The sequence below is a fragment of the Oreochromis aureus genome, linkage group 4 (assembly GCF_013358895.1).
Source record: "Oreochromis aureus strain Israel breed Guangdong linkage group 4, ZZ_aureus, whole genome shotgun sequence".
NCBI lineage: Eukaryota > Metazoa > Chordata > Actinopteri > Cichliformes > Cichlidae > Oreochromis > Oreochromis aureus.
Window position 1 is genome coordinate 28,582,935 of NC_052945.1, and position 125,013 is coordinate 28,707,947.

Here is a 125,013-nt window from a genome sequence, read left to right on the forward strand (position 1 = left end):
TCCTGTTTAGAGAGTCCAATCCTTTGCTCACCCACCCTCACATTGCGCAAAGTCCACCGCTCCCGGGGTTTTGGGAATGACACGCTTTCATTATTGTGAAGAAAACAATCAATTGGTGAATTCATAAAGCTGAAAAAAGAGTGAGGTGTCGTCTATTTATTTCAAAACCGTCCCGATGAAAGCTGCCCTCTGTTTGGAGACACAGCTCAGAATGAAAATGAAGAACCACGGGACTCGTGCTGCTGGTTGTTCAGTCTGCAGAATATCAAAATGATATTTAGCTTCCAATTATTTGAAGAAGACACTTGATTTCAAGTTCCTTGTTTTATTTTTGATTTGGTGGTTTTCGTGCTTAAGAAGAAGAAAATAAAGCATAACTAAGCTGGTTTCTGTCATCTGTAGCTGACAGTCACTTCAGGAAATGCTTGTTAAAATACATTTCATGCAGAGAAGAACGTTTTTCCCTTTTCTGCTGTTTCAAATCAGTTGAGTGAATGATAGAGGGCTGGATGAAAGGTGTGAGATGTGTGAATTTTAACGGAAGATATTACAAGTTATGGGTTTTTCCTTGTGTTCTGGAAATGAGTAATGTATGGCAGACACTTAAATGCCTCTATGTACAAACAGTCTGGCTTGTTCAATGACAGAGAAGGACAAAAACTTTGTGTGTGTGTTGAAAACCCATATCAGAGACCAATTATTACTCAAAGCAGAAACATGCTTCTGTCTAAACACATGGGTGAAAGGGATTTTTTTAATGCTTTATAGATGACATGTTGGTCAAAAAAAGAAAAGCTGAGTTTTGATGTGTGAGCTAAAAGATAATTACAGCCGAGGCCTATCTGACCGAGTTATTTTCTGAAATCTGGGGTTTCTGGACTGTTAAACGGATCCAGCTGCACAGAGTCTCACAAATGACTGTTTTTTCCACTGACAAATTAACTTTGGAGTTTTGAGTTCCCTTTGGAGTCTCCCTTTTTTATGAACTGTGAGGAACTGAGAGAGGAGAGGGAGAGTGAAAGAGAAAATCAGACAAAACCAGAGGAGCAGCGCGCAGCCACACGTCCATACACACTTGAAATTTTTTAAAAATCCACTTGGCAGCTCTCTTACAGCAGCCCGTAGCTGCGCCCTGGGGACAAACTGATAAGGTGAAAAAAAAATCCCTCTCTCTTCCTCTTCTTCTGTTGCCGTGACAAACAGAAACAATCTGTCTTAGAGGTGCAATTTATCACAAGGGCAAAAAAACAAAACAAAAAAACAAACATATATATAAAAAATGAAGGGGTCAGGCGAGAGAGGGAGAGGAAAACTCGTTGAAACAAAGAGTCGTAGACCAACCCACTGCAAGTTCAGTCCTGCCCTCCTCTATTCCCACAGCACAGTCGCGTGTGGCTGTAGTGCGCTGTGATCGCAGAGCCTGCGTCCTCTCCTCCTGCCGGATCATTTCAAACTCTTACTGGATATTTAAACGTTTTTAAGGTGCGTTAAAGTTTTTATTCTCTAACTTTTTTTTTAGTTTGTTTCTTTTTATTCTGCGTGGGTAAAATGTATGACTCGCTTTAAAACTCATCAGTGTAGTTCATTTTGACTTCATATCGTGTGTTGGCCAGCTCTTATTTTACGTATGCCAATTAAGGCTAGACTTAGTTGTTAAATAAATAAATGACAAAGTAAATGAAATAAAATACAAAAAGCACAGAGTTAATTATGTTATCTATAGGACTTGTAGGTTTGGAGAGGTTAATGCATATTTACGCATGAATGGCAAATGGCTCTCTATGAGCTGGGAGCCACTTTGAAGTTTTTATGTGTAGTAGCAGTGAAAGAAAAACATTAATTTAACAAATTAAAAAGCAGAAAACTATAGCTTCTACTGCAACGAATTAAGGAAAATGATCAATTACAGCTTCCTCATTATTTCCATTCAAGCTTAAACCATTTTCCCCGATGAATTCATTACAGCTATTTTGAAGTTGTTACAGTAAATGGTCATTTGCCGCTGGAGACTTCCAATCCTCATTAGTCATTAATGTGATTCCAATCGAGTGTAGTCTTTTTATTATTATTGTTGCATTTTCGAATATTGGAGTTTAAGTGATCCCCTGTTTCCTTTCCTCCGCTGTTTCACGTCTCACGTTTACTTTTTCCTCTCGTTTTACGCAGGTTCGCTATCATCGCCTCCTAGTGCGCACCCCAAGCATTGAAAATTTTGATTTTTGGAGGAAACTTTGTCATACCACAGGAAATCCTAAGTGATAGCATCAAAGGAAGGCTTTCCACCCTGCATATTTAAGTTCCGAAAGAAGAAACAATGCTCAGGTGGAGGACTGTATGACACCTCATCTGTGGATCTAACCTAAAATCAGAAAAAGCAAAGGAAAAAAAAAATCTCGGGGAAACACAACAACCTGCTGCCTGTGTTGCTGTAGCCCCATCTTTTACCCCAAGGCCTACCTCTGCAACTATGTCTGTGATGTTTAGTGAGTACCAGAACAAGACCGTCATCACAGAGCACTACAGGTATGTGGGCAAGCTCGACAATGAGAAGTACCAGCAAGAGGGACTCAAACCCGAGGCCATTGCGTTCCTGCTGGTCTGTCTGCTCATTGTTGCAGAAAACGCTGTGGTGCTTCTGGCCATATGGAAGAACAAGAAGTTCCACGTTCCTATGTACTACTTACTGGGCAATCTGACTCTCTCTGACCTGCTCGCAGGCTTCACCTACATGGTGAACATCATTACGTCTGGTGTCCACACATTAAACATGACACCTGTGATGTATTTCCTGCGTGAGGGTGGTGTGTTCATCATGCTGGCCGCCTCCGTCATCAGCCTGCTGGCCATCGCCATCGAGCGCCATGTCACCATGGTGAGGATGAAGCCGTACCAGGGCAATAAACAGGGGCGCATGTTCGCTCTGATTGGAGCGAGCTGGGTGCTGTCTGTATTCCTGGGTGTCCTGCCAGTCCTCGGCTGGAACTGCTTGGGTAAACTGGGCCAGTGCTCCACAGTCCTGCCGCTCTACGCCAAGAGTTACATCCTCTTCTGCATCACAATCTTCAGCGCCATCCTCATGTCCATTGTGGTTCTGTACATCCGCATCTTCCGCATCGTCAAGGCCAACACTCAACGCCTCGCTTCAGTTCCGCACCGGAAAGGTCTTTACCGCAAGTCCCAGAAGTACATGGCCCTGCTGAAGACAGTCACCATAGTGCTGGGAGTCTTCATCGCATGCTGGCTGCCTCTCTTCATCCTCCTCCTGATGGACTTCTTCTGTCCAACCGGAAAGTGCAAGGTGCTCCATAAGGCAGACTACTTCCTGGGCATCGCTATGATCAACTCTCTTCTTAACCCCATCATCTACACCCTGACCAGCAAGGACATGAGGAGGGCCATCATCAGGCTGCTCTGCCGACCCTGCCTCATGACAGAAGACGGGCAGGTGAAGAAAATCGGGATGCCCTTCCTGGATTGTAGCACCACTAAGACGCAGACGGATGCAGCTTCACACAGGCTGGAGGGCCTGGACACGACAGTCTCCTCCGGTAACCTTACACCCTCGACGATTAAAGCCATTTATCCTAGGATATCTAGGACATGACACGGTGCCTCGCTCTTGAATTAGCACTGACAGCAAGCACTCGGACTAAGAACTTTGCCTTTAGTGTGTGATTCGATTAACCCCTCTGAACTAAGACGCATTATCGACTATGCAACAGGAGTTGAAGTTTTGTGTTGTGCACTCTGACATTGTTTCAGTTCTCATCAAAAGAATGTGCAACATGTTTGTGGCGATGTCCAAACAGGGAGAAAGACCTATATGGTTAAGCATTCAGTGTAAAAATATAAACTTTAATGTTCACAACTCATATAAAAGTGTGACTAACAGAAACATCAGTGCCTTAAATAGTAGCTTTAAGTTTCATGTAGGAAAAGAACAACAACAAAAAACAGCATTAGTTGTTTTTTTTTTCTGTGACTTAACAAGGCCAGTATTCTGATCAAGCACTTATCAGACAAATCAAAGAGTGTGTGCAGATGTTTCACATAAATGCATTTTGATAGACTGAACCCAAAGCCAAAGCACGAGATTAATCCTTATCTCTCCTCAGCCTGAGTAGCACATAATGATATGTTGTCATAAATGTGGAGCATCCACACCCAGCAACGCTGCTGCCAAACCCATGTAATTTCTGCCATATGAGTTTCTGGTCAGCGGCGCTGCTCGCCAGAGGTCCCCCCCTCCTTTTCCTCTGCAAACATCATACGCTCAGCGGCCTAGAGAGGACGTCATACAGAGGGGCTGAGCTGGGTGGTTCGCTGCTTTGGAGGTCCTTTTAACATATGTAGCGACACATGATGAATGCCTAAAAGCAATAAAAGCTGACAGCGGAGGCTTGTAGACGCCTTCTGGGTTTGACAGAGCAGTATGTGGCAGTGAGATGTTTTAGCTGTGGACTTTGGAGAAAGCTCGAGCTCGTTGTGTTTGATGAAATGGTGTAAACTTATTTTCTCAGCTTTAACTGATGCAGCAGCAACAGCAGCGACCGATCACAACCCATCAGAGTGTGTGCAACCTGGTGAATTAACTCTGTACTTATTTTAATACTGTACATTAATGAGAGTAAAATATATATTTACAGTTTTTTGTATACTTTGTAAATACTTCTAACCTACTTGTGTAGTATTTTTTTGTATAATTGTCATTTAAGTTATGATGGTTTTATAAGTGCACTGAATAAAAATATGTGAACGATTTTTACATCGAGGTCTCTTTGTGTCTTCTAAAGTTTCACAAGTCTCACAAGAGGTCGACATCCTTCCTGTTTCTTGCTACAAAACAATATCTATACATATACCTGGCACTTCCTGACTTATACAATAGGAAAACAAAGTATCCAACTCGAGATTAAAAAAAAGAGTCAGTAATAGACATATTTAAAAATGTTACCTCTCTATCACCTACTGTACATGGAGAAAAATGTGAAGTCACGCAATAAATGATGTGCTTGTAGCACTTTGTGTTTGATTTGACACATTTCTGGTACTCCGAGACGAAATACGACACCGTTACTTACTAAAGCTGGTCTTAAATTATCATGCCGCTACTTAATTGGTACTGAAAATACCTAAACTGACGACAAGTGGAGCATTTACCGAGTTACACAGAAGCATCGCTTAAATAATTCGGCAGAACTGAAAGCTCAAATACCTACTCAAACATCATCAAAGGAAAGCTCAAGAATACTAGACTGGAACGCGGGCTTAAGTGACAAAACCCCACCTCCATGGAAACCACTTGCCAAAACCACCGAATGATGTGTGCTGAGGCAGAGGTATCGATGAAGTTGCAGAAAGAAAAAAATAAAAAAAAACAGTACGCTTAATGCTCTGTTTACCGTAAGGAAACCACATTCTGGTAGCTGTGAATTTATGTCTCCCTAAGTCTGTATATGTCATCCTGCCCACTCTAAACCAAACACCATCCTGCAGAGAAAGGGGTGACTTAGTTCTTGTAGAACAAGGCCTGAGGGTATATAACACAACCCACAGTGTCATGCGTGGGCAACCAGGATACTTTATATTTGAACAACTATCTCCTGCTGCAAATGCACAACTTGCTAGTTCAGCAAAGCCACATATAAATGATGATGGGGGGATTTTAATGGCCTCGTAGTTCATGTTTTACTTTTGCAAAAGAAAAAAGAAAGGCCCAACAACAGCCACTGCAGACTGGACATAAAGGGAAAATTCAAATAAATAACTAAACTTGATATTTCTATTTGTATGTTTAAGGCGATCAATACAAAGTAAATGGAGCTAAAATTACAGGATGAGTGTGATTGCCAAATCAAACTAGATAATAAAATTACACTGAAAAGTGTAAAGCTATTAAATTAAATACTAAGACACCCAGTTTATAATAAATTAATTATACTACCTTGATATGGTGGCATTAATGAAGGGAAAAAATGAAAACCTTTATTTACTGATTTAACCCCTAAATCTTTTCTTAAATCTGTCAACAGCCTTTTCCTTGAATCTTTAAACTATATAACACTCAGTAAAGCAAAATGCCATCTCTAAAGACATTTAGAAAAGCTGTAGATGACACTCTACAGCGACATCTAGTGACCATCAATCCACTCAGTCTCATCCCATCCTCAGTACTGAAACACATTAGACAAAGGGGACTCCGACCAACATTTTAGGCACTAAACAAAAAGGCACAAATCCAAGGGTGTGACAATTTTAATTTTTAAAAACATGAGAACAGAACACGCACATCCACAGACAAACAAATAACACACTCAACTCCTCTGACTACTTCACATCCGTCCTTCGGCTACCACTCGGTGCTGACGAAGCCCCACAGCTGGTCGCTTACATCAATGCGAGAGCGCGAGGAGGTGTCGATGTTGATGGGGGTTGCCAGGTCTGCACCATAATGCACTGCAATGTAAGGAAAGGAGCTGACGGTCTGAAGCCACATCAACACCAAACTTCAAGTACATGAGATGATGGTGCACTGAAAATGAGAAAACATGACTGTACCTCCTTTTAAAATGTTCGCCGGGGTGTCATATTCCCACTTGATCTTGGTTATTAGGTAGTAGACCTGAGCCACGTATCTGTTAAAAAAGAGAGAAAAGAAATAAGAATAAACAGCTCCCAACTGAATTCACAAACAGTCAATGCGTCAGATCATCGCTGATTACATGCCTGCACAGTGCAGTGTTTAAAGCTCTTTACAGACATGTGATACACAACACTGTTGCCTTTTCTATTTTGACAGGAAGTACCATAAAAGGGTTAGAATATAAAAACAAAAATAAAAGGAAGTACCGGTACCATAAAAAAAAATCAGTTAATTGATTTTAAAAAAAAAAATCAAGATCTGGCCATAGTGGCAATTATTCAAACTCACAACATTTTTAAAAAAAGCATATAAAAAGTGAAATAGTTGAGGTGGGAATCATCTGATACAATAATATTGAGATTTTTAACATTATGCGATCTACTGATTATTGCAATACCTTACATTGTGATTTAGCACCTTTTTCAACTGCAAATGATGTCCTCAAAGTTTAACTTTGTCAGTATCTGTTACATTAATAAGATAAAGTTCTCTCACTTCAGTTATTTTTTGCTGAAAGATGAGATTATCAAACATACCAACACTGACACTCAAACCTGCCATTAGACGGCATCAGTCTGCAATCAGTCTGATACTGAATGGGGTCAAGTTGGCAATTACATGCAATCTATTTCTGATAATACACCAATTAATTGTAATATAACTTCAAAACTCACTGTTGCTGTCTACATAGACATAAATTCACATTTAACAAAAATTCATATTTAATTATTGCAGTGTGCAATCTGTATTTATAAATCAGATAGTTATCTGCAAACCTTCAACAATCTCTCTGAGTGACTGCAGTCGGTCCAAGTCAGAGTGCAACTGTTTGGAGAATGGTTGCCCCCTATCAGGTGAACTGCACAATCGCAACTCAGTCACCACAAGTGACTGAATGTGAAACAAAATCAACAGGAAGTGACCGACATAGACGTAAGAACACCGCTGTTGTGTGACTCAGCCATTAGATTGCTCTGAATTAGGAGTTAGCTTTGCCAAGCTGAGTGTAACCAATGTTGATTTAATGTAAGTTTGCTCAGCCAACATTATACCAGGTGGTGCATGAGATGAGCCCTCTTGTTCGTCATACTCCCAGACTATTTTAATTTATTATTTATTAAAATTTTCTTTATAAAGGCTTAATTCAATAGCTGAGATAAGCATATTCAAACTTTGATCATTCATATCCAGTATGCATAATAAGAAATGCCGTTTACTCCAGAGCTGTCAAAAGCCCGGGAATGTTAAAAGGCAACCGTTTGGAGAAGCATAGCAGACAACTGTCACTGTTACAAAAACAGTAAACTGGAAGTGCAGGTTTGCAGCAAATTCAGAAGAAAGATTTCCACAAACACCCACAGGCAACAAACTCACTTCCGCTTCCATTTAAGTTTATCCAAAACTTTGATTATTTTCATAACTGATGAATCTTGTTAATCCGGCCTGTCAAGACGTGTCTTCATTGCATTAAATATTTTACTGTAAAATATTTTTGTTTTGTTTTTTAAATCACCTTTAATGGTTGAACATTGTAATGCTAAATAAAAAAGTAAACAAATGATTTTTGCAGAAGTCTGTGCACACCTCTGGCAACTACAGGCATGCATGCTGCTTTTTTTCCTCTCTCTGTGATATTTATAGGGCAATGCTGATGCTAGAATGCAAAAACAAAACAAACCCCCCGATGTTCACACTTTGCTCCATGTGCAGCCTGTTAGGCATGCACAGCACAGTGAGATTGTGACATAAAGCTGGTGTGTCAGGCAAAATGAATTTTATGATCATGTTTTTGCTGTTTGGGGTAATCTCATCTCGCCAAAAACAATGATTTACTTAGCTACCTCAGCAACTAAGGTCAAAGAAACACATGCTCACAGTTGTAATCTCATGCTTACTTATGCATTAATGTGACCTTTTTGGAATGACTGCATAACTGAACCACCACTACTACAATCCATCTCTGCAAGTCAAACACACATTAAAAAGTGAACTTTCCCAACCATGAGAACCATTTAGGAGAATTCGATAACTTAAACATGACTTTTTAAGACCGCTTTAAGACCCATCTCACATCAATCCTGATGAAAAAGTTGAAAGAATTTAAAGAAAAATCCCAGAATTAAAAAATATCCAGATTGTCTTCACTGTTCACACGGAAAGTTGAGAGCATATGTATGTATGTATGTATATATATGTGCATATATATATATATATTCTTATTTGAGATGAAACCTTTTTTTAACTAATTGTACCACACTCACACTGCTGAAGGGATGACCTCGGTGGTGTCTTCTTCGACTTCACTCTGAAGAATCTCAAGCTCATTTTCAGCGTTTCTCAGACTCTCAAACTCTCTCTGAAGAAACCTGGAGGAGGGTTCAGGAAGATAACAAATAAAATGGACTTGGTTTATAGCCGTTTTTCTTCATGACAAACACACGCCTATAAAAAAGGATACTGTAATTCTGAGTCAGTGATCTGGCTCTTGGCTGTGCACTGCCTCAGCTGCTCCTCCAAGCTCTCCAGCTCCTTCTCCCTTTGCATCTTCTCCTGTTCCATGTCCAACAGCCTCTGACCTGCATTCTCTTCAATCTGAGCCAAATCTGAGGATGGAGGACAGCGACACACAGAGAGAAAACAATGACGTTTTTCTGACACAGACAGACGGTTTACATGAGTGCCACAAAATTTCACAGCCTTCACTTTGGATTCATGTGTCCATGAAAATGCACCCGACGGTGTGAAAGGAACAAACGGGCTGTTTGCTTACCTTTTAAAATCTGTGTGACAATCTTCGCTGTTTCTGTGTGTTGATCAAAAAGAGCCTGATGTTCATCTTTCAGTCCTTTCAGTTTGTCAGGCTGACTGCTGTTGATGAATCCCACCAAAGCCTCCCCAGTCTCCTCCAAATCTTGAAATTTATGACCTTGAGCCATAGTGGGCAGCTAGAAAGCACAGAAGATACTAGATTAAAGTGAAAACAATGTCGGTTAATGCTGTGAAAGAGTTTATGAAGACTCATTAAGCTTCAGGGGTAAACATGCAACCGTGAGAAACACCCAGATGAGTTAGTCTGACTGTGTAATAACACAAAGTTTGAGTATCTTGATAATTCCGTTTAACAAGGGGAAGAGATTATTTTCGCTCTTGGACATACGCTCCTGTTACAAACTGTACGTTAAACAGTTTAGAAAACATTACTTTCCATTTTAAGCGCTATAGGTGAAATTTTAAGGCCCATAAAGACTTGTTTACGTTTACGAATCAAAGCTTCCTTTGAACGGTAGCTGCGTATCAAGCTAGCATGCACTAAAAAGGCTAACAAACACAGAACGAGTGCCCAACAACATCCTCCAGGGTATGTCAATCAAGTAACAACAGGGCTATGGAAGGAAGAAGCATGTTTTGAGGTCAAATTAAAACAGTAAACATACCGACTAGCACTCCTCCAGGATTCAAATTCATCCGCTGAGCGCGCCGCTTCTTTTCTTCTTCGTTGGTAGTAGTCTGACTTTCAGACCGTCCTTAAGCTCATACCGCCCCCTAATGTACACCAGTCAAATGACAAAACATGCGAGGACTAGTTGATTTTACAGAAATCCCTGTTGTAATTTTACTTTAAATGATTTTAAACACGCTGGTTAATCATTTAACTTTGCAGATGTTGACCTTTTAAAGCAGCTTTGCATGAGGAATGGAATAAGGTACAAGTCTTGTGTATTGATACACTTTCAACCCTGTTCCCCCCCCCCTTGTTATTTTTCCAACTATAGTTGGGGAAAAAACCATTTCCAACCACTCGCTTTTGAAACTGGCCAAAACAAAAGATACAACCCACTCAATATAGCAAATTGATTTTGCAGTTATAAGCAGAGATGGGCAGTAACGCGTTACTTGTAACGCGTTACTGTAATCTGATTACTTTTTTCAAGTAACGAGTAATGTAAGGGATTACTATTGCAAAAACGGTAATTAGATTACCGTTACTTTCACGTAGGAACGCTGCGTTACTGCGTTACTAAAACCGTGATTTTTTGCGAGAACGTCTCATGACAGTGACGTAAGCGAGTGCGACGTTCGTGACAACAGCTGTCTGCAGATCATAATATATCGAGTGCGGGACAGAGTGTAGCATGCAGCGTTTAAAGCGTGGAAGTACTGACCTTATTTTGAGTTTGATTCCATAAAAAGTGACAAAAACATTAGTGTCCGTTGTGCGTGGAAGAAAACTACTTTTTACAGCGAAAAAACCCCTAAACTTCCAAGCAAGCACCGAGTGTACTACGACGTAATGTGAAATTCACAGAGAAACTCGCGGATTCTTCCACTGACCGCTGCAGCACACCTGCACCAGGGTAAACCTCCTCCGCCTACCCCAGTCCTGCTTTACAGGTGAAAATAGAGCAACAGGACCGCTAGTCTTTGATTTTATTTATTTTCTGCTGTGTTTTACTTGCATCTATTTGAAAGAGTGAGTGTAAACACAAAAAAATATTTTATTTTATATGCTGGAATGTGCAGAAAATAGGTTTAAATGTTAAACAAATTTCTTCCAGTCAGAGAATGTTGCATATAATTTAATTTTTGCTTGATGCATAAAGTTAAAAGATTAAAACTAATAAAACAAGTTTTAAAAGAGACTTTTCCATTTGATTACATTTTGTATGATGAATTATGCAGAAAAAGTAGAATTGGGCTGAAAGATCTATCGCTTTATCACCTATTCAGGTTGTAAATCGTGTTTTTAAAAAGTAACTAAGTAACTAAGTAACTAAGTAATTGATTACTTTTGAAAATAAGTAATCAGTAAAGTAACGGGATTACTTTTTGGGGGAAGTAATCAGTAATTAGTAACTGATTACTTTTTTCAAGTAACTTGACCAACACTGGTTATAAGACAGGCCAACCAACAAGCTGTTTTGAGCTACGATGCACTTCTACAAGCCCCCGTGGATGACATTTAAAACAAACCACAATGCTATTGGGGTTTCAGGAATTAGCAATTCATGCAGGTTCTCAGGGGTCCAGTACATCAATGAGCTGCTGCCAGATCTGAGTCATAAATGCCTGACATACAAAAACCACCCACACCTAACCATAAGCTGGCACAAATGACTCCAACCAATGCAAGAGTCACAAGATTACACAACAGAACTGGAGCTTCAGGTTTTCATAGCTACCATTTAATACACATTTTATTTACATTATACAGTCAAAAAGGTCAATGTGAAGAAGTGAAACATTGGGAAAGTTTGCCATTTCTCCATATTGTATTTCACACCATGATTATGAAGGATTGTATCTGAAACAGTGGCAGAGCTGTCATCACTCTTTGTTTTTCTGCTTCTCCTTCTTCTCCTGAGCTTTTCGTTTTTGTCTGCCGAGCTGTCTGAAGTACAATCTCTTGGGGTTCAGGCCGTAGGCCTTCAGTCTCTGCCTACTGAACTCCCGGCCGCCTATCTTCACCCCGGTTCTTCCTGAGAGGATACGGCCACCTGAATGCATGTGCTTCTTCTTAGACCATTTCGGTCTCTCAGTCCCATTTTTCACTTCTTCTGGTTTAGCTGCTGCCACCGCCTCCTCCGTAATCTGGGGTTCTCCTTTATGTTTCTTCTTCTTGGGAATCAGAATCTCCTCCTCATCCTCAATGGCATCCCCGGCCTCCTGAAGAGCCTGAACAAGAGTCTGTTCTGTAGAGTCCACAGGAGGGACTGCACTACCATCCCCTTCTTCTGTGTTTTGCTTCTCAGCGTTTTTCAGACGATCTCTTCGCTTCTTGCCCACCTTTGTCTTAGCCTCAGTCACATCTTCATTGTCTCTGTAGGGTAAATTAACATGGTCACATATTGATAAAATGATTGGAACATACTGATCTACTGTATTAATGAATATGTTACTCACTCCAGATACACAGAGCTAAGGATTTCTCTCTTCTTCCTGTCATTCTGAGCCTTGATTTTATAGTTCTTCAGATCGCTCAGCTCTTCCTTTTCAGACCTGTCAAAACGAAGAAGAAAAAAAAAGTTGAACAACAGACATCAGATAAAAGGGACAAAACACTTTATAGCAAACAGAACCAGTGTACCTGAACATGCACGTCTTCCTCAGAGAGCACCAGCGGTTCAGCTCCTTGTCATTAGCCTTTATAATCTGCGGAGAGGAAGCAGCCTCATTAGTTCAAATCAATTTTTGGATAATTTTGCATTTGCTGCCACTTCATCAAATCACTGTGTGGTCTGCTCAGAGAGAAGATTAAGCTGAGATCATTCCCTGGTCAGAGCTCTCCCCAGAGGGAAGCAATACCAGATCAATCTAGCCAAGGCTCATCACCGCAGAACAATTCACCTACAGCCTAAACACCATCTCCTGCACATGCTCTGCTGCCCTGACTCCTCTATATGCTGGTGCATGTGGGAACAGAACAGAGTGGGTGTCATGTGCCCGGACTCATGCATGGCCAGATCAAAGAGCATTTCCCATAATGAGAGCAAATGAGATCATCCACAACCTAATGTGCACTACATGGCAAGCTACTGCAACACATTCATGACATCATTAAGAGCCAATATGGAGGCTACAAGAAGACTGAAACAGCTAAAGTGAGCCGACTTCAGCTTAATGTGCTCATCATCATCATTAACCTGCCACTGTGCAAAAATGAAAAGCCTGCAAGTGCAACCTCTCTCACCTCATCTGTGGTCAGGCCAAAGTCATTGGGCACCACGTGCCTGTAGCGAAACCTGCACGGGAGGTCATCGATGATGTCCTCGTAGTCCAGCTTGTAGTACTCGTCCAAGTACTGCTCGAAGGTCTTCTCCTCTGAAACGACAGCGCTCCGTCAGACAACCTCCACTCTGTGTGTTAGAGAGCACGTGCGAGCTTTAACGGCACTTACGAGGATCAAACACAGGTTTGTTCTTGGTGATGACCTCCGCAAAGTGAGACTTCTTTTTTTTCTTGCCCATTTGAGGCAGATCCTCCTTCTTCATCATCTTCCTCTCCTTTTTCTTCTTCTTCTTGGAAACTGTTTGCTGACTGGGGTCATAGTCTGCATCCATCTGCAGAAACAGGTTTAAACAAAGATCTTTTAGTGAGAGAGACTGTTGATCAGGACAATCAGCATCAGACAACTGATCAGTAAGGAGCATAAGCTCACATTAAAGTCTTCATCCTCGCAGTAGGGCTCAGCAGCACTGTACTCCTCTCCATCATACTCCTCGCCGTAGTCCTCCTCGCGTTCCTCTCCGGTCCAAGTGTCCCAGTTCCAGTGCTCTGACACACACAGGAGGTTATGTTCAGACATTTATGCAAAAGATAAACAGAGCACAATAATCACAACAAATTTCTACTCATGACTCAGTGCAACCCACAAATGTGCATTTAGCGCATGTCAATCTGATTAACACTGGCTTCTCAGCTAGCTTACCCTCCAGCTCATCATCGTCCTCAAACTGAGGCTTCTCATCCTCCTCCTCTCCGTAGTATTCGTCTCCAAAGAATTTCTGCAAACACAAACTGCCGGTGAAGTTAAACAAGACTTTAAGTTCTTTCTGCGACCTCCTGGTTTAAATGCTGGAGCAGAGGCCAGAGGCACGCAAAGAAATCAGCCAAACACGACGCAGCTGTGTGAACCGCAGGAGGCCGGCCATCGTTAAGGTAAACGCCGACAGCTGTTGCTTTGCTGCTCCTGCTCTGGATTTGAAGCTTTATCCATGTTACAATCATAGCAGGTAGCTTGTTTACACCACTCCCCCCCCCTCGCTCTACGACTGAAAATAAATACATTTTCCATAAATGAGTCCAAATTTTGGGTTATAATCTTTCTGTTTAATCTTTCAAGTCTCAGACCAACCCTAAGAAGGTTTCAGAAATCCCCACCCCCCCAAAAAAGAGATTTTTTTAAATGTTATATGACAGCAAGTTGTTTCATTGTTATCTTATTACTTATCACTGAAATATAAAACCAGAAGTCCTCTAAATGTGGGTAGCAGTAAATTTTCATACTTTCCTTTGTGATCCATGATCATATGCCACTGATTGTTTGGCTCCTCCCAACAGAGTATATGTGGGTTTTATCTCCTCCCTCCAAAGTGTGTGTTTGTGTGTGTAGCAGGATTTATGGTCCCGCAAATGTGTCTTCCTTACATCAAGTCCTGGTAAGTTTTAGAGCAGATTCTAATAATTTCTTCTCAAGTCACCGCATGGCTTGGCACGTCCGTACCTCTCTGAAGGTTTAACCCTGCACACTCGCATTAGATCAGTATGTTGTACTGAGCAAATGCTCCCAGCTGTCCCTAGGTCCAGATTAAAACACAGGGGAATTTGCCCTCTCCAACACCAGACATTAAAAACTAACATAAAATCATTTTTAAAATTCTTTTGCTTTATAAAAAAGAAGCTAAATTCTGGCATGTTTATTTTTTCTTGTTATCTTACAAGTTTTTTGGGTTTTTTTGTTGATTAATGTGTTCTATCCTAATGCTTTATCATTGCAGTGTGCATTAAAATTATCGCAGTGTGCTTTAGCAACTAATACCATTCACTCGATGATTACATCGTGGTAAAACTTTATGCGTATAAAACGCAGCATCCTCACCAAATAAATACGAACAATTGTTGTTTTTCACTGGTGTAAAGCCTGAGGTTTGTTTGGATGATTAGCTTATGTACTTGTACAGGATAAAGGTTAAATCTAATCTTTTTTGTTAGCCAGTTTTCATGACAAAAGCTAAAAAGCCTGGGATTAAAGAGAACCACACCTTGGATTATCTGCATGTGCCACAGTAAACTCCACAGAGATTCTCAGTTTTCATACATGCAGCATGGCAGCAGATGGCTGCTCCTCCCTGAGCCTGGTTCTGCCAGATGTTTCTTCCTGTTAAAAGGGATTTTTTCTTCCCCACTGTCAACAAGTGCTTGCTCATATGAGATCATCTGATTGTCAGGGTTTTGTCTGTATTACTGTATTGCTAGCTTTACCTAACAACATAAAGGACCTTGAGACAGCTATTGTTGTGATATTTGGGGCTATATAAATAAAGCTTGAGTTATGCTTTTGTGGTGAACAGATGTGGAATCAGGAAAATTCCTGCACATTTTGTTCTGTGTATGCATGATTTTGTCAGACCGCGTGTGTGTGTGTGTGTGTGTGTGTGTGTGTGTGTGTGTGTGTGTGTGTGTGAGAGAGTGTGTGTGTGTGTGTGTGTGTGTGAGTACACTGACCTGCATGAGCTGGTCGTGCTGTTTTGGATCGAAGTCTCCGTCGAGGTCGGCTTGATCGAAAGCGAGCTGCTCGTTCCCCGTCAGCTCCTGGAGCTTCTTCAGCTTCTCCATAATCTCTTTCCTCTTCAGGTTCTTCAACTGCTTCAGCTGCTCCTGCTTCTGTTCTTTCTCCTGAAGTGATCAGGAAAGAGGCAAATATTAACAAACGAATAAAGGATCAACTTGGATTCCTGTGGGGTTTTTTTTTTCTTTCCTTCTCCTACATGATCCACACCTTTTGCTTCCTTTCTTTAATTTCCTCCCTTTTGCGTTTCCTGCGGTCGTCCTTGGTGCGCACAGAGGTGGCGATGTTTCGGGGGTAGGTCTTGACCTGTTGAGAATCGGGCTCTTCAAAGCGGAAGTTGTAGCTCCTCTCAAAGTTCTCCTGGCGCTCTAAGAAAGTCTCCCCCTCCTCCTCGGAATCCTCCACGTCATCCTGGACCACCTCATCGTAGGTTGGGATCCTGCATGTGGCCCAATAAGTCAGTGTTAAAGCCGGTGTTTCTTCACTTCACGAGTAAGACATAAACCAACTGGTCCTCCACATACCGTTCATCATCGTCATCATCATCATCTAGGTAGCCCTTGTTTAGCACGTAATCCCTCAGGAAACGCTCCTTTTCATCCAGCTGTGGGTCATTCCAGTAGTCTTTTAAATATTTCTGTCAACACAAACCATTTATAACCAGTCAGTTAAACACAAACATCTTTCTCAACCAAAATGTAAATTCCTGAACACTTCTCCAGCCTTTTTTACACACACTCACCATGTCCTTCACCTCCTCCGCACCTTCGAGTTCTGCCTGGCCTTTCAGCCACTCCACATAATCTGCCTCTTCTTTATCCTACGAGCATCCACAGATAAGTTTGACCTGACCTGAAAATCATCTGTAAATGAAGCCAAATTAAAGATGAGGAGCAGCAGGTATCAGCTTCTGACCTTCTCCTCCTGTGTTTTGATCCTCTTCGTCAGCAGCTGGGACGCTCTGTCTGCCTCACCACCTTCATCATCGTCATCGCTGTCCTGGATGAACTTCCAGAAGCTGCAGAGAGAGATTTGGACTTCAGTAAGCAGTCTTTGAGTGCGAGAGTGGGACAGCACGAGGTGTCTCTTAACTTACCTTTCCTTCAGCTCCTTCTGCTCCTGCATGTAGCTGGGCGAGGCGGCTCTCTTTGAAGGAAAACAGAGGTGATTAATGAAAGCATCTGCGGTTTGTTCATTCCTGAGGAAACACATGAGTGAATAACTTTGCCTACCTCTTTTCTCTTGACAGCCTCCTCATCATCGCTGTCATCGTCATCATCTTCATATTTGCTGCAAAACAAGAATGAGACATGTTACAGGGAACACATGAAAGAGGAAGACACCAAATGCTTCCTGACCCACTAAGCAGCGAATCAGGGACTGGTTTTCTTTGGCATCTTACAAGATCTGTGTAATTAATTATAAATACACTTGCCGGCCAATACATTAGGAACACCTGTTCAACAACTAATCACGCAATCACATGGCAGGAATTCAGTGCACTTAGTCATATAGACCATAGTCAAGACAACCTGCTGAAGCTCAAACGAAGCATCAGAATCAGGGAAGATTGTAATTCAAGTGACTCTGAACATGTGAAAGTTTCTTCAACATGACAAAGAATTCACTGCACTCAGATTCTTCCATTCATCAGATCTCAATCCAATGGAGCATGTTTGGGATGTGGTGTTTCACTTCATGGATGTGGGGCTAACCAATCTGAACTAAATGTTTAATGCTGTCATGTCAATTTGAACCAAAATCTCTGATGATTGTTTCCAGCACCTTGTTGAATTGATGCTACAAAGAATTAAGGCAGTCCAGAAGGCAAACAAGGAAAGCAGGTACTAGCATGGTGTAACTAATTAAGTGAGTGTATGATTGTATATGAGTGTATATTGCATCCCTGCCATGTCATTTTGTGACACTTCCCAACCAGAACACCTCAACCTTTGCAGCATTAGGTAAAATTGTTTTTCATATCAGACACCATATCCATCAATATCCATATTGATGTGTCAATATCAGACAGTAATTACCAGCACATTAGTCAGGCTCTAATTTGGTACTACCTGTATTGATATCCCTTATAGATGTAGTCTCATGCTATTTGATGCAGTTAAACAGATTTTCACTCACCCTTCCCTTTCCAGGATGACTTTTCTTTCATAGTCTTTAAGATACATGGGCTTTACTGCTTTCTCCTTCGAGGTGGAAGGTTTTGCATCACTGCTGGATGCACCTGAAAGCAACATGTAAGTCACTTCACCTCATGAAGATTATTACTAACCATCAAAACAACGCTAGTGTCAATACCCAACAATTACCTTCTGAGTAGAACTTAGCATCTCTCTCGTAGATCTTTGGGTCCTTCTTCTTCAGCAGCGACAGAGTCCTGTAAAAATCCCTCTCAACATCAGGGTCCAGCTCCTGAAGGTGAGAAATCACACAAACACAGTTATGCATACAAGCACCTCACTGATGAAGAGTGGAAGCAAAAGAAAAGTTAGAGATGCTAACTGACCACTTCACTGTCATCGGAGCTGGACTCTGAAGACCCCGAGTCACTCTCATCTGCTCGGTCTCCGTAGCGATCCTTCACTGCACAAACACAGCGTGAACGCAGAGATTATAATAGCAACTTTCACATTTCCCTGGAGAAAACAACTACTTTTAAAGCTAGCAATACTTCCCCACGTTGGGACGCTAACACGCTGCTTAGCTAGTGACACACTTACGTCTCTGCAGCTCTTCTTTCTGTCGATACTTCTCATATTTCTGCGCGAACTGAGAGTTAATCTTCAGCTCCGACTTGCCCGACATGTTTTCACAGAAAAAAAGTCCCCTGTAGTTTAAATATCACAAGTAAACACAGCCAAGAGAAGTAATCCAGGTCGCTCACAGAAGCATGGTAACGCTTGAACACGTGGTTTCCGGTGTACGATTCGTGCGTTACGTCGATTGGCCGGCAGGGGGCGCGCGACTACCAGTTTGATGAGTTGAAGCCCCAAATCCTCGCGCTTCCTATAACTGTAACGCCAAGTATCATGAGTTTTTGAGACTGCTACGTCATCAGTGTGACTTTTTTCCTGTCCTGAAAAATCTGAATAAATTGCACAATAAATTTAAATGACCATTTTCACTGCCAGAGCTTCTTTTTTGTTATTTTAAATAGTAACAAACGTTTCGTATATGAAGCAACAAATTACACTGATTTACAAATGTTTATCCCCTTAAAAGATCTTTGCACGAACTAGTTGAATTAATTTAATTTTATCCATATTTGTACATTATGTCAGCTCTTCTGTAAGTGCATATTTTGTGTACCTATTTGGACTGCGTGGCCTACATTTTTACATCATATTGATTATATTTTATGTTTGAATAGTTTCCCGTTTGAAAGTATTTACATTTATGCTGCTTTATTCACCAGATTATGTTTGTTCTTCTAAGTAACATTGCAGGCATGTCCATAAGTTACACTAGTGTTCAAATGCTTTGCTAAAACATTGAAAAGTAACAGAAAATTGCAAAGAGCCATGATTTGGAAAGGAACTTGAAACACAGTTACAGATAAAAAGTCTGTAAAAATAACATGCATGAAATCTACTGGGCTGAATAATCGTCCCAAACTCAGACAAATGTTCAAAAGGTTTGAGGGTAAAGCGACTGTTTATGACTCAACAACAGAAAATGCATAAATGACATACCATCAAAACATAAATAATACTTCTGTGGAGCAAAGTTAGTTTAAACAACAACCAGTGGGGGAAATTACTGAACAGGACGGAGGGGGGCAAGACTGTGTGAAGTATGAGGCTGTTCTGATATGTTGTTGTTTTTTCTTTTGGATTTGATATGTTCCTTTCCAAAATAAGTTACTGAATAAGAGAAAACCTTTTGATGAAGCCTAAAGATAAAAAAAAAAAAAAAAAAAAAGTAGAGTGTTTGTTGCTTTCTGTTTATCTTTATACAAAGCAGTCAGTGTAATTCATTAAACCTAATGTTTAACCTCAGGTTTACAATGGCCCTACCACACGGTTATATATTAAGTCCACTAACATTTACTGTATATTAATGATTTCTCACAGCCGACTCATGGGATAGAATTGCAAATCTTAGCCATTGTACAAATACACTCATAAGAGGCTGAACTGGCAGGTCAAGCTTCTAAATGTGAAGCTAACAGCAATATCTTACATTAAATATATTAGCTAGACAAAAAGGGTCATTTATACAGTTAATGAAGTTTTATATCTCCCCCAATTCTTAGTATAAAAATACTAACGGAAAATAGTCATTATAACTAAAGCTTAGACAAATGATTGGTTGTAAAGTGCAGACGTTATCTTGTATGATATACTTCAAATACAAATTTGAGCTAGCTGTGTTTTATGACTCTTTTCTTTTTCTTGCTTCTTTCTATTCCTATTCCACAATGTTTTAGAGGAAAATATTGTACTTCATTACATTCATCTGACAGCTTTAACTATCAGTTACTTTTACAAATGAAGGAATTTGAACACAAAACATACAGTATGAAAGAATAAATGAGGTTTTGTTATAACAAATTCTGTTATAAGTACGGCTCAAACAAATAGTAAATAAACAAATCAGGAAATAGACTGACTAAATAGACTTTCAGCTATTTGCATACTGTTTGAGGATATGTATTTTTACTATTTTCAGAAAAAGAGCTTCACCCAAACCAACAATTACAATAGCACTCATACAGTGATGCATGGACTGGACTGGTTCTTATACTCTATCTGAGCACTGAGTACTTTATACAACTTGCCTCATTGCTTTTTCATAAGTAATTCTAATTTAACTGAAAGTATACAGCAGTTATAAGAGATCCTGTTTTCATGTCTGATAAAATATCCACAAATCATTTTTAAAAAAGGAAATAAATTTAAGTTTCAGGCATCGACACCATTCCTAACACTGACACAAAATTAAAATAAAAAAACTTTAAAGTTGATGCACTTCTTATTATTGTTAGCAAGGCTGATAAATCTGCTGTCTGGTGAACAGTGTGTGCCTTTCAAATATGGGTTGTGTGTCTCCAAAAAACACGATCTGAGCAAAGGTCAGTGTTTGGTCCAGGAACTGTCTGCCCAGCTGACGGAGTTTGTTTACTCAGTATCAGGTGAGCAGTAATGTCATATCCCAACCCACTCAGGGACAACATCCCTTAAGCGTTTGGTGTTTTTATTGGAACCTGCAGTCAAATATGCCATATGTATAATATTTAACCCTAATTAATGGAGTTATGTAAAAGTAGCCATCCTGTTTATGCGACCACAGAGCCGAAATATCAAATTAAGTATTAAAAAACATGAAACATACTGAGTCACACGGCAGAAAGGCGCTTGAACTTATACATGTTCATCTGTGGAAGAAACTAAAAGAATCATAGTGGTTAAATTAATGATTAATGATCAGAAGGGATTTAGATAAAAACCTTTATGTAGAAAACAGAACAAACCGAATTGTTCCCCACAGCACGGAGTCTGGGACGATGTGTGCCCGATATCGTTCAGCTCAGGAAATTGGCTCACGGATGAATTAATGATGCAGTATGTTCATAATAACGCACACTACGGCACTTCCTCTGAGGAACATCTGACAGTCTGTTTGCTTTCACATCCCTGTGTGGCTCTGTGTTTACCCACGTGTCTTTAGCATCTTCTGGCTCCTGTTATCAGCTCAACACTTCGCTGCTACTCAGCCTTGAACCTTGCACATGTCTGCTGGTGGATTTGACCGCTCGTGGACAGAGCTGTGCCCGGTCACTGTTGTTGTGACTTATCCCCACAGCTGATTTAGAATACTTACAAAACTGAGAGATTTAGATTTAAATTTAACTGTCGGTCTAAATGAGGATGATCTGAAATTCAGGGAATTTTTATTCAGCCTTTCAATTCCCAAAGTAATTTTTTTTTTAATTTTTTGCTTTAAATGCAAACAAGAGTGAGCCAAACTGTATATAAGTTTACTCCAGAAGCATACCTCCCTACATCTGCTCACTTTTCTACAAATACAGATAAGCTCGCTAATTAATCAAATCACCTCAATTCACTATAGTACTCAGTTTAATGATGCGAAAGTTACACAGATTAAGTATTTCTTAATCATTTAACATCATAAAGTTTCTCTTACAAAATACTTTATAGCTCTTATATCTACCAATTTAATTTGACACAAATAAACAAAAGATTGTAACGTTGTTTTTTCCTACTTGTGGGCGTGTTGGAGAATTTCGGAGAATGGTGGGGTGTCGCTTTTGGCTTTGACGCGGACTTTCTAAGAAATGGGTCTTGTTTTCAACTGATCTATAACAGCACAGCCTCCGCTCAGCCCACCAACGTTTTCAGCTGGGTTCGCTTAAAAAAACAATAGGACCACGATGACAACACTGAGAATGTGAAGCACACAGTCGTGGTGAAAAAAGAAAAGACACTCTCTTTTAATTCTCAGATTTTAGCTATCGGAGCAAAATAAAAATGTCCCAGCTCTTAATATTTCTTAAGATTAGGAAAATACAGCCTCAGGTGAATATTAACACATGCCATCCTGCACTGTGTCAGTATTTACTTCATTCACCCAAAATGTGTCAACAGTTACAGACTCCATGATTCAGTAGCTTCTAGATCAACTTTTAACAGCAGTAACTTGTAGTAGTCATTTGTTGTGTCTCACATTGTTATGAAGAAATTTGCTTCTTTGCAACGTTGCTTCAGTTCATTCAGGTTTGCAGGGATTTATTTATACACAGCTCTCTTAATGTCCCTCCACAGCATTCCTGCTGCACTTTGACTCCGTCACCGGCTTTAGCTGGCCTGTCGACTCAATGACTGCAAAGTGCCCAAGAACTCATCACGCCTCCACCACTGTGCTTGAGAGTTGGTTGTGTTTGGGCTCGTATGTTGTGGTTGGTATCCACCAAATGTGGTGCTGTGCATTACTGCCTTTCTGCCGAAACCCTTCCAAACAAGCCATACTTGTTTGGTCTTTTTTTAAATTGTGCTGTCCTGAACTTTAACATTTAAGATGCTAACGGAGGCTAAGATGTAGCGCTTGGGTCTTTTCTCAGAATATTGCATTGTCTTGCGGTGAATTTCCTGGGATGATGAACTCCTGGGACTGTCTTGAATGTGTTCCAGTTGTATACTTCCGCATTTTGGCTTAGTTTTTGTTAAATAAACAATGTCGTTGTGTGATATGTCATGGGTTGATGTTCAAATGAGGTTGTACTTATCTAACTTAAAGACCTGTTAAGAACAGATTGTTTTTATTATGTCGTGAAACCTTGGAATTAAAAGTGGGTGTTCTTTGATTGTGACTGTATAATCTGCCCTTCTGTTTATTACTAACTTGTGCTACACTGAAGTGGGAATTACTTCAAACTATTTTGCAAGTGAGAATAAAACCTCAAACAGTTTAAGGAAGACGAGAAAATAAATTTAGGGCTCAAACTACATGTAGTGAATGTAGTTTTGAGCTAAAGAGCAACCTAAACAGTGGCAGTTCAACAACATCTGTAATTTTGTTAATAGAGAGAGAACTGATTTCATAATAAATAGAAGCATTTATTTCTGTACAGTAAATGTTTAAAGGATAAAACAATATTAACAACAAGGGTTCAGAGCAAATATGTACATTTTTATGAACATTGTATTTACAGCCTTAGTTCGCACCGTCACTCAATGTACGGCTTTATTTCCACCCATGACTATTTTTCAGCTTGAAATCCAGATAACAGACATTAACCCACATGATATTATAGTCTTTAGCATAACCACACTTGCAGGTACAGTGCTTAACATATTTATTAGATCACCTGTGATAAAACAACCCAGCCCCCACAAATATTCTAGAAATCTGTCAATCTAAACATTAATATTGTTATTTAACAGGCAAATAACAAATTGAATTTATGTTTTTATATGCAAAAAGGATTTTTCCATTACAAATACTGATAATTTAGAGCAGCTGTGGCATTAAAACCTTCCATTCAATCGTGCTCTTTTAAAGTTGTTAAGCACTGTAACACTGCCTAACACCATCTCCCATGTTGTAAATATGCATATACACAAATCCACTCAGTAGCACCAACATAAACATGTGAACAAAATCTGTAGAAAAAAAAAGACACTCAACAATACAAATATATGATCATAAACCACAAAGGAAATCTGTCTGGACACGCGGCGTTCTTTTGTCAGTGATGCTGGTATAAGGCAACCGGTCCTGAGGGAGCACTTAAATACACATGTGACTTGGTACGGAGCACTATACACTCCCCTTTTGGTCACACGTGTCTGAATCAATGCTTTTGAGCCTTTCAGGAATGTACTACACCCCATGAGGGATCTACATGGAAAAAAATTAAAGATGCCTTTCTAGCGCAGACGTTGGACAGCTGAAAAGGCACACTGAGGCACAAACTCGTAGTGTCCTGAGATTCTTTTCTAGGTTAACGGCAGCAGTACCATTAGGTCGTTTTGGACTATATTTCTGCACAACCACTAAGGCAGATTGTATGACGTATGATGACTTATCACTCTGACATACTGAGGTCACACTAGGGTCACAATGGCGCATGTAACTCCCAGTGTTGCCCCGGTAATACTACATGTGTCAGGATTTAGAGCAGGTCATCTAGAAATTGGAAGGCTGGTAGTTCCATTATTGGCTGCTCCGCCTGCATCCCAAATATCCTTGAGCAAGACCAAGTTGCTCTCTGATGCATGTATGAATGTTAGACAGCACTTCTGCATAGACATAGTGCTTGTATTGAATGGGTGAATGAGGCATGTTTAGCATTTACATTCACCTGCTGCATACGCAACTCTAAAGAAAAACTAATCTGTTGCTATCTGCAGTTTAGATTAGCTTAGCATAAGATAGCAAACTATTCCCTGGTTTTGCACAGAAGTAGCAATCACCTTGCTAATTTTACTAAATAACACCTGTAAGGGGCTGACACGTCACCTTTCCGTTTTGTTTTCATACAAACTTAAGAAAAAAGCTCTAGAGATGATTTTCCTGTTTGACAAAGCTAGGCTAGCTGCTTTCGCCTGATTCCAATTGTTATGCTAAACAAAGTTAGCAAGTCAGGAGGTGAAAGCTAAACATTTAGTTACAGAAAATAGCCGTGACTATTTCCTCAAACTGTTGTTTTAAATGATAAATAGTGCAAGATGTAATATTATAAAAAGCAGGCAAGTGGCTTGAAAGATGGCACAGTTACACTGCCAGCATAGCAGTTATATTAACAACTAAAAATGATCAACATCAAGGACTTCTCAATCTGATGATTTGGTATGTTTTGGTGAGTAATGAAGAAAGAATTTACGCCCTGATGAGAAAAAAAAATTAACTGGTATTTTCACAGTAGACCGTCTCTGTATCTTTGAGGATATAGTGGTTTAAGGTTGTCACATACAGGCGTTGATCACCATATCTTTGTGCCGCGTGAGGTAACAATGCTAAACGATGAAGAAGGTAGCTTATCATTAAGGCACCTCCTTCTGCTCTGCTCATCATTTTTCAGTTGTCTGCGAAGACCGGATTGTCTGCCTCATCATGCAAGCTCACAACTTGTCTCTGTGGGGAATGCAAAGAAAAAATAAAGTTAGAAATAAAGATGCAAAATGGATACTGCAACAAAAAAAGGTTTAACAGCATTTTTTACATTTAGATTAATATTTATATTGTAGAATTACCACATTTTAGACTTACTTTTGGGTATGAGTAACCATCAAGGCTCCTCCAAATGTGCACCTGGTCCTCAGTGGTTTTTTGATAAACGGGGTTGTCAAAGTGAATTGTGCTGGTGTTCTTCAGCCTGTAGTTCCTCCAGAGCAGAACGCCACCAACAGCCACCAGAGCGGCGACCACTATTTGATAGAAACAGATGTCGAGGTTAGTTACACATGATGTCAGTACTGGGTTTTCTGTGAATGAGCAAAAGCTTAAAGAGCTTACCAAGAGGTAGTATAACGTAAAGTGCTATTGGGGTGGTAGAGACAGTCTCGGTTAGCACTTCAGTAAATTCAGGTCGGATATCTAACGTAAACACAATATTTTAAGTTAGTGATACATAGAGCTGAACCTGTTATCTGAAATCTGCAAAACAACTCTCTTGGCACTTTGGCAACTCACTTGGAGAGGTGACTGGAGCTTGTGCGGTGGTCTGGGAGACTTTAGGATTCCCTGGCTGGAGCAAAGGCGTCCTTGGTTGGGGTGTGGTGGGCCTGAATGGAGGACTGGTAAGCCGTAGCACTGGCCTGGCGACAGTGCTGGGGGTTAAGACAGGCACTGTAGTAGTTGTGTGAAACTTAGGCTTCACTATGGTCCTGGGTGTAGTCCTGAGTATGGTCCTCGGTGTGGTCCTGGGTGTAGTCCTGAGTATGGTTCTCAGTGTGGTGCTGGGTGATACTGGTAGCAGATGAGGAGGACTTGTGGCCGGAACTTGAGGCAGCCCAGTAGCTTCAGGTGTCGGCACAGCTGGTAAAAAGAAACCGGAGGCAGGGAGTCAGGTAAAGGCTGCGTGATCGACTTAAACATTGTACTTATATTATTATATATTATGCATATAAAACATTGTAGCAACTATTTTATCATGATTCGTATTAATATTACTAGCATACCTGGTACACATGTCCTCATATCCCTGGCTAGCGTCATGTTATCTGGACAGACACAGGTATATTTGGGGGGATGTCTTCCTATTTGAGGAGCTGCCAGGCACAAGAATTCACAACCACCGCTGAACACCTGACACCAGTCTCTTCCTGCGATGGGAAAAAAAAGAACAGTGGAATCTTTGGAATGCACGCTTTGGATGATAGCTTCCACTCTCATGTCTGTATGCTAAACAAAAGTGAATGAGCTAGGCTAAGCACCCAATTAATAGATGCAAATCTCACTGTTTAGCTGACAATATTTCTAATATCAATATAGAAAAAGCAAGCCCCGGACTTAACTTCATCTTATCTTTAAAAAAATAAGTCTTTTCGTACTGTAACTCTCTTACCAGCAGGTTGTTTGAGGTTATGGAACAGGATAATGTCTTCTGGTGACGATAGGTGCTCCGCCAGCGGCACAATGTCCTCACCAGTCAGTCTGTTGGCACTGAGGATGGCACTGTTACTCACATCTGTCCAAAACACTTTTTCCTGCAAACACAGAAACAGTTAAGATTGAATATCTGAGATATGGCAGATTTGATAAACACTACAGTTTACATGTGCAGCGAGTTGTTTATGAGATGTACTGGTCTTGGGTCTCTGGGTTCATCAGCTGGTAAATTTGTACCTCAAATACAGCGAGCCCTAGTGGGTGAGCGAGTTTGTGTTCATCAATGATGAGCGTGCGTCGACCACCGCCCTGAACATCGATACTGGAGAGGGTGTGCAGCTTAGAGTCCACCCAGTAGAGCCGCTGGTTTAGCAGGTCTGGGGAGGAAGTGGGTTGGGGAAAGTTAGACTAGAGTGAACACTGGTGTTAATGTTTACATGAATAAATAATCAAAAACTTGAAACTGAAAAGACATGAGTGCTTGAGTTTACCGAGTGTGATGCCATTAGGCCACATGATGTTGTCAGTGACCAGTGCGGTGCGGTCTCCTCCATTAAGACCTGCCTTCTCAATCTTAGCTGGATTCCCCCAGTCGGTCCAGTAAACAAAACTGCAATGTGAAAAAAATAGTTCTGTTATGTACGCGTAACACAAACGATCTATGGCATCGCTGCTATTACCAGTGCTATTAGCTTACTTGCTTTGGGGGTCTACCACAATAGCGCGGGGTTTCGATAAGTCCTGGTGGAAGAGGGTTTTGCGTCGGCTACCGTCAGCAGTTACAACTGAGACCGTGCCACGAACGCTGTCGGTCCAGTAAAGGTTACCATGGACCCAGTCGAAGGCAATTCCCTCAGGAGCATCGATGTCATTACCGATCACGATGTGGTGTTGAGTGGAGTCTTCAGCCGAGTCCATTGGAGTTCTGGGTAGAAAGTAAAAACAAGTGTCAAATAAGAGTATCATGAACAAAAAGACTATTTTCGTTCTGGTTTTTAGTCTTGCTCACTTGTAGATTTTCTTCTGGGATATGTCTGACCAGTAGATCTCTTTGGTGGCCATGTTCATGTCGAGCGCCACGACGTTCTTTAGGCGAGGGATTACTCTCGTGTATTCACTTTTGTCCAGAGTCATCTTTCTGACCTCATGATGGTTAGTGAAGAAAAGGTAGGCTATTGTTCCTACAAGGACAGAATGAGGTATATTTTATTTAGCAGTTTCCTATTTAAGTAAAAGTGAAATTAAATTATACTAATTAGTGCTGTCAGCGTTAATCTCGTTAAAATGACATTAACGCCATAACCGCATTAACGCGGCAAATCTCCGTTAGCGAGTTAGCGTGGATCACCGTGTGCGTGGGGCTGGACAGCGCTAACAAGCTAACTGCGCTAACGAGCTAACAGAGATTTGCCGCGTTAATGCGGTTATGGCGTTAATGTCATTTTAACGAGATTAACGCTGACAGCACTAATACTAATATAATATGTATCCTAGCTTTGGAATATAAGTGGTGACGTTCTAGGAATATAATACGATTTTGCCACTTAAACAGCATTCATGCTAGAGAGAGCAAGAGAGCTAATAAGCTTGCTAGCTTTAACTGATAAACTGAATTTGATTACTTCTGGCTCAAAAAAAGAAAAAGAAAAGGTTGCTAATGAGCATAAATTAAAGGCTTCATGCTAATCCACAGACCAGTTAGTGATTCCATGGTATCTTTTTACATCTTTTATATACAGTCTGCACCTTCCACTTGTGAAACTGTGTGAAATATAAACTCTACTTATGTTTTTCTAATAGAAAACGTGCCAAAAATCTAATTTTATTTCTATTCTAACAAGATTTTATTTATATCTATGGACATTCAACAAAACAAATACCAAATGCATAATTATCTTTATATAAATAAATCAAATTTTATGCTTAAAAAGGACTTTAATGATCCTTAACCCCCACCCCACCCCCCGATGTGTAACGGGTTAGCCACCAAGTTTAAACATTTAATGATTACACAACAACACAAGAGAACAGCATGAGCAGACCACAGAGAGCTCGAATACTTACCAATGGCCTTGCAGTGTTTAGTTGCTGGGTCAACTTGGTAACCCTCCTCACACTCACATTTGTAGCTGCCCATCTGATTGATGCAGATTTGACTGCAGGTGTCTGGGTTGGCACACTCGTCGATATCTGAGTCGAATAAAAAGAGAAATGTCTTTAAAATTCAATGAACCAGGAGCCCGAGCGTGTCGAGTCACTGTGTACACAGGGAATTACGAGATCCTTCTTTATCTAAACGCGCAGCCAGTGAAAGGGGAGGGTTTGTGTCAAAAGTAAACAGATTATTGGTACTGTTTGTTAATCTGGTTGAAGTTCACATTTTTTACTGTAATAATGTGGCCTACCTTCACAGCGCCTTGTGTCAACTAGGCTGTATCCAGGGGGACATAAGCACTCATAACCGATCTTCAGGTCTTTGCAAATATGAGAGCACCCGCCGTTGTTGTACAGGCACTCATTGGAGTCTGAAGGAAGAAGATGAAGGATCTTTTTCATTGGAATTCATAAAAGCATAAAAAAGCAGAAATAATCAGACAGTTATTTATGAGGGGTACTCACCACATTCCCTAAGAGGCTCATCCGACCAATCCCTGCAGTCACGTTTCTTATCGCACACCTTCTCCATACTAATGCACTCTCCGCTGCGGCATTTAAACCGGGTTGGGCCCTCACAGTGGGTCGCTGTGTATGGACATAAAAGATGAGTTCAGCAAAAACAGATTAGAGATTCACACGGCTGTCCAAAAGGTGGGACTCATACCATTCACGCAGCCAATCTCATCGCTCATGTCCCTGCAGTCATATTGATGGTTGCACTGCAGGCTCCCATGGATGCAAGTACCATCGCCGCATTCAAACTCGTCAGGAGAACAGGTGACACGAGCTAGAGGGATGAAAAGGACAAGAGATCGTAAGAAATAGCAGCGTTAATGACTTCATAAAAAGGGACAAAGAGATAGTTTTAAAAAAAAGGAATTTCATAATTACAGCAGTTAGCTTCATCTGCTTGATCAAGGCAGTCAGCCTGTCCATCACACTTCCAGCTAACATGGATGCACTCTCCACTGCCACAACGCCACTCCATCGAGGAGCAGTGATGAATGCTCACGAGGTCAGGAGTCTTTGTCCCGCAGGTTTCGGGCCACTCATCCGAGCCGTCGGAGCAGTCGCGGTCCCCGTCGCAGGCCCACAGGCGAGGAAGGCAAACTGTGTTGTTGCACTGGAAGGAAGCGGAACTGCAGGTGACGGGCGGGCAGGATTCCTCGTCACTGCCGTCCTCGCAGTCCACGTCGTCATCACACACAAAGGAGGACGACACGCACTGGCCGCTCTTGCAGCGGAACTCGGACTCCGTGCACTGCTTGGCCGCTGACAGGCCGATCAGAACAAGGAAGTAACATTAGCGAACGTAGGAAGCAGAGTAATGCATGGGACTCTGAACTCAGACTTACCACAATTCACCTCATCAGCGCCGTTCTCACAGTCAGCTTTACCATCGCAGTGCCACGTGCTCGGGATGCACTGGTTAAGACGCCCTGCACAGCTGAACTCTGTTGGTTTGCATGTTTTGACCGCTGGAAGTGGCACAACAAAGAAAATCTTAACTGGGGTCTCGGACCGCGGGATTGTGGAAGCAGCAAAGAAAGTCCATTCACAGATCAGATCACGGAGTACTCACCACAGGTACCAGGAAGTTCATCTGTGCCATCTCCGCAGTCATCAGAGCCGTCGCACACCCACCTCAGTGTGATACATCTCCCATTCCCACACTGGAACTGGTTGGTTCCACATGTTATCAGTGCATCTGTGAAAGACGGACATAAAAAACCAGTTCAGCTAAATTGTTTTAGCGATTGTTTATGAAGTTGCGACACCTCACACACCATTTTTTACTGGGAGCTCTAAACTCTACACTTCACACCATAATTACTATGTTAGGTAATTAGCAGCAAACACCAAATACAGTTTAGGCTAGACCTCATGCTGAGGATAGGTGTGTAAAATGTAATATCATTCAAACACACAATAAATATAAAGAAAATCCAATAGCAGTTGAAGGTTATACAGGTGGACGAACCCGGTGACAGACTAACACAGAGCCACATCAACAGCATGGCTAAAAGGATTTCTGTTGTCAGAGTACAAATATCAGGTAATCCCAAGAGATTTGGTGTCAGCTCACTAGTGCATCAGTATTATTTAGGGAAAAGGGTTTTGAGGTTACAACGACTACTACTGATAAATGGCTAATCTATATACAGCATGTACATAAGTAGGACAGGGTGCCTTTATCAGGGATATGCTGATGTAGTCAGTTCATAATCTCAGTTGGAAGCTTCAGGCATTTATGGTTCCTGGCAGAAAAAGAACTGAAGGCACAAACTCTTCCTCCAAAACCTCATCTTTAATGGAAGGACTAAAGCTTCTGAGCTGGAAGAACCAATCAGAGTCCATATAAATGTTAACAGAAATTCACAAGAGCTGGTAGTTGAGTCCTTTCCTACTTCTAGCCTCTGAAACTTTGAAATAACCAGATTTATATAAGAAACCAAATGTCTGCGTCTTACTACGGATTCCAAAATGTACATTTTCATATGTGTGTCCCCCATAAGAGCAGCTCAATGAAAGGCTAATCATAAATTATGTATGCTTACATACACATCTCATGCATAGTAAATCATAATGGACTCTTAGGAGAGGTCAAACAGCTGGTGCTTACGCGGCCATCAAATAAGGTGAAGGCTTTCCTTGAGTTTATTCTTGTTGTAGTATTTTTATGACTCCATATTTGCAAACATTTACACCAGGGAGAGATTAGCTGTTCATTTTTATGACACAATATTTAAGGTGGTGCATTACTGCCATCGCCATAAAGATAATGACTTATTTCATACTGACAGGCTTCTGAGGATTTCCTTGCAGGTCATAAAACTGTTCTTCTCTCTGAATATTAAGGCTGCTCGGTGGATTTTTCTATTTCTGCATCAGCTCTCATTCCCTGAATCCAGTGTAATGTTGGTCAGACCCAAGCTCCCGCTGGTTATTTACATAATGGGCTTAAAGTTCAGACCTTGAAAGGCAAAGTGGACTGAATGACGGGGTTATTGATTGAGTGAAAATCAACAACATGTGCCCATATGCCTGTTTTTTTTTTTTTTCCACCAATCTCTGACATCTGATGTATGTCAGTCACCCTTAAAGTAAATAAGACGCCCCTTAGTGCTCAGACTTAAACTTATATTAACACACCTTTAAAAATGAATAAGATCTAACGTCTGCATCACAGAGACAAAAATGCAGGTCGTCTGTCCAAATTTGAAACTTTTAAGCACAAGGTTTCTTTGTAACTGGTGTGGAAATGCGGAAGGGCGACAACCAGTTCCAACATGTTCCTGTCGCACTACTTCCCCGAACTAGTATGTTGGGAACAGGTGTGACTGTGTGCACTTTCAAAGCTGTGAGAAATTCAGCCTGACGATGACTGTGGTTTGGGATGATCTGGAGAGAATCCAGTCATTTTCACAGTATCTGGCATTCCATCCTCCTGCAAAGAGGGAGGATATTGCATCATGTAGGGAGTTTATGTGCACCTGTAATTCATCCAAATCTGAATCAGAACAGCCCAGGGTGTTTGCACGTTTGAGGTTTTACGCAAAAGGTGCTCTTTCTGAATCATTATGAATGACAGCGGCTTTCAAAACCGGCTCTTCAGAAACCCCGCCTGACACTTTTTTTTTTTTAACACACACACACACACACACACACACACACACACACACACACACGCCGTTCACACTGTTCAAACCTGATTGGCCGCAGAAGCTGCTGCGAGCTGAGCGCCAGTAAATGAAGGCACAAAACCTGCAGCTTCATTCAAAAACACACCGGCAAGAAAAAGTCAAGGAGAAAAATTACATTTAAAACTAAAGGCTGCACAGACACTAATGACGGAAAATATGAACAAAATTGACTAATGAATTATTTAAAAATGGGATTTTTAAGTGATAAAACAGAAGCCCCTGCATCCACCACCCCACCCTCCTCAAGTTTTTACATTTAAAGAAAGCACAAGCGGTAAGATTTGATCCACATATCTTCATTGAACGGCATCAAGCTGGAGCACCACAGCGCACACGCACACACTCTGTAAAACAAGTCTGCATAAATTCATAAAGTTTGGATGCAAATCTCAGAACTTACTTGTCTGAAGGACGAGGTTGATGAGAAACAGCAGGGAGGCGCAACACAGCAATCTCATGCTTGGCAGCTGCTCTGGAAGATGCTCCACTGAAAGCCTACACTGATGAGTTCCCAGCCTGTCAGTAACACTGGGAATAGTGGGAATGCTGGGGCACTTGGAACAGTAGTTGCGGCCTGCTTGTCACAGAGATGCTCCTGCTGGAAGTTTTTGATGATGGAGCTCCGCAGACTATAGCTTATGACAACATCAGAGCCCCTTTCAATGTGGTCCAGGAGCCCGTGGGTGGGACTGAGAGTGGATCCGGGGGAGTGAGGGGGCGGGGCCCGGAGTGGTGTGATTTCTGAGGAGCACAACCTCAACAATTGTGAGGCGGAGCTCCGTGCAGATGGGTTTCTACTATGAGTTAACCCTTTCAGTGTTTACGCACACCGGTTTCTTTCCTTGAAGGCAAATTTGGCAATCATCATGGCAGCGGGGAGTGTTTAAAGCTCCTCTCTGTGAGGGCGAAATGTATTCATTTATTTATTACAGAATAGAGTCATTTCCTCCGGAGAACCAGCATATTCATTAATATCCTCTGTAATGATCATGTGTTTATGGTCTAACGTCTTTTGACTTATTTGAGATAGCCTCACTATGTCCTGATGTGCTAAATAGAGGACACCCTGGGCTTCCCATTGATTTGTCATGTATTTGTGTGGCCTCCAAAGAGGCAGGAAATCAAAAAGTTCAATGGGAAAATTATTTTTTCACCTGTTGTCAGGAGGATAATGTTAATTTTACTGCCAAATGAAAAAGGTAAACAACTCAGAGCAGCTGTATAACCTGTGGTTTAATACCAGGACAGGATGGAAATTACGTGTGTGACGTGTGGACCGTCTGAAAGTTGGATGCACATTTAATTCCAGCTGTCAAATCCTGAAAATCTATCTTATCCTTTTCTTTTCTCAAAATATTCAGCTTATTTCTAGAATATTTTCCTCAAAGTTGACTCCCCCCACAAATCAGTTTTTTATTATAAAAACGTAAGTTTTCCTCAAATCTGACAACCAAAATTTTAAATTTGAGCTTCACAGAATATCAGAGTTTTTATCAGAGTTTTCTATAATAGTGGTAATAATGGAACAGATCTATGATTGTCAATAAATCTAATGAAAAAAAAAGTATTTTCATCATTTTAACATTTATATTGTCAGTGTGAATTAACATGTTCAGAAGGATGACCTCTAAATCTCGCTGATTTCACTGTTATAAACTTTCCACTGAACACAATCAGCTGCTTTGACCTGCAACAGAGTATAAAACTCTCAGATCACCTTCTTTCTTCTTCTAAAAAAGTGACAAAAATCAGCAAATCGGTTTGTTTGCTGCTGCCGTGTCTGTTACCTTCCACATAGGTACAGTACATTTGTTTAAAAAGTCTAGTAAACTTGGTAATAGTGTGCAATAACATCATTTTAAGAGGTTTTCTTCATATCATCACTTCCTGAATAAAAAATGCACATTATTTAGGTTCAAAGTCTTGAGATCCATAAGCATAACAGGCCAGACACAGAGATAAAACCCAACTGAAGATAAACCTTATAAACAACCTTGAACAAAGCAAGAGTGGACCACTGGAAATAAAATTCAGCAGTGCTGTGCAACTGAATACAGCTCAATAATCCAGACATCTCTTTGGACATGCTCTATGAAGGAAGCACCGGAACACCAAAACAAAAGAATCTAATGCACTGTAGGGCAAATATATTGATACAAACATGTAAATGCGCAGAGTACTTTAAAACTGATAAATCTGTACAAAAAAAAGAAAAGTCAAAGAGACACACAAAGGACACCAGTATGTGTAGTCACAGCTAAAAGATCCACAAGAGGAATTCTGAAAATGAAAAACTAGACAGTCTGCCTCACAGTCACTACATGTGGAAGTGGACAATCAAGTTTGTTGGTGGACATGAAATATAGAGTATGCGTAGCATGAACAGTGTCCATTTAAAGCCTGTGGGAACCAACTGCTATTAATCTCAGTTTGTGAGTCACAAGATCAAGCAAATTTGTGCTTTCAGGACCTCTCTCACACACGGTCTGCGCTAATGGTGGAAAAAGAAAAATGATGACAATAACATAAAACCACTTCACTTAAAAAAATGTAAGTGTCATAGTTTATTACACACAAGCGTCCTGTACTAAACATTTTCTGCCCAGTCCTTCAGACTGAGCCTGTAGCCAACTGCATTGTTTTCAGGTCTTTGTTAACTTCCTTGGATGAGCGGCTACAAACAGCAGTTACCCCCATCCCAGCAAAAACACACATGGCCTTTCGCCAGCACAGATTTGCCTTCTTTTTCTTTCGTTATGCATAATCCCAACGTCCTGACCCTATGTCAACAATTTCTGGTTCTTCTTGTCTCCACAGCCCTTTTCCCAATCGTCACTTCTCCCTAAAAACTAACCAAGTTTTCATCTCCAACCCCCCTTTTTTACTTTTACTTTCCTTAAATCTGGTTCTTCCAGATGAAGCAAGTTTTCAGCTTCACCTTTGCTTTGACACCACAGTCAGACAATAGAGAAGTCACAGCTTTTAGCTGTATTAACTATTTTAGACAGTTTTGTGTGTTCAGCTACACCAGTGGAACTGCTGCCAGAGCGAGGACACATTACTGGATTTTTTTTTTGGGCTGTTAAGGCTGGGTGTGGCTCCATGGATCAGTAGTGCACAATAACCACTTTCTTGGCAGAAGATACATTTCTCCTGAAAATAAGATGAGTAACTAAAGAGCTAAAATATCCTGTCGTACAGGAAGTGAGTGATACAAATACATCTCAACAGACAATATTTACAGGGGAACTGCAAAGGAAATAACAACAACCACAAAAGACAGTACATAAGTGTCTGAAACCTTCAGGCTTGCTAGTGGCCTGCCGGGAGCAACTTTTTTAGATACACCTGACCAGCTGCTCGTTAATGCAAATATCTAATTAGCCAATCACAAGACAGCAGCTCAATGCATTTAGGCATGCAGACATGGTCAAGATAATTTCCATCAAACTGAGCGTCAGAAAGGGGAAGACAGAAAACTAGACATGTCTATACGATGGAACGGATAACAGCTCAACTACAACTGGAAGTGCCAACCTTTGAGAAAAAATGGAGACTAATTATAAAATATCTTGAAAGGACACTCAAGCCTTAACCTTGTTACATCTGTGCTTAGGTATGTCGGTATTGATATGTATGTATGTATGTGTATATATGTGTGTATATATGTTTTCCTTTTAAATTAAGTTTTTGAATTACCCTCACCATTATATACTGCAGATTTGGTCTCAGGTCATGTTGTTGATGTGAATTGCCTTGTTGTTTTTGGCAATAAAAGTTCAAAAAAAAAAAAAAAGAAAGGGGAAGACAGGTGATTTAGGTGGCTTTGAATGTGACACGGTTGTTGGTGCCAGATGGGCTGGTCTGACTATTTCAGAAACTACTGAGATTTTCTCACATGACCATCTATAGGGTTTATAGAGGATGGTCTGTAAAGAGAAAACATCCAGTAAGCTCGCTGGGAGAGCATGCCTTGTTAATGCCAAAAGTCAGAGGAAAATATCCAGACGGGTAACAGTAATTCAAATAACCACTCGTTACAAGCAAGATCTGCAGAAGAGCATCTTTGAACGAACAACACACTGAACCCTGAAGCAGATGAGTCACAGCAGCAGAAGACAGCACCCGGTGCCACTCGTGTCAGCTTGGAGCACTCAAAGCTGAGTACGATTTACCTTATGAGTGGAAAGTCACCACCATGTCAACTGGCGGTTTTCTCAGTCAAGTCAACTCCACACTTGTGGCATTTCAGAAAACCAGCATGGCGACAAACAAAATGCTGAACTCAAAGCTTCAAAACAGGACGGCACAAACCAAAGGGGGATATTACGAGGGCTACATCCTTCTGTCATTTGCAGTCTATGGCTGGGACATCGCCCCAACATGCAAACCAAATCAAAACATCTCAGCGAAAGCACAAATGCCCCTGGGCGCAGTAACAGGAAATAATATCATATGCTTAGTAATGGACTGGTTCTTATATAGTGCTTTTCTACTCTTCTGAGCACTCAAAGCGCTTTACACAACTTGTGCATTCACCCATTCACACCCATTCGCACAAGCACATTTTCTTAGTGCTTTCTAACTAACATTCACACACACATTCATACTCCGATGGATGCATCGGAGAGCAATTTGGGGTTAATATCTTGAACAAGGATATTTGGCATGCAGACTGGGGGAACCACCAACCTTCCGATCAGTAGATGACCTGCTCTACCGCCTGAGCTACAGATGAGATGAGTTAATAAATGAATGAACAGGTGTATTGGTGTATTTTTCACATAGTAAAACATACATGTGAATTAGGCTCGTTGCATAAATGTGCTCACATTTGTATACAGCAGTGAAAAGCCCTGGACACAGGTGCACTGTAAATGTTTATTATTTTATTTATGCAAAATTATTCAAAGCTGTATTAGTTACTGGAGGGATGAAGGTACAAATGTCCCAAATACATTTCTCAAATGTCTCATTTAAATTCTATATTTTGCAGATCCATGGGGAAGAGATCATATTCCTTATTATGGAAGCCAGCGTCTCCTTCCTCCTCTTCTCCATGGTCTGACAGTAGACGGAGTTCTGTACAAGTGTACTGCACATATTGTGTGTCTCATAGCAGGTACTGTATATGTTTTAGTGTATTTCTGTGGAGGGCTGTGTCTCCCTCTTGTGTCTGCACGTTCTCCTGGATTCAAAACCTAACGAATCCCTCTTATCTGTAGTTTCCCTCAATCTCCTGTTTTTTTCATCATATAACAGACATGAGGAGCTGCTTCATGGCCTCTCCTTGGTGAGGCTGATCCGCTCCCACTCTGCTAAGGAAAGACTTTTCTGTGGGGTCCTGGTAATAAACAGATTGTATGTTGTTAGATCTGTTTTTCAGGTTGTGGTATTTTATTCGTAACTTTCTTTCTTGTTGATCTTTTTAGAACTAACGGTATTCCGATGGTCTTCCTTCTTTAGTTTACAGGTTGTTGGCACTAATACTTTGAGCCTTTCTTTCATTGAAGACTCACTTCTTCAAGAACATCAGAGTTTGAACCCAGAGAGAAAAAGCTTCAACTGTTCATTGTGTCCTGGTGGAAATTTCTAAAGGCCAAGATGACAACTGTTCCAAACCAAGGCTCCCAGAGACTCAGGTCTGTGAAAATGAGACGGTGGAGCACACGTTCACGTTGTCGTGCAAGGAGTCAAAAGTATTTCTACAACTCCTTAAAACATCTTGAGGAGCAAAAGGAAGAACTGAAACTGAGCTGGAACCTGTGTCAGCCAATCAAAGTGGGAGGCTCTGCCTGACACCTGGCTGAGGGTCTGATGAAAGACGTTAAGGGTGCCTCTTGGCAGGTGGCAGCATCATAGCCACAAAAAGGAACCTCAAGCCTGCTGTGAGTTTATTCAGATGACATCAAGCCTGTTTATACTGCATGCAGATGATACTCCATCCTCTTAAACAGAGAACACTGCACCAGAAAGAGAGCTCACACAACTGGAGCTGCATCGGCAGGAAGACCAAGCAGACCAGAACCAGAGAGATCTTCTCTGCAGAATGTATTACAGAGCCTTAAAAAAACAAGAAGACGACGATGTTTTATTCACTACATACAATGTAGAGAAGGTCAATCCTGCATGAACAGTGACACCACCACCCCAAGCATCAATACCAACCAACCGATGACCACTGAATGAAAAGAACATCACAAACATCAGTGTTAAATTATTTTTAGAATTAAACAGCACTTGCTTACTTAATAAGGTACTTACTGCCATATTGTTTTAGTTGCTATAATAACTCTAAAATCGTCAGGAAAGCTTATTCTGTTTCTGCAAATCATGTTTCTAGCGACGCCTTGTTCTCTGGATACAACTGAAGGTCTTTGTTATGTGGTTCAGGGAAAATTTTCTTTGTGTAACAATTTCATTTTATAAAGAAAGAAAGTAACGAACTCTTAAGCTTGATGCTAATTGTAATTGTAGACTTTGTATGGTGAGAAATTTGTAAGTAAGTAAAATTTATTTATATAGCACATTTCACAGATAAAAATCACAAAGTGCTTCACAATAAAATCTGAAATACAAATAAAAAAAAAATATAAAACAGTGAAAAAATTCATTAAAAGCTCGTTTGTATAAAAATGTCTTCAGCTGCTTTTTAAAGGAGTCAATGGAGTCTAGACAGCATAAAGACAACGGCAGGGAGTTCCACAGCCTTGGTGCCAGTGCCTGAAAAGCCCGATCCCCACGTGTTTTAAACCTAGTACGTGGGACCAACAGTAACCTCTGACCTGACGACCTAAGTGCTCGGGATGAAGCATGAGGTTTCAACAGGTCAGAGATGTACTGGGGAGCTTCACCGTGCAGAGCTCTAAAAGTTACAACTAAAATTTTAAAATGAACTAAAATTTACTGGCAACCAATGAAAAAAAGCCAAAAGTGGAGCAATGTGTGACCTCTTGTTTGTGCCAGTTAAAAGTCTTGCCGCAGCATTCTGTACAGACTGAAGGCGATCCAAAGCTGAGTTGTTGAGACAAGTAAAAAGACCATTACAATAATCCAAACGAGAAGAGATAAAAGCATGAATCATCATCTCAAGTTCTGCCTGTGGCACCAGTCTGAGTTTAGAAATGTTTCTTAGATGATAAAAACAGTTCCGGACCAGTTGTTTACAGTGTTTCTCAAGAGACATTGAACTGTCAAATATAACACCTAAGTTTCTGAGACTCGACCGAAATGAAGGGTCTAAAAAACTGATAAGCTGCTTAATTTCTGAGAGCATTTAATCAGGTGCAATAATCAAGGTTTCTGTTTTATCTGCATTTAACTGGAGGAAATTGTCATTTAACCATTGGGGGAGATTTTAAACTGTGCCCACAGACAGTCTCTATAGGGTCCCTGAGTTCTGTGCTACACCGCAGGTTAATATTGTTTTGTAAGAATGACAAAAAGTCACAATAAACCTTTTATTCTATATGTTGCTGAATGATGTAAGGCACATTTTTAATGCAACACTGGCAAGATAAATATTCCGGGTAATCACGAGCACTGACAGGAAGTAGAAAACTAATAAAGGCTGATGTGCTGTATGATACCATCTTAAGTATTATATGTTATATGGTTTTGTTTGGTTTTTTGCCAACAGTAATTGATATAACACACAGGCTGCAGGAAGAGGAGCTGACACTGAATTAAACATTTTAATTCCTGAAAATATTTTCAGAAAATAACTCAACAATTTGACAATAACTTTGACTCAGAGAAAGCCAGGCTTGATAACAACACTTGGTTGTAGGCTAAGTGTGTATTTGAAACAGTGACGACAACAACAATGAATAATTATGAGATGCCTTTATTGTACTTTTTTTGGAATCCAGTGCCACAGACACGAGAAAATGGTCCAATCCCTCCCTCCCCAATACAAACAGCCTGACAGGAAGGGTCTGCAGGGGGGAGGGTGTACCGTGATCCCGCTTGTAGTCTTAAATTAAACACAGATAATAATGAAGACACATCCAGGTGCATTTCAACAGACACGCACGACATGCATTCAAAAAGGGATTTTAAAGAACGCAGCGAGTCCTGGTTCACACGTACGCTTTTGTCCCAAAAAGTAAAAGACGACAAAATTAATACCACTTAAAAAAAACAGTTTGCTGTCTTTATGGCCCACCGTCAGTCTATAATAATTCAGGCTCTGTCATTTTCCCCACTTACAGGAAAGAGAAAAAAAAAAAAAAGGCAAAGAGACACACTACTATTCATAATGGGAAAATGGTTTAAATATGGAAGTGGATGGTCCATAACTTTCATATTTTAGTTTTTTTATTATGTTTTTTTAATTAATGGTATGCTTTAATGAGAATACAGTTGTCTCACTAAAAATCAGCTCATCTAGGTAAAACTAGGCCTGTCCACTCAATCTGCAGTATCTAAGTAAAATATATAAAGTCCAGTCAAGGGCTCAGTGGGTCGTTGGTCCAATCAGGAGGCAGATCACTTCAGTCTTCCTCGCTGCCACTGGCTGAACGCTCCTGAAAGAAAGGGAAAGGAAACAAAGATTTACTTTTACTATTCAACAATGCCTCGCGCTGGAGGCTACACAAGCACAGAGTGCCCATCAAAAGTACCACAAAACACGAGTGGCGTGGAAATGATCCCAGCTCAGACCTAGAATAGAATGACTGGGTTGTTGTGAACTGTCTGAAAGGAATCCCCATTACCAACACAACAGACAAAAGATGTGGCAATCACCATGGTGATCAATGTATCTGACTTTGTATATAAAGTTAGTAAAATGAACAAGAAAACATTATTTCCCATCTAAAAATGTATGATTATGAGAAGCTGTTAGAGAACAGCTGCTCAATTGTAGCAAGAATTTGAATCATGGTTAATTTGGCTGCATTTTATAATCCAGATTATAGCTTTAAAAACAAATCTTGTGTAAGGCAATTTTTTAAAACTGAAATTCAAATGTAAAATATATTCATGAAAACAAAGCCCCTGTGTCAAATACTTTAGTGTCACACAAACGGATTTGTTTTAATGATTTAAAACAGGAAAACATCTGAGCGAGTGAATGCAGAACCGTTCTTCTGCTCATTCTTTCCAAAAGGTTCTAAAGGGAACTCAAAGCTCTGTCGCTGTGACTGGAAAATCTGTCATTTAAATACATTAACATGAATGCAGAAGCATCAAGCTTTGTTGCTCGTGTGTGTTCTTCAGTTCTCCTCTCACCTCTTCCTGTTCCTCCTCGCTGTCGTCGTCGCTTACCACAGGTTTAGCCCGGGCTCCGCGGCCCCGCCGCCGTTGTCCTTTCCCTCCTCTCTCCCCCTTCTCTTTCCGGCCCAGTTTAATCTTCACCTTCACTGAACGACCTGATGAGGGATCAAAGATTGCAAACAAAATAACGTTGAGTGAGCCTCACCGCCCGCTGATGCTATAAAAGCTACCGTGCCTCTACGATACTCACATTCAGACTCCGAGCCTTCATCTACCTCCTCCTCTTCCTCCTCGCTTTCTTCTCCCTCGCTTTCATCCTCCTTCTCGATCTTCTGTCTCACGCTGGTGAAGACGGACTGGAGCACAATGGAGTCCTCGTAGATCTTAAAAAATAAATGGTTAAAGATAGAAACAAAGTTAGCTTCTAAAGTAATGAGATGAATATATGAAACACTGGTGAGCGTGTGCTGCTTAGCATCACTCACCAAAGAGCCCTCCAGGTTGAAAGTCTGCGCGTTCTGACACAGCAGCATCACATCCTTCTCCAGGTCGTTCAGGCTGCGGTATTTGTGGCTGCGGATCCGCTCCTGATGCAGGGAGAGAGAAACAACAGGCAGCAGTCAGATATGCAGGATTTAATAAGTTGGAATCTAAAAAACAAAAACATATTCATATATAAAAATTGGTAACCATTGATGAGGTCGCTTTTGATCCTCACCTTGATCTTTCTGAAGTCCACCGGTTTGCGGATGAGCTCGTAATACTCAGGCAGCTCTTTGCGAGAGGGGAGCTGGATGAAGACTTCGCTCAGTTGTCGGCCATTGCTGCAAAGACGAGGACACAAGTTAGTGAAAAACGCAATCTAAATTTTCACGCCTTCTGCTAATCCTGCGCTCTTCAGAAGAGCGGTCTCCTCACCCGTCCTTGTATTTGATGACAGCATCAACAATCTTCTTCATCTTCTTAGTGAGAGATGGAGGGTTCGGAGAGAGCTTCTCAGCAGGTGGGCGACCCCGTTTCTTTGCTTTCTTTCCATCCTCGTCCTTGTCCCGCCCGCGGCCGCTGCTGGAGCTGGGTGTGGCCGGGCCGCCGTCGTGGTCACGGTCTCTCTTGCGCTTTCTGGTCGTCTTCTTGTGACGCACTTCCTCTTCAATGTCCTCTAGATTGCCTTCTTCTATGGCCTGTTCAAAGAGAAATACAGTTAAAAACTCATTTAATAGGAACACGGTAGGTCGTGAGGTCCATGAGTTACAGGAGCGACTCTTTTACGAAAGCCAGAACTGGCATTTTTAAAACCCGGCAACGAGAGAAATCAACAGTAAGCCATAGACCGTAGCCTCAGTGTGCTCCATTGTTGTGTACTGTTTGTGTCGCATACAAATGACATCACAGACTTTCAGAGGCAATGCTATAACAACCCCACGCACATTAGGTGGAACTCTATTGTAATGGAAAACAACCGAAACTGAGTAGAGTCGAGGCTGAACTAGTGGGAAAAGACCTAATATTGATTAAGCTGTCAGTAGTTGGGACTCATCCCACCTTGAGCCACTGCTTCTCTGTGAGCGAGTCGCTGTAGTCCACCTCCTTGCGCTGGCGAGACCCTCTGCCAAACATCTTCTCCTCCTCCTCCTCGCAGGTTAGCCTCTCAACCTCAGCGTCATCTTTCAAAATCCAGCCGGGCAGGTCGTCCTCCTCCATCAGACGGGGTTTCCTCTTAGGGTTACGGGCCTCCTCGCGGCGTCTGTCTAGATCCATACGCTGAAATGAAAAACAAAACAAAAAACAGTGTGATTAGAGTCAGATTTAAAATTTTTAAAAGTGTCTAATAACTGAAATGAAACCAAGACGAACCATGAACTGTTCAAACTCCTCTTCGCTCCTGGCGATCATCTGATTGACGGTCTCATCATCAGGCACTTCGTCTTCCTCCTGCAGATAAATGAGACGGGCTGAATGAGCGATGGCTGACTGCAGATTTGTGGCACCTCAGAGCCAAGTCTCTGGACTAATGACTCTCAAACACAAATGGAAAGCCAAGCATCAAATATGATTTACTAGCAATTCATTGAACATTACTATGCTTTACGTAGACACTGTAAATATCACTTGCAGTTACAGGATGCATTAGATGACTAATGCTGTGCAAATGGAACTGATACTAAAAGTAAAGGTAAACAAATCCTTAACTTTGCATGAAAGAGTTTAAAGCCAAAAAGAGGGGGAAAGGAGAAAAAATAAAAAGGGAAAAGCTTTAATGTTAGAGTGAAGGATAAAGTATCATATTAACCATCAAAGGTTTGTGCAGAAGCAGAAATACATAGGGGAGAAAGGGAGAAGTCTGGATTGATGAAAGCTCACAAATCCTGAGAAAAGAGGGGAAATAAGGAAAAGAGACAGAAAGAGGAGGGGGGGGGGGGAGAGAATGAAGAGGTGGGGCAGCGCACAGGCGGACGTGGGCGGGTGGGCGATGTGGGAACAGGTTCAGATCACACCCACCCACGCCCCCCTAGTGCGGCAGCCTCCTCGAGCCCCGACCTCGTCCTGCTCCTCGTGCTCCAGAATAGCCTGTAAGAAGGCCCGACGTTCATAGCCTGAAGACTTCTGGTCGAACATGCCGGCCTGGATGACCTTCTGGTCCACGTTCAGCTTGTACTTGGCTGCTGCCAGGATCTTTTCCTCCACGCTGTTGACGGTGCAGAGGCGCAGCACGCGCACCTCGTTTTGCTGACCGATACGGTGGGCTCTATCCTGGGCCTGCAAGTCCTGTAGGGAGCGCGCACAGACAGTTTAGGTGGAATCGCTGTGCAGAAAGCAAACAACAGGCCACTTCCTGAACTTCTTTGTGCACATAAAGTACCTGGTGCGGGTTCCAGTCACTGTCAAAAATGATGACAGTATCAGCAGATTGCAGGTTCAGGCCCAGACCTCCAGCCCTGGTGCTGAGCAAGAACACAAAGTACTCAGAGGCGGGGTCGTTGAACGTCTTCAGCAGCATGCCACGATCCTCTGCTTTGGTGGTACCTAAGAAAACATCACGTCAGCTTTGTTAGAGACTCCCGGTAATTCAATATGACTCCCTATTATAGTTAACAGCCAAAAGGTTCTCACCATCCAGACGCAGGTACTTGAAATTGCGGTACGCAAAATAGTCCTCCATGATGGTCATGAGTGAGGTCATTTGACAGAAGAGCAGCACTTTGTGGTTGGTGGCCCTCAGCTTGGGCAAGATACGATCCAGCAGCTCAAACTTTCCAGAGGCACGATACAGGTCAGGGCTGGACAGGGAAAAGGGGAATATGAGTGACACTGACCGAGCACCTAACGTTTATCCACAGACAGTTTTTAGCTTTACGTACCCTGTGATGATTCCACCAGAATAACCGAGATGCTCCGAGAAGGACTCCTGTAAAAGCAAACAAGTAAAAATGATTAATATCATATGTTTTTTTTGTATTTCAGCTTTCAAACATCTGTTCTATTGTCTTTTAAAAAGATTTACTGGTATCATGATTTTAATGGTGGTGTTTGTGTCTGGTACCTCAATGTGCTGGAACATGAAGGGGTGATTGCAAATCTTCCTCAGCTGCATGATAGTGTTCATCAGGGTCTTCGTGCCACCTTTACCCTGGAAAATCAAGAGGATAAATTAGGCGTCTATCATTTCAAACTTTCTTTAAATGACCACAAAAGAAATGAGTTTGAGACATCAGCTTACCTTCTTGTCTTTTTCTGAACCGTCTGTGAGCAAGACTCCCTTGGCCTGCATGTGTCTGTACAGAACCCTCTGCAGAGCTGACATGTCGCACTTTATGACATACTCCACCTGTAGAACAACAACAAGGGGAAATCTCAGCAGGGGAACTACATTTTTTGACTTTTTCTGAGCAGAAATATTTCAGTGCTGAATATGTTTCGGCAGAAGTTGTGCACACTGACCTTCTCTGGCAGCTGCGCCTCGACTTCTTTCTTGAGTCGCCGCAGCAAGAAAGGTCGGAGCACCTTGTGTAAACGTCGAATGATCAGGATGGTCTCTTCTTCATTTAGGTCAACCTTGAAACGTGAGAGAAGAGCGCTGATTAGAAAGTCTCCACAACTATTTCCAACAATACCGACCAGACTGTAAAGGCACCTTCTCTCCAGTCATGGCGAACGGGGCGTTGAACCACTGTTCGAAGGTGCTGCAGCTCTTGAAGATCGTGGGCAGCAGGAAATTGAGCAGGGCCCAGAGCTCGGGGAGCTTGTTCTGCAGCGGAGTTCCTGTGAGCAGCAAACGTCGTGGCGCCAAGTAGTGTGTGTTCAAGACTTGGGTCAGCTTACAGTGATGGTTCTTCATACGATGGCCTTCATCCACAATCATGTACTTCCAGCGGATCTTTGTGAAGAAGATATGGCATTTATTAAGAGTGTTTTTGACTACCGTTTAAAAAACAAGATTTAGATCTGGAAAAAGACGTGACAGGACTGTCTTACCTTTGCTAACACCTGCTTATCCTTAATAATGTACTCATATGTGGTCAGCAGCACGTTGAACTTTCCGCTACGTAAAATTGGAACGAATGAACGTCGAGCAGCTGGAGACCCCTGAAACATAAACAGATATTATTAAGTAAACAGAATAACTGAATTAAAAGTGTTTTTGCCATGTTGCCATCACTGACCTTGTAGGAAACCTTCACAACAGACGGTGCCCACTTATCAAACTCATACACCCAGTTTGATAAAGTTCTGTAAACAAAAGAACAGCTTTGAGGAACAGCAGCTTTTTCTACGTGTATTTGTCATTTTTAAGCCGATGCTTTTGAAAGGGAAGCGAGGAGACACGTTCACACTTACGAGAGAGGTACGATGATGAGGAAGGGCCCATTGATGCGCTTGTACTCCATGAGGTAAGTGATGAGGGCGATGGTCTGGATCGTTTTGCCTAGACCCATCTCATCAGCCAGGATGCCATTCAAGTTGTTGTTGTAAAGTGACACCAGCCACTCCAGACCTTTGATCTGAACAGCAAATGGTTGAGTAAGCTTCAGTTTACTCAGATTATCCAACATTTATTTATATAAATCCACCATTAAAATCTAATTTAACAATGCTAATGTTATGCTGCTCTTTTCTGTGTCGTGATGGGCTAACCTGGTATTGCTTGAGCTGCCCATTGACCAGCAGTGAGGACTGTTTATCCACTTTCTCAGTGACAGCATGAGCCACTGCATAGTAGGACTGCAAGCCGCGGTTGAAACTTGCATTGCCGTACTCGTCGTCTACATCCTGCTTGGCGTGTCTGATGGAAGCACAAAAGACATGATTCATGTAAATTTCATAATATAATAATTAAACCAACCAGTTATAAACAGAGGATAATTATAAAGTACAACAATTGTCTTACTCGATGATGTGCAGGACATCCACTTCTGATACATCTTCACTGTCGGGGTCGGGGATCTTCTTCTTCTCTTCTGTTGCAGCTGAAGACGTCTGAGGCTGGGCGTCGTCCTCCTCCTGACGATACAAAACAAAACGGGATGTCAGAAAGCTGCTCCACCACCACAAACACAATCTGAAGCTGCATTACGTACCTCCTCCTCCTCTTCCTCCTCTGAACCGCTGCCTTCACTGTCGGAGCGTGGCGCTACTTCGTATCTGAGAAGGAACACAAGGATAGAAAAAGAGATAAGTCAGTGCCTTGTCGTTTTGCTGGAGGATGTTAGATCTGAGAGAAACACAGCTTTTGCACAGATATTCCAGACACTGAATTTAAATCATTTCTACAGAAATCAAGACAGACTTGACGCTTACCCTGGGTTCATTTCAAGCCAGGCTTCCAGCTGCCCAGCCTTGGGTGCTTCCACACCGGTCAGGATCTTTCCACTGTCTACATGGATGACCTTGACTGGTAGGTCACTCATTTGACTAGTCTCATCTAAAGGCTGGGAGAGGAAATTAGGAAAACCAAAACAACAACAAAAAATACACATTAAAAATGGGCATGATCTCTATGGTAGAGTTCCCTTAAAGTAATTTTACTGTTTGACACTCACCTCTCCGTCAGGTCCCAGAGCAGGAGCAGCTCCCTCCGGAGCCTCGGGCTTCTGAAAGCATCAAATAACTTTAGTTTTTCACTTTTTTTTTTTCTTTATGTGGATGAAATTTTACATTACTCTTCTAAATTTAATTCATGTACCTTCTTTTTCTTCTTCTTCTTTTTCTTCTCTTTGAGTGCTTGTGCAGCCTTGTGCGCGCGCACCAACTCAGTGAGGTTGGCCACGTACTCGTCTGTCTGCTGTAGCAGGTACGCCAGACGCTTGTCTTTCTTCTGGTCGATAAGTTTACGATAACCTTCTTCATCTTCAGCCTGGGAGGAGATTCGCAGAAAGGTCAGACCATTTTGTGAGACAAATAAACGTCAAACATAATTCCTATCATTCATTTCAGAGACTGTGCTCCTTCCAGCAGATACAGACTCATTTTGACAGACTGAGAGTCTCACCATCAGCCTCCGCATTCTCTCCTTCTCAATGCGTTCATTCTCTTTCTTCTGCTCGCGCTCAGTGTTGGCATGATAGGTGGCGACAGCTTTGGTGGCCTTCTGGATCTTTGCTGTGATGGAGCGGTGATACTCCTTAAAGTCCTTGGCATGCTGCAGGATGCTGTTGAGGTATTCCTTTAAAACACAAATGCTTAAATTAGACTCTTTACATTAACTACACCTCATCATATTTGTTTTAACAAATATCACGATATAAAACATCCAATTAGATGCCTTAAGATCATTTAGAAATTGTCTGTACCTGGTGTTTCTGGCGCCGTTTGCGCTCTTGTTCAATCTTCTGCTGTTTCTCCAGCTTCTCAGTGATACGAGCCTCACGTAGAGACTGCCGTTTGCTGCGTTTGTAGGCCTTAGCATTAAGGGCAGTTTCCAAAGCAGTGTCACGACGCATGCAAACAACAACCTCCTGGCGCAGCTACAAGCACAGAAAAGGAAGACAATATAAGTTTTTCACCGGGAAAAGTAAAGAAGAGATGCCGATAACAAGAAAGCTGATTAAATATGCAGAGTTCGGCTGTCTGTATTATAAACACATTTGCAGGTAGCAGCAGATACAATTATCTACCTGTCTCTGGAAGTTAAGCAGCCTGAGGGCCTTGAGCTCGATGGTGGCTTTGGTGCGTAGATCACCAGCTAGAGAGCCAGGCAGGTTCTCAAGCTCCTGTATACGGTGAGAAATACGAGCCTGAAGCCTGAAAATTAAAAAAAAAAATAGAAATATTACAAAGATTAAAGTTGAAACCATTATCTTTCTCCCTCCATACAAAAGTAGAAAAACCCCAACAGTGATGGATTACTGTGTGTCATCAGTTCAGGCATTTGAACTCTTTACTAGAAAATTAATTACAAGCTAATTTCCTATTCAAACTGGAGAAAAATGTCTTGTTTCGCAGATTTTTTTAAATCTTACTATAATGCCGATACTTTTATACTGTCAATTACATTCCGACCAGTCCAGAATTTTTTAAGGCCAACACCAATATTTAGTGATATTTCGATATCTAGGCTGATATTCTTTTTCCTTCACACTCACCAAACATACATTTATTATATATAGTTGTTTATTTACTAGTTCATGCTCTGCTCGGAGCAGCTGGTTGTTGTGTTTGTGGCATTCTGAATGTGTTTCCAAAAAGGAAGTTGCAGAATGCCCTCTGGTGGACAAAGTATGCAACATCAACACTCGTGACATCAGCGAAGAGCGTTTCTCTCTCATCTCTTGTTTTTAACTTTTAACATTTTTAATTATCAGCCAACATAAATGCAGATACTGATAGATGGGTTAGTCAGTTTGGTGATGAATCGATCGGGCTCTACCGTCAATTATTCTTTTTTGCTTAACTATGTAACTTAATGTCTTGATGCATTCTCAATCATCCAGGAAAGTAAATCTCCAAAAGTTGAATCTGTTCATCTGGACGTAGCGTTTTGTGGGAGAAACGTTTCGTCACTCATCCAAGTGACTTCTTCAGTCTCAGCTGAAGCTGCACGTAACTTAATGGTCACGTGCAGCTTCTAAGGTTGTGGGATAAAATTCTCAATAAGATGCTCAAGACTGCAACTACAGAATCTTTTGTTTTAAATAGAATTAAGACACAAACCAATTTGAATAACAGCAGTTATGAATTTCAAAATTAAGTAGAAAACAAAGATATGGAAATAGAATTATAAATTATAAAGTGATGTTTTATTATTTATACTTAACTTTTTTGGTCATATTAGCCGGAGCAGGAAATGAGCTCCTGACAATTTTCATCATGTTCAAGGACAAAATATTTGCTGTGTTACTCAGTATTTTTTGCCATTCCACGTCGTTTCCCTTTCCTCACCTGTACTCTCTCTCCTGGAGGATCTCCACCGGATCGAGCCCACGAGGTTTTTGGATGGGGGTTATGCGATTCTGCTTCTGGTGTAGCATCATGGGAGGGGGCTGTGCAGGCTGTCCTGGCGACTGTGTCTGAGGGGGCATAACAGGGGAGGCTGCTGGAGGCACTGAGGGAGGAGCAGGAGAAGGTCGGCCTGTGGGTTGGGGTGGAATTAACTTCTGGGGAGGGTTGGAAGGGGCAGCAGCGTTCACCATTGGTCCTAAAAAGAGATACATTTAGAAAAGATTATTTTTAATTGTAGGTATAAACAAAACACACATGTGTGAAGTTGGTGCTTAACCTGTGTTTACCTTCAGGCCATGATTTGGGAGGTCCATTAGTAGGCTGGCCTTGCATACCTGGAGGAACTCCTGCAGGTCCAGGAGGAGCTATATTGGGACCTACCATACCTAGAACCAAAACCAATATTATTAATCATATTAATCCATTTTTTGACATAATTTGTAAATGCTGAACATTGTGCAATCTCTCCTGCCCTCTAGATAGAGGCATTATTATTATCTAGGGATTAAGAGCAGGGTTATTATAGTTCTGTATTTTTTTATTAGGTTTGATTTTTACTTCGTTTCAACTTTGTTTTTAATCCAGTTTAGTTTCAGTTAGTTTCCACAGTGAATTTGCTCATTTCAGTTTAGTTTTTATTGTTTTAAAAAATATTTAGTTTTCATTTACTTTCAGTGTTAATTTTAAAGTTTGATAATTATTTGTTTATTTATGGCATATGTCATGAGCAAGATTTGAGAAAATCAGTACAGATATTAAAATATAACCAGAACTTTTTGAAAGCAGTTCACAGGGTTGTAGACATCAAACCCTCATCAGGAAGTCTGTGATAATGACTTCTTACCAAATTAACAAATACCCAAACTGAGGATATTTCCTCTATAATTGTATTTTAGTTACTTTCCAAGTTCACAAAAATGTTGTGGTTTTTTTTTTTTTTTTTTTTTTACCCCAAAGGTCAGTAATTGGCGGCACCAGTGTACACGGCCTGCCATCTCCTGCTGTCAGCTTTGTACCTATCCTGTTTCTGACACGTGTAACAAGAAATGCCAACGCTCTCCTGGTGTATGATCGCTGACTGCTGCTTGATCTCCGTTTCTCTGCCAATCCTTTTCTGAAGTCTTAGCTGGAATTATGCCCAGATATGACAGGGTTTTAATCATAGGAGTCCTAAATATCCATGTCTACTGTCCTTCTGGCCCTCTGGTAAAAGATTTTCTAAAACTTATTGATTTAAGGACAGACATTTGTTTAAAACTCTTAAAGATGTCGAAGAAGCAAGCTCCTTTAAGCAATTACTTTGGTGTTCCTCCACCTCCAAAGAAATGTCAGGAGTCCGAACCGCAAAAGAAGCGCGTATTCTCGGAAAAGTGGTTGCAGGAGGTGAGCTGGCTTCAAAGAAATTATGAACGCACAGAGATGTGGTGCAGAATATGCCGTGAAAATCCCACTCTAGCGGACAAAAACAGTGCTTTTTACATGTACGCAAACGCGCGTTTGCGTACATACAACTTCTTATCTGGTGCGCGTCTTTTATTTTGACAGCGAATGCGCACCTGCGGACCACTTATGTGCACCCCTGTAAATAACATAATGTTCTCCCGGGTGTGTTGTTGGTTTTCCCTCGATTTCTGAGTCGATAAGCGCCTTTGTTACTGGGACCAGTAATTTTAAGAAAGGCCCACGTTAGAACCCATGAGAAATGCAAGAAATGCATTATTGCTCAGTCTGCAATATCTTTCCCAGAACAAACACCAATTGCAAAGAACATACTAAAAATAAACCTGAAAAATCTGTTTAGAACAGCGTACTACGTTGCAAAGAGTGAACTATCATTGGCAAAATTTAGCAGTCTTTGCAAACTTAAAAAAAAATGTCCTAGATCTTGGTTCCACTTATCTCTCATCAGTGACTTCAGTGCAAATGTCAAATTCAGGATCTGACACAGACTGATTCATGTTCTACACAGTTCTTACAAGGTCATAGAAATTTCTGTTCAATTAGAAACAAGTATTTGAGTTGATGATTGTAATTTTTATAAAATGTTGTAATTTGTGTTTCAACAATTTTTTGATTAATGTTTTGTTTCCGTTACAATATTAAACTTTAATGTATAATATTGTAACGGAAACAAAACAGGAACATCAATCAAAAAATTGCTCTCTTTTTTATTTGGGCTACTTAAATTTATTTTGGGCTACCACAAACTGAAGAGTGCCTGCCCGAAGGGCTACCAGGGATTTTGAAATTTTGCGAGCCTTGCATTTTAAGAGTTTATTCTATATTTTGACATACAATACTTCTAACTCCATATATTCCCTCAAGTTCGCTAAGGTCCATGGACCAGTTTCCCCTGGCTGTCCCTAAAACCCGGCTGAAAACCAGGGGCGACCGAGCCTTTTACGCTATCGCCCCCAACTTTTGTAATACTCTCCCGGCCCATGTTAGCATGGCTCCTTCATTACCTGTTTTTAAAACATCTTACAACTCATCTTTACTATTTGGCTCTTATCACAGAACAAGTGTGGCATGTTCTAACCTTGTATTTATTATTAGTACTTATTGTTGTTGCTGCTGATTTGTTGTGTGGTGATTTGTGTGTAATGTTTTGGTGCTTCGTCTTTAAAAAGTGCTTTATAAATAATTTGGATTGGATAGTTTAGTTTTAGTTAACTATAATAACCTTGATCATGATCAAACGTTCATATTTTCCTTTAACTTACAATAAACAAAAAATGAACATAAAAAAACCAAAAAAAACAACAACCTCTAACTCACCATGTTGTCTATTGTAATTTGCTGGAGCTGGTCCCGGCCCAGCACCCGGGCCACCTCCAGGCCCTGTAGAAGGTGGCATATTAGGCATTGGCTGTTGCTGCATCCCTGGCATGGGCCTCTTTCCCTGCACAGCCATCTGCAGGTGCTCTGGTAGAGGCTGACTGCGTGCCAGCATCTTGTAGGCCATAATCTGTGCCCTGAGTTGGTGTAGCTGGTTCTGGTTGAAGGGAGTGGGTCCACCTGCACCACCTGCTGCAACAGGGGGCCCCCCTGGCCCTTGGGGACCACCACGATTCGGTTGACCCATACCCTGATTTGAGTCTCCACTGCCCTCCATAGGGCCTGCTCCCGGGACAGGTGGGCCTCCAGGCATCATGGGACCAGAAGGAGGGCCGTTGGCTGGGACGGGACTAGGTGCGTGCTCCGAGCCTCCTAATGGAGAGGGGTAACCTGCAGACAGAACAGAGGCACAATGGGTATGGCAAAAATTTATTTCTGAAGTGTTAAAGAAGGTTTTATGCAATTTAAAAAAAAACAAGCAAACAAGAAAAACATGTTGAATAAGGATAATAAGAGAACCGGGTGTCTGTAACTCCATGTACTATAGATAAACTCTAACACTGCTGTGGTGTCTTCTATATTCCTCCCTCTGAACAACCTCTGTTGCTTGCTGACTGTGGTTTTGTAGATGCAGCTGCTTTTGTTGTTGTCTGAAAGGGGAAGCCCCTGAACCCCGCCCCTCCTGTCACCCTGCCCAGTGCTGTCTGCCACTGCTGCTACATGAACAGCAACACAAGAGGAGAAACCGGCTGGATGGGTTTCCACATGCACAGTGTACACCAGCACAACTGCATTACTGGTTTCTTTTGCAAAGAGCCTTTCAGGGCCAGAAGTAAGTTGTATGAGTTCAATTTTTCTTCACTCAGTGTGCATTAACTCAAGTTAGAAGAGGATTGAAGATGCAGACTTTACCGCAAACGTATCAACATGACACTATGCTGTTAGTTTAGGTTTCACCTTTCTAGTCCTGACACACGTTACCATGAAGCACTTTTCTGTGTGACACAACATACCTTGGGAATGTTGGTCCATTGGGCTCGGAGGGGGTCCCATCCCACTGTGTCCCCCTGGTCTCATGCCCAAGCCCTTCATCTGGCCATAGCGAGGGTCGTCGGGCATTCCCTTCTCATGCATGGCTTCCATTGGCTGCATAAATGAAACCGAATAATCATAAATGAAACAAACACTGAAGTTTGTGCAGTGTGACACTGGAACACACTGCACAAAACAATTAACAGGAAAGACACGTAAAGAATGTAAAGTACAGAAATGATTCCACAACCACTCGCTTTATCTAATGATAAACATTACTGTGTTTAAGCTATTCAAAATAATCACATGCATGTTTTAACAACAAAAAGATTGTGTTATTTGACAAAATGTCTTTTTTTTATTTTACTTTATGCATCTGGTGCATGTTGTCCTGAGGATATCCTGAGGGTCCCTGTGGAGGATGGGGGTGTCCAGATCCTGGAGGTCCTGGGCTAGGCCCCATCATGCTGTGGGCCGAGCCTGGTGAGGGACCTGGACTTGGCCCCATCATGCCTCCTGGAGATGGCCCTGGGCCTGGGGAGGGACCAGGGCGAGGTGTCCCTCCCATAGGGGGGTCAGGAGTGGACATCTCTCAGGGGGAACTGGGAATGTGTGGCTGCAGGAAGTACCCTTAAAACAACCATTACAACAAGAATTTAAAAAAGACATGTATACATGTTTCTCTAGTTATATAACGAAAGGTGTTTCACCCTAAAGAAGTAAATTCTAGACACTAGAAAAAAATACAACAAAATTGCTGTGTTTAAACAAAAATTAAGTAACAGAAAATTTAAATGGAAATCTTCGGTACTTTTTTCAAAAAAAGAAAAAAGGAAGAAGATGAAGAAACTCTATAACATTTTTAAAAGTTAAAAATTGCTCCTGTTATGGCCTGAAATCAAATGTCAAAATGTTTTACAAATGCTCATTTCATCTGACCAATAATCCAAACTCTGAAGATTTTAAACCAGCGCTGGTGAGACAAGAATAAATGAGCAATTCATTTCATTTTGCTTGCTGACTGACTTAAATGAATAACTGGTTATCTGAATTGTTACATCTTTACATCTGATCACAGTCTCACATGTTTCACGTTGCTCTGTGTTAAGACAATAGTATATTTATAAAGCCGTTCAATAATGGATGCTTCACTGCAGATGTAAAATGACTATTAAAATAAAAGTGATGCCGTCACTGTTTTTTTCCCCCAAATGTGCCATTTGGTGAAGTACACAAGTCGTAGTGTGCTTAGTACTGTTAAACATGAACTACAGACAGCTGACTAATGTTTTTGTGCCGTTACAGCATTTAAATGTCCACTCCTGATGTCCTGCTTAAGTGTACAGATGGGCAGCTGCTGACAGGAACTAGATAATTCATATACTTTATGCTGAATATCTGACTTTTAAAGGTCAAGTGTGTCACACAAGAGATTTAACTTTGTCTGGAATTTTTTTTAAAGACACAATTAGTTAACTTGAACATCACTTCGTGGAAGAAAACTGTTACGAGACACCTCTATCGAAGAGGCCCTATTATGACACAAATAAACCCTTTGGTTCAAACAAAAAAACAAAAAAAACAGAGTCTCTCTTAAATGAACGGGAGAACAGCATAATAATAAAAACTTTGCCAAAGTCCAGTTGTCCAATGTTTACATTTATAAGCTAATAACAGTTGGGCTAGCTATTGTTGGCTAACGTTAGCCAGGCCTAGCCTAGCAGAATTTAAAGTTTACGTTACATTATGTGTGTTAACGTTAACTCTCTCCTTCTCGTAATGCAACACAGTTCTAGTGATATTCACCGGGTTGCTGGTTCCGTCTGGAAATAACACTAAAATAATAGTATTTCTACAAGGAACACAACCCGGATTTAAGACTTGTCGGCTGGCTCGTTAGCGAGCTAGTTCAGTTAGCCTAGCCGGCCATGCTCTCCGAGGCCAATTAGGGCAATAAAAGACGTGTTGTTTTGCGAGATAGAAGCCGAGATGCGGCGACATGTGAAAAGTTAGAGCATCCCTTCATCTACCAAGCTGATTGATCCAACGCGCCTCCCGTACCCCTGGCTCAGCGCTCTGCTCTTAGCACATTTCCAAAAACAATTTTCATTCATTACACACTGTCGCGCCACAGCAGCGGCACGGTAATGTCGGTCTCCTTTTCTCTAACGAAGAGGGAAAAACCCCCCACGAAAGCTCAACAATCCTCTAACAGCAGCGTGAAACGTACACAAAACTTCATTACTGCCCAAAGAAAAACTAAAGCGGACTTACACAAGTGGTGGAAGTTGATGTTTGAAGTGTCGCCGGTTGCAAAGTCTCTCCGTTTTCCTCCTAGCCAGAAACAAAGAGCGACCTACCCAGTTGGTTTTTTTCCTTCACCCCCCCTCTCTCTCGGCAGATTGTATCGCGGAGACCGGCCTGTGCGGCTCTACAGCGCCGCCTCTGCGCAGGCTCCTCGCTCACTTCCCGCATGCTCAGTGCAGCCTCTGAGATACAAGCAGGCACGAAGGCCCTAGAAGCCGGCATGGGGGATGGGTGAACGAGGCAAACACTGTATTATGGACGAGTATATTGAAATATGATTTAACCCAGCACGTATCAACGTGAAAGTACGCAAATGCTCTTAGTACGCTTGAGAAACCACAATTAAATAAACTGTGGCACGAAAACGGTGTCGAGTGCACTTTTCTTTCATGTCATTATTGCTTTGTTTGTACCTAATAATAATATATCTTTGTAACCTTGTGGCCAATGTGTGTTGTTGATCAGCGTTTAAGACACATTATCTAATAATTGGTTTGCCGTTTACACTACGAAAGGAAATACTTAAAAAAGATACATGTAAAGACACACTGTAACCCTACTATAATATGAAACAAACAAAGGCATGTGAACATATAAAATGCTGCAAAGACAATAGCATTGGGTCAAACTGCATATTAAGATGAATAAAATAGTACTCTAAATAATTTGAATATACCATACATTATTTAGATAAAGCAGGATCTTCTGCTTTATGTAGGGACCATGTACTTTTCATTTACCTTAATGTTATTTGTTGTCATCATTCTAAAACGTGTATCATGTAAATCATACTTATGAGCTTAAAAATGTTTCAACTGCTCATCAATCTTTTTAGCATGATCAAGAAGAATATTTACCGTCACACGGTGGAACCTAGCTGACATGTGACTGATCAGCTTAAGGAAGGTGAGGTCATGACTGTGTCTTTAAACTGGATTGGACACAATCCCATGCTAAGGTGCTCGATATGGTAGCAAAAGGGAAACACCCAAAGTAAGAATCAGGTTGGACTTCTGAGGGATGAGCCTTCACTGGTTGGGCAAGAAGACTAGAGCTAACCACCTGGTAGGTTTTACAGGGATTTTGGGGTTACCGCTCTGTTTTAACTCCCCCACTTTTGTGTAGTTTCACTCTTTGCAGCTGTACAAACTATGCCTAAATATAACTTGTCTTTTTGTCAAACATCCATGCAGTCACTGTAAAGGAAGAGAAGACTGCATCAGAATCCATAAATATCCATTATTTCAACTATAACAAAATCAATACACAAGTGTTTTATTTTAAGCCTCATGCACTCATCGAGGTGCAGCTGAAGCTGAACCAAGAACTGGCCTACGTTCACATCAACACATGCTCCTTTGGATATAACGACAGAATCAAAACCAACATACGAGTCTGAAATGGTCTGGATGTGTTGGCTATGTTTTTTTTCTCCCAGTTCTTGGAGAAGGCAGCACAGGTATGCTCTGCTCTCCCGAGACCTTCCAGGACAGACTGAAATGGAAATTTGTGGATAGTAAAGGTGCCACCGGAGGGAACTGGAGGCCCCTTCCTAAAGACTGATGACTCATTGTCCTGGATTATCACATACAGGGGAAGCCAAATGAAAAAGAGCAGGGATTCTGAAAGCAACCATTACTACCTTAACTTTAGTACCATTTGTATTGTATTACATGCAAGGCACTGAGTCAACATTATCATGATGGCTGCTTAGAAAAGAGGAGGGGGACAAAAATTGTTGTTGTTTCAGATGGCTGCCCCAAGATGATCTGTGGTTTAACAGGAAGAAGCTTCCCACAGAAGCTTCTTCCTGTTAAAGGGGAGCTCTACCTCCGTACCATCACCAACCAGTTGCTCATCAAGGATGGTCATATCACTGTAGTTCTCGCTTATTGCGGGGTAATATATTACATTTTAAAGCTCCACGAGTTGACCATTGTTGTGAAATGAACTAAATAAGCATCACTGAAAACAATTATTCTTTCATGGCAAATCATCTTTTTTGTTCTTGCCCCTCTTCTCAATCAAGTTTGATGTTTTCATAAGGTCAGTATAAACAGGAAATGCAGTAGTTAAAGTAAGAGGTGCACTACAGTGAATGCTTATTTCTTTTTCATAAATTAATTTTCTCATTCCTAATTTATTTAGACTGCAAAAAACAAGCTAGCCAATAACATTTTCAGTAAACTTCATCATTTTCCAGTGAGAGTATCTCTATGTAACTTTATAAAACCCTTTCAAGAAAAATTCATCTATTCACTTGTGCGAAATCAATCACAGATGACTTGAAGTGTAGCAGACAGGGACATGACCTCAAGGATATTTGGCTAATCTCAAGTCAATTAGGATGACGAGAGCTGATGAAATTAAAGTATTTACCTCTAAAAATTAAAAATAAATACAAACTGCAATAAAATATAACATTCTCAGTAGCGATGCATAACCACTTCCCATGAAACTACTAAGGAGTCCATCTACCTCACTGCGTGTGAATGATGAGGACAATGTTCTTATGCTCAGTAATTTCCAAAAAGTGCAAAATGCTATGTTGATAATTCAGTGAAGGCCCTCCATCAGGGCAGAGATGATCTTTTTATGTTTACAATAGAACAAACTCGTCCATGCTGTTGCTTGTATCAACTCTTCCCAGTTGGGTCTTCCTCTGTAGGAAGGTGACGCTGTGCGTGGGTGTGTTTGCTCTCGCTTCCTCCCGTGTTTTTCCTTCTTCAAATATAAACATGGGGTATGTCTCTGCAGACGCTGAGACAGCCTGTGGGAGACAGAAGGTGAACTAGAACTAATAACAATAAGCAGTCAGTGAAGAGTAGAATAATTCCTTCAAATGAACTTGATCGCATTTTGTTTTGTTTTGTAAAAAAGGACAAAAGAAATTTAGACCAGGTCTAACACAAATCATATTTCATGTAATAAAAGCTACACGGCAACCTCAGGCTCCTGGAACAGAAGCCCAAATTATCCATGCACATACCTCATTAACACTTGTGCATAATGACTCAAACTCCATTTGTCCTTTTGCATAAAATCCGATGGTGCAGCTGGGGTCCATGCGAGAGAAAGGCATTTTCCTGGGATTCTTACAGTGAAACGACTGTAAGCAGTGGGGAGAGAAATGGGATCACACAAAAATCTCATTAGGCTCAGAGGAGAAACTCCAAAACGTCTCATATTGACGATTCAACAAACATGTGGATATTTGTACACCAGGTGGTGCTACTGCAGCTGTCAGGGTTTAACAGAACTCATTACTTCATAGACAAAATGGGCATCCAGTCCATATACTCAGAGTGCATGAAAACATGCTAGCAAGGATGTAAGTAGAGAGGTTATCTAAAAGGAGAAGTTAAACAGTTAAGAGCTAACACACTCAAAGAGATGGAAGAAGGTTAAAAAAAAGTGCATAAATGGTTAAAATGTCCAGTTTCTTGATGTAAACTTGTTGTTTTATCAGGAAGCGGGAGGTTTGCATGTCTAACCTGCTGATGACAACAGCAATTACAAATGTAAAATGTGATTAGTCAGAAAGGAGACGTCCTTCCTGGCCACTGTATTCAAATATGGTGCAGGAACATGGCAGCCTCCACTAACCACAAATGCACTTCTATTTATTTTTATTAGATTAATCACTATTTTATGAGAATTTATTGGACACACTAATCTATGTAGATTTATAGGCATAATGTAACTTTTTTTTTTTTTTTTTGTAAATTAAATAACCACCTTTAAGTCATAAACAATTTTGGGTAAAATTGAACTTCAAATGCCCATTAAATGAATGATTGAACAGATTCTGATTGTGTCAGAATCGAGGCCACTGACTGAAAGATATCCGACACTAACAGGTTAATAATAAACCTTTTGTCAACAAAGTATTACCCGGGTAAACTAAAAAGCAAATATGGTCCATTTAGTGAGTGTGATGCAAAAAAATAAATTCATTACATTTTTTGTATTTTTAAAAAGGGCAGTCTTATCCAGTGTAATGAAGCTGTGGAACATATTTTCTTCTTCCATTGTAAAACATGAATATGAATTTTGGAATGATTTTCAAAACTGGCTTCACTCAGAATAATACAGGTTTGCTCACTACCAGTACAAGTATGTGAGTGAAAACTGGGGTAACTGGACTCTGGTAATTAATCCGATTATGCAAGCAAAATATTTTTGCATAAATCGAACCATGCAAAGTTCAAGTGGACGGAAGAAAGTTCTCAAAATATTTTCTAGATTTCTTTGACGGACTCACATATCCTTCTGTTCTATTATCATTTATGTAGTTGTCCATTTCTTGTCTCAACACCAGGGTATGGTTCTTCTTCCCTTCAAGAGCCCTGAAGTGTTTGCATATTGTATTTGTTAATTAAAAGAAAAAGAATATTTAGCATCACTGCGTCGTTATAGCGAGGTCAGTCTGCAAACACTGTCTTGAACCCAAGCTTATCCCTGTTGTCCATCTTAGTGCTTTTATTTGTACTCAGTTTTAGTCTTTGCTCACTAAAAGCTCAGCATCTAAATACTATTTTTAGATGTGCCCTTGTCACAATGGGTCGCTACAGCAAGTAGCAACACATGTTGGATTTTTACCTGACAAAACCCTGAAGGCATTTTTTTCTCTGACTGGAATAAACTGCAATCTTTTGCTTGCCAGGTACATATATGAACAACTATACTATGGAAAAACTACTAAAAAGTCAGAATTGAATGGTTTTTATTCAAAGACCTATATAAACTTTAAAATATTTCATACAGTGTTCCAGTTCACAACTCAAATGAACCTATATGGAACACGCAGTGATACTGATGAAGGAGTAATTTGAGGGTTCATCTTACCCAAAGTTGCTGAGCCAGTTCTACTCGTTACTTTTAAAAACCAGTCTAGATTTTGAACGGTTTCACAGGCAAACAATACATAGCAAAGTAATCTGTGAATCACATGAACATTTCTTGATATTAATATTGATGCTAATTTTGAAACCAGGAATTTTGTGCATGATGGTGCGAGCTTTTTATTTATTTTTCAACAAAAATGTTTCGAATCCATTTGAGTTTGGCACAAGCAGAGGCTCGAGTCAGTGGAAAAGAGGTACTGTAGAGCTGTGGTGGCATGTCTCACCTTACAAAAGTGATCACAAGAGGAAACAAAACAGAAAGCCAGAAAGAAGAAGAGAAATGGTTGCTCATACCTCCAAGGGAAAGTTCTTTGTTACATCCACTGTGGGCTGACAGTAATGAGGGTCCAAGTAGAGCAGATGGTCATCTTTGGCACAGACGCGCCAGAGGAAGAAAGAAAATGTAAGGATGGATATGAAATGGCTCAACACAATAATCATAACACACAATTTACTTGGCTTACCCTGGAAGCCAACGAAGAACAAAGAGTGCTTTGGTTTGCCGCCAATGATCCCGATGCAGCACTCCAACATCAAGAGTTTCTGTTTGAAAGACAAAAGGAATGACGGAGTTTTTCATTCAGAGATCCAGTTTTGCTTTAACAAAAAACAAAACAAAAACCCCAGAAACTATTCACAAACAAAAGCCTTACAGTACTTAGACAAATCTCTAAGTACTGTAAGGCACCCAGATTACATTACGTAAAAATACTGGTTCAGTACTTTGACACTGGTGATGTAGGATGGATTGAGATCTTGTCCGCCAAGACGCACAGGAACCAGGATGAGGACAGATTTCCAGTGCTGAGGGGGAGGCCGTTCGCACAACTTCCTCACATCCTGCAGGTAGACTGAACAAAGGAGGAAAGAGACATCTAAAGACAAGTCCGTTCGACTCATTGAATCTTTCCAACACGAATTTAAGCCCTTAAAAAAAAAAACAACAAAAAAAAAACAACCGAAAAAAACAAAACAAAAAAAACAACCCACCATTTTTTTTTTTTTAAAGGATCAACTTTTTAAAGAGTTTATCCACAATCTCCTCTTCTTAAAAAATAAAATATGTTCTGTTGCAAACACTATAAAGATAACACTCACTGGTGCAATCTTGTGCTACATACGCAACTAGATTGGGAAGGTCCACTACTGCAGCTTCCACAGCTTTCCTGAAACAGAATGACCTTCACCGTTAGAGATGATAAACTTTTTAATACGACTGGTCTCTTACGTCATCAATTTAAGTCTTACCGGAGGATATGTGCCGCAATGGATGGACCATACCAGTCCCCAGCCTTCTTCCCTGAGCTTTTGCCCAGTTCTACAAGCCGATGTATGCCAAAGGGAGCTGTGGGGTTGTCTGCAAACCAGCGTAAAATCCTTCTGGGTGTACCCTCCGTGGGTCTGTCCAGGATGGACCCCCAGCTCAAATGTCGACTTCTCTTGCTTTCCCTTTCACTCGAACTAAATCCATCGTTCACAGAGTGAATCAGGTCCATGTCATCTTTGACCACACGTTGGTTCCCAGACCAGGTCCAACCTTTAAAGAAAAAAAAGACAGCCGTTATTGCAGAGTTTGTATATTTGTTTCACTGAGAAGTAAAACGCAGTTTTCCACTGTTCTCATCTGTGACAAAATGATTTTCATTTCAGATGAGTTTTTTTCTTATTAAGATATTTGTTTTGCCATACTGTAAAATTTTATCGAGCTATATACCATTCTACCTACTGTATGTTAATTATTTGTTGTGTTTAACTTGATGTGATATAAAATTCTGCAACAAAACTTCTAAAGATTGTGGTATTTTTCATTTGCCCTTTGTGTACACAGACAACTTTGTTTAATTTCCTATAGCTCACTATGGTAGAATAGAGTTAAACTGTAAAATAAGTATAAAAAATAGCATTTATTTTACAGGAATTGCATTCACTGTTATGCACCGTTCCCCATTTGCAGGTGCTCAAATGTAACTTGACAACTGAATCCAAGGCTGCTTCATGGCGCTTTACCAGTTTAGTAGATTAATGTCAGCAGGTGATTCCAATCGTGGCATGAAAGCTGCTAAAACTGTGAACCCCAAAATACTAAACAGTCAAAGGAGATTCCAGTGCAAGTTAAGCAAACAGTCCATCACTGAGCTGCAAAAATAAACCAATCAGAAAGACCGCACAAATAGTATGAATCAAATCAACATTTACATTCTGACGAAATACATAAGTACAACTTTCCTAGCATAAAAAAAAAAAAAAAAAAAAAAAAAAGCGCAAAAATGGTGGAGCATCACTTCAGGATAAAGCAAAACTTCTTTAGGCCACACAGCCAAGTAAAGAACATTCTGCAGGAGGCAGCCATGAATGAACTGATTCTTCATGTTTTGGAGAAATGAGACTAAAATTAGACCCATAATCCGAATCACACAACATCCTTTTGTAAACCACAGAGCAGTCAGCACGATGTTTTGGCACGCTTGGCTTCCACTGGTGCTGGATCACTAGTGTTTATGGGTGATCACGGAAGACAGATGCATCTGGATGAAATCTGAAGTGCATAGAGTTAAACTTTCTTCCCAGATTCAGCCAACTGCAGCAAAGCTGACTGGACAGTGTTTTTAAATAGCACAGATGGACAATGACCTAAAACACACTTAAAAATACTTCAGAAACATTTAAAGGCAAAGACATAAAATACTCGACAATGGCTGAATCGATCACCTGAGCAACTCAAAACAATCAAGCTGAATTTTACCTGCTAAAGACAGAAGTGAGGGCAGAAAGACCCCAGAATGAGGAAAAAGCAATAAAAGGCCTAAGGAGGAGGAACCCACTGTTTTGATTTCAGAGAAATATTGACTGCAAAGGATTCTAATAAAACAATAATTTTATTTAGAAGGAGGAAGGAGAAGGAGGAACCCACTGTTTAGTCTAACTTCCTTTAGATTTCAGAGAAATATTGACTGCAAAGGATTCTAATAAAACAATTTTATTTATCTGTATGTTAGTTTGTCCAGTTACATTTGAGCCCCTGGGGGAGGGGTGGGGGTGGGGGTAACTTTTGACTGAGGGTAACTTTCAATCAAAGCTGAAAGTAAAGCCAGTCTGTTTGAATGAAAATGAAAATAATCTCTGGATGTCTTTTCACTTGTTGATCAGACTATGTATGTGATACTGTAGCATGACTGTGTGTAATCACCTGGTGGCATCAGATGCAGTAGCAGGCCCTGTGCCAGCAGCATCTGGCTGGAGCGTAGAACACAACCCCAACCGCTGTCGGTGGTCAGAGAGGAGCCGGGGAGCGGACGGAAACCCCGTCTGTATGTAAACCACAGGAGCGATGCAAAGCAGCGACGAAAATGCTGTTGCTCTCCTGGAACAATTACAGAGGCACAATTACAATTTTCTCCATTGCTTTTACAGTCACATGACAGATCGTTTCAGGGTTTACATGGGACAAATGCTCTACTCCTACAAAATGCCTCACCTTCATCTTTGAGCTCATAGGATTTCCCCAGCATGAACACAGGAGAGCGCTTGCTAAATTTGGATTTTTGCTTCAAGGTCCAGCCTGAAAGGGAAAAACGGTAACTGTTTACTTTCACAAAACACAGGACAAGCAGGTCTGCTCACCACATCACTTATTTTCAGTCTGTGACAGAAAAGAACTGACCGTATTTGACGCTGTTCCATGCTGAGACCAACTTGTCTTTGAATCTGCCTGTGTCCTCTACCTCCTGATCATCCCTGCTCTCTTCTAGGCCCTGAGATGGAGCCGATTCAGTAGAGAAGAAGACCCAATCATCCATGAGGTCATCAGCAGCAGACTGACCCACAAACTGAGCATAGGAGGTGCTAGGATTCATAACATGTAGAGATGACCACGATGGAGCAAGAAGAATTGCTCATTATCACCACAGCAGCCTACACACAGAGAAAAAAATAATAATAGCCCAGTTAAATACATATGACGCAATCAGCCATGGATGATGCACCCAGATGGAATAATTATAGAATTTATTCTTGCAACACACAAACTCTACTAGCAGATCTCAGAAGCTAACGTTAGACACAGCAAAGCCATTAATTATCCGTGTCAGTAAGGAAAAAGAAAGCACGTGACGGCACCCTGTGACTCAAGGAATTTCAGATATGCCTATTTAACTGCAGCAGGAGACTTGCTGGTTTCTTATTTTAACTAACATTTGGCCACCAACTCTGAAATTTTAGAAAACGGATTTTGGCAAAGTGCTGCATTTACATGTTCATGTAATATGTGTAGCTAGGTGAGTAAACAAAGTGTAAAAGTCCCAAGACAACAGTGTAAAATTCTGCACAAAAAAGCAAAATGAAGTAAATTATCAGAAACAAATGTGCTTGTATTGCTCACAAATTGACCCAATGACTGATATAGTTTCATGTTCTGAATCATGGGTCAGTTTTCTTTTAGTCTGGGAGTAGGCTTAATCTATGTCTGTGAAACTGGCTACAGTGGCTTGCAAAAGTATTCGGCCCCCTTGAACTTTTCCACATTTTGTCACATTACAGCCACAAACATGAATCAATTTTATTGGAATTCCAGGTGAAAGACCAATACAAAGTGGTGTACACGTGAGAAGTGGAACGAAAATCATACATGATTCCAAACATTTTTTACAAATAAATAACTGAAAAGTGGGGTGTGCGTAATTATTCAGCCCCCTTTGGTCTGAGTGCAGTCAGTTGCCCATAGACACTGCCTGATGAGTGCTAATGACTAAATAGAGTGCACCTGTGTGTAATCTAATGTCAGTACAAATACAGCTGGCCTGTGATGGCCTCAGAGGTTGTCTAAGAGAATACTGGGAGCAACAACACCATGAAGCCCAAAGAACACACCAGACAGGTCAGAGATTGAGTTATTGAGAAATTTAAAGCAGGCTTAGGCTACAAAAAGATTTCCCAAGCCTTGAACATCCCACGGAGCACTGTTCAAGCCATCATCCAGAAATGGAAGGAGTATGGCACAACTGTAAACCTACCAAGACAAGGCCGTCCACCTAAACTCACAGGCCGAACAAGGAGAGCGCTGATCAGAAATGCAGCCAAGAGGCCCATGGTGACTCTGGACGAGCTGCAGAGATCTACAGCTCAGGTGGGGGAATCTGTCCATAGGACAACTATTAGTCGTGCACTGCACAAAGCTGGCCTTTATGGAAGAGTGGCAAGAAGAAAGCCATTGTTAACAGAAAATCATAAGTCCCGTTTGCAGTTTGCCACAAGCCATGTGGGGGACACAGCAAACATGTGGAAGAAGGTGCTCTGGTCAGATGAGACCAAAATGGAACTTTTTGGCCAAAATGCAAAACGCTATGTGTGGCGGAAAACACACTGCTCATCACTCTGAACACACCATCCCCACTGTCAAATATGGTGGTGGCAGCATCATGCTCTGGGGGTGCTTCTCTTCAGCAGGGACAGGGAAGCTGGTCAGAGTTGATGGGAAGATGGATGGAGCCAAATACAGGGCAATCTTGGAAGAAAACCTCTTGGAGTCTGCAAAAGACTTGAGACTGGGGCGGAGGTTCACCTTCCAGCAGGACGACGACCCTAAACATAAAGCCAGGGCAGCAATGGAATGGTTTAAAACAAAACATATCCATGTGTTAGAATGGCCCAGTCAAAGTCCAGATCTAAATCCAATCGAGAATCTGTGGCAAGATCTGAAAACTGCTGTTCACAAACGCTGTCCATCTAATCTGACTGAGCTGGAGCTGTTTTGCAAAGAAGAATGGGCAAGGATTTCAGTCTCTAGATGTGCAAAGCTGGTAGAGACATACCCTAAAAGACTGGCAGCTGGAATTGCAGCAAAAGGTGGTTCTACAAAGTATTGACTCAGGGGGCTGAATAATTACGCACACCCCACTCTGCAGTTATTTATTTGTAAAAAATGTTTGGAATCATGTATGATTTTCGTTCCACTTCTCACGTGTACACCACTTTGTATTGGTCTTTCACGTAGAATTCCAATAAAATTGATTCATGTTTGTGGCTGTAATGTGACAAAATGTGGAAAAGTTCAAGGGGGCCGAATACTTTTGCAAGCCACTGTATATGAGTTTGTTAATACGGTTGCATCAGTGGACTGATTGAGTTGGTGCTGTTAGCAGAACTTCATAAACAGATCAGTAGCTTAGTTTTGGTGACTCTCCAGTTCAGGCTAAGGGCCTCCTCAGATGGGGAACAACATAAAACTTGAGATAAAAAAAAAAATGATATAGGAAAGGAAACAACACAACGCTCAACTGAAAAAAAGGGTAATTATTTTGACCTCTTAACTTTCTATATTTCAGTTGAGTATGTGTATTTCACAGTTACTTTAAAACAGAACCATTTAAGAAAGGGGCATCAAACATAAGGCCCAGGAGCCAGAATCGACCCACGAGAGGCTCCAATCCAGGTAACTGGACACCTTTGAACAATGTGAAAAAGTGCATGGATTTTGGACTTTTAACTGTATTTTCATGAGTTTTACGTTTGATCTTACTGACAAAAGACACCTCCGCTCCCCCACAATGCCATTCATGCTACACCAAAGTACTTAAGTAAACAATTAAATAACAGAAAATATACCGTTTTTCAGTATCTACTATAGAGATTTCTTGTTTTTAGTGTTTTGTATTTTCTGTAAATGAACAAAATAACTAAGACTTACATCCTGTTAAATTGCACCTTTTTTTCCCTTAAATCATGGGCATCTCGGGGATTAAATGTCTAGTTAAATGTCTTTGCACTCAGAGAAAGGGAAGTTTCACTGGTCTGGCCCACTTAAGGTCAAAGTGAGCTGTATTTGGTCCCCATGATGTAAAAGTTTGGCATCCATGATCTACAAGTTTTAGTTAGTGGAAATTAGTCTCCCTCTTCGGTCGTTCACTTCAAACGTCTCACAATTGAAATACTTCAGAAGTCCGGTAAAGCTTGGGAAACTGGTTTAATACTGAACCGCGTATTATGATGTGCTCACGTTTTTGTTTTGTTTTTTAATTAAATTTGAAACATCTCTTAGACTAAATAAAAATAAGAAGCATTAAGTCTTTCAGTTCAAATACCTAAATTGTAACGTTACCTTCCATAAGCGAGTGGCACGGAATCAAACTAGTTTACAGTGAACTACAGCGCTGTGTGAATACACCAGTGACACCTCTGTCAAACAAAATGAAGCGAATTAACACATAAATAGATAAATTTTTACCTTCATTTCGGTAGTGTCATTCTACCTCCGTTGATAAGAATGAGTCCGTAAGCAAATGTGAATGAAATGTGCCGGTCTGTTTTCGTTTTGTTGGGCTCAGTTTCGCTCGGTCTTCGAACTCTTCGAACAGCAGCGGTCAAGTTGCGCTCACTTCCTGTTTATACAGGTCACGTGTTGTCACTCCTGTGATTGGCCAACGGAGGACCAATAACAGTGAGACCCGACTCTCAGGGCGGACGTTCACGTTAGACTCAAAAAAGTGAGACAAAAGAACTATTTTTTTGCATTTTATTCTGCACTATATGCTTTTTTATTTTAGGTTTTTTTTTATTTTAGTTTGTTTGTTTTTGCATTGTTTTTTCACGACAGTGGCTATTAGGTATGTAACAATGTAATGGACAACAATAGTCTGAGAAAGCAAAGTTCTTGTAAACACGCCTAACACTTGGACAAAAATAGATGTGACAGCAACATCACAGCTTCCGACTTAATAGAAAGACTAGTCAAAACTGCACAGGATGGGCTAGCCACATAGATTTGGTAAATTTCTCATTCTAAACTTAATCAGCATCAGAACATGAACTAATGTTAGTAGTAAATCAGAATTTTAAATAAATACAAAGTTTACTAAATACAGCAAATAGAAAAAAAATATAAGAAAAAATAAAAACATTTGACACAACATAAAGTGCATTTTTTTCCTCACATCACACAGAAACCACCACTGTTTATTGTCTAAACATCAGGTCTTTTAAACCACGTCATATGAATCTGATTCAAAGATGTTCATCAATAATCAATCAGAACTATAATGTGTGGGTTAGAAAGATCCACAGGAAGAAGATAGCAGACTGCTCATTAAACGTTCACTAGTTTTTTGTGTACCTCAGGTCCTCGGGTGTCAACTTAGTTCATCCACAAGGTGGCAGTCTAAACCAGGTCTTGTACCTGGAGTCCGAAATCTATCAAGATCACTTGAACACACAACAATAAACATCACCTTAACACTAAAATCCTCTTGACAGATCTACTTCTGTGTACAGCCTACTACGGTATCACTGACGAGGATGCTCAGTTTTATGGAACTGGGCACTTTTGGATTGCATATTGTTACACATTTAAGTACAAAAAACCCAACAAAAACATCACATTATCCCTAAATGAAAACACTGGCACTTTCCTGCACACCTATTACACTATAAACTGTACTTCTGCATAAATAACAAAGAGCGAGTGAAACTGCAAAATCTCCTCTAAGTTGTACTTTCATTACGCTTCTGTCTCCAGTTTGTCTCCTTACCACACTCTGAGCACACTTATATATTCACTTAATAGGCTAAAATATGTAATTGCACATTTCACTATGACCAGCAGAGACAGCTATTTAAACTAAATTCTTGGCTTATTGCAACCCTTTCCCCTTATTTTTTTCTCATCTAGAGCACAATGTAAATGTAATATTGAGGACACACACACAGAGAAAAAACTCGCATCATTAACACATTGCATAGTGTCCCAGTGCAAGATCACCTCACCAGTGTCTCAAAATCCAGCCCTTAAACACATCTGGAACAAATCAGCTGATCCCCATTCTAGTTCAGTCACTGCAAGCATTTTGGTATCTTGGTCCAGAGTTCAGGATTGTTTGACCCCCCAAGTGCACGACACATGAAAAACCTTTCTGTGCCTGATCCCTTTTAGTAACTAAAGACTAAAGAAAATACAGTTCGTGTCATACTGAACTAAATGATAGAGCTGATGTAATGTAATGCCCATTTAAATGAGGCATGTGTGCCAAAATTATGTTCACATGCTCACTGCTTATGTCTGCTTAACATGTCAAGTTATGTTTGAAAACAGCAGACGGTGACCGAAGATGCTTTCCATGTGAGGCAAATGTATCAACAGTCCAGGTCTCTAAAAACAGAAATGCAAAACGTAGAAACCACCATACAGTTAGGTCCATAAGTTTTTGGGACATTTTCAAACACAACTGAAGTGAATGATTGCAGATTTCATTTCTGGGAACACTTTTGTGAAGGTTGTCAAAGCCTACAAATATGAAATACGGAAGGATCAGAATAATCAATAAAGAAAAATAAGGAGAAAAAGAGAAACAGCTCCTGATCTGAAGCACACCACATCATCCGTCAAACATGCTTGGAGGCAGTGTTATGGCATGGACATGTTTGGCTGTCAGTGGAACTGAGGCACTAGTGTTTATTGATGATGTGACTGCTGAAAGAAGCAGCAGGATGCATTTAGTGAAGTGTACAGGACTATGCTTTCTGCTCGGTTTCAGACAAACACTGCAAAACTGATCAGACAGCTCTTCACGGTGCAGCTGGATAATGACCTAAAGCAAACTGCAAAATGAACCCAAGAGTTTCTAAAAGCAAAGAAACAGGAGATGCAGACAGACCCATAAACAAGCAGCAACTGAAGGCAGATGCAGTAAGGGTCTAGCAGAGCTTCTGAAACAGCATTTGCTGATGTCAGCGGGATCGCAAAGGATTTTCATCTAAGTATTAAAAACAATCCTGATTTTTAAAATCATGCTGGTTTGTTTAACTAATTTTGAACCTCTGAAACTTGGGGACTGTGTATAAAAATGCCTATAACACAGTTAATGCAAAATCTGTGCTAAACCATCTTAAAATTCACTGTGTTGGTCTAAAAATATTTTTTAAAATGTGTTATTGTCCAAAAAGTCATTGACCTAACTGTACTTAAAAACCTAAATAAAACTGGTATTTTTTAAATATTAAATGAAAAGCATAAATGAAAGGCAAAATTACTAATAAATAAATAAATAACATGAAATGTAAACCCCAGTGTAAAAAATAAATTGATCAAAATTTACAAATAGAAACAACAACCGAGTAAACAAGCAGTAAGAACATTTTCACAGGAGACTTGACAAAAACTATGAAACGCCTCAAATTTGACTAAAAGCAAACACAATTTGTTGGGTCTCTAAAAGTTATTTAAAATTATCAGCTGTTTGGAAGGACCTTAAGTAGATTGTTCCAGAGCCTGAGAGCCATAACAGAAAGTAATCTTCAACATATTGTGGAGCTCACTCACAATAAAAATGCTATTACATAAGAGCATTTTTAAAATCAATTCTGTCTTTCACAGTTTTTTCTTCTTGCTACGAGTTAAGTCTTTGAAACAACATAAAAAAATATTTTGTCACATGTCAAATCGACACACACAGCGAACACGTGAACATAATGTTGGCACTACTGGACCCCCATACAAGGATAACAGACTCCGACCTGTTTGCGCATGTGGCTGTGTTCAGTTGAAAAGTTGTTCACAGTGTTCTCTACCTTAAGGTCTGCTGTATAATTTTAATTTTTTTAAATATTCTTTCATTTCCCATGTACAGTGTTAGACATGCATTCAGACATATGCATTTGTTTGTACTATATACAACATAATGTGATGAACATACAGTACATACACAGGTCTACATTAGGACACCATGTGCACACGTTTTCCAGCAGGAGCCAGCTGATGCAACTTTGTTCTGTCATCTATTTTGGTCTTTTTTTCAGCATGTCTCTACATTTATATTTCGTGTAAATTCATGATATGTTTGCTTGATGCTACAGTTTAAAAGGCATTGCATGGGACAATCGCACTCCCTCTGAAGCTCTTATCACGAGTGATGCTTGGAGCTGCGAATGTTTCCTTTATCAGATTGGATAGTGCTGGCTGCTGTCTGAGCCCCCCGGCGGAGACTGAGAGACGAAGCTTCTCCTTTTCCTGCAGCGCTTCCCCGCTTCTCTTCACCAGACTTGGATATGTCTTTTGCCTTGCCTCCCTCTTGTGATCCCGCCTTCATAGGCCCGAGGACTGTTTTGGCCACGCTTGTGAGCTGGGTAACGAAGCTGGCTTTATCCCCCGGAGACATGGGCCGTGACTTGCTCGAGGCGGGTGAGGCTGCATTAGAGGAAGGCGACATTGGGTTCTCCTCCAGCACCTCCAGGTGTTGCCTCTCCTCCTTGACTCCTCTGTTTGTTGGCTTCTCCTCTTTGCATCTGGCTGCAGCGTGGGCTTGACCCTGGCTTGGAATTACAGGTGTAGGTCCTTTGAGCTTGGTGGTATCACTTGCTTTATCGCTTGCTCCTTTCTCTATCGTGTCTGTACCTTTACGCTGCTTGAGCTGCTCTGTAGATGCTTTCTGAAAGGTCCCTTTGTGTGCAGCTGAAGGGCCTTTTGCTTTCTCCTCAGTCTTCTCCTGAGCTTTTGTTGCAGGTCCACTATCTGTTTGTGCACTTTGCTGCTTGGTGTCTTGCTTTAGCAGGCCCTTTGACGTGCCTGAAGGAGACATTTTCTCGCTGGGTTTACTCTTAAAAGTTGCTGCCTCAGAACCGGAAGGGCTTGAACTTGGAGCTTTGATCCCAGAACCAGACTTAACCTCTGAAGATGAAGCACTGGGCTTGATTTCAACTGCAGCTCCACATCCATGACTCTTTGCAACCTCAGCAGGAAGTAACGTTTTACATGTGTCAACAACGCTCGTCTTAGACTCTGCTTTAGAAGCTGCACTCTCAGTTTGTGACCCAGCAAGCTCAGACTCTGTGGTTTGGACTTCTTTCTCTCTTGCTGTTAAGAGTGTGTCACGGCTGAGTGGCGATTCCTGCCTTCCCAGCCTTCTCGAAGGCTTTAGGCCTCCAACCTCCCCTCCCATAGGAGGAGAAGGGGAGGACGATGATGAAGGAGATGGGGGAGCGGGTCCGTTTTCTCCTTCCATCTCTAGCAGACTTTGTAGACTGTGCTCACAGTGGAAGGACTCTCTCCTGTAGTCCCCGTGTGTCACCTCCAGGCTATGCTTGCGTAACGACACCCCGCCTGTCAGAGGAGAGGGGGATGATGATGACGAAGAGGAAGAAGGCAAAATCGGTGCTCCTAGCTTCTCCGCAGACTGCACCCGCTGCAGCAAAGGGGACCTGGGTGGCTCCGCACTCTTGGGACGTGGGCGGGCAACAGGAGGTGAGGAGTGCAGCTTGGCAGGAAACATCTGCGTGGTATTGGAGCTCCCTACTGTGTGCCCAGTGAGAGGTGGGGGAGAGGAGGTGGTCGGGGACGGGGTGTGAGCCAGGGGAGACAATGGGATGTTGCCAGCAGATTTGCAGCGAGCTGAGCGGTACTGCCGGTGAAGTTTGGGAGACAGCCCATGTAGGGAGCTGGGTCTCATGTGGTGAGTGGTTGCAGGTGAGTTAGGGGTGCTGGAGGCCGGGGAGCTGCTCTGGGATGATGTACCTGAGGAAAAAGAAGGAAATTTGACTATTTTTTTCCTAACACAATGAAATGAATATGTCTGTGTTTTCTACTCATGTGTCTTGAGTTGTAGGCTAAATTATATAACGGTAGTGTGATGAAACACATGAAACATACTTGCAATGTTAAACTAGAAAGAGCAGTGAAACGCAGCTCTTTCGCCTTATTTTTCCTCAAAACAAAGTTTCTTTTGAACATTATATATGCTTCCCTTAGGCAATATTACTAGAAAACACTCCATATATTTTAATTTCTATGCAGGTGATACCCAGTTTTATCTATTCATTAAGCCAGATGATATAAATCATTTAGTTAAAGCACAGGCATGTCTTAAAGACCTGCACGACCTCTAATTTCCTGCTTCTAAATTCAAATAAAATGACATTATTGTACTCTGTCCTAATCTTAGAAACATGGTGTCTTACCAGATGCTTATATGGCATTACCCTGCCCTCCAGAAACACTGTGATCAATATTGGAATCATTTTTGACCAGATATATTCTTCAGTGTGTATTTTAAACAAATAGGTAAGACTGCCTTTAGTCATTTGTGTGGTATTTCTAAAATTAGAAACATCCTGTCTCAGAATGATGCTTAAAGGCTAATTAATGAATTTATCACTTCTAGCTTCACTATTGTAATTCATCATTATTAGGAAACTGTTTTAGTGAACTAGCACTATATTAAAAAAAATGAATTAAACTAAATATAGTGTTAGTAACAAAAAACACTCAAAGTATTTCCTTCCCCAATAACTAAAAGAGAACTGATTAATGTTTAGTCTTCCCCACTAGACTCCACAGGCAAGACATTACACGCATCTTGCGCCATCGCATTACTCCCCAATTGTTTTTCGCTTTTAAACGAGATTATAACAGGCACACGTACCCAGGTGTGGGGATTCAAGAGCACTGCGATAACTCTGAGTGGGCGAGCGGGCAGAGAGGCTGTGGGTGGGGGAGCCCGGGAGACTGTCTCCAGACGACAGGGAGCGATTTAAAGACGAGAGGCTCCGGCTGGTGTGGAGCAGGTTGGACTGCTTGGTGATTTTCCTGAACAGGGAGCTGCGCTTCTTACTGAAAGATGAACAAAAAGCCGAACGATTAGAGTAAAGTCATCCAATTACAGAGGGATACGTTTTCTTGGAATGCTGCAGTGACGCACTCTTGTCCGTCCTTGGCTCCGGTCCTCTTGATGCGTCGTGCCATCTTGCATTTATAGCTGGACTTGCGGGCAGGACCCACTTTGATGGAGGTGTTTTCAAAAGGAGTAGTTGTAATAGTCACCTTGTTCCCACTCTGCAGTTGATGCACAATTATATGATTTATATTAGTACATAAATATATTGATAGATGTTTTTTAAATTGTTTTTATTTTAGATGGATAGATCTCTCCTACCTTCAGGATCAGCTCCACTACCTCTGTATGGACCAAACCGTGGACTGACTCTCCATTTACATGAGTGATGAGGTCACCAGCACTAAGTCCAGCCTCCTGAGCTGGACCTCCATCTTCCACATGCTGTGATTGAAACAAATAAACATCACATATTTGATTACTCAGATAAATATCAGCCCAGTTCCCTTCAGATACTGTATGGTACTCTGCATGGGCTGTTCTGCAGAATCACATTAAAGGTGCTGTGCGAATAAATAGTAATAATCACATTTGTTTCTGCATTGCTTTAAAGGGAGAAATCAAAATTTCTGCATCCTGTTTGCTTTGCTCTCTTACCCAGACCATGTGATGCACGCTGTAAACATCGCTGTCTCCCATGTAGACTCTGATAGCTCGGAGGGTGAAGCCGTACTTCTTCCCAGAGCGGTGGATGGTGATGGGAGAATGCAGGATGTTGACCATCGGAGAGTAGTCTCGGCTGGGGGATGAGTCACGAGAGGAAGGGTTGGACGACAGGGAGCGGGGCGACATGGGGCTCGCCAGAGGGGATGCACCGTGTTGTTCCACTGAGGAGAGAAAGGACAAAAGATTCATTTCTAAATACCCTTTTTAAAAAATGTCTTTGTTAATGCAGTAAAAGAAATGCCTTTACCTGCTGGAATGATGACAGACAGAGCAGTGGCAGAGGCAGATTTGATAACTTTAGTTCCTGGTCTTGAGCTGCGTTTTTCTCCTTCCGAGAGCTGCTGGTGGCGAACTCTTCGCAGCACCAGGTCTGTGGTGGCCCCACGAGTCCCCTGGGGGTCTGGGAGCCCCAGAATGGTAGCACTGCTTGGCAGAGGCAGTGATGCGTCAGCAGGTCTCAACAGTTTGTCTGTAACAAGGCAGAGACATGAAAGATGATAGGAAATATATGTTTTCAAATGAAATTGTTCAAGTCATGAGATGCTGCCTCATTCTTCTTACCGCCAGCTGCAAAGCCATTACTTTCTTTAAGGAATGCCCTCAGGTCACCTTGAGAAGAGATGGAACCCATGGCTCCTTCCAGAGACGTTCCCCTGGCCTTCACTGGAGGTTGTCTGCCTGGGACAGGCAGCTCAGAGTCCAACTCCAGAGGGGAGGCCAATCGGTAAGAATCCATAAGGGCAGAGAAGCGCCTTCGTGCCCCAGACGGAGGGCTGGAATCACTTTCAGTGAAGGAGGACTCTGAGCAGGATAAACGCTTCCTGAAAACCAAAGACAGTTATATTCTGAAATAAACTTTCAATGTGAATGATCCCAGGTAGTAGATCAAAAACACACTGAAACTGTGTAGCAAACACAGATAGCACTTTTTATTAACTGTGCTTATACTCACATCTCCGGTGAGCCAGTCCTCCAGCTCTTATCTCGGAGGGTGACACTTCCCAGGCTTTCTCTCTTGGCCAAGCGATCCTCCCTGGGGACCTTGTGCTCCCGTAGGGTCACGCCATGGGGTTTATGCTCCAGCTGAGACAGATGCTCCATACTGCTGTATACCTTCACATCGGTGCAGCATAACAGTAAATATTTTGGCTCTTTTGATTGGCTTTGAATGTAGACTGATGAATAAACCGCAACAGAAAAAAAAATGTTTAGGTCCTGACCTTACTGAAGCGAGGGGAACACGACGAGAAGCGATGAATCTCCACGGGCTCGTCGTCATTGGTATCGTCTTCGTCGTATGACTGCACGTGGTGATAGCGCTCTGAACGGGCTGGTGGTGAGAAGTAACGTACATTCAGTCAGCAGTGGCATGTCGGAAAATGTGGTTTATACTAACATTTACCTGAGAGAGTTAAAGACCTTGACCTGTTTTCAAGAATAAGAAATTCCTAAGGTTTAAAGCAGTAGTGGGGTTCTCCAGGCCTCAAGGGTCGGTGTCCTACAGGTTTTAGATATCACTCGGGGTCTACACACCTGAATCAAATGATTAGTCCATTACCAGGCCTCTGGAGAACCTCCAGACATGCTGAGGAGGTCATTTAGCCATTTAAATCAGCTGTGTTGGATCAGTGACACATCTAAAACCTGCAGGACACCGACCCTTGAGGCCTGGAGTTCAAAGGATCTGCTGTACATGCCTGAAATCATTCTCTTCAATAGCATTCCTTCATTCCCAAAGGTGAACTTACTGTCGAAATAACTGGTGTCTTCCTCTGACTCTAGATGAGGGATGAACTCTGCCTTCTGTCTCAGCAGGCTGTTCCAGTCCACCTCAGTGAAGAATGAGTGCTGCTTCACTTCAAAAGCACCACCTTGGGGGCAGAGCAAGGAAAGGAGGTGGATGTAAAAAGAGAGAATGAGGGAGCGCGATGACAGACAGGTAATAATAGCAGCCCTTAAGCATGTGGAGGCATTTCTACCCTGAATGAAGCTGACTTATTTGGGTAAACTGAACCCGTAAGCCAGCGCGCAGGATGACAGTTATTGTTCTAGGTCAGCGAGCCCCAGTCGGGGTTAGGTGTACCCAAGAGGGATTTGCAGTGGTGGAAGAAGTATTCATATGCATTTCTTAGATGAAAGTACTAATACAGCACAGTATTTGTCAAGAGACAAAGGCATATACAGCATCTTGTTTCACTGCTGAGAAAACAGACCAGTAAAGTAAGGTTCATTAGATGGTATAAAGGAAAGCTGTTAACAGGAAGTCAGCCTAAACAATGAAATTATCAGGAAACCACAATGAGACTGTGAAAACACAAAGAAGAAAAGTTGATCTTAATCTTTGCAGAATAATGTTGCAGCTAAAAATCAAAGGTGAACAAGATGTAAAACAAAAGTAGCTCAGAAAAAGTGTGCAGTGGGATAGAAACACATTATTCAAGCACACTGCTCCAAAATTGTTCAGGGAACACTGGAAGGTTCCCAAAAATATACTCAAATGTAAACAAATATACATGCCACTTTATTAGCTACACCTTGCTAGTACTGGATTGGACTCCTTTGGCCTTCTGAACTGCCTCAATTTATTGTGGCATAGATTCAACAAGGTGGTGGAAACATCCCTTGGAGATTTTGCTTCATGTTCACATGACAGCATAACACAGTTGTTGCAGATTTGTCAGCTGCGCATTCATAATTTGAACCTTCTGTTCCACTACATCCAAAAAGGGCTCTGTTGGATTAAGATCTGGTGACTGGGGAAGCCATTTATAGTTACACTGAACTCACTGTCAACTTCAAGAAACTAATTTCAGATGATTCGAGTTTGTGACATGGTCTGTTATCCTGCTCGAAGCAGCCATCAGAAGATGACTGGTAAAGGATCACTGTGGTTATAAAGGGATGGACATGGTCAGCAGTAATAGGTAGGCTGTGGATTTTAAACAATGCTCAGTTAGCACTAAAGTGTCTCTAGTGGGCCAAGAAACACCATAACCAGCCTGAATTGTTGGTATAAGGCAGGATGGGTACATGCTTTCATGCAGTTTATGCCAAATTCTAATCCTACCATCTCATTGAGCAGTAAAAATCGAGACTCATTACATCAGGCAATGTTTTTTCAAATCTTCTATTGTCCAGTTTCCTGTTCCGGTCATCAGTTTCCTGTTATTAAGCTGACATGAGTGACACCCGGTGTGGTCTTGGCTGCTGCAGGCCATCTGCTTCATGGTTCGTGTTGTGCATTCAGAGATGCTTTTCTGCATATCTTGGTTGTAACAAGTGGTTATTTGTTACCATTTCCTTCCTATCAGCTCAAAGCTGCCCATTTTCCTCTGACATCAGCAAGGCATTTTCACCCAGAGAACTGCTGCTTATTGGATATTTTCTCTTTTTAGACCATTGTAAACCATAGAGATGTTCAGTTTGCTCAGTTTGAACTTAAGCAGGTTGCCTTAACCATGTCTATATGCTTAAATGCACTGAGTTGCTGCCATGTGATTGGCTGATTAGATGTTTTGAGGAGGTGTACCAAATGAAGTGGCTGGTGAGCCTACATCATTTTCCACATGTAAGCATTACACCATACACTGGACTCAAGAGTGAATGAAAACTATCAGAGAAGTCTGAGCAGAAAAATCAGTTATTACCACAGCTGAGAGTAAACAAATATGGTTAGAATAGTGCGAAAATATTGGAACCATAAAATATGTATGATGCATAAATCTGCGTCAAAGAACATCCAGTCTGATTCAAATTTAAATGAATGCACATAGAAAATAACTTGAGGTGGTGGTGAGGAATCCCTACACGATTTCCTCTGAATCCTGGAGAAGCCAGAAGCTCTGCTGTAGGAGACTGACCTGTGCCCAGTCGAACCAGTGGATTTGTCTGCAGAAGAGAGGAGATCAGGTGCTGGGCATCAATAGGAAGAGCCTCATCTCCTTCTGGCCACACTATGTCATCTACCAGAAACAAGCCGACAGAGAGAGAGAGAGATTATGGTGGATGGTGCATGACTAACAGTTTGTTTTACTTATCAGCTGTGCTCGGTGTCCAATGATGCTATTTCGACTGAGATAATTTGATCTCTCACCTGTAATGACCTGTCCAAACAGCTCCTCTGGAGTGTCTCCAAAAAAAGGCACGCAGCCCACCAGGAACTCATACAGGATGATGCCCATCGCCCACCAGTCCACTGGCTTTCCATAACCCTGACGAAGAATAACCTCTGGGGCGATATACTCTGGAGTTCCGCACACCTTTAAGTAAAGCAGCAATCGCTCGTTCTTAAATTTTATGACCTCTGATTTTTGTGAATTACTTGGGACCCACTCATCCTTACAGGTGTGTGCATTTTTGCTGCTAATAATATTTCTTTCACATCTAACTGAATCGTGTATTCATCATTTACAACCGTACAGTCGCTCCTACAGTTGTCACACAGCGGGAAACACACAGCATGTGGGGAGCATGCATATTTATGCTTAGCCAGGCCATCACCTCAAAGATGCCAAGACAAGATGAAAGCCCCGGTGGGTGTTTTTTCATGTGCAGATGGGCATGCACTGAATCCTAACACATATGTGGTTGACGTGATGAATGCACGTGAAATAATGAGGCTTAAATTCAAAGTGAGTGCCGAATAAAAGCCCTGGAATATAAGCCTTTCCTGAAAGAGAAATTATGATAACCAAGGAAAGACTGGTCTACTGTTGTGCCAACTGTGCCATAATTGTCAGATACACCTGCCACACAATGGCAGGGAATATATTTACATGGAAATGTAGCATTCAAAGGAAATTTTATAGTAAAACTTTCCTTGGATCACACTGTAGTATACACCTTAATGCTGATAAAATAAAACAAACACACACAGTTTTCCTGATGTGTACAGTTAAATTCACTCACATTCCCTCAATACTTTTAATAATGCAGAGACTTTTATTCATTTGTAGAATTCAGATGTTTTGTCAGACTTTATTTAAACAAATTAAGATCTGAGTAAATGGCTGTGTAACCGACGTTGCTTTGGTCATACCTGTTTATCCAAAAATTCCCGAGTATCCTTCTCTATGTGTCCTTCATACAAGTTGGTGGTCAGGCTCATCAGACCCATCTTGGACAGGCCAAAGTCAGTCAGTTTGATGTGGCCCATTGAGGTAATTAGGAGGCTGAGAACAGAAAGACAAAAGTTACGTTTGAGCAGTCTAAACCTTATTTAAACATCTTAGCAAATAATTGGCGCTTGCTCTCTTTGCACCAGTGTGACAGAAACTAGCTCCGTCTTACTTGTCAGGCTTGAGGTCACGGTGCACAATGCCATAGTTGTGTAAGTACTCCAGCGCTAGGACTGTCTCTGCAAAGTACATGCGTGCCATTTCCACAGGCAGAGCCCCGATGTTCTTCAGCAGAGTGGCACAGTCCCCACCTGCCAACACAATTCAATATTTGATTAACGTTGAGGCGTGGTAAAATTATTGGCACCTGGTGGCTTTTGTGCTAGACTCCTATTTAGGCTGACAAGCACACATACTAATGCTATATAGAGTTATTTAAAACTATGCTTCTTATTGCGATTGTTTGTATTGACAACATACAGGCACACAGGGAACCTACACAGGACCTCGGACCTCTTCTTCAAGGTATTTGACCTTCTTCAAGGTCAAATAAGGTCAAACTTTCATAAAATGTACTATGCTTAAAATGCTGCTGCCTTTGTTTGTATTGGGAACATTTAGGAAATGATACAAAATATTATGTCGCCTTTGACCTCTGACCTCACCGACCTACATTTCACACCTTCCTTTCTTCCAAATTGACCCCAAAATGTACTACATCTTTCTAAGGGCATCTTGTTAAAGTGTTTTATCACTAATATTTAGTACCCAAGATGACATTAGTTAAACGGAAGCATCAAACGAGTCTCCAATAGAGGATTATAAAGAAATTTTATAAAGAAATTATATCATTTTTACTGAAGTAAAAATTATATTATTACTTCAAAAAGCTCTCAGTGTCTATAACCCAATGAGACCTCTCAGGTCATCAGGTGCTGACCTTCACTTGTTCCCAGAATCAGATTTAAATCTGCTGAGAGTGCTTCAGTTACTCTGGTCCTATTATTGTGAACAAGCTGCCTGCTGACCTCAGGTCAATTACTACTGTGTCTCAAAAACAGACTCAAAACCATTTTCACAGGCCTGCACATGATAACTGTGCAACTTTGGGAAGCACATTGAGTTTACATTTAAGGAAATGTGTCATGATATTCAGTTCAGTCAAGATACGGTGAGATTTAGGTTATGGTGTATACAAACAGGCACATTTAGCTCACTAACCAGTTAACAGCTTAGAAAACATATGTGCTCCATAGCCTCGATCATTAGTGTGGATGCTGATTAAGCATCCACAGTATTGTTCTTCTACTTTTCATCTTCCGTACGTTTTTTGTACGCTATCTCCTTCAACGCCGCTCAACTTAGAAAAACCATTAAACCACCATTAGATTCATCTTCTTGTGTGCTTGTATTTTTCTCATATTATATTTTCTCATGTTCTCATGTTAACTTTTATATATTTTAAATTATTCAACTTTATTCAACAAAAATTTACAATGTATTTCATTGGGAGAATCTTCAGATCCTCTTTCAACTCTAACTACTTCCACATACGTTGACCTAGAGCCACCATTCAAACCTTAAAATGAAGCCAAGACAATGAACTATTCAACTTGTATTTATCTTTTCAATATCTGTTATACTTTTTCTTCAGTTTAAGTTTCATGCTTTTTTTCACCTAATGAACTCCACAACTGAGAAGTCTGTAGACTGGACATGTGTCAATGTGCCATATGATTGCATTAGCATTAATTTAATAATACTCTATATTAACAGTTACACGCTATATAGAACAACTTTATAGAATTGTATTTGTTTGCAGATGTTGGCAGCTATCAGCAAATAGTTATCAGCTATTTTGAAACAAACAAAAAAATAAGACACTTTTTATCCATAACCACCAAACAACTGAGTTATTTTTACACATCAGCCAGCATCTGGCCAATCCACCACCTTTCATTGTTTATACCGTTACAAAAAACGCAAACAAACAAAAAAACAAACAAAAAACCATCGGCCCATAAAAACGAAAAATCAACAGCAAATGCCCGGTGGGCTGACGGCCAGTCCAGCTATAGTCGTGCCATCAGTTAACCCTTCGTGCCCAGGGTTGCCGACCCCTGCTCTACAGCCATCATTTTACCCTCAAAACGTAGCCACCATTGTTCCCTTTCTAGTGATGCATATGTCAAAACAAACATACAAACTTTCTGAACCTTTAATATTCCTTCAGATGTTTTCTGACTCTAAAATTTCTTTTGTCATCACTCAGCTTTTTCTAATTTACATTTTAAACATGTTCAGCTACTTTTCAACTTCTTCTTCTGTGTGAACGTCAGTTTTCAACAGTTCTGCACTTTTGTTTTCAGGTGATAAATTCTGCATTTTTCATCTCATTCAATATTTTTAACTTAACATTCAGCAACTATTTCATTTCAGCTCAAAACATTCAGCTATCAGCATTCACACTGCAGTTTGTTCAGAAAATGCATTTTCTAGTTTTAAATACTATAATGGTAAATGGCCTGTATTTGGCCATAATGTAAAATATTGCTAAAATATTAGCTAGACCAGGGGTCTGCAACCTTTAAGACCCAAAGAGCCATTTGGACCCGGTTTCCACGCAAAAGAAAACACTGGGAGCCGCAAATACTTTTTGACATCTAAAATGAAGATAACACTGTATATATTGTTTTTTTACCTTTATGCTTTGTGTGAACAACTAAGGTTTGTTGTTTATGAAATCCATGAAGTGCTACAGAGAAAATTACATTTTATTTATGTAATTAACACATTTTGAACTCTTAAAGAAATATAACAAAAGCAAAGACACCCAGCTGAACTAAAATGATCCACGTAGCAAACAAAAACTGTTGTGAGCCGCCTCCCTTATATCTCCTTTGGGCTTTTGGAGCCTTGACCTGACTTTTAAAAAGTAATTGGAAAAAAGGCACTATGCTGCTGAAAAATGAAAAATAGATATTTGCAAAATTCTGCCTAAATATGTATTTTACCTGGTTAATGTGTGTGGCGGGGCGTGGTCTGCAGCGCCACTGCAGGGGAGGCGGACGCACCTGAGCGGCACCCGCAATCACGCCTCGCCGCCTTAATGTCTGTGCCATCTATGCTGTTGTGTTGGTGTGTGTCGGGCTGTGAGCTGAAAGCTACAGCCGGCTGTATGCGTACAGCAACCGTGTGTGAAAAGTGGTCAATAAAGAGATGCTGAAAAGCATGCTCATGCAAACATCGGCGGGTCTGCCGTGATTTGTTTGCAATGAGACTTCTGGTCCCGAACCTCTGCGTACAGCGTCTGCAAATCGGGGCTGTACAAAGTCACTTTCATCTTTACGCAGGGAGCTTTACATCTGTCATCTGTGAGGCGTGAGCGGTGTTTGTTTTTAACATAGTTCACGGTGGAGAATAGCTGCTGACATAATGTGGATCCGAAGATCCATAATTGGCCTACCTGGGGTTGAAAGTCTCAAAAAATGCACGGTGTTTCAGCGGGTACACCGGCTTCCGCGAGTGTGACTCTTATTTTGAGCGATGAAAAAATAATAGAATATAATTTTATTTTTATATTTCAATATCACAATAATCTTCCAATTTAGAACTACAAGTTAAAAAAGAACTAACATAAATAAAATACACTTCAGCTAAATACTTCTAATTTATTTTCCCAAACCACGCGGAGCCGCAGTATAAGGACTAAAGAGCTGCATGCGGCTCCGGAGCCGCAGGTTGCCGACCCCTGAGCTAGACAGACTGTAAACTTGTCTGAGTAAAACAACTGTCACTGATTGGGTTACTTTTTGTTTTGCACATGTAGACCTGTCCTCACCTTCTACGTACTCCATGACCATGCAGAGGTGCCGACGTGTTTCAAAGGAGCAGAACATGGAGACGACAAAGGGATTCTCTGCAAAGGTGAGAATGTCTCTTTCTACGAAGGCCTGTTGGATTTGGTTCCTCAATATCAGGTTCTGCTTGTTAATCTTCTTCATGGCAAATCGCTGCCGTGTCTCCAGATGCCGCACCAGGTAAACAGCGCTGGTTCACATGCAGACACAGTCAGAGAGGCATGCAGTTTGACCGTTTTATTTTCACTGGCTCTGTGTGCTTGTAAAGACAAAAAAGCACATATGTGAGGGAGAAAAGCTCTGCTCACCCATATGCTCCGTTACTTATCAGCTTGATGGTCTGGAAGTCTGCTTCTCCTGGTGGTTTCATTGCTCTCATCTTACCCTGTGGATCAAAGATCACAATGCAAAGATTAAATATGATCCAGTGGGAGGATAGAAAGCACGTTCTATATCATTTTTGTCACCTGTTAAATTAGTCTTTGCTGATGAACATTTATATTGTCTGCACTGTTTTTTATTATAGTTTTTTGTCTGCTTATCCTAATTTGGAGGCCATGAGATTCAAGGAAGGGGTGGATCCGGGTTCAACAGCCTCAGTGTAAATGAGCTAATTGAATGGACACAAGCCTGTATGCCAAGTCATTAGCAGATGAAAACATTTTCAACGACCTTTCAGCCACGTTCAGCCAGGAGAAATGACCAGACTGGGGAACATTTTGGATCTCACCTCTGTGGAGTCATCTGTTTCAGGTGTCACTGGTCCCTCGCTGTCATAACTTTCCAAGTTAACCATATCTGATGACAAACACATGTTTGATAAAAAATCTGGTAGTCTTTTTATTTTCTAATAAGAAGACTTGTTTTGCTTTCCTTTATTTATGTCATATAAAAGGGCTCTTATTATGCTTATAACAAACATGCCAGTAGTTATGCACGCTCAGATTACAGACTGCTCTATGTGAGACTCCAGAAGTCCCACCCATCTGTTATTTAAACCTTCTGTTTATGAGAAGCAGCCAATCACAAGAAAGCTGGCTTAATGCAGTGGTTCCCAAACTGTGGGACAGGCCTCACTGGAGACAAGCTAAAATGTCTTGTTTCAGGCATCATATGATATGAATGGCTACAGCAAGGCCCAGCATGACATAAATAAGAATAATTTGGAATTGTGATAAAACTATAAATTCATAATGTCCATAATAAGTCCTGTTTAAACCTGTAAATTGTTCAAAGTGTCTCTACCCACCTTCAATCGGGTCTCGAGTTAGCCCCAGCTGGCCGATGATGTAACGAGGGATATCTGTTTTCATCAGATGACCCTCCTTGGCGTGGTCCTCAGCTGCCTCCAGCAGATGGTAAAACTCCTCGGGGTTAAACTCCTGCAGAGAACAACAATAAAACCTGAGTAGCTGATGTCATCAGGTATAAAGTTTTGGAGCTCATCCAATAATTATTCAATCAGCTGCATTAAATTAGAGCGTGTGGTGATTTAATTTGCCTTTGAGTTATCTTGGCATTTGGTTATGAATTTAATAAAATATCCAAGTCATTTCATGAATGACTGCCTCTGGATCAGCCCAGGATTTGTTTTTGTAGTCTGTGCTGCTACTGAGTAACTGATAATCTATTTAACTTTCACCAGTCTCAGAACGGGGCAGAGAAAGAGGCATCAGCTCGCCTTCCTTGCAAAAGTTAATACCACGTGTCACATTTGAGAATCTGCTGTGCATAAACAGAGAACATCAATATGATGCCAATTCACAACAAACAGTAGTTTTGTGCTTTAGGTTGTGTAGTAGCCATTAGGTGTGACTTGTAGGTGGTGGGGGTGGGGGAGGGGGGTGTGAAGGAAAAGAAAAGCAGGGGCACCTCCAGAATTTTTTTTATAGAGGGCGCCATATGGGGCCAGTAAAAATATTTGGGTGGCACACCAAAAACAGAATTTCCACTTTTATTATGCTGTTTTCAAATATAGGTTACTTGAAAAATCTGGCAAATAAGACTGAAAGAAAAGAATTCAAAGCCTAGTTAATTTCATGGCATTAAAGCTGATATCACTGAAAATAGGTTCATATGAAAACCAGATAAGATTTTGAAATCCACATTAATCTGTTTTAATTAATTAGTTGACTGGAAGTTCCAATCATCGCTTTAATGATTCTCAGCTGAGAATCTTTACAGAAAAGACAGAAAAGAAGAGCTGACAAACAAGAAATGCAGCAAAACTATGGGAGAAAAAAAAGGGAAGAAAAAGTTCATGACAAGCTGTAGTGGCATAGAAATGCATCGTGAGTAAAAAAGAGGGAGTTTAGTGTTCAATGCATTATGTGAGGCCCTCTGTATTGTAAGCCTGTAGCAACACCACTAATATCACCTAATCTAGCTTTAACTACAAGTCTTATCAAAAAGGAAAGTTATAAGTCTAATCTTAAAAGCAGAGAGGATGTGTTTGTTTGTCTCCTGAACTTATACTGGGAGCTGGTTCCACAGGAGATGTGCCTTACAGCTGAAGAATCTGCCTCCCATTCCAGGAAGCACACATGCTCTAAAATATGATCATTCAGGACTTTGCATGTGAAGAGAAGGATTTTAAATTCAGCTTATTTTTACAGTTATGTTTTCAGATGAACTAGTTTGACGTAAAGAATAATTTAATTTTCAATTTGGCGTAGTCGCCAGGAGAGACTGGAACAAGCCCAATGAATCAATTCTCCACGTCACTGTCTGAGCTGTCTCTCACAATCAAGAACCACGTCAGCTTGGCATGACTCATCCAGGGATGCACAACTGATATCCTGTTACGAAACACCAAGTCACAGCAGGCTCCATAGACAAAAACCATACCACACACACACACACACACACACACACATCCTTCAACTTTAACTGACAGCGTGGTCACGGTATGTTTGAGGCAGGCTGGAAGGCAGCCGAGCAGCAGGGGGCTACTGCCTGGTATTAGCTGTACTCTGGGAAGGCAAATTTAATCTAAATGCAAATGTCTCCGCCATCCAGACAGACTGGACCAAGTCTTAGACTGGTTTCCTTGTTTTCATTTTACATTCCTGCTGTGTAAAAAATCAGACCGTTAAAATGCTCATAAGGGGCTACAAATACGTTTTTGCACCGATGATTGCTTTTTAAAAATAAAGCAATTTGCCTCGAGTCACAGGAGCTGTGAGAAGTTCTGTGATGAATCATGGGGCTGGAGGAGGATTGTGATCATCGCAGCAGTCGTTGGGTGGGTAAATACTGATAAGTGTGAGTGTGATCCTACCAGACACTCCAAAAGCCTTGCAGGTCTGGCGATGATGATAAGAAGCTTTTTCACCAACTCCGTGACAAAGATTACCTCAGAGCTCTCCGAGCGCTCAAACGCCTGACGTACAGACACACAGAAAGGCAGAGAGACAGATATGCATCAGCGGTTTTAACGTTTATAAAAAGTGACATCTGACAACAATAAAACACGCACACAAGACAGAGAAAATGTGTCAGTCAAAAGACAGACGGAGGCACGAAGGTACGTAATCAAAAAGCTGATCCAATCAAACCTAATCCAGGCAACCCAGGGTAATCACAGCAATCTAATCAAGCTGTAAAGATGGGCTCTGTGAAATTCGCAGATACCTGTTATCTTCTCTGGCAAATCACATGCACAATTAGCCTCCAATTTGGCTCTCGCCAAAGGCTTTGTGTGTTTGAATCTAATTAAAAAGACCTGAGGTGAATCACTTAATCACAAATCTTGCAAAGCTTTGCATATCCCCATCATCTGTACCTGATCTGCTCATGATCTGTTTTATTGATGTTTACTCACAAAGCGTATCTACAAATTAATCTGTATGTAGTTCATCTGCTTCGCCTTTCTCTCCTGCTCACTGTTTGAAAAAAAAAAGGCATTCTATGCAAAAAGAAACTGTTTAATACAAATATCAGTGAAAAAAAGTCTAATTTTTATATTTTTATTTTATTTCATATAAATGGCTGTTTTCAGGCTTGCATTCTTTCTAATGAACAGCAGGGGGCGACTAATCTGGCTCCAGAAAGGAAGTCCACTAGCATAGAAATATATGAGGAAAGGAACTTACAGCTCCTTTGATTTAATGACCTCAGTAAACATCATCCTGTAGAGTTCGTGGTTATATAAGATAGACTTGTGAGCTGTGAGCCCCACAATTCATGGATATATTTGAAGAAGTGGATACGGCACCACCGCTCAGCCTTTCTCCAAAATGTTCCCATTGGTCACTCTTTGGTATTGCACTTTACAAAAGCTCACCCAGGGGTTTGATGATTGTGACAGGAATGATGGATCCAACCACATAGTTCACACGTTTTACACTTTATAATGCAAACATTGCTAATCTTACTGGGGTGTGATGCTAATCAGTAATCTTCCTAATCTGTTTACTCTAGGAACAAAACACATGGAAGCTGCATGTTTGCTTGTAATTGATAGGGTGATACCCCGTATATGCAAGCATCTTCTTCAGTTTCAAGCAGTCTTGATTCAGTTTACCATACAGTACATCTCTAAATCTCTGTCTCACCCTTGCATTCTCTACGATTCAGTGTGTTCGCCATTACTGACCACTCTTAGAGAATCGCACTGATATTTTTTTCCTCTATAAAGTCATTTTAAATGTACCGTCACCCACACGATCCCGAAAAAGGTACTGGCTGTCACCTTTGAATCTGTTCCTATTTATGACATAGCAACTGTACTAAGAATACAACACATGCTTTATATAATAGATAAAAGATGCTAAAATTTAGTGGAGCTGGGGTAAACTGTGCCTTAAACTTTTTCCAGTGAAGAGGAGCAGTTAAGTTGTCTGGTTGCAAAAAGAAGTCTCATTGTGTAAAGAAAATGGGCCTTAGTAAATACTTTCTTGATGACTTCAACTCTTATTAAATACAGCATGATGTTCATTTAGTAAATTATGGTCCCATTTAGCAGGAAATGATTTAGTGTGTGGCTACAATGTGACCGACAAGTTGCTACTTATGAGTGCGCAGCGTTCCTCGGTTTCTCGGTCAGATCCAGGGACGTCCAGTTTCAAAAAAACAAGATAGCGATTGCCAAAAACTCACATCATGAAGCAGCTTTTCCAGATTCTCCTGTAGCTCGAAGAAGTACACAGAGGTGATGAGGCCTTCGCGGGCTTTGGCCAGGCAGTCTCTGGCCAGCTCTGCTATCTGATGGTGGATGAAGCTGAGGACTCCATCAGCCAGGGGAAGAACACTCTCAGGCGAGTAAGCCTGGATGAACTCGGCCAGCCTCCCCTCCATCTGAGCCGTGGCCTGGTGGGGGACAAGGTGGCGTAAGGAGACAGCCGAGGAGATTAGGTTTAGGAAAAGATTTATTTTCTTAGCTCGGCCGGATTTATGCGAGAGAAAGTTCAGGAAGCCATTTCATTTGCGATTCAGACAGAGTGGCTCTGCTGATTTAGTCAGACTTCAGCACAATGTCTTTTTTCTTTTTTTCATTTCACTTGTGTGAGAACAAACCCAAAGAGCTTTTACCGCAGATGAACTCCAAACTATAATGCTCAGTTTCCTATGGTTTGATTTTTATCACTGTCAAAGCTTTCAGCTCCTTTCCTTTTGATACCGACCTCAGCCCGACACGAGGGTGAAGGAGATAAAAAATGAGGTTTTAGTTCACTGTTCATAACTGAAGCGGAATAAACGTAATATTCACACTGACGGGGTGAATGGAGCTTGGCACGTTCTCATAATCTTGTTTGCTATGGTTTAGCAGCCCACATGGTTACAGTTCTTTCCCCGGTTTTTGGATGCAGGATATAAAACATTTGCATGCACAGATCTCTGATAATGTCTAATCACAAATTATAGCCTCACTCATTTTATTTCAGTAACTGCGGAGCTTTGACTGTTTTTAATTAGTAACTGAGCACTGAAAAGGCTCCAAAAGTTTACCATTGTGTGCATTTAAACAGAATATGATGTTATCGTGAAGCAGCTCTTTACATGTCTCTGTGTGTATGTTGTGTTAGTGTGTATGTGTGTGTCTAACCTTTGGAAAACGCTCTTTGTACACATGGTTCATCATGACTATCTCGTTATCGTAGCAGGAGGAGGAGCGTCCTGGGCTGCAGAGGGACACAGGGGAAAAAATTCAGCTTTTCCAAAGCAAGGGCTGAAAACTGTTATATAATGAGATCAATGCTATAATCGACATATCTGAAATACATTTAAAATAGGCTTCAAGACGCACTGTAAAATGAAAAAAGTAGGAAGTAGATAGTTTTCAATAAATGGGAGTGACCGGAACTAAAGTAATTATTCACACCAAAAGCCAAAATTCTGTTTTAGTTTTCAAAATTATTTGTGTTGACTATATATGAAAAGTTAACTAAGACATTACTGACATTTTGTTTTTTTATAGAGGTGATTTTGCCCATAAACAGTTGGCATTTCAAAACTCTAATACCTAATCAATACTAAAAGACAGTATTGGTTTATATACTTATTTACTTGATGACTTTACTGAGGTTTAATGTACTTGTACTTCCATGTCATGCTGCTTTCTTTTTATGTATTTTGGATGCAAGTATTGTACTCTGAGCTCCATACTATTCTCTTAAAGCTTTGGATTATCAGGATTATTGGATTATTATAAATCCATTTAAAAGTATTTAAATCCTCAGCTGCAACAACAATGAGATTTACACATTAATAAATCATAATTATGATCCGTTACTGTCATGTATCAAATTCTGAAAAGTGTAATTTGACACAAAAGTACTTTTACTTTATTTACTTTGAGTATATTGTGTTTATATAACCTATGCATTATTAATCTACTCCAGTAGGATTATCATTGTATACTTCATCCAAAAAGTTTAATTTTTTAAACTATCCAACAAAAGATCACTTTTCAAATAACAATTGTAACAGGTCATGAGCCTGAAACTGATGTTTTCTGCACTGATTTTATGTCCAATTAAAAATATTCTGATTTGTGATTCTATATAAGCTAAAATATTTTTTTTTATTGGTTAAAGGCCTCTTTAACGATAAAAACAAAGATGTTACATAAAAGCAGTAAGATCAACCACTGGTGACCCGGCAAATCTGCTTTTAAGTAGTGCCTTTGAAAAGAGGACAGTTTGCTGGGCAGCAGACGCTGCTGTTTAATCTCATGAGCGCCGCTGCTGTGTCTAACCTGAGGCTGCGGGAGCGAGGGCGCATGTGGGGAGAGCAGCGGCCCCCATCGTCATCCGTGATGCTCTCTGTGCTGCCAAAGTGCTTGGATAAGAAGTGGAGCTCATCCATGGTGGGCTGGAAGGGCAGCTGGTGCAGTCGCTCCTGAGAAGAGCTGGAGGACTGGAAGAGGGAGAAGAGGAAGGGAGCCAAGAGGGTGGAGGAGGAAGAGGAAGCAGACAGGGATGGGGAGAGAATTAAGATGATGGAGGAGGGGGGTGGGACGGCAGATGAGAAAGGGAAGTAGGCGTTGGAAGGATCAAATAGAGAAAGTGCCAGAAAATTAACGACAAAACTCCACCAAATGACGTCCAGCAACTGCAGAAGATAACGATCTGAAAGCTAAATTATTAAAGTGTTTGACAGTCTACAGCTGTTATTCTTCATGGATCCAGACAGTGTGACGACAAACCAGCAACTGAAAGATAATGACGCCTCAGGGCCAGACCCTTAAATCCATCTGTCAGCAAAACTTTGTCTCCTATTTCCTTTGCCTCAAACAGGGACAATGAGACCTGGACTGGACAAACCTATAATCTGGTAACGCTGTCGGCAAGAAAATGACTCCATTCAGTAGTTATGAATTTGTGGTATGATGTGAGAGAATTACTTTAAATAGAGCAGGGACTGAGGCGCCAGCTGAGTGTGATTCATAACATTCGCAGCCTTTTGTTTAATGTACTATTGTTATGTTTCTATTCATAGTATCTGGCTTATTTTGGTCCCTGATTAAATTAGCGTGGAACCACATGTGCTCTATCTCGCGTCGACGTCGCTTCACTACGCCACGTGTCTCATTGCTCTCGTCCCAACCGGCCTGGCGGTCGTCACTTTCCCCTCTTGCTCTCCTCCCTTCATCCATCTAAGCCTCCATCCACAGCCAGATGGAGAGAAGAACCAGGCGCCTGATATCACTGTTATGCAACACGTCACGCTGAAGGACAGGCAGGGGAAGAAGTAGAAGTGACGAGCTGGAGATGGATACATTTTAATTGTTATCTTAAAGTGAAAATGTATATTCAGCTAATACAAACTGGCTTTTATGGATACATCTAACATGCTAAATGGGGAAAGTTCTGGTATGCTGAAAGGGTCAATAATCATTATAATTATGGTTAATCATCATATAGCTGTGGGGACAGGTCTGATCAATAAGCCCACCCCTCAATTCATTTAGAAGGAATAAAATTTTTGCTTTGCTATAATAAGGAATCATAAGCATCATTCCAAAAATAATCATCAGTAAATGTCATCATAAAGATAGTGCATCTAAGATAAGATAAGATAAGATAAGATAAGATAAGATAAGATAAGATGGCCTTTATTAGTCCCACAGGTGGGAAATTTGTTTTTTTACAGCAAAAGTGCAAAGTTATGTACACTGAAAAAAGAAAATAGGTGAACCAACTTAATTGAATTATTTCAATTGGTAACACCTAATTTAATTAAGTTCTTTGAAATGAAGTTAATACATAGAGTAACACAACTGATTTATCTAATGTATTAACTTCATTTCAAAGAACTTAATTAAATTAGGTGTTACCAATTGAAATAATTCAATTAAGTTGGTTCTTTTTTCAGTGTAGATGTATCCCCTCTAATAACTAGTATGGGTTCTATAATTTCCTGCACTGCTGTTCTGCTAGTTGTCTGTCCAAATGGTGTTGCGCTATCCTAGCAAGACTTATTACTTGATTTTTCAGGTTTTTCAGACACATGGCCACTAACTGTGTGATGCTAACTTGTCTTTTTGACATTTGACAATCATGGTGACAGTGTAGCAGTGAATAAGTCTGGAGACCGGCCCATCTCATCTGGCAATCACCGGTCATGAGAGAGAAGCGTGCGTTCCCTAGACTTGGCAAAGGTTGGCAAAACCGAATCCTTGTGATTGCTTTGGTGTTTGGCATATTTACATAGTTTAAATGGAAGTGACGCTGGCCAGCTACTTTCCATAAAAACGCTTCCAACTAATTGAGAAGGACACATTTTTCACAAGCAACCGATTGCTGAGTCACGTCCAGTACGGTGAACAACTCAATGTGCACATGACGTGAGAAACCTCAGTAGAGCAATACAGTCTTTAATTATATCAAAGACTGTATTGCTTTCTATTTGACTTCAATAAAATGTATCAAAATGTAAAATCCAAAGCAGGAACATATACCACTGTCTTGCTTTGCCTAAAATAAGGACCTGTTACAGTGCCCATAAGCTTTTCAAGGACAGGACAGCATTGTTGGTACTTGAAGACTGAATTGCCAGAAAAAGATGTTCATGTATAATTTCACACCAGAACTGCAATTGTGTGCTGCTAATTTCATAGAGTGAAAACAAACAGATATGGTGTAAACAGACTAATCAGTGCTAATCAACCCATTAATTATTAGCTACTTATTAGTTATATCAAAAGTTTATTGGCCACACAGTAACCCAGCAGCCAAAGAAAGCACAATTTAATTTTAAGCTAATGCTTATGCGGTTACAACCAAATTGTGATGTAAAAGGAGCCTTCAAAGATAATGTTGCTACTCTTCATGTTCCAAATACTTAGAAATAAGTTATCAAATGAATTTTATTTAACGCTACATAATGGGCATATTTACAGAGTTTTTCATACAGTAGACTAGGAGTGCAAATTGCTTCAGCGATGTTTTACTTGGAGTTTCGTGACCTTAGTTTTATAGTGAAGCTATATGACTTCTTGTGGATATCCAATACTTTTGACTGTTTTACATGTCAAACTTGTAGAAAACTGTTACAAAACAATTTCAACACTTGCTGGGCTTTTAGCATTTGTGTTCTAAATTATCATGACTCGTGGTGAGAGGCAACTTCCTGCAAATATTGCTCCTCGTCTACACTTTAACTTTGACTATGTTGGTTTTAACTAGTGTATTTATTGACTGGCAACTGAAAGTATTGTTTAAATCAAGTTGTTCACATATGCATAACTGCAGAAATACGCTCTAGCATAGCTGCTCCCCTACATACATGTTTATGGTCAATGCGGTGAAAAAGTGGTGACGTATATTTTACCGTGGAGCTGGGAGTGTTGGTACCATATCCAGAAGAGGGCAACGACGCTAAAGACCATCGTCGTCCATCGGCCCTGCAGAATGGCAAACACAAATTGCACTTCATTTAATACCCACTGCACTGTAGTGCTATAAAATCAATATCACATAAGCTTCACTGTTTTTTTATTATTGATTTGACAAAAATCAAGATAATGAACCTGAAAGCCCAGCTAACCTAATTTCATTAATTACAAAGACAAGTTTTAGTTCAGCTGAAAAAAACATGTGAGTTGCATTGTGACTCTGTAACTCAGATTCACAGTGAGAGGCAGGCAGACAGATCTGATAAATGAGGACAGAGGCTTTATAGGAGCCTCGACTTCCAACATGATGTCGGGCAACGGAGAGACGGAAGTAAATAACAGCCTAATTGGCCGATATACATCTCTGCTGTTTGAACACAAGAGTGTGGACGGAGCCTCGTTGTTTTTAATCCATATATACTATTACCTGATCATTATTCATAAGCACAGCTGTACTCACTCTAGCTTCTCTTAAACACACCTTTGACAGTTCCCCTTTATGAAAAGATAAAAGTGGCCGATTGTCTATGGTATGAGCACCTGCTGTTTAAAGTTGGAAACAAAGCAAACCCTGAGAGCGAGCTCAAGCACTTAACTCGTGTCTGCCTGCAGCATAAATCCAGCCATAAAAAGTGCATCCTGTAAATGCTGCACCGAAATCCCAGCTACACCCCGTCTGCATCGATCCCAGAGTTATTATAGTTTCATATTTTCTACTTTTATTTCATTTTCACTTTTTGTTCTTTGTTCAGTTAAGTTTGAGTTAGCGTCCAGAGTGGGTTAGCTCGCTTCGGTTTTTTCTGTTTTTTGAAAATGTCCAAGATGTAGGAAATTAGTGCAGACATCCAAAGTCGGAATAAATACATCCATCAAAGCCTCATCAGGCAAGCTGTATTTACATATTTTTAGCAAATGAACAAATACTGAAACTAAGGATACTTTTTAATATTTTAGTTATTATTTTAGTTTAGTTTAGTTAGTTCTCCAAGTCTCCGGCTTCCTCCCACAGTCCAAAGACATGCAGTTGGTGGGGATAGGTTAATTGATCAATCTAAATTGCCCATAGGTGTGAATGTGGGAGTGAATTTGAGTGCAAATGGTTGTCTGCCTCTGTGTGTTAGCCCTACAACAGACTGGCGACCTGTCCAGGGGTTACCGCGCCTCTCGCCCTATGACAGCTGGGATAGGCTCCAGCGCCCCCGCAACCCTGAAAAGGATAAGCGGAAGCGAATGGATGGATAGTTCTCCAAGTTCATAAAATAGTTAGCTAGTTTATATTTTTTCAAAAGTCACATTTTTATTTTAATTTCAGTTAACTACATTTTCCCCCCATAACTAGTTTTAGTTTTTAGTGAAGTTTTAGTTAGCTATAATAACCTCCATCTCTGCTATGTCAGGACTGTCCACCATGGGGCCTGACAGCCTGTAGCTGCTCTACTCCAAGACTTTGAAATACCTGATCTCAGGACCATAAACTCTCCTTCTATTTTTAAATCACATTTCAAAACCCATCTTCACATTCAGACTTCACACCGTTCACTATAACATGAACTTATAGCCCATTGTTATCTTGATCAGTTTTAATTTGTGTTTTTTGTTTGTTTCTTGTGTATACAAGTTTAAATTACTGCACCAATATGAGGCGACGTTGAGGGACTCGAAAGGGGCCTATAAATAAAATAAATAATAAAAGGGCTTATTATTATTATTATTGTCATTTTCCACTCTGTGACAACTCACAGCTCACAGGTTTAATAGTGCACTCAGTGCACTACAATATATAGTTAGCATTTTAATATTAAATATTTATACCTTTATAATACATACTACCAGATAATACTTACAACCACAGAATAAATCTAACGCTTTTCACACAATGCAGATTAGAGAGCTACGTTTAAAGACATATTTTCAAAATTAACAACTATTTTTGAAGCTTATGGCAAAAACAAATTACCACATAAAAAGCAGTATCAAATTACAGACTGTGGTGAACATGATCCACTTAAAGTATTTTTCTGTAGGACGATGTAATTCGTGACTAAAAGCAGGCAGACATTTGAGCATTAAAATGAAATGTGATGCCATGAATCTGCTTGTAATCCTCTTATAACCTGCCATAAGATTTCTGAATGTGACTACATGGATGCAGCCGTTGTTTCACGGCTCAAGGCCAAACAACTTATTTTCTGGACCTGCGCTTGCCGAGAAAAAAAGGGCCTTCTTCTCTAAACTGTTGTGTTTGAAGTGAACTAGTGTTTATAATATTGTTACACGTTGTACCATTAAGATATCTGCTTACTGGAAGTACAGTCTTAGCCTAAAGACAAAAGCAACCACGTCAAGGCCTAAATCTAAAATCTATTAACATGAACAGATGTAGACGTGTGACACAGGCAACAAGCGTGACTACACACAGAAGAGCTGTGAATGTAATGGCCTGGCCCTGTCATACATGAGTCACCCTGTTATGCTGCGAGAACCTGCGAGTGCAGCGAGAGGCTCTCCAGAATGTGTGAGACCTCTCGCAACAACACATCTGCACCTCTTGTTCCGCTGGAGCTCACACCTGCTCGGCGTCTCTCCCCTCTCTGACCTTTGCCTCACACTGACTCGACTCTTATCTGTCTCTATCTCACTTTCTATCCCTCTCACACCTCTTGTGCAAACATGGCCGAGAGTAAACAGGTGCAATCACGGTCAATGTGTAGTCTGCAGTGCCGGGAAGCAGTCACCTTCTGGAGGAGGCGAACGAGAAGTGGGCCGGGTTGCTGGGAGAGAAGTTTCGTGGGCTGTCCAGTGGGCTGCTTCCTGGTGGGACAACAAGACATGTACTGAGAATGAGACACAAAAGACCGGCACGAGTGTAGGAGAAGGTCAAAGTGGTAGTATGTCATGCCACTGTGCCTTTTATCCTGTGGCCAAGTCCCAACAGGAAACCCAGTGACGTGCTGTGAGGTGCAGACCCAGAGCTGTCTCCCACTGCTCCTTTAGTTCAATATCACAGCATAACTATTCATAATAAGTAGGCAATGCTTTTAGGAGTAAACCGATTTAAAACTTAATGTAAACTAAGATTTTTTTTCTTAAATGTCAGGGAACAAATGCAAGTTACATATATATCCAAATTTCAAAAATATTTCAGACAAAAACAGAATCAACCTCGTATGGGAGCTGTGTTTTCACATTCAGCTCAGTAAACTTTGAGATCATTGTTGGAAATACACTACTTTTTGTTGTTTTCTTGCTATGATGACATGTTCAGTTTGCCATGAAGTCTGAAAACATAAGGAAACAACTTGTAACTTCTTTACACTGACAGCAAGGGGAAGTTAATTGATCTGGGACACTTCAGTTCAAAATGGTACGGTGGCCCTGAGAGGCCAAATGGACTGCAACTTAAGAAATCACCAGCAATAAGAAAAACGCTGCAAAAGCACACAAAACACAACGGAAATAGGAAAAAAGAAAACACAAATAGGACGTGTTAGCCTAACTATTAGCCTAAAAATCATCAGCATTATATGCATCATGATAAAACACACCTAGCTTGTTTTGGGTTCCTGCAACTGGTCTCTGCAAGTGTTTCTGGTCTCTCCAGAAACACTTCCCTAGTACTTTTGGAAATCTGTTTTTTCCTATTTCTGTTTTTCTTTTTCTATTTGTATTTTCTTTTTTCCTATTTCCGTTGTCGTTTTTCCTATTTCCGTTGTGTTTTGTGTGCTTTTGCAGCGTTTTTCTTATTGCTGGTGTTTTCTTAAGTTGCAGTCTGTTTGGCCTCTCAGGGCCACCGTAAAATGGGCTTGATGTCACCCTCCATGTAAAATTACCATGACAACTTCAAAGGCTAATCATTTCACCTATTGACTGTATATAAAAAATAGACATAAGCTCAGTGACATCAACATTAGTTTATAAAATCGAGTTTTAAAGTCTGAACATTAGCATTTTTGGCCTTCAGATGTGTTGTTTGTTTTTTAAAAGTAAATTTAGATGAGCAGATGAGTGATAAAATTATGAGCTAATGCTAGCAAGCTTAGTTAGCAAGATGCATAAATTAAATGGGAGCAACACACAGACACAAAAACAATAATTATTTCTTTGTTTTAAACCACAAACAGTAGCAGGAATTGATTGTTCTTATTTCTTCTGTAAAGCCGGACATGTTAACAAAGAAGACTTTAACAACTGACTTGCTTTTGGCGCTGGCCTTAAGTGGACTTTATATTAAGCTAAGCTATCCTGTTACTAGCTCTAACTTAATTTTAACCATACAGACATGAGAGAGGGATCAATCTTCTAACTCTCTGCAGTGAAGTGAAAAAGAATAAAACTAAGAAACTGTAAACACATGATGAACCAGTAGAATAACCCTTTTTGGAGAGGTCGGAATATCTTCACCTATATTTTTTATCAAAATCAATTAAAATCAAGCTCACAGGGGAGGCATTAGGGCTTGTTGTACATACCGAGGTGTCCAGGGAGGGGCAGAGGGGAGTGAGGCCGAGGCAGCGTGGGGGACGTGGTTGTCAGGATCAGACTTTTTCTGTTGCTTGTACGACAGCTGTAGAGAAAAAAAAGATGTAAATGTACTCACATCCACATTACCACAACAGAGTTGTGACTAAGCACCGTGTCTGTGCATAAATATATGCATGCACAGCTGTAAGTGTGGACGGAAGAGAGGCGGACACATGAAGCAGCTCACTGCAGGGGCGCGACGGCGATACAGAGAATTCAATTTCCTCAGCCATCCATCCCTGTCTGCCTCCCCTCAGCCAAGATAAGAAAGGAGGAGAGAGAGCGAGGGAGGGATCGCGAAAGTAGGAGGAGAGAGAGAGAGGCAACAAGCAGGATAAGAAGAGAGGATTTCGATGATATTTCTAAAAAAAAATTTTTTAAACTGGAGAGAGAAATACTGCAGAAATGTCCACTTTTATGACCTCAGCTGACTATGGGTCTCTTAATAGCAGTCACTACCACACTGACTCATTTCAAACCTGCCTGTGGGTTCCTCATGTTGCACATGATATCATTATCTCTAACTCTGCCATTAGGCAGTAAACAGAGCAAGTTGTTTGCTTTCACTAGATCCACTTATTCTGTCAGAATCACACCGCAGCAGAGTAATTTAATTTTGACAAAAAACCAAACAAACAAAAAAAGCAATGTGCTTTTCAAGGTGGCATGAGCATGGGGCATGAATAAATGCAAATAAATACAAGTGGGAACAAACGGGAGGGAACAAACAAAATGCAAGCAGCACCATCTCATCTCTGCTGCTGCCAGATAAAGAGGAGAGCTGGTCTCCCCTCTCTTCCCTTTCAGCCCACTGTCACATGGGGTCACATGTGAGGAGGAGAGGTGTCGCCTCTTCTCCCCCTCTCTCTCACACACACACACACACACATGCAGATATAAGTGTGATATAAATATATAAAGCAAAAACAGCACCTTAATAAAGCAGCATTAGCAGGGTCACAGTCTCAGAATGAGTTTTGAATTGTTCCAGTTTTCATTATTGATGAAATCATTCATTGCGGTTTATTTATAAACATAAATGGTGTCATATCTGACAACTGGTGATGTCAGAATGACATCACACAGGACTGTGACAGTATCTTTTCTGGTCACAACACTTAGTGATCGATTTCCATCCATGCATCCATCCAACTTCCATCTTTTCTGAATTGCTGGGTTATATGAATAGTATACTCAAGATGGAGAACCAGAGGGCCTTAATTTAGCCCTAATCTCCCCCAAATAAATGTAAAGTTGAACCACTATATTTGTACAAAAATGTGACCCATGATTTGTTTCAGTTGCATTAATGTCTTTGACAATAAAGTGATACTGTGGCACGATAGTTATTATTATTCTTGCTGTATAAGTAGGTCCAAACCTATTATTTATTGTAATAGATTACCATAGGTATACCACAGGTAACAGGAAGGTTCCAGCACTTTCTGTGAGTCTATGCAAGAGGAAGTTTTAACATCTGCAAATCCAGCCCCACAAACACACTATGTGAAAGCCCTCACAACCCTAGGAATATTATCACCCAACTATACTGAAAGATTAAATAAAATAGAAGCTTTATCTTTGCTAATGTGTTTATGAATACAAATTACAATCGTATTTATTTTTCACTTATGTTATATGGCCTTCTGTCTGTTTTTCACTGTATTTACCACCATTCATTTCATCCATATTAAACTTGGTGTGTGTACTGCTGGGAAACCTGAGTGATTGGAGTGTCGGGTTTAAGGTCATTTGGATGAAGGGCAGGCTCATTTTGCTAGCAGATAGGAGATAAATCTAAAAAGCTGCCTTGATTTGAACTCATAAATTTCCATCTACTGTCAAGTTGTGCAAAGTGACAGTTTTCAGTGTTGGACTTTTATGCAAAGCCAAGCCTAACCTGCGCAGAACTAACGATAAGGAGCTGTGACTGCATGTTTGTCCATTCCTGGTAACACTTTCCACATTTCTAAGTGGATCTGCTGACATCAGGCATCCTTCCACTGCTACAGTGACTTTGCAGAATACATTATTTGCTCATATTGAACAAACATATTTATATTCATTCACATCCAGTGAAGTCTGATGGTGACTCTGCGATATGTCTCTGTAGAGTAATGTAAACGCATCACATTTCTGAGCAAGCTCCATCTTATATCACCTATCTGTTTTCATTACCTGAATGCTGATCGATCAGCTGTGTAAGTAGCTTCTCGGATATTGATCACATATGCCAATAGACTGAACTGATAACCGCTATTTTGCCATTTTACACTTTCTAACCTGGACTGATTGCATCTCGATAATCACATTAAAGCTCTCGACGTGACACCGTGACCTTGAGCTGATCCCAGCAAGGGACCATCTCAGCAAGTGCATGCGTGTATTTTAAGTCAAACCCAGTGTATGATGATAGTTTCAGGCTTTCATTAAGATGATTACTACTAGATTAATATAAAGACAAACTCGGCAGCAGGACTGCTCATGGTTAATGGATTCTCAGTGCTGCAGGAAATCAATGGAGGCTGGGCGTAAACACACAGCACTTGGCCTTGAGCTTCTTCTGGTACAGTTCATGAAATAAACGCTTTAAGCATGCAGACCCTTATCTAATACACATCCAGCGATTCTGTCTTTTGGCATTGCTTAAGCAGAAAACAGAGGCTTTTTTTCCATTCCTGGATAGTCAATCAGGATGAAAGAGGGGTGGGAGGAGAGGGTGAGGTGCACTCCAATACACTTAGCAAATATGGGCTGCACTAGCCAGTGGCTTAAGAGAGGGTGGAGGGGTGGGGTTGGTAAAGGAATAGATGCTGCAGCAAGAAAGGAGATGCACAGAGTGAGAGAGAGAGAGATGGAGGGGTTAGCTGGAACAAGCATGACATTAAAGTAAAATAAGGGAAAGGGAACGCCTCGGGAAACGAGGTGACTGCAAATTCAATAGAAGAAAAACAAGAGTTAGATGCAGGGAGGGTTGAAAGGGCTCACAGGGGTGCTCATTACCCACACACGGTAGATATGACCCAGTTTTTTTAAACCATTTTACACACACACACATACACAGTCTATATATATTAATAGCATGAACAGAGCACGTGAGGAACATTGTGAGCAGATCATACAGAATAGACCGTGACAAAACCAAACAAACAAACACTCTCCATCCACTCCCACCCCTGCTTCATATTGATGTAACCACACCTCTCATTCGTACGAGATTCTACAAATGTTAAATAGAAGCAGATCTGAGGCTCTGGTGAAGAAGACAGGCCAGAAAAGTCAGGATTTAATTGGTAGAGGAAAGTATTGCTGATGAGCATTAGGAGGTAAATAATGAAGGGATGATTCAGAGAAAAGGGGGAAATGGGATGATGACATTTTATTTTTCTTTATGAACCATTTAATGGCTTAAGACAAATGAAGATTCAGATTTCTGTTACTAAGTTACTGAGGTTGTAGCTTTATAACTCTAGAGGGAATGTGGTGGAGAGGAGGGAGTCATGGTCACATGATGGGTTGTTGCTACGCAGCCTGCAGCAGAGAGATATAAGATAACACCAAGTCGGGACCACAGAGAGGAAGAAGAAAAGGGGAAAAAAGTCACTGAAGTTCACTGCTTTATGGTGAAGGGAGGGAGAGTGAAATAAGAGTCTGGGCACACAAAGAAGTAAGCTGTAAAAGGAAATTAAGCAATAGGGACTTAGTAATAAAGTGGCCTTAATAAAATGGTTGGAATGAAAATGATGAAACAGAAAGAGGTCTGTTATTTTATTTTTGCAGCACTATGAGGTGGGGGATAACTCAGGGAAGAGAACCACAACCTCACCACAAAAACAAAAAGTAAATGTAAAAAATGAATAAAAATGTCATAAATACAACCAAACCATACAAGCAAATATAAAATGATTACAACATCTGGGAGGTGATCTCTCTATTGAAATACAAAATCTCACTGAGTAACTCTTAAAGCTTCTTCGTCTGGCTGCTGCTAACAAATGATTCGTGATAAATGACTCGGCTGAATCTGTGCCAAAGGAGGGTGAAACAGCAGGTTTTTGGTCTTCAAAGCTAATCTACAGAGAGCCGCTTCACTTCCTATTAATGCTGCTTTACAGCTACAGTGCACTTCTCTCATCACTAAACAGCTAATATTTCATATATCATGTATAATATATCATCTGCTTCCAGACAAGAGAAGCCAAAAGTAGACACAAAAAGCACAAAATTCATATCAGTGCTTTGATCGAATTTTAACCACACAAAAATAGTTTTCTGACAGGGTAATCTATTTTCCCCATAAAACTAGCCTTCTGCTAATGCATGTCAGCCTATAAAACAAGCAGCTTGTTATGGTGACTCAAAGTGACTGTTCTCATATCGCTTATGTCAATCCTGACTGGTCCATCTTTATAGAAAGGCATTTTTCTACATTTAAAGCAGCATAAAAAACCTAAAATCAAACTATATCTACTATTTCAATCCAACATGTCCCTCATATGTTTATGGCCTGAGTAAATAATAAAGTCTTAGACAGGAAAATCAAATACTGTAGAGGAGGGCATGCTTTAAACTTGGGCTCCCTTGTGTCTGACCTACTGCTACTGAGTGTGCATTTACAGCCACCCTTGCATATAATGTCTGTTTAAAGAAAATGAATAATGGAAACAGTCAAAACACTTAACTCAAGGCTTCAAACTTCACTAACCAACCTACGAAACAGGAAACTGAGATTGTGAATCCTCCCCTATTTAGACAGTGACTTCCTGAGATTCTGCCTGTGTTAGAGCAGATACACATACAGTTAAATCCAGTCCTCATAATTTATGTTCTTTTGTTAATTTCTATGGAAAAGTTGTAAGACATTCTATGACTTTATATAGTTACTAAATAATGACTGGAAAACCACTGTTGGGTCAAAAGGGACTCATGAAAGGCAGACAGAAGAAGGAAAATTCCCACAACAAGGAGCTAGGAAATTGGTATTAGGTCACCATTAATCGTGATTAATTTAGCTGAGTAAGCAATTAATCATATAATCTCTGCAGTAAGATTAGGGTATGACATCAGGCTTTATTAAATACAGTAGATAGAGTGGGTTTTGTGCAGGCTATGGACAGAGTGTATTGATTGTTTTCCTCCATCTAAACTGTAAGTAGGTAGGTCTGGCAGTATTGTCCATTTGGCCACATGACCAGCAGTAAAAGGCAAGGACAGACAGTAAAATGGTCATGGAGACAGCCTGGGGGCAAAACACTGTCCTCACGCGGTTCCATCAAATCTCCACTCAGCTACACCAAGCATTGTGCTAAATGTCAAAAGCACTGCCTCATTGAATGCACCATGGCCAAGAGAAAAGTCAAACAGACACCATCATTCTTATTTTTGCTTTTTTTTTTTCATTTCCAGTTTTCCTCGGCTCTCCGGGGTCCCAAAGCTCCCTGACAGGAATCCAAAGCCCATCAGCAAGGATGAAACACTCTTATATATTTTTTTGTTTTGTTTACTGTAACAGGTTCAAATCTTTTCTTGTCAGTCTGCAGTAGTACAGAGCAGCAGACAGGAGCAGGATCTATAAAGCAAGATTTCTGTAAGAGGAGCCCTGAGAGGGAGACAGTGGAGGAGGAAGAGGATCAAAGGGTGTAAGAGTCCCATTACTCTAACACTAAAGGAAAGAGTGCCCTTCACTGAAAGCAGGGCTTAATAGGAGATATACTTGTATGAGCTTGTAGGTATTGAACTTTGGGTTCCTCTTGGGGGTAAACTGCATCACTTAGTAGGACACACTCTACAGTCAGACCCAGGTGCCTCAGCCTCCCACGGACCTCCTTTGGTTTGCACATAATTGGTTAAGTGATGCGTAATGGTTTATTTAGTTACAGAGGAGACGTGTTTATGAGGAGAAGATGGGGGTATGGCCGGCAGCATGGTGGTGTGTGGAGAGGACACGATATGTGTGTGTCTCAAAGCTGTGTAATGTGAACGCACGTGCACTGGGTGTGATTATGTCTTTCTGTTTGTGAGAGCACCTGAGCCACAGCACCTGAGGTAAACATGCACAATACTCGCCAATTACTGCACATTGTCTCCACTCACTTCCCTCTGACCTCTAGCGTCTGATGCCTGTAACACTGGGTCCTGCTACACTACATATGTCAGGACAGTAATAAAAATAATGGAGACGTTTTATATGAGATTACTTCAAACCGTAGATTCTTCATCTTTGGGGGCAGGAAAAGAAATTTTACAGAAACCTTGAGAGATCTGCTATGTCTGCATATGGCAGTTATATTATGGTTGGACATTTCCCATGTGGGGAAGGGGTTTAGCTGTAGAGAAAGCATCCTGACTCCTGACATCCTAAAAATCACCCACCTAACCTATGTTCCCAAAACGCTGTGTCTAGCAGTCAAATGTTACAGGCATCATTAGCATCACTGAGTAGAGAGAACAATACATTGTTACAATTCATGCACTGCACAAGTAAGTGTACATAAGTGTACTACATAAAAATTTCCCAACAGAAGAATATAAATCGACTACCACACCACACTGCTTTACATTACAGGGCCTTTATCATCACACAAAGAAGTCAGGTCCCCTAAAGCAACCAACACATATTCTCATGCCCCCATGACATGAGAACAACACATGCACGCTTAACTTTGTTTATTTTTATTTAAGACGTGTCAGACAGTGAGCACGGGCCAAAATGTCCTCACTTTCCAAAAATGTCCCCACTTTCAAGGTCTAAAATGCAGGTCCCCACAAATACAGCCATTCAAGTACACATATACACACCTGAATAAAGAAAAACCAAAACTTCAATCTGAACACTGTTTTACATATATTTTTCCTTACTTAACATACCCCATGTACGACCTGAATAAGTGCATGACAGGGAGATGAAAAAGAAATAAAGAGTGAGAGAGAGAGGACAGTCAAAGCTAGTATGAATCTCTAACGTGCTCACGTAACCTTAGTGAGCTGGTCCCTAATGGACGAGCAGACACAGATACCACCCCAGGGCCCTGCATGCTATCTCAGTCTCTCCTCCTTTCACCTCTTGCACAACCTCTTTCTTTTTCAACCTCCATCGCTTTCCTTGTCTTAATCACCCAATGCCTTTCTTCCATCTTTCCTGACTGGGATTTTCTTTCCATATCTCGTTGCCTTAGTCCTTCAGAAATATGTTTTTAAGGGAAGTGTTTAGAGTGTCGTGATCCGATCATTCTTCATTAACTAAATCCACGCGCTAGGCTTCAGTATCACTGCAGGAGTGTGGCAGATACTAAAATGGCAAGACTTTGGCATATTCCCATCTGTCTGCCTGTGCGTCTGGGCTCAGGTGGGCCATAGCAAGAGTCTATTCTCTTCTGTAATAGAAGCTATTTTAATCCCTGATCAGGAATGGAGAATAAAGTCACTGAGCGAGTCAGTATGACCTCCACTGCTGCTGTTACTAAAGAGAAAACCCCCGGTGCCCAAATGTCACCTCACTTTGTCAGGTTGTTGACAACGGAGTGATTAAAAGTATCTATTAAGCATGAGTCATATTATGGCTCGGACTATTAATTCAGAAAATCTGATAATGACATTACTCTTTATAGTTGCACTTTTTAGCTGCTGTGTTTCACAATAAAGTTGCAACTGAAATGAAAGTGAAATCGCCTAACAGGAAGTCAATATCTTACAAAGAACACTTTCCCCAAATAACCAACCCAGTCATCCAAGTCCAGAGAAATACCTCAGCATCGGTGAATCACAGTCTATAAAAATCCATTTTAAACGTGGGGTTCTGCCTGACTCATTTTTGGCTCATATAATTATTGACTGATTACTTCAAATGTGAATCGGTCTACTTGCTGTGCTTCTAGAAATGTCACTGTGATGAGTCACTGATGTAACTTTTCGACTTATCTTTTGCTAGGGTCTAAATTTTTAGTGAGGGCCTTATATACAATATATATGTCAAGATGTCAAGAGTCAGGATTCTTATTAACTTTTCATTTTCAGTGGATCCGTGATGCTTTGGCCACTCCCCAATAAGAAGACAGATGCATTATTATTTTTAATAATAATATTTCACTACTAGCTTTTCCTCAAAAGGTACAATTTTTAGGATGAAATTAAGACAATTAGGTTTCTTTCACTCACTGTGACTAATAAGTTCTGCTTAGAGAATACTTCATGCTTCATATTTGAGGCTTTTTGAGCAATCTTGATTATTTAGACATTTGGAGTCTGTGTTGAACAAAACAAAACGACTGTGATGGAGTCGCTTTAAATTCTGAATTCTAGGCCTCCTTAAGGGAAATGTGGGGTACACTCTACAAAAGATTGCCAGGAGGGCTAACATAAACATTCACACTCACTTTCACACCTCAACAACTTTCTTAAATGCCCAGAGCATCATCAGGTTTCTGACTGCAAAACAACCAATCAGATTAGAGCATTCATCTGGCAAGTCCAATCTAGCACAAACCCTGATTGACTGACTTTGGCAATATGACTTAGGTCAGTGTCATTTGATGCTAAACTGGACGTTACTGGTATTGTGACAACACTGACTTGTGCTGCTAGATGAAAGCTCTGGAGATGAGGAAAATCAGTCGGATTCATCCTCTGACAACACCGAACGTTCAAAATTTCACAGCAATCGACTGCAGATAAAAAAGTGAACGCATGTGTCAGGACTCCGCTGAAGCAGCTGGATCGTTTTAGATGATTCAGCATTAAATTAATTGGACTGATTATCACTTTAACAGCAAACCATAAAAGCATCTCATGCAACTTTTAATTTTTACATTGCCTCTAATGGCAACATTTTATAAACTGAACTCCATGCAGGCTACCTTCAGTAGGACAGTAAGAGCAGTTTTTAAATCAGAGTAGAGGTTATCTGTATACTGCAGAAACTGTAGGAAAGAAGAAAAAGGACAGAGGATCAGGAGATTAAACAGATAGCCGGTCCTACCACACCCTACATCACAGAAACTGAATCGCCTCTGCTCTGTCTCGAGCCTCTCGGTGTACCTTTTAGTGCGTCGGAACATATTGCTCGTTCGGTATTTCGGTGTAGTTGAAAGCTGGGCGATGAGAAGTCAGAAAGCAGCAGGTCTCTGGCAAAATGCTATCGCAATGCAACGCATACTGTGGCTCCCACAACCTTTAGAGGTGCGCTGGTGTCTGTGTGTCTGGGCAAGAGTGCAAGAGAACCAAAGGAGAGAGAGAGCGAGAGGGAGAGAGAGAGGGAGCACAGCACAGAGGGAGGGATGCGGGGAGGAAGGGTGGGTCTCTCTTTTAGAAAGGAACAACAAAAGGCGGCAGGGAATTATGGGTCATTTTCTCAAGGCTAAGGTGCCATAGTACACAATGTAGTTTTATGAGTTACTTGTGCTTTTGTTTTGTGTTTTCCTCTGAAGTCGATGCGAAATTAAAAGCTTTTACTGCAGGCTGTTTATTCCAGGAATGAAGGAAGGAGAGTAGAGGCAGGTTAATTTATCTCAGCAGTGACTAAAGAAATGACCAAAGGACAAGGACATGTGGACAGTTACATAAGTAAAAAAAAGATTTGAATGGAATCAAAAAGCAAAGCTAATGTTGATGTAGTAAGCCAGACATGCACACACACATGCAAACTATCAATGGCTGTGTTTACCCATGAATGGTTGCAGTAGGCAGATTGAATTTGAAGCCAACTCCAGTGAGCTCATCTATAATACATAGTGGGTTGGTGGTGTCCTGCAGAGGCAAATGGGATGTGATGCAGAGGAGACAGCGACAGACTGAATTCAGATGGTAAAATAAGGGAGAGGAGGTGGAAAAGAGGAGATGGTTGCAGAACATGGTCTGGAAACAGAGTCGGGAACAGGATCTCTGACATCATTTCATGTGTGACTTGGGATGGCTTGAGTGTAGATGGGAGTGGGCACAAGAGACTGTTGACACAGTATGATCAGTGCGACAATACATAAAAGATGATGTAACCATGGTGATAGCACCCACTGGTTTGTGGTTTCTCATTTTAAAGCTTTATAGTTTTACATTTTCCTTTGTTTTGTTTTTTAGTTAAAGGTAGCCTGCTAACTCATCAGCTAGTACAAACTTTAGTAAGAGACATACATAAAATGCACAGGTGTGCTACACAGACACAAACACCTTCTAATTATTTATGTAATACAAAAATTTACAAACCAGAATTTAATTCAGCAAAAACTGTCCTACGTCGGCACTACATATAACACAACACGACACGATATGACACATCACAACGCAACACAAACAACACAACACAGTATATTAACTTAGAAATAAAAAAGAAGAATAAGTGTTATGTGTATTGCACACTGTTATTATTGCACATTAATTATTATTGCACCTTGTTATAAATATAAATATTATTATTGTTATTGTTTTAAACATTGTTACCTCCCCCTAAAAAAAGTCCAGGCAGGTAGCCAATCAGGTCAGCTATTTGCATTGATTAGGGCTATTGCCCTGTTGTAAAAGCTGTCCTTCAGTCTGTTTGTTCGGGACCTCAGCAGCCTGAACCTCCTGCCAGACGGCAGCAGCTTAAACACCCGGTGTCCTGGGTGTGTACAGTCTCGTAGGATGCTGCGTGCCCTCTTGAGACAGCGAGTGCTGTACAGGTCCTTCAGGGAGGGAAGAGGATGTCCAATGATTTTTTGGGCCATATTGATGACCCTCTGGAGTGCCTTTCTGTGTGCTGTGGTGCAGCTGGAGAACCATACACCGATGCAATATGTCAGCACACTTTCAATGTACCAGCGGATGTAAACTGGTAGGTTTACATCCAGTTGTAGTGTAATTTCCCATATCTAAGCCCTTTCTTCCTATTTTCCTTTCTTAAAAAATGGCTTTTGACAGCCATCTTTCTACTAAGATCATTTCTGATGATGGTTCATTGAACAGTAGATGGATCAACTGAAGTATCTCTCCGGTCCTGTGCCATATTTGTTCCTATTTCTTAAGGACATGACTTTCAGACACTGTTCATTTCGTTTTTTCGGCCTGTCACTTCTTTTCCCCTCCATTTGTCTAGTTTCCTCAGATTTTTTTAAGGACACACTGCACCCCATGCTGATATATGGAAAGTTCTTGGCTATTAGCATTTTGGGAACCAGCTTGCTGGTGCAGTTATGCCTTTAGAGCTGTGTTATCTTCAGCATATTTTATATATTCAACTAAGAAAGAAATGAAAACAAATGATGTGCTTTTGTGACAAGTTGTGACAAAATGGCTTTAAAATAGCTTATCTGCTAAATTGTCTGTGATGTGTATTAGTGACTTAAAAAACTTCTTCTAAAATCTCCCCAAAATGGTCAGATACAAGAACTGGACTGACAGTGGGTGAAAAAGCAGCCAATGAATTAAGAAAAACTTCAGAAAGTGTGGAGACTATTCCACACTTAACACAAGGAAAGGGTAGTCTGGACCTGTCTGGAAAAAAAATCATCATCACAATGCTTAAACTAGTATCAACTATTTTTTTTATGTTTCTGTCACATAACAACTTTGAGCTGCTCCCTTCTCACAGGGGTTTGCCACAGCAGGTAGCCCTGCATATTTGAATTGCCAGACTTTTACATCGGATACCCTTCCTGACGCAAGCCCAAAAGTAATTTGTGTCTCCAGTGACCGTTTTCTCAAACAGGTCACTCGTCACTGGTAAACCACCCTTGAGTGAAAATCTTTGGCTCTTTAACTGTATTCCATTAAACAGTATAATATTTCAACCAACTACTTAATAAATTTCGCCTACTTTATGCACATAGCTAAAATTTAACAATTTGGAACAACTTGGAGAATGCGGCATGGCTTTCAGCACCATGGACAGCACCGGGAGCTCCCAACTGGCCTAATAAGGCTTCCACACACTCCAGCATTACTTCAGGAGACCTCATCCTCCTCTTTCACACAAGGAATCCACACTCCACACCCTGAGCACTACTGAAGCATCCTCATAGCTTTCAGACAGAACGTGAAAAGCATGCTTGTGATCCCAGAGAGCTTCCCAGCCTCATGTATGCTCGAGAAGAGAGGCTTTGATAAACAAGATGTACTGCAGCTTGGTATGATTGTTTTTCTCCATGGAGAAAATTGAGCTTTCCCCAGAGAGTGGATGGGTGGTAGAGAGAGAGGAATAGAGAGAAGAAAGAAGGAAGGGATAAACAAAGGTAACACTCACCTGCTGTTTTTGCGAGGCAGAGGCAAGTCCTTCTGGTAGAAACACAAAGAAAAGGACAAAAAGACAGATCAGGTACAGAAAATAGAAACATACTCTTTCTCATGAGATATTACGAAATTCGAGGAGAGCATAAATAAAACATCACATGAGCACAGCACCAGGTGCACCTTTTGAGCATGTTCAGAAACATGGCTTGTTATTGTGGAAGGGGTTAACATCCGTTTCTATATCCTGAGGATGATAAAGCTGTGGTCCTGGAGAGGTTCAATAACAATTAGTCCATTATCTTATCCCGATTCATTTAATTTTGTGTGTGTATGTTTCACAGTTAATTTTTGCCTGTGTTTTCAAACTACTTCTGCTATTTTCTGACACTGCTGCAACTGCTACATCCCACCCTCCACCCCCCACCTCCCAGGTCCAGATGGACAGGAACACTGGGCTAAAACAGCAGCAGACACTCACTGCACCAAACAAAAAAACCCCAGCATGAGCATAAGCAGATCTCACACCAGCACAGCCTGGCTCTTTACAAACCCTTCACATGGAACTAGAGGAGGACAGAGAGGAGATGGAGAGTGTAAACAAGCGGCAGAGAGGTGGGTGAGAGGTGGATGGTACCGTGGGGAAACATGCTTTTATGCCTGCAGCCTTATCTTGGAGTCTTCTGGCCTTCAGCTCTGTGTGTCTTTGTGTGCGTCATACAAAATATGGTGCTTGAGAGTCAGATATGAGATACTACTCAGTGTTTGGAAATGGATGCAATTAATGCATTAGCAGCTTCACACATGCTCCTGTCACACACAGGGTAAAGTTGTTAAGGTGCTGTTAGCATCACATTGACCACCTGCTGACCACAGTCAATGTAATTATTGAGTTAACCTTCAAACAAAGGTTGAACGAATGAGTGGGGATGTGCAGACCTGCTCCTACTGATATATGCCAGAACACATTTTTACATTGCTTTTGCCTGCGAGCCCCAGCCACTATTCACAAGGTTAAGCCTATGACACAGATGATAATTGTCAAGTAAAATGGAAAACTCTTAGTCAAACAGAGAACACTAAACTGGTCCTCTCCTCATCTCAGGATCAGACGCACAATACAGGCTATACGGCTGTTCGACAGCATGTCCTGAGGGTTTACACGTTAACAAATCCGACTAAATATTCAGCTCACTGATCCCTTTTTCCCTTTGTCCTTCATTGATCGAGCTAATTGACCCTGAGTTGTCAGATGAAAAGAGAAGATGACTTACAAGAGCAAAAGGCATGAAGAACCTCTGCGATGTGGGGGGTTACCTATACAGAGAAGCCCTAACTACACTTGACATCTAATGTTGCTGCAGAGCAGCAATTTAATCCAGAGGAAATGACCACATAAAAACTCTTTACAAGCTGCAGGTGCTATATTTTAGCAACACTGAAGCTGAGTCCAGGGTCCACCAGCATAATACCTTTTCCCTGGAGATTCAAAGTGGCAGTAATCTCACTATTTAGGTCTTCTTTTTTATTCTTAGGTAAAATATCACCTTCAATTTGTGTGAAAATTTTCTGGATGCATTTGAATGACTTGGTGAGCCCTCATCAATTCTAATCACTTGTCTTTCATATAGTAACACCATCAGGTCAAAATTTAAACTGAGCAGAATTTAGCATGCTAATGCGCTAAACTAAAACAATTAAGGCTTTGTCCATACTCAAAGGAAATGAAATGGATGGACATTAATGAACGTTCTGCAACTTCACACTACTATGTGCAAAATAACCCCCAGCAGCACGTGGGGCAGGAAATGAACTTTTCTTAGCTACCTGGTGGAGTGACTATCAATGAGAGTGAATAATCCTGTTGACTGACATATGGCTGATAGTAAATACATTACAGGGTGCCAAGGCGACCAGAATCTGTAATGCCTACAAACGATTGCTTGGTAGCTTCACTTCGACGCTTCCAGTTTAGATGCAGCTTAACATATTAAACGTTTCACTTGCTAAACATCAGCCTGTTAGCATTATCACTGTTAGCATGTTAAGGGGCGTCGACACAGGGGAAGGACAGTATTGATACAGTGAGCAGAGCACCTGGAAGTCAGTGGAATTCAGTGACTTGTAGTGACAACTAACCTATAGTAAAGAAATAACCTATAGTAACAGTAAGTTTGTACTAAGGTCAAAATATTTCAACTTTGAGGTGAGCAATTCAAACAGCTACAATGGGAGTAGAGAAAACCATTATTTAAAATATCTTCATCTCCAAAATTTTATATTATCCAAGCCGTCCTCTCCGGCTACCTTAGAAGATTTCACCTTAAAGTTTTTTACATCTTAGAGGGAAGGGGTCCCTTTTATACGATTTATTTGTTAGTAACTGCAAAGAATGATCTGATATTATACTGCATGAATGGAAGGCAGATTTGAAAGATGATTTACCTGATGAAGAATGGTTACAAGCATACTTTAGTTCAGTCCCAAAGAGTAATCATATATTCTAAATTACTGCATTATAAATGACTCAAATAGGCCAACAGACAAATAAATAGACATATTAGCTTAGCACGCTAACTAAGCCAGCTTTGCAGAGCTGGTGATGGCATGGCTAAGAGCAGAATAGCCCTTAAAAATATTGTTTTTCACTTAAGATAAATCATCAAATCACACTTTCTCAAAGTGACATCTTGAAATGTCAGTCCAGATCAGACCACCATCTTGCAGAAAATATAAATCCTCAAACAGGACGAGATGTAACATGCATGGGCTAAGAGTTTTATATTCAAAATGTTTCAAACAAAGAAGTTCTCAAAATAGCTGAGAACTAATTAATTAACTAACCATTCAACTACGTATGACCTCAGTGTTCTCAGTGACATTCACTGCAGCAAATCACCAAAATGTTGTAAATTAGCTTGAATTATTTATGGATAGTAGGGACGTCTGCTAAAGAAGCAGAAATAGTTTAGCAACAACAAGAATAAAGTCCAACTGTAACAGAGGAGTAGAGAGGACGACACCTCTTTTGTTCAGGCACGCCTAGACAAAAAGAACCAGCTGGCACACTAAACAAAGTGCAGCCATCTATTCATGTTTGAGAGAAAAAAAACTGGCACCATGAATATCTTTCGCTGCTTTTCAGAATTATACCTGGGAGTCCAAACTGTGAAGTGAATCTGCAGGTCTGTAGATGATAATTATTCAATCTTGGAATGAAACGGCCTTTATTAACCTCAGAAAATCCAATCAAATAGTTCTTTGTCACCTTCACTTACATTCCGTAATTCTTGGGCATCACTGTCACATCGTATCTACCTGAATTCCCTTCTTAATCCTCAATTCCATTTTAATCTATTAAAAGGTCACAAAGTGATGAACTGACTTCCTAATTCCAATCTCTACTTCATCAGTGACCAGTGTGCCAGAACACAAGCGCACCACTATGCTCCGAAATCGACCTGTGACTCCTAACTGCAGCATTTCCAGAAGATAATATGTTGTTAAGGAAACATGATCCCCACTCCGATCTGAAGCCCGTGCCTTAATTCTCCTGTGGCATAATTAGTTTGATGCAAGGCTTACTGCTCATTGCATGGTTGCGTTTTCTACGTCAGAGGCTGATTTAAAAGCCACCGTCCGAGGCTGATGTTCAAACTAAACGCTCCCCGAGTCCCGCTAATGAAGTCTGGCGGTGGTGAGCGGTGACTGACAACAGATGGGAGGCTCTGTCACAAACATGTCATGCTCACCAATCACAGATTAGAAAGCTACACAATCCCGCGCTGTATTTGCTGGCTTCTCAAACAGGAGTGACTGCACTGTTATTATCCAGGTTTTGTTGCGTCCTCTAGGGAACGAAACGGATGTTTGAGCTTATGAATGACTGTCTGATCCCCTTTAGTCCCAGGATGTCACACAGTTGACAAGACAGTATGGGAGTCTGTGTTTCAGGACTGTGTATCTATGAATATTTAGACGCTTTCGCTGCAGGGCAACTGTGTCACTGTCTTGTAATAACTGTGGTTTATGCACAATCATTTTGCATTTATATTAATGCTGGGCTGTTTAATATCTAACCTGCAGATAACCTGCATTCACAATCCAGGCCTGTTTTATTGTTGTTTTTTAAATTTCTCTGTGTTTTTCACAGCTCAGGGCTAAGATATGCAGGGATGTTCAAATTTGTGTTCTTTTTTAAATTATGTTGGATGCTACTGTTTCATTAAGTTACAGCCAGTCAGGGGCGAGCATCCTGATGCAGGCAGTAAACAACAAAGACTTGAAAGGCCAGTGAATTTTGTCTCCTGGTACACACCGGCTGCTCATGTAACTCAGCCATAAAATATCCCTTTGCTGTAGTGTCCTTCAAGTCATATTGGCTGCACTACATTTTTTTTAAAGGCCTCAGTGATAATGAAATGGCATTAGTTGAGCCGCATGCCTGTAAAGCACATTGCTGCTCGGTGGGGATGCGCCAGCAAGTTCAATCATTTTGTAGACACTGCAAAGAAAAATGGTAGTGAGCCGGCCAGGGGAGGAACAACAGGGATCAATCAAGGGATGTCATGCTGCTAGGAGACAGTGCCCGGACCTGCCATTGTCTACAGCAGGGACTGACTCACAGATATGAGGCCGACAAAAAGGCAGAGCGGCTGAGGACGAGGCATGTCAAGCATAAGAAAAGATGGTCTGGTGATCTGTGAAAACAACAAGACTGAATAAAAAATAACATGTAAAAAAAAAGATATTAAATATATCGTTTGTTTGTTTTTTACATTAGGGTTATATGATAGTGTAAGAAGCTGGTCTAAGAAAAAGGTATTGTAGGGGTGTAACATTGTGATATATATATACATATACATATAAATATATCTATATATAAAGGAGAGGAGAAGGAACTGCTTTTGGATGCTCCCCTTGTCAGAAGAGGTCACCACAGAGAGTAGCTCCACATGTTTGATTTGGCAGTTTTACACCGGATGCCCTTTCTGACGCAACCCCAAAGGGGATTTGTAGCTCTGGCTGGAACTGAACCAGCAACCTTTCACTTGCCAGCCGAATGTGTTAACCACTTCAGGGGATGGTCTGGGTATTTCAGAAGCTGCTGATCTACTGGGTTTTTTCCACACAACCATCTGTAGGGTTTACAGAGGATGGTCTGAGAAAGAGAAAATATCTAGTTAGCAGCAGTTTTCTTGTTGATGTCAGAGGTCAGAGGAGAATGGATGGATTACTTCAAGCTGATAGGAAGACAATAGTAACACAAATTATGATTCAGTACAACCGAGGTATGTAGGCAAGTCTTGAAGGGGATGAGCTAGAGCAGCAGCAAAAGACCACAATGGGTGCCTCTCCTGTCAGCTACAAACAGGAAACTGAGGCCACAGTTTGGGCTCACCAAAAACTGCTTAATAGAACACTTAGTACCAGCTAAGCACTTTTTAAATATCACAGTCTACTTGCTGACCATGGCCATCCCTTTATGACCACAGTGTGACCATCTTCTCATGGTTGCTTCTAACAGGAGAACACGCCATGTCACAAAACTCAAATCATCTTATTCTGGTTTCTTGAACATGGCAACGTTGGTACAATGGCAGCCTAGCTTCTTCTTAATGATTGCTAAAGTATCGTTTGATCAAGTCATGCAACGCAGATATCATACACAGGAAACAGCTGCAAAGGAGGAGTGAGAAAACCAGTTAAACCAGTTCAACATCATCAAAAACATTCATTTCAGTTAAGCCGTGAGTACTACAAAACCTTGTTCTGTACTGTAGTTGCGGAGTGATTACAGTTACTATTTCTTCAAACAAACAAACCAAAAAATGTGGAAATTACAAATTTCAGTTTGTTTTGTAGCTATTTCACACATCTCTGATAAACGAGGCTTTTTTTTTACATATCTTCTGCATGTTTGCCAGCAAGCCAAACGGAGGTCGTAGTGTCAGAGTGGAGCCAGCATAACGAGGACCAAAGATCGTGTTTTTTTTTTCATGTTCGCCGTGTTGAAGCGATGCATCACGGGTGTGACCCCTGACTGCAACTGCAGGGGAGTGGGGCGTGTCACCATATGGTGCTGAGAGAATGATTGTGTGTGTCTGTGTGTGAAAGAGGGAGCGAGTGACGGCTGGGATGATGAGACCCAGGGGACTGACAAAGCCGCTGATTAGGACATACAGAGCCAATCACATGTCAACGCACAATTTCAGAGACACACACACAGCCGTAAAGACAACACATTAGAGAATAAAACTCATGCAAATAGCCTAAATGTGCATGTTAAACTAGAAGTCTACGTTCTCCCTCCCTCTACCACACTACCCTCCCTCACATATACAAACACTAAATCAATCAGCTGGACTGCCTCCATCTATAAAATGCCAGGAACTTTGCGAGTGTGACTCTATGATGATTAATTCCCTTACAGCTCCTGTCATACATCACAGCAGCAGAGCAGTGAGCTGAGCAGCGGGGATGATGAGACATGAAACCATCAGGACACCTCACCACTAATCCTCCCCTGATTCTCTTATACCCACTCCCTTTCTTTTTCTTTTTCACAGAGTCGAGGGTCAATTTGGCTTCAAGCAGCTCAGAGCGCGCGCTTACAATCCTTCGTCTCGGTAATGAAACCGGCAGAATATGAACCGAATGAATGAGAGAAATGCACAGACTGCATAATCACACTAGCGTGCACAGAAGCCCCACAGGAGGCTGGCTGCAGTCCGCCCAGCCTGCAGGCTCATCTCTGCACAGTTCACTTGACTGAATCACACAAAGATTGTGGGGGGTGTGTGTGTGGGGGGGGTGTATGACCTGTGGTTAAGCAGGCTGCTTCATAATGGATGAACGCAGTCATTTGAGCACAGCAGATCAGTATGCATGAGTGGCCATTCATTACCAACATCTCATTAAAGAGACTTTTAAAAAGTACATGAATGTGATCCTAACATGAGCTTCACGGGGGGATGTTAACTGACTATGACAGAAAAGCTACTATTAAAATATGACACGTATGTGACACGAATTATGAAAAATATATATGTTTGAGTGTAGTGGAGCTACTATGTTCAACACCAGAGACGCGCTGCGAGTCTCCAACAGGACAGATGGAGAAAGAACAGAGTTTTGTTGTGAACTTTATGAAGGTTTATCTTAAAGAATTACAGTAATGAGAACTAGAACAATAAAAGGATAATTAAATCAGCTGACTGACAGGAAGTGAAAGGCAACTATAACACAATGTAACACAGTTTAACACAGTTTCTGTTCTTCTGATTGCCTTAAAATGCAAAGTTTAAAAAGAATATTATTTCCACAACCTTCGATGGATAAAATAATCAGAGGTTGACAAACAAGATTTTTGTTACAGTGTTGCTCATTTTGTCAACATAATCCACCAACACAGAGAAGATTCTCAGTTTGGGACTAGTAGGAGACACAAATCTAGCCTCAAGGCACAAGCCAGTGCACTCTTAGTGCTGGTCCCAAGCCTGGATAAATGGGTAAGGTACATCAGGAAGGGCATCCAGAGTAAAATCTGTGCCAGATCAAACATGTGGATCCATCCATTGTGGAAGGGCCTACCAACTACATTTTTTTCCCATTCATTGTCTCTGCTAGAGTAGCTGTGCATGATTCACAATTCAAAATAGTTCCTAGTACCCCTCAGTTCATCCTCTGTCTGAAACAAGCTGCAGGAGAATGTTTGAACAGCAAGAGGGTGGGACTTCTCCAATCACAACATGCCCATATTAGGGATGTCCCCACTCTTTGATATCATACAGAGCCAGGAGCAGAAAAAACAGTCTGTAAGCCAGCATTTAGAAAACTCTGAAGCTCGAGCTTTTGGCTCACGCAGATTACTTTCAGCCAAGGCTGACTTCATTGACTGAAACTTGGTAAAAAACTTACCAAGGTAAAAAATTGGTAAAAAACTTCAACCATGTTTAATATAAGGCCCACCAATAATAAGTTCAAGTGCAACAATTCATCTATAATGGTTAAAAAAAAACAACAGCAACTTTATTTACAGGTTAATGATGAGGGCTGGTTTCATGAAACACATGTGTTCACTTTTCACTTTTAGTGATAAACATTTGCAGTGTCTGCTGGAAAAGTATAGCTACTGCATTCGGCTTCAGTGACAGATTCTGACCAAAAAGTAAAAATAAAGTCGACTGTCTGAACGTAGTAATCATGTATGACTGTGTTTCTACAACGGGAAGAGGATGGATTTAACACAAAAATCGGATTCCAGCCCAGACCAGCTCACCTGCAGCCTCCGCCGGCGTATTATTCCCGAGTCATCCATGGTGCAGTCACGAGCCGTGTGGCTCTCGGTCGGGATTCCCCTTCACTAAAACAATCCTGTCACCTTACACTAATCTGGGTTGTGACCCAGTGAGGATGCTGCTTCCACTTCACGCCCGAACTGCACAACACCAACACAACAACAACAGCAGCAACAGAGTTCCTGGGTGTCCGGTGTCACGTCGAAGAAGCCCACGAAAACGTGCCAAGAGGTCCCATTGTTTTTATTAAAAAATGCCCCTTAAAATCAGCGACCGTTATTCTCTCAGCTGCACTTGTGATCAGCGTCCTCTGTCTCCTCGCCTGAGTGTCACGCCGCTCTCTCCGCGGCTCCTTCTAGGAGCATCCTTGACATTTTCCCAGTGGTCCGTGCGCTTTGATGCTGCCCAGCTGAGCGACTCGAAGGCCCGGAGAACTCAACGTCCATGTGCGATCAGCCGATCCAAACACTGAAGTACTTCGGTCACTTCACGACAATCTCCACGAAGAAAACGTGAGCTTGTCTCCACGTGTGGCCACAAAGGACAGCGCGTTCAAGGCTCGGCGAAGGGGGAAAACAAACACTCGATTATTTTACACATAACTGCACGGTGGTGCCCCAGCCCCTCGGTCAGGGTGTCATTGCTGCTTATTCGCGGCGGAGGAGCCTGTCCGGTTCGCTCAACATCACCTTGTGTCTGAGAGCGCGCGCACGTCCCCTCCAAAAAAACCCTCCACAACACACACATTAAGTAAAACTCTTGTTCGTTTCTTTCACCCAGCCGTCGTTCCTCCACCCTCTCTCTTCTCGGGTGAAGCGGTTACTTACGGCACCGCAGCAACGCGATATTTGTAGCCCCTTCTTGGGATTCCCTTTCGCCCCTCCTCCTCCTACGCGCGACAGAGACGCTCTTCTCTCCAGGATGAATGGATCCAATATCCAAACACTCTTCCACAGAATCCAGCCCAGCAGGCTACAACCACACACAGGCTGTAGTGGTGCCCTAATTGCTGTTTTGATTTAATTTCCTGAAAGACAGGTTTGAATTGGAGATGGGACCTGGCAGTTTTTCAGCTGATGTGTGAAGAGGCCTGTTAGAGCCAAAATCAGCACCACAGACAGCGACACGGGATTAAAGTTTTTCTCTTTTGCTTTGGCACATTTATACCTCATGTAAGAGCATTTTTTAAATTTCGTTTCTTTGTTTTTTAAGACATTTAACGCTGAATTATGAATAAGTGAAGCATAAAAAGGCACTCAAGGGATAAACCAGTTGTGTCGACACATAACAGACAACTTAGCAAAGAACCAGTTTTAAATGTTATCTCAAGGCACTTTGTTACAAGTAGTCTGAACCCCCCCCCCCACATAATCTGCTCAAATTCCTTTAGTTGAATCTATTTTAAAAAAACATCTTAAAGATGGCACAGTTTGGCAGATAAAGTTTAGTATTTTTGTACCAACAAGGTGATTCCCAAAGAGCTCTTAGCAGGTGTGCAGTGTGTCCTTCAAAAATCTGAGGAAACTTGTGAAGTGGAGGACAAAAAAGAAGTGCAGGCATGAAAAACTATAGCACATGAAAAATAACTGAAAGTTGTGTTATCAAGAAAAAATGGCGGGGGACCAGCAAAAACCTAACACATGATGATGCATCTTGCCCTTCAGTTGGTCCATATTCACGGAAGCATCAACAGAAATGGTCTCAGTGGAAGGGTGGCTAAGAAACTAATCTTTAAGAAGGGAAACAGGGAGAGAAGGCTGAGGTATGCCAAATTACACAAATTACACTAAAGCATGGCATATTACAAACAAAAGGCAGCCAACATCCCAATGTCCTCCAAAAACTGTGGAGAAGTATGCCTGAAGACTGCTTGTCAAGAAAGAGTTCAGAGATCAGGCTGTGTTGAAGTGTTTTTGGCTTATATGCCATATTTACATGAATGTTTACACCTTTTTTAGTAAATCATATCACCTGTCTCCTATTTTCTTGGCAAAGTATAAAGACATAAGGCTAAAGACTTTTGCACATTATTCTATATCAAAGTGCAAAATCAGGGCTGGATAATTTGACATCCCGACACTTTATTTAGCCACAATTTCTGATTGATCTCAGACCTAATGCTCTGCATTGCAGCTTTAAAGAGATAGAAAAGCCATATGTCCTGCACCCACCCTCTACCTTCTCCTGAAGTTCAGTATACTCTGCTGTCTGCTCCAAACATACTTACTGCTCCTCCTCTTCCATGCGCAGGGTGTTGCTCCTGGAAAATGTTTGTCCAAGCCTCCGTGTTCACTAATTGTTGTAATGCTTGCGTTCAGTTTCTATGAATGTGTTCTACAGTAATAATAATAACACCTGTGGGCAGATTTCCCAACATGACATTATCAAAGCAAGCCACGAACAACCCTACATGCATGTTGTTCACAAAGACATACATAACCAATAATGTGCATACTCTTGTGCTTAGGCTTTTATCTAAATGTGCAAAAATATTTTAAAATACAAATGATGTCATCTGTCTTCTGATAGTTGATCTAAAGCAATGAATATAAACTCTTAGGCATTTCCGGTTGCACCACTCTGACCTTTCATCCACGCTGTGACCCAGAAAACAGGATTATTGTGTATGGAGAATAAATGTACTTGCATCAGCTATCAATAACTGCTCTGGATATGTGTCAGAATGTATATCAAAATCTGAAAAAGGTGTTATGGGAAAAAAGATTTCCTTCCATTATCATTCTTCAGAGGCCGACAGACTGGTGGCCCTTTTGGCAAAGTCATTGCGTAATGCTTTGCTGGAGATTAGGACTTTCACACAGTTTTTATGTAACATATGGTCCAAACTGCCCACACAGGCATGACCTCATCCGTGCCAGACACAGCAGGATATCTGCAGCAAAGCATTGAAGCGTCCAAACTCGGCCCACGCTGGTCCATCCAAAAGGAAATGGCCAGGAAGGCTGCAGGGATGCTGTTGACAAGAACAGTCCATCTGCAGAGAATTCATATGCGAGATTCTTGGATAAACAAACAGGTCATCTGACTTCAGTATTGGCTGATTTTCTTTCTATTCAACAGGTAAACTAATATTTTACATTAAACAGCAGACCTGTATTTATGGATATCCATCACTCTGGCCCAGCCCTGAATACTGTAAATGCATTTAAATGAATTCATGGTTTCCAGAAGAAGAGCCTTCTTGTAGCACCACCCGAACAGATTACTGCAAACACTTGAAATACATCCATGCCGCCCTCACTGGCAGAACTTTGGTGATCCAATTCAATTCATTTCAATGCAATTTTATTTATATGGCACCAAATCACAACAACAGTCGCCTCAAGGCTCTTTATACTGTACAGTACACATCCCTTAGTGTTTCCTTTATAACCATCATCAGCACAAATGTGTGTCCAAATCCAGAACACAGGGTCTAGCACTGTTGTACTGTCACATCTGTAGCTGTCATACACATATACATATATATCCCAGATAGCCAGATGGTCGAGCCACATGTGGTCCACAACTGCAGTTTTCAAAGGGCCACATGTGGCTGTTACTTGACCACATTAAGTCAGCGTAAGTCTTAAAGTTCAGCATTTATGGGAAAGATGTGATCTAAATTGTGACATGGGCCAGCTAATGATTTCTGAGCCACGTCTGGCCTAAAGGACATTTGTCAGTGCTTGTAATTGAGCTAGAAGTGCAGAAAGTTGCCCAAATCAGGTCCAAATGTGTCTGCTATCAGTCACATATAAACAGGCATAATCATGCATTGCATATTTGTTTTAGTTAGTCCTACTGACTTTGTAAAAACAGTAAAATCTTTATCTGTTTGAAGCATTTCTGGTTATTCTCTGTGGTACAGAGGTAGCACAATGCACACGAGCACTCTTAAATGTCCTTATGTGTGTAGATCTTAGTGTAGATGTCACAAATGTCTAAGCTGTAAGATCAAACAATACATCTCTCTGCAGTATCACAATGTTTGCGAAACCTTTTCAGAGAAAAAAAAAAGGCTCCTGTAAGCAGGCTGTTAGATTAAATGGAGCTGTCAGGGTCGTCTGGCTGGGAGTCACAGAGCCAGATCATCTCAGTGCTGATGGCAGTGGTTTGTTCTGTAGCCGATGTGCTGCCTGAACCCTGACAAACGGGCAAAACTGTCCCAGCACTGTCGACATCTCATGCACACAAAGCCTTGTTGTCCTCCCACTCCCATTCAGCTCTGTTACAGCTTTGAATGTCCCCTATGCTGCAATAAAGCCAGAGGGCACATAGCAGGTAACAGAGGCCATTAGTCTCTTCTGCCGCAAAGGCCGGACTGAGCCTACAGTTAAAAATCTTACGAGCATGTGGAAGTCTGGCTGGAAGACATGCTTCTGTGAGTTTCATGATTCTGTCATTATGGTTGCTTTAGGACAAACTGCTGGTGCTTTGCGCCCACTGAACGCAGAAAGGATGTGGCTCTCATAGCTTCTTACATAATGGTTTTATAATCCCTTTGAGCTCTGAGAGAAACAGCTGCTCAGTTTTGTTTGGAACATGAGTTGACGTTGCTGTTTTGTTCATCTCCAAAGGACATCACCACTCTACCACCAGCCTGTGTTGCACTTGCACTTGCCTTTAAAGCAGGATCACGTTAATGTGAAATTACAGATCGCAAACAATCTTCGTCTCCTGCTCATTACCGGCAAAAATTGTCTCTCCTAAATTTCCATCTTATGTGTGAATTCCTGTTTCTCCCCC

At 41.1% G+C, this 125,013-nt stretch overlaps 7 protein-coding genes, 2 long non-coding RNA genes and 1 other non-coding gene across 14 annotated transcripts; 3 read left to right on the top strand and 7 right to left on the bottom strand.

Moving 5' to 3' along the window:
* Positions 1–1,317: 1,317 nt before the first annotated feature.
* s1pr5a (sphingosine-1-phosphate receptor 5a) lies at positions 1,318–4,765 on the top strand. The gene is made up of 2 exons (XM_031748352.2): positions 1,318–1,482; positions 2,167–4,765. Exon 2 carries the CDS (start codon positions 2,468–2,470, stop codon positions 3,602–3,604), a length of 1,137 nt encoding a protein of 378 aa, XP_031604212.1. The 5' UTR covers positions 1,318–1,482; positions 2,167–2,467; the 3' UTR covers positions 3,605–4,765.
* Positions 4,766–6,237: 1,472 nt separating this feature from the next.
* On the bottom strand, positions 6,238–10,825 carry spc24 (SPC24 component of NDC80 kinetochore complex). The gene is made up of 7 exons (XM_039610782.1): positions 10,807–10,825; positions 10,078–10,186; positions 9,414–9,588; positions 9,102–9,246; positions 8,905–9,009; positions 6,559–6,635; positions 6,238–6,456 (listed from the first exon to the last, which is right to left on the bottom strand). Exons 3-7 carry the CDS (start codon positions 9,577–9,579, stop codon positions 6,350–6,352), a joined length of 600 nt encoding a protein of 199 aa, XP_039466716.1. The 5' UTR covers positions 9,580–9,588; positions 10,078–10,186; positions 10,807–10,825; the 3' UTR covers positions 6,238–6,349.
* A 979-nt stretch (positions 10,826–11,804) lies between these two features.
* On the bottom strand, positions 11,805–18,865 carry kri1 (KRI1 homolog). Its single transcript, XM_031748351.2, has 18 exons — positions 18,668–18,865; positions 18,454–18,530; positions 18,257–18,359; positions 18,069–18,171; positions 17,162–17,219; positions 17,026–17,075; positions 16,845–16,947; positions 16,672–16,749; positions 16,454–16,566; positions 16,140–16,368; positions 15,866–16,036; positions 14,070–14,145; positions 13,800–13,915; positions 13,539–13,701; positions 13,332–13,462; positions 12,729–12,793; positions 12,545–12,640; positions 11,805–12,461 (listed from the first exon to the last, which is right to left on the bottom strand). Exons 1-18 carry the CDS (start codon positions 18,750–18,752, stop codon positions 11,969–11,971), a joined length of 2,310 nt encoding a protein of 769 aa, XP_031604211.2. The 5' UTR covers positions 18,753–18,865; the 3' UTR covers positions 11,805–11,968.
* On the bottom strand, positions 12,880–12,978 carry LOC116326935. Its single transcript, XR_004199963.2, has one exon. It is a non-coding gene; the product is annotated as a Z30 small nucleolar RNA (small nucleolar RNA).
* Positions 18,866–23,503: 4,638 nt separating the features above from the next.
* On the bottom strand, positions 23,504–33,568 carry ldlra (low density lipoprotein receptor a). The gene is made up of 18 exons (XM_031748288.2): positions 33,282–33,568; positions 30,760–30,885; positions 30,533–30,655; positions 30,069–30,449; positions 29,842–29,964; positions 29,640–29,762; positions 29,426–29,545; positions 29,085–29,210; positions 28,030–28,201; positions 27,718–27,945; positions 27,512–27,630; positions 27,258–27,397; positions 26,977–27,118; positions 26,591–26,734; positions 26,103–26,447; positions 25,926–26,006; positions 25,680–25,837; positions 23,504–25,544 (listed from the first exon to the last, which is right to left on the bottom strand). Exons 1-18 carry the CDS (start codon positions 33,337–33,339, stop codon positions 25,488–25,490), a joined length of 2,766 nt encoding a protein of 921 aa, XP_031604148.2. The 5' UTR covers positions 33,340–33,568; the 3' UTR covers positions 23,504–25,487.
* Positions 33,569–36,347: 2,779 nt separating this feature from the next.
* On the top strand, positions 36,348–39,401 carry LOC120439984. Its single transcript, XR_005612901.1, has 4 exons — positions 36,348–36,497; positions 37,878–38,003; positions 38,144–38,242; positions 38,348–39,401. It is a non-coding gene; the product is annotated as an uncharacterized LOC120439984 (long non-coding RNA).
* A 1,306-nt stretch (positions 39,402–40,707) lies between these two features.
* On the bottom strand, positions 40,708–56,900 carry smarca4a (SWI/SNF related, matrix associated, actin dependent regulator of chromatin, subfamily a, member 4a). Of its 4 annotated transcripts, none has more exons than XM_039610958.1 (34): positions 56,681–56,900; positions 54,774–55,036; positions 54,388–54,520; positions 53,315–53,764; positions 50,824–50,922; positions 50,477–50,732; positions 49,213–49,339; positions 48,889–49,062; positions 48,588–48,761; positions 48,282–48,452; positions 48,139–48,189; positions 47,897–48,027; positions 47,677–47,740; positions 47,487–47,599; positions 47,234–47,381; positions 46,937–47,100; positions 46,762–46,828; positions 46,574–46,684; positions 46,233–46,475; positions 46,040–46,153; positions 45,819–45,926; positions 45,642–45,728; positions 45,460–45,506; positions 45,212–45,378; positions 44,961–45,124; positions 44,600–44,866; positions 43,955–44,032; positions 43,643–43,861; positions 43,019–43,281; positions 42,819–42,924; positions 42,586–42,687; positions 42,351–42,483; positions 42,116–42,255; positions 40,708–41,409 (listed from the first exon to the last, which is right to left on the bottom strand). In XM_039610958.1, the coding sequence occupies exons 2-34, from the start codon at positions 54,993–54,995 to the stop codon at positions 41,377–41,379; spliced, it is 4,926 nt and encodes a 1,641-aa protein (XP_039466892.1). In that variant the 5' UTR covers positions 54,996–55,036; positions 56,681–56,900; the 3' UTR covers positions 40,708–41,376. The 4 variants fall into 4 exon arrangements, with proteins under 4 accessions (XP_039466892.1, XP_039466893.1, XP_039466894.1 ...); XM_039610959.1 differs by lacking the exon at positions 56,681–56,900 and adding an exon at positions 56,437–56,455; XM_039610960.1 differs by lacking the exon at positions 56,681–56,900 and adding an exon at positions 56,213–56,229.
* A 1,933-nt stretch (positions 56,901–58,833) lies between these two features.
* On the bottom strand, positions 58,834–68,993 carry LOC116326918 (cysteine protease ATG4D-like). The gene is made up of 11 exons (XM_031748361.2): positions 68,840–68,993; positions 65,282–65,532; positions 65,096–65,179; positions 64,808–64,981; positions 62,869–63,157; positions 62,719–62,786; positions 62,344–62,471; positions 62,085–62,163; positions 61,915–61,988; positions 59,703–59,822; positions 58,834–59,483 (listed from the first exon to the last, which is right to left on the bottom strand). Exons 2-11 carry the CDS (start codon positions 65,472–65,474, stop codon positions 59,313–59,315), a joined length of 1,380 nt encoding a protein of 459 aa, XP_031604221.2. The 5' UTR covers positions 65,475–65,532; positions 68,840–68,993; the 3' UTR covers positions 58,834–59,312.
* A 164-nt stretch (positions 68,994–69,157) lies between these two features.
* Positions 69,158–108,942, bottom strand: LOC116326875 (microtubule-associated serine/threonine-protein kinase 1-like). The gene is made up of 26 exons (XM_039610957.1): positions 108,806–108,942; positions 99,721–99,815; positions 97,987–98,062; positions 95,188–95,260; positions 92,111–92,271; positions 90,959–91,034; positions 90,013–90,222; positions 88,193–88,294; positions 86,162–86,294; positions 85,643–85,710; positions 85,221–85,297; positions 84,894–85,102; positions 81,225–81,363; positions 80,974–81,106; positions 80,029–80,194; positions 79,796–79,897; positions 77,684–77,806; positions 77,156–77,265; positions 76,888–77,048; positions 76,497–76,756; positions 76,183–76,404; positions 75,867–76,096; positions 75,531–75,653; positions 75,297–75,430; positions 75,021–75,208; positions 69,158–74,113 (listed from the first exon to the last, which is right to left on the bottom strand). Exons 1-26 carry the CDS (start codon positions 108,823–108,825, stop codon positions 72,507–72,509), a joined length of 4,998 nt encoding a protein of 1,665 aa, XP_039466891.1. The 5' UTR covers positions 108,826–108,942; the 3' UTR covers positions 69,158–72,506.
* On the top strand, positions 77,580–84,990 carry LOC120439810. Of its 2 annotated transcripts, none has more exons than XR_005612789.1 (3): positions 77,580–77,673; positions 77,751–77,874; positions 84,882–84,990. It is a non-coding gene; the product is annotated as an uncharacterized LOC120439810 (long non-coding RNA). The 2 variants fall into 2 exon arrangements; XR_005612788.1 differs by lacking the exon at positions 84,882–84,990 and adding an exon at positions 80,051–80,155.
* Positions 108,943–125,013: the final 16,071 nt, after the last annotated feature.

What these genes read in the sequence shown, in the direction of transcription:
- s1pr5a (XM_031748352.2), top strand. Translation starts at nt 2,468, where the DNA reads ATGTCTGTGATGTTTAGTGAGTACCAGAACAAGACCGTCATCACAGAG.
- spc24 (XM_039610782.1), bottom strand. Translation starts at nt 9,579, where the DNA reads ATGGCTCAAGGTCATAAATTTCAAGATTTGGAGGAGACTGGGGAGGCT. An exon ending in ATCACTGACTCAGAATTACA is followed by an intron (nt 9,010 to 9,101) that starts GTATCCTTTTTT and finishes ACCCTCCTCCAG; the next exon opens with GTTTCTTCAGAGAGAGTTTG. An exon ending in GAGGTCATCCCTTCAGCAGT is followed by an intron (nt 6,636 to 8,904) that starts GTGAGTGTGGTA and finishes CTTTTTTAACAG; the next exon opens with ATACGTGGCTCAGGTCTACT.
- kri1 (XM_031748351.2), bottom strand. Translation starts at nt 18,752, where the DNA reads ATGTCGGGCAAGTCGGAGCTGAAGATTAACTCTCAGTTCGCGCAGAAA. An exon ending in AGGAAGACGTGCATGTTCAG is followed by an intron (nt 12,641 to 12,728) that starts GTACACTGGTTC and finishes TCGTTTTGACAG; the next exon opens with GTCTGAAAAGGAAGAGCTGA. An exon ending in CTTAGCTCTGTGTATCTGGA is followed by an intron (nt 12,462 to 12,544) that starts GTGAGTAACATA and finishes TTTACCCTACAG; the next exon opens with AGACAATGAAGATGTGACTG.
- ldlra (XM_031748288.2), bottom strand. Translation starts at nt 33,339, where the DNA reads ATGAGATTGCTGTGTTGCGCCTCCCTGCTGTTTCTCATCAACCTCGTC. An exon ending in TTACGTTATACTACCTCTTG is followed by an intron (nt 25,838 to 25,925) that starts GTAAGCTCTTTA and finishes TCTATCAAATAG; the next exon opens with TGGTCGCCGCTCTGGTGGCT. An exon ending in ATGGTTACTCATACCCAAAA is followed by an intron (nt 25,545 to 25,679) that starts GTAAGTCTAAAA and finishes CATTCCCCACAG; the next exon opens with AGACAAGTTGTGAGCTTGCA.
- smarca4a (XM_039610958.1), bottom strand. Translation starts at nt 54,995, where the DNA reads ATGTCCACTCCTGACCCCCCTATGGGAGGGACACCTCGCCCTGGTCCC. An exon ending in TCCCAAATCATGGCCTGAAG is followed by an intron (nt 50,733 to 50,823) that starts GTAAACACAGGT and finishes ATCTCTTTTTAG; the next exon opens with GACCAATGGTGAACGCTGCT. An exon ending in AGAAGAAGAAGAAAAAGAAG is followed by an intron (nt 48,190 to 48,281) that starts GTACATGAATTA and finishes TGATGCTTTCAG; the next exon opens with AAGCCCGAGGCTCCGGAGGG.
- LOC116326918 (XM_031748361.2), bottom strand. Translation starts at nt 65,474, where the DNA reads ATGAATCCTAGCACCTCCTATGCTCAGTTTGTGGGTCAGTCTGCTGCT. An exon ending in CTATGAGCTCAAAGATGAAG is followed by an intron (nt 64,982 to 65,095) that starts GTGAGGCATTTT and finishes TAATTGTTCCAG; the next exon opens with GAGAGCAACAGCATTTTCGT. An exon ending in TGTAGCACAAGATTGCACCA is followed by an intron (nt 62,472 to 62,718) that starts GTGAGTGTTATC and finishes TCCTTTGTTCAG; the next exon opens with TCTACCTGCAGGATGTGAGG.
- LOC116326875 (XM_039610957.1), bottom strand. Translation starts at nt 108,825, where the DNA reads ATGTTCCGACGCACTAAAAG. An exon ending in GGGAATTTTTGGATAAACAG is followed by an intron (nt 80,195 to 80,973) that starts GTATGACCAAAG and finishes CTTTACTTAAAG; the next exon opens with GTGTGCGGAACTCCAGAGTA. An exon ending in TAATGGCTTTGCAGCTGGCG is followed by an intron (nt 76,405 to 76,496) that starts GTAAGAAGAATG and finishes GCCTTGTTACAG; the next exon opens with ACAAACTGTTGAGACCTGCT.